Raw genomic sequence first — 144,179 nt, forward strand, 5'->3', positions numbered from 1 at the left:
GCATTAAAAAAATTGCATTCTATCAAACTTTTGTTATTGTTACTTACTTCCGTACCCTTTTTTTATAGTGCACCACTGTTTCCCTTCTTTCTTCTGCCTGCCTCTTTTGTATACACATTTGTCTAAATCTCATGCTGTCCATCTTAAGCTCTTTTGGAAAACATAACTATCTTATCAATTCCAGCAAGCACTTGCTTCTCACATAGTCCCTCTAATGATCACACCTCTGCCAATAATGTACCACAGAGAAACTGGTGTGAATTCATGGAACGAGCATGCAAACCTTACCCCAAAAACGAATGGGCTGACCACTAACTTTAGATTCCCAGGTAGCGTGTTACTCACTGTATAGCACTTCGTTGTCTTGTCAGAGGTAGTAAGTGCTATATCAGTGCAATAAATTTTTTTTACTTCAATATAAGGAATAGAAACAGTCAAAGGTGAGACTTCAATAGCCAAAGATCTGTTGTGAGGCAAGAGGACTGACAAGTTTCAACTACATTTCTTGGATAAAGAGTTTCCTTTAAGATCATAGCGCTTCGCTGGAACACTAATATACAGTAATTCAGTAAAAGCCACAGTGGCATAACTGATGAGCACCAACCAATTAGTGATTAGAATCATCTTTTTTTCTTTGCTGACCGAATGCAGCAGCTAAACTGACAAAGAATTTAGGTTCAAGTCAACTTTTTAAAGGTAAATCTCTTTCTTGGTCATAGCACATGATTTGTGTCTTATGTTTTGCATTGGGGTCCATAATGGTAATTGTGTGTACTGCACTTTTTATACGGATGTTTAAAAAAGAGGAACTAAGCCTCCATACCACAAAACAATATGGCTTAAGAAATTGATCGTTGGCAGAGGGCTCTATCTGTGACTTTGACAAGTAAGCGCATGACTAATTCAACAAAGTGTCCCAGCACTAAGACTCCACTCTTGTGAGGATAGTACAAGTAAAGTACATTTCTGATTAAAAACCTGAAGTGAAGGACCAGGTTTTAAGCAGCTTCCTGAAGGAGGCCTCGGCTGGGGCCTGTTGAATTGTTTAAGGCAGAGAGTTTCAGATCCTAGACACCAGATGGCTAAAAGAACTGCCTCTGATTCTCACTTTTTTAATTAAGGGACATAAGCTAGTTTGCCCTCAGATGAACTTAAATTACGGGCTGCTGCATGAGGTATGACGAGAGACTGAAGGTAACACAGAACAGCATTAGATAATGCCTTATAAATCACAAAAGCAGAGAGCTTTAATCGCAGTTCTGTGCCTGACTGGGAGCCAATATATTTTGCTCAAGCCCTTTCCTATGGAAGCACATTTAGGAAGTTTTAACAGCAGATGTGTCCACAGAGTTTTGAATGTGCTGAAGTCTACTGGGAGAGGCGAGGGAAACAACCTTTAGAAAGCAGGCATTACATCGTACTACCTTTACATAGCAGTCATTACATCGCAGCATCCTTTACATCGCATGTCATTACAATGCAGCCATTACATCGCATATCACTACAACGCATGTCATTACAACACATGTCACTACAACGCAGGCATTACATCGCAAATTATTACAATGCATACCGTTACAACGCATAGTACCCTTACACTCTCCAACACTAACCCTACTGTTGCATTCACTGGAGTTAGAATAGTAATTCTTACCCCTACACTATCCAACACTTACCCTACTGTTGCATTCACTGGAGTTAGAATAGTAATTATTACCCCTATACTATCCAACACTTACCTTAAATGCGTTGTAAAGGTATAATGTGATGTAATGGAATGCGTTGTAAAGGTAGTTTCTGAAAATGCAATGTAATTGCATGCAATGTAAAAAAATGCATTGTACAGGATGTTGCGATGTAAAAACTGCAATGTAAAGGCATGCATTGTAAATGTATGCATTGTAACGTCATACATTCGGGAGGCGACGATAAAGAGCATTGCAATAGTCCTACCTGGATTTGATCAGAGCTTGGACAATGGTTTTCTGAGCTAACACTAGCAGAAAACCCAAGATCATCTTAAGGATTTTCAATAACCCAAAACATTTTCCGGCTAGTGAGTTGACTTGGTTGTTGAAAGACAGCTTACGAATGAGCCAGATACCAAATGATTTTACTTTTGGTTTAGGACAAGGTAACGGCCTAGAGTATTGGGCCAGCATACAGTAGACCAAATATTCAGCTGATTGCCCGAGATCAGTAATTCAGTTTTCTCGCCATTTAACTTTGAGCAGTTATTATCCATCCAGCTGGGTACTTCCGAAAGGCACACGCACAGTAGAGAGGTGGCATTATTGCCTTTTTGAGAACAAGTGATGATTAGCTGAGTATCATCCGTCCACGAAAAGATGGTAAAGCCGAAGCTTTCGAGGACATCTGCCAGGGGACGGACTAGATATCAAAGAGAGTTTGATGCAGGGAAGATCCCAGAGGCACTTCTTGGCACAATGGAAGCACCCTATAATTAAACTTTTTTGAGAAACCTGAAAGGTGCAACCTTGGAAGAAAGAGGCAAGCCAGAGAAAGGCCTTATCGCCAGTGTCGCTTTCCCACAGTCTTTTTAAGAGGAGATTGTGAAATACTGTATCAAAATCAGCACTAAGATCCAGCATTCTGACCACCACAGAATCACCTGAGTCCAAGTTCCGGCGCACTGAGTCAGTAGCTAACAGCAAGGCGGATTGGTGTGTAGGAGTTGTGAAAGCCCGATTGAGTCCTGTGAAGCAATTCTTTGCATTCAAGAAAATTGTTTGTTCACATGTTTCTCAGTGATCTTTGAGAAAAAGGTAGGAGGGAAAGTGGATGGCAAATCTCTGTTTTCGAGGGATCAAGCAGCATTGTTTCAGTAGTGGAACATTGTATGTTTCCAACTCTGGGGAACACATCCAGAAGCTAGGGAACGATTTAGGAGGTTACACAGAACAGGGCAGACCACTATAGAACCTTGCTCTAAGATAGAGGGAGATACAGGATCTAAAGGAGAGGCAGATTTCTCAGAGGAACTTGAAACACAATATCAGCCGGTTCAACGACATTGATTTTCAGGAGCCTAGAGCTGTCCTCAGAGGTGTTAGACCAGGCACTGAGGCATGGAGGGTCTCTGGCCTCAGCGTGGAAAGAGGCGTAGATGTTTTCAACCGTCTGAGAAAAAAAGAAGGCTAGTTTGGTCAGCATTTGTTTGTCTACAACCTCTGATAAATTTCCAGAAAGTTTGGAGAGCTTCTGATGTCATCTTAATAGAAAAAAAGAATTAGACATTTTTTGGGGTCAATGTGCTGTCCAGTATCAGTCATAATGTTTTTGTTATGCATCATTAGCAACCCAAAATGAAGAGACTTTCATTGAGGTAGCAGGGCCTGCGAAAGTGAAGGCCTTTGAAGGTGTTCAAGGTCGCATGCATTCAAGAGGGAGTCTGCAGAGCCTGATAGGAATAGGAGTAATCTGGTTTGGTATTCCTGGAACAGGGAATTGGAGACTAGAGATTCGAAGGGCCCGTGCAGGTAAGAGTGATAGGGCGGTGGAGCTGGGTTGGGAAGGGATTCGACAGACGACCAGGAGGGAAAATTAAATAAATAATCATTTTTCTCTCATTGTCATGCCTGACCACCCACCTGGCCCCACTGCTCTTACCTCCAAGGGCTGCTGCTGAGAAGGGCACATACATTTAAGCAAGGGAATTATATTTAAAGAGACTAACAAGCAGGCAATTAAATCTGTTAATCTGCAATCTGCACTAGGAGGAGTGATTTTGCCAGAGTTCAAAATTTACAAGAGTGACTGAGAGGCCCATGAAACTGGTATTGTTTTATCAGATCGGAAGTGAAACCCAAGGTTTTGCTTTAGATACTCTTTAGGGGAATCTTCAAAAGGATTAACAAATGTAAGCCAGTCTGTTACTAGTTGTAAATTAGAACCAGTGTGAAATGTGGATAACTATCTTGATTAGCTACTTGGTTTGATCAATAAATGGGCTGTCTAATTTACTCAGGTATCCATAATTAATTAATTAGTGGGTTGAGATCTGGTTAAAGGCCTATTGCCAGGTCTTGCATCAGTCTGGATAGTAGTGGATTAACAAGCAAGCAGACAAGCTGAGGACGATAACAAGTGCACTCTGCTTGAAAACAATCTCTACGGGGTATATTATCAAGGACAGCAGTAATATTATCGCTGGTTTAGCGGCAGAAAACTGCAGCTAAAACGTTGATAATGGGCTTGATCATGTGCCCTGGAGAATTCCAATAGAAGCCCATGTTCACACCAGAACATGGGCTTCTATTGGAATTCTCCAGGGCATATTATCAAGCCCATTATCGCCGCTGTAGCAGCAGTTTTCTGCCGCTAAACCGGCGATAATTTTGAACGCCGTCCTTGATAATATGCCCCTACATTTCTCCAAGCCAACAGGTTTTTAAATTCGATTTGAAAACAGATTCAGGAGCTATGCCGCAAAGATGCTAGGGTAGGGTGTTCCAAAGAGCATCAGCCGGAAAGGCAAAAGATGTCCCATCTGCTCTCGCCTTGTGTATCCTGGGTACACACAGGAGATATTGACTTGCTGAGCGAAGTGTTCTAAGTGGTATGTATTTGTTTATTCTCGTCTCAATATACAATGGGACATTTTTGTATAAGGCTTTGTGGGTAATCATTAGAGCCTTAAATTGTATTCTTTGCATGGCCGGTAACCAATGCAAGCGCTTCAGGACTTTTCGCACAGATTGTCTTTTGGTGATGGTTAAACCGATCTAGCTGCAGCGTTCTGCTCTCTTTGCAGCCTATTTATCAGTTTATTTGTTGCTTACAGATATAGCACACTGACATAATCTAGCCTAGATGTAATTAGAGCATGTACAATATCTTTCAACATAGAGACTGGGAGAAATGTTGATATCCTTCTTAATAATTTTAAGAGGGCACAACAGACTGCTGCAGTAACTGTACCTGTTGTTGAAACAATATATTTGTATCTAGTTTCACCCCTAGAGTCCTTGCCACAGGAGTTGGAGTTGGTGAAAAAGGTATAAACATTCATCAGAGATGTCTTCAGGTCCCTTGTTTTGTTTGCACACTCTGCCACTCTAGACAGATACAAATCCGGCATGGTCATTGTCCAAAGGGAACTTAGGGCTCCTCAGTGTTATGTGGCTTGAGTCCTGTGACACAGAGGGCAAGAGACCCACCTGTGGAAATACCTATTGCACTTAGGGTGCCAACTGAAAAAACAAACAGGGCGATGAATGGACTGCTTGAAATAATGTCAGTCATCGGCAATTACTCACTGTGGCATTCCACCCTGTCCATTGCCATAGGGCTTGTGCTGTGCCCTAATGACGAGAACCCAAATAAGCTGAAACTGGTCTGTGGTTGCTCGTGTTCTCGATCAGATTGGGCACAGCCTGGTAGGTCAGGCTGGAAGGTTTCTATTAGAGCAGGTCCTAGGATGATTTGCATATGGCTGGTTCCTGTCTGAGGTTGAAAGGTGGGCAAAAAAAGATTGACTGGAATGAGGACCTGAGTAATTACCAGTGGGTGAGATTAATTCTAGCATTCCCTTTATCACTTTTTAGTTTTCTTTAGTGTAATGCCCTAAGTGCAACTAGTATGCCCTTGCATGGGTACTTGCTCATTGTGCATAGAACTCAAACTGCACTCTACTGTTGAGACGCAATAAGCCGTAACTGGTCTGAGGTTACTTTTTTTCAGTTTGCCGTGGTCCTGGCAGTTCATGGAGGACTGCTCCTAATGAACCAGGAAAAGACTGTTTTGCATATTGCTGTTTCCGGTCTGAGGTGGCATGGTGGGCAAATGATCATGCATCATGAGCACATTGAAAACCTCGAAATGTCACAATAAGCACACTGAAAGCTTGGTGTAGGAACCTCCTTAGGATGAAATAAGTAGCCTTGACGCGGGAGAGCCTTAGGATAAGTGCAGGTTTATTCCAAAACCATAGGACCCATCCAATCATTCACCCAGCTCCCAAGCATTACAGTTTCACCAACCGTCCCTGGTCCCAGAACCCACCTTCAAACCAATACATTCTCTATCCTAGGCAACGGCTAGAACATTCCTACATCATAATGACAAGCTAGAGATACCAGGTGACACATGCAGGACATCGCTGTGACATCCAGAATCCCACACACCTCCCTCTGATAAAACAAAACAAACTAGATAAATATAAAAATATTTACAACAGTTACAAAACATTTTCCACCAAGACTCCCAACACATTAAGAAATAAAATCTTTTAAGTATTCCGGTTTCCTTTGAATCCTAGAAGATTTGCGTGAGAACTCAGACAATCCAGTATCCTTTCCCAAAATCTTCTCTGAATTCACATTCAAATCTGAGCACACAAAGATTCTTCCTAAGTTCCAAATCTTATGGTCATTAGTTCTAACGGCATTATTAAACACTTTAACAACATGCAAAGGTTTGGAGAATCTTACTTTTGAACCTGGAAGCCTTACAACAACCTCATTCCCAACCTTGACTTCCGTTTGCTTGGTAGATTTTCTCACATCAAAGTTTTCCTTCCTGTAACGACACTTGCTCTCCTCTCTTTTCCTCCATTCTTCATTTTTCTTTACAACAGAAGAACCACACACTAAGTCTCCCAACCGTCGAACCCAAGAAGGTTCAACCTGAGTGCAAGGAGCCCTTCCCTTAAAAAGAACAAAAGGAGACTGACCCTTAGAACTGTGTGGGGTCATTCTATACTCCTCGATTCTTTTCAAAACTTGTTCCTTCCAGTTCTTCCCAGAGCTTTTTGCTAAAGAGATCGTCTCCTTAATTACTCTATTAAACCTCTCCACCATCCCATTAGTTTCTGGATGGTATAAAGAACATTTCTTGTGTGTAATCCCTCTATCCTTAAGAAACTTCTCCATTTCTTTAGAAACCAGTTGCACTCCATTATCCATTAGAATTGACTCTGGGAATCCTTCTCTACCCATGAGATTTTCAAGAAAACGAATCACATGAACAGTCTCTATCCCAGAAGTGAACTGTATTTCAGGCCACCTTGAGAATAAGTCTAATAACACAAAAATATAATTCTGTTGACCATTGAAATGAATGGGACCCACAATATCCAGAGCTACCTCCTTCCACGGACCACTTGGAAGCTCCCTTATGACCATGGGCTGAACTCTAACCACTTTTGATTTTTCACATGCAGCACACGCCGAACAATCTCTAATAACTCTTTCAATCTGCAAATCCATACCAGGCCACCAATAAGAAGAGCGAAGTCGCTCCTTTGTCCTAGACATGCCAGAGTGCAATTCATGTGCCATATCAACTAACATCTTGCTTAACTCTAATGGAGGTACCAACCGTGTTCCACGTACCAAAATACCATTAAACATACCCAACTCATCCTTCACACCCCAGAATTTCATAGCTTCAACCGACCCAGTTTTCTTTTTACACCACCCTCTCTGAATCAAACTCATAACTTCAGATAAAACAGAATCCTGAGTCAGTTTCTCCCGCCATTGTGCCTCATCAATAATACCAGTACTTACCAAACACACATGTGAATCTCCCTCAGCCCAATCATCAGTATCTTCCTCTTCACCATAACCGTCTACCAACCTTGAAAGAGCATCTGCCACCGTGTTCTCAATACCAGGAATATACTTAACCTGAAAATCATACTCCTGAAGAGCTATGACCCACTTACTGATCCTCCCAGAAACTTGGTCAATACCCTTCTTCTAAAAAATCTCACATAGTGGCTTGTGATCTGATTTAACAATAAACTTCGTACCCCATAAAAACTTCTTCAATTTCCTGACAGCCCAAAATACTGCAAGCGCTTCACGCTCAATTACAGAATAACGCGATTCTGTATCCTTAAGGCCTCTCGAAATAAAAGTAACAGTTTCCAAACCATTCTCACCCTCCTGTTGTAACACTGCACCCAACCCTTTTATACTTGCATCAGTAGTTACCACAGATGTTCTTGATGAACAAAACCCTTTAAGATTAGGCGCATTACAAAGTTTTTCCTTTATCCCAATAAACTCTTCATCACACTCCCGTGACCAATGAAATTCAACACCTCTCTTCAATAGTGCTCTCATGCTCGAGCAATGCTCAGCAAAACCCTCTACAAACTTATTATAGTACTCTGCCATCCCCAAAAACTTCATCAATTCTTCTCTTGAAGCAGGAGGCGGCATGCGTGAGATTGTATTAACCAAATCAGGCTTCGGAGAGATGCCCTCACCAGAAATCGTGTGCCCTAAATAATGGATGGATGAGGTTTCAAATTGACATTTCTCAAGTTTTATAGTTAAGTTGGCATTCTCCAGTCTTTTCAAAACATCAAAAAGTACCTTCCTATGCTCCTTATGATCCTTCGCAAATATCAAAATGTCATCCTGATAGACACACACCCCCTCACAACCTTCTAGAACCTTTTCCATAGCGCGCTCAAATACAGATGCCGCTGATACTAATCCAAAGAGCATCCTAACGAATCTGAACGTACCAAAAGGCGTGACAAAAGAAGTCAGATCCCTGGACGACATATCCAATTCAATCTGGTGATATGCAGATGCCAAATCGATAGTACTAAAAACCTTAGCACCCCCTAACAACATTAGTAATTCTGAGATATTGGGCAGTGGATATTTTTCAACAACCACACATTTATTTAGTTGTCTTAAGTCCACACATAGACGAATAGACCCATTGGCCTTGCGTGCAGCGACAACCGGAGCAAGCCACTCTGTGCTAGAAACCTCTTCAATTATACCCCCATCTTTCAGTTTTTCCAATTCCCTCTTCATTTCATCTCTCACCGCCAAAGGAACACCCCTAACTTTACAAGTTGAAGGTTGAGAGTTAGGGCGTAAGGGTATATTCAATTTAAAGTCTTTTAAGCAACCTAAACCTTCTCTAAAAACGTTTTGGAAACTTACTTTTAATCTCACATAGAACACCCCCTTCAGACTTTAGATGAACTGTTTGAACATTCTGTTTAAGAATGATAGGAGTGGAACTCCCAGGATCCAACATAACCCCTAGATCAGCTTGATGGAACCAGCTGATAATACGGTCGCCTTTCTTGGAGACATACACCTTCCCTGATAGATATCTACCACCATATTCAATCAAACCTTTGAAATACCCACACAGTGGTATAGGTTCACCCCCATAAGCCAAAGGACGTATGTCTGGTTTAAGCAGCTTTACCTTCCCAGCTAGCCTCTCCTGATAAAATGTTTGTGAGACAATGGCAATTTTCGCCCCAGAATCAAACAAAACTCTTGTCTTCTCCCCCTCAACTTGAATTACATCCAAAGGTGAAGATCTATGCTCCCCGGAGTTATTTTCTTGAACATCAGCATTAACTTGCACCACAATCTGACCACATACAAAGTCTTCCTCCTGAAGCCCAGACTCAACAGTCCTGACATTGCTGGTAAAATTCTTTGTTTTGCACACAACCGCAAGATGACCCTTGCGCTTGCATTTTGAACAAGTTGCATTCAGCGCCGGACATTTTTTATAATTTGCATAATGACCAAGTTTATCACACCTAAAGCATTTAGGAACAAATGGTTTTGTTATACTCTAAGCACCATCGGCGTTTTTAGAAGTGTTTTTAGTACCATTACCTTCTTTTACAACCTGAACAGAGACTTTCACATCATTTTTCAAGGTGTCCACGCACTTTAAAGAATGTTCAATTCTTTTCGCAACTTGCAATACCTCATCTAAAGAGGGTTCATATCTTAACCAGAGTTCGTCACGGACCTTCTCTAAGTTGCATCCCAACATAAACTGGTCCCTTATCCTTTCCTCCAAAAGCTGTTCAAACTTACAGGAAGACGCAAGCTTCCTTAGTTGAGTGACATATACCTCTACAGATTCCCCTTCATTTTGCAGTCTCTTGGTAAACTGATAACGCTCTAGTATTGTACTAACTTTTGGAAGGTAATGATTATCTAATTTTTTTATACACACTTCATATTCATTTAACCCCCTGCTTTCAACAGCCGAGAGTTCAGCCAAATGATCAAAAACATCCTGCCTCTCCGAACCAAGACAGTGTAAGAGAAGAGCAGTCTTTCTCTCCGCACTAAGATTATTACCACAGACTTTAGCATAACGCTCGAATACCTTCTTCCACTTCTTCCACCTGATCATGGGTTCACCAGGCTCAGATAAAAAGAAGGGAGGAGCAGTCACATTCTGCATGGTTTCTGCTTGTCAAATGAAACAGCTACGAGCAAAACCTAACACAGGATATCTAAATTACAGTAGGTCTCACTATTGCTGCAAGATAAGGTACCTTTCCATATTAACTTAATAAATAATTTCCGTTCAAATAATGAGCCTTAAAACATTTTGTAAAACAAATACCGCAAAAAAGACAGTAGATGGCAGTGTCACACAAGGAAATGATGTACTATTCCCTCCGTTTTCGTACCAAAACCTCAACACAACATTTCACCAGCAAAAATACAATCTCAAACATAATGAGACTAAAACCAGTGAAATTGAACTCCATGAACCAAGCATGAACACCACGTTGTGTCTCTTCGCATGAAAGCTAAGTTCACAGTTGACTCTTATGTTACACCACACGCAAGCTGGAAAAAAAACGATGTTCAGTTCATAACGACTTCATGCCAATTCAAGTAACAAATTGACAGCACTATGAAGATCTTGCTGCTTGGCCTCCTCCTCAAAGTCGCACAAGTCACTTACTTCAAAATTTCTTCCGTGAAAGCTTTAGAAAATAAGCTCCGTGATTTCACCTCCTCACGCCCGTGTGAGGAAACTGCTCATGGCGAATCTCACAGAGAAATAGCAAACTCCGTTCCCAACGTTCAGAGGCTGACGATGACGCTGGTAGTTCACCAAATCCCCTTGCAGGATTCCACTACGTCATCACTATCTCTGAACGATCGTCGAGTGAGGAGCTCCCCTGAAGGCAGTAATCAAGACGTGAAGCTTGTAAGTACACTCGTAGCTTTCACCACAATGCTTGAAACTTTACCCAAAGGCACCACGAAATCCTGCAGCTCCAATCCCAGGTCTTTAAGACAGGTCGCGCTGCGAAAATCGGTCTGAGAATACTTTTATAAAATTATTTCCTTTTCACTTCCGAGCTATTAATTTTAAAGTATTTAAGAGGCGAGTCCGTGACGAAAATTCAGCCAAACTTAGTACCTTCACAGCGAAAGCTCCCAGCCCCACAATATAAAATCAGAGTACCTTTATTTTTTTGAATGGCAAAATAGATCGTTGAAAGCAGTGATTACGACGTGAAGCTTGTAAGCACACTCACAGACTCCACTACCATGCGTGAGACTACACCAAAAGCACCACGAAACCCTGCAGCTCCAACTCCAGTTCTTTAAAGTAGATTGCGCTGCGAAAATCGGTTCGAGGATTCTTTTGTAAAACAGAGCGTTGTGGATGTTGGGTCCTTTCTTGGTACAGCTGCCGACTACGCAAATGTAGGAACCTTCTTAGGATGAAATAAGTAGCCTTGACGCGGGAGATCCTTAGGATAAGTGCAGGTTTATTCCAAAACAATAGGACCCATCCAATCCTTCACCCAGCTCCCAAGCATTACAGTTTCACCAACCGTCCCTGGTCCCAGAACCCACCTTCAAACCAATACATTCTCTATCCTAGGCAACGGCTAGAACATTCCTACATCATAATGACAAGCTATAGATACCAGGTGACACATGCAGGACATCGCTGTGACATCCAGAATCCCACACTTGGCAGCTTTGTATCTGACACTTTTACAGCCTAACTCTATATAAGGCTCCATGCCTTAACTGCAGGCCCTCGCAGCTGTTGATCTTTCCATATTCTAGCTTCAAATTCCTTTTCTGCTTCAATTAGAATTAATGTCTTACCTTTCAGATAGAACTTGTTGTAGCTGAATCTAATGCTAGCAGCTCTAAAAAAGGAACTGCTGCACATGGCTGCTTTGCGCCAACCCACATATCCTTACACCATAGTGCAAGGCTGGGCCCATGATATCAAGAATGGGTTTTGTACAGAAAAGGCACTCTTACTCTTAATCTCTGTAGTATTCCCCGTTTCTCTTTTCACTATCATCATATCTATGGTCCTTCATCGCCCTACAGTCGGCCACCCTATAGCTCTCCTACCAAACTCACCTAAAGTCTTAGAGCCATCACTTAACATATGAATCTCTGCTGCCTCTTACTCCATACTTTTTGCTGAGAGACTCCTGTAGAATTGTTTATTGAATTGCTTATTGGTTTTCATAATTCACAATTCACTTATTGTATGTTTATGCTACTTCTTTATAAGGGTTCGCCATGCACCACCATGTTGTTCTGAAGTGCAGCGCACAGACCCCTGTCTGGTTTAGTTAAACTATATAAAATGTGAAATAAATAAAATACATAACTAAATAGTAGTTCTATAACATGCAACTCTTACTTACAAAGCAAAGCCCATTCCTATCTAATAGCACCCCTACATACAGCATAATAAACTTCAAGATGACTTATTTATTCCTCTTCTTGAAACACTAAATCTTCCTGGTGAGTCCTTGAATGTTTTAATGCGTGAAAACAATATGATGCACCAAGTACCTTACTCCCAAGCAGCTCATCTTTACTCAGAACGTAGCTGTGCATGGCAGCATATCGCCACCTAGTGGTCATCTTCTAATGGACAGTTCCCTCTCTGTCCACTGTGACTGTCTGATGTCTTTTTTTGCATTTGGCTATTTGGTCGCTTCTTCATGCTGCAGCTCCTAAACATATTTTCAGTAGCTGAAAAGCTACATGATATTGTTATAAAACAAACAACCAAATACAAAAAGATAAACGGACTTCCCATATGCAACTGTTTGCAACTACAAATAAACACTTAGGCTTCAAGAAATAAATAATAAAATAAATTAATTTGAAAAGGCTTTGAAATTTGCCTTTTTTTATCAAAACAGAGCTTTGAGCAGCAGTACTGTTTTAATTATTCCTTGGAGCTAGGAGGGATCTAATGAATGTGTGAATGAAGGTACTTTAATGCCAATAAAAGCCAGGGGAAATAGGGGAGAGGTGGGGAATAGGAGTGTTTTGAAGGGTAATAGAGAGAGACAGTGAGAGATATGGAATGCCTTTGGGAACCACAGTAGGAGGTGTATGGCTAAAACAATTTTCTAGAAAGGGGGATCTACCTGGAAAGCAAGTGAGCATGTGATAGACCTGACATTCTTGGTGTGGTATTCCCCCAAATGTTTTGCATTCACCGCTCCTGTTTTCTAAATTCATTTTTGTTGGAAGCAGGACTTGGTGCACTTTACCACTGCTAACTACTGCAAAAGTACTTGAGCTCTCTCTCTTAAACATGCAAAAAGTGCTAGGTATACGCAGGGCCTGTCAATTGAATGCTGCTAGTGGGACTGCAGCATCAATTGTGCCACCTCCTAAAGTAACACTTTAGACCGTGTCTCAGACCTACCATTGCAGCCTGTTGGGCAGTTTTAAACCTTTTGCATGGCCTAAACTTTCCTTTTTCATACGTGTGTCACCCCTAAGGGAGGCCTAAAGGCTCATAGTAGAGGGTGCATTGTATTTAAAAAGTAGGACGTGTGTTTAGGTTTTACATGTAGTGGTAGTGGAAAATTCCTAAAGTCATTTTTAGGTCAAGCCAAGACAGTGCTTCTGCTGGAGCAGGGTTTTCTATTGAAAATTTATTGAGATTTAAACTCCAGTTTATGTTATATGTTATGATTAAAATTACTGATAATTAATTGATAATTATTAATTTTGTTAATGTCTCTGACTAATCAACATTACTAATGAGAGAAGTTACACGCGGGAATGCATATTTGTTGCTTTAATAATACGTGAACTTAATTGGTGAGCAAATTAATTAAATAAGTGTCGCAAAAGTGCTATTTGTTTCGTGTTTGCGCTTTTAAATAGCGTGCTCTAATGCTTCTTTGTGTCGCAGACGGCTAGATAATTACATACACATAAGGGTATTAGTGGGTATTAACACTGTATAATCATTACGATGTAGTAACGTTGTTTTGTATTTCTTTAAATTAAGATGGTCCGTTTTGGCCTAATCCAAGATGGACGATATTTACAGCCTGCACTCGAGTGATTGAAATGTGACGAGAGGCCTTGCTGAACATGGTTTGAAACCACCTGGCTTCGGCCTCTGTCTGAATTAAAAGTTTCCGTGAGGACAGCAGCTCCAGGCTCGCTGCCAGTTGCCCTTGGAGAAGAATAAAGCTACAATGAACTCTGATAAACTTGCGGTGGCTTCACTATGGTTCCGAGGAAAAGCATTCATGAATGTATCATTTTTCTAGCTTGAGTTTCCTTCTTCCGTGTTTTTATTTTTGTGTTTTTTCTGAGCGGTTTTCTAAATGTTGCTAGTCAACATCCTTTCCTGCTCGCTCTGCTCAGCGGCTCAACGGACGTTTAGAGTTTGTTTGTTACTTTCATTTTGTTAGTTTCATTAGAAATAATGTTAGACTAGAGAGGGTCTAAGGCCACTTCTTCCGAACCTATGCTCGAGAGGATCGACGCTGATTGAGAGGACGGCGACTCGGGAGACTTTACTGAGAGACCTGTCCTGACCCAAATGACACTTAGCTAGAATAGGTAACTATGAGAATAATGATTTTGCTATTGATTGACTTTCATTTGAACTAATTTAGATAAATAACCTTTGTTTGAATTCCAGTGTCGGGTGGTTATTTCTTTGTCGTTTATTGAGTTTCAAATGTATTTCCTGTGTTTAAAATCATGACTCAAGACGTATCTTTAAGGTCGCATTGACCTCGCACTAGATGCAGATTGGTTTAGGTTTCTCTCATATATTCAGTGTGGATAGAGTAATAGAATGAATGTTAGTGTAATGGGCCCTAGCGTATGATGAGTGTATGTGCGTGTGACTGTGGATTTACTCTGTCCGTGGAAGTAGGGAGAATTTATATGCTCCGATCTGCAGCAGTTTCCTGGTAGCAGAGGATGGTTTTAGATTATTGTCTTGATCTGATAGATTGCTTGTACATAGGCTTTTGATTCATTGATTTATTGATTGATGTTGGTATATGTACTAATACTATATGTTGAAGTCGTCGTATTGAGTTCTATGTAGTGTGTACGGCTTCTGGAACGAGGGGAGCTGGTGACGGTTCTGTAGTAGGGCAGAGGGAAGTGAGTGCTGCTCTCGGGAAAGACGGGATTGTTGGCCATGTACGTATACGGGGAAAAGCGTGTGACAATTGAAGTTGCGCGTCACATTGTCTGGGTTCGGAATCAGTGACATCGTCGTGTGTTACTATTAGAGACATATTTTCAGTATAAAAGGAGTGTGTATGGCAGCGAAGGTTGTCTGTGAAACTCTGGTCTTAAGTCCCAGGGATCCGTAAGGTTCGCCGTTAAAGCTTATCGCTGGAGGAGTAATAGGTATTCTCTGAGCTTGTCTGAAGGACTGGGCAGAGGCAAGCGCTGCTTGGTTAACGTGTGTTATAATTCTGTAGTGGAACAGACTGTTTGCTGTTCCCGGGAAAGGCAGGATTCTGTGTGGTTGTGCTACATTTTCTGGTGTGAAAGTGCGTGAATGTATGAGCATTTAATTGATTGTGAGACTCTTTTGGAGCATTCCTGGAGGAAACAGTTATTGGATGCATGTTAGAAGGTCAGAGTAGAGGGATGTGCTACTGTGTCAACGAAAGTAATAATTCCGTGGTGGAGCAGAGGCAAGCGCCGTTCTAGAGAGAAGCGGGATTCTTGTGAGAAAGACTTTTCTTTACTATTCTGTGGTTAGCGAAGCAGACAATGGAGATGTTTATATGTTGTAACTAATAGATTTTGTAGAATCTGAAACGAAGTCTACTGAGAAGGCTTTGTAAAGGAGGGGTAGACGAGTGACAGGAGACAGAGTAGAAGCGACTGCAGCGACTACTGACGTCATACAGACCGCGCTGTGATTGGGCAGTGAATTAGAACAGTGCTCGCGCTGTGGTTGGTGCGTTGGTGTGAGCCGTGCAGGGATTGGAAGGAGTACAGGGTGACGTAGACGCTCCAGGATTGGTGCGTTAGTGTGAGTCGCGCTGTTATTGGACAAAAGATCGTACAGTTGCGGAAAGGACTAGAGGGTTGTAGTAAACGCAAAAATGTATTATCAACCGGAGGAAAATAAAAATAAATCCTTGTTCTGTAAAATTAAAAGATGGTTCGACAAGGATAAGAACATAATAACTAGAGAAGGTGAATTGCTACCTCCGACAAGAACTCCTGCATCCTTCATGGTTGCGAAATATGGGTATCATACCTGTATTTGGTTAGACAACTGGGCTAAGTACACTAAGGATGATGGTGTTTTAGCGTTCCCGGAACATGGTTCATTTAATTTGGCTGTGTTAAGAAATTTACGGGAAAAAATGATGTGTCTAGAGCCTAGACCAAGGTCGACACAGTTCGAGGCGTTGGTGGAATGGGAAGATGAGGTGCATGAGCGAGAAAAGCAGAGGAGTGGAGGCAATTATAGGTATATTTTCGGGAGAAAATATGATCGTGAAACTCATCATGATCGAATGAGGAGATGGCGAGATGCTAGTATGTCAGAGGGATTATATCCTATGAGAACTGTTGAAGAAGCAGAAGGGAGGAAAGGTGCAGAAAAGGTGCCTGATACAGAAGTGAGAAGGTATGGGGCTAATGATTATGAGGATGAGGTCTTGGATGACATGATTTATAAAAGACCACCTCCATATAGACCAGAACCAGAAGAAAGAACGCCAGTTGCTACTCCCATAAGAGATACTTTACGAATTGTTAAAACTGAGATTGTAACACCTGATTTGAAAAGTGGTGGCTCTTTCACGGAAAGAGAGAGAGAGAGAGAGCGAGAGAGAGAGAATCAAATCAGTGATGAGAAAACAAGAGAATTAGCCAGAACGACATCTGAGCTGACTGAGAAAATTAGAGAGCTGACGAAAAATCTAGAAGCTGTTACAGTACCTGTAACGATCGGTCCGGTTGTGCCTATTTTTGATAAGCAAAGAATGGGTGAAAATGGTTTGACAGTTCCCTATGTAGGAAATGGTTTGGTTGGTTCTTGCACTTTGGAGGAATCAAGAATGAGGACGGCAGAAAATAATTTGAGACAGTCGAGACAGGACACATGTAGTGGAGGATCAGATGTGCAGCCTAGTTCAGGATTGAATACTGGTTGTTTGGGAAGAACGATTTTGGAACCACAGAGGATGGCAGAACAAGTGGGTGCAGTGAAAAAGTCTACAGAAATAACAGCTGAAGATTTGAATGATTGGTTGAAAGTTCTTTAAAAAAAAAAGGATAAAGATTCACAGGCAATTGATGTAGCCAGGTTGCACATAGAATTGGAGGAGCTTATTGCAGGAACAATTCCTACAGAAATATTGAAAAACCATCATGATGGAGAGTTGTTATTCATGTGCAAGAGTATCACCTGGAGGGCTAAGAGTACACATGACAGGTTGAAAGCAATAGCGAGTGACCAAGGAGTTGACATGGATAAGGTGAAAGCTTTGCAGAAGCCTTACAGGGTGGATTTCACCGACAAAGACATTGAGAATCTAAATGGTGCTGGTAGAACAGGGCAAATTAAGGAAATGATTGCCTTATTGCGAAAATGGGGTGATGTGGAAAAATGGAAGGATAGATGGTACAAGAAAAGGGAAGATTCAGTAGACAGGACTTACTCAGCTTTTCCTATGAGAGAAAAAGAGAAAACAGTGGATGCTTATCCTATGAGAGAGATTCCTGGAGGAGGATATGTACATGTCCCATGGACTAGACAGGATATTTTGTCATTTACGAATGATTTTCCTCGACTGAGAGAAAAGTCCGTCGAGTGGTATAGGCAGGTAGACAGGTTTGTGAAATTGTCAAAAGTGCTGTGGATTGACCTGAATAGTCTGTTTGATATAATTGTTCCAGCAGACTTGTGGGCAGAGTGTAAGATAGTTGTAGATTGGCCTGCTAAGGAGTACCCAAGAGATCCGAAAACGGGAGCACCCGACCCAGAGGTTATGAAGAAGTATGACCAGGTAATTGTGTTCCTGAAAAATAAGGTACCCCCGAAAGAGACAGACTGGGTTAAGATAGATTGAACACATCAGGAAGCAAAGGAATCAGTTCATGCTTTTTATGAAAGGCTGATACTGGCTTTTAAACAGTTCAGTGGAGATGAACACCTGGGTGATAAGGATTTGAGTCATTTTGTATACAGATTTGTATATGGTTTGAGACCTGAAATCAGTGAAAGGATACGTGAGCACACAGTTGATTGGCAGAGTAAAAAGATTGATGAAATCTTGAGACATGCAAAGTACTTCAGTGATGAGATTGAGGCAAAACAGAGAAAGCTGAAAGAGAAAGCAATGTGGGCACAGGTGAAGGTTGCTGAAAGACAAGAAGCACAGATGGTGGAACAAGCAAATAATCCAGGAAATAGACCCAGATATGCAGGAAAAGGGAAGGGGAATCTAGAAGAAGCAAAGAAAAAGTTCCCTTGTCACAACTGTGGACAATTGGGGAATTGGAGATCCGAGTGTACCAATCCACCATTAGTGAGTAATGAGAATAAATCCTTGAATCAACAGGTGCAGAACGAGGGGTGTAATCATCAGCAACAACAGCAGAAGGTTGTCAGACAGCAGAGCCAAGAGACAAAACCGCCCTTGCCGCAGAATAGAGGGTCCCAAAAGTATAACCAGGACTCAGGATTCTACAATGATGAGCAGGTAAACAAACCGAGACGTTCAAACCTGGTACAGCAGTACTGGTTAAAGAATGAGGGGAGTGAGTCTGAAGGGGACTATTGACGGTGCCGAAGAGAGGAGGAAGAGTGCATACTTGGTGCAACTCTAGAAATAGACCAGGCAGGACCATTTGTAGATGGGAAAATAAATGGGGAGAGTGTTACTTTTTTGGTAGACACAGGAGCGACGAGATCAACTGTCAGGTCAGCAGATATAAGAAATCTTCCTCTCTCGGACGAAGCAATCCAAGTGGTTGGTGTAGCCAATACACAGATTAAGACTCGTCTTACCGAACCAGTAAGGGTAAGGATAGGGAAATTTTCAGACATGCACAGGTTTGTAGTCTGTGACACTAGTCCAGTGAACTTGTTAGGTAGGGACTTATTGTGTAAGATGAATTGCACAATTTTCTGTACTCCGGATGGAATAGCTTTTGAAACACCAGATGAGGATGTTTTGTACAGGATGACTCTAGATAATAGAGAGAGTGAGATTGTTGGTACATATGCTGTGTTTAATCCAGATGATTTGCCTCAGGAGTTGAGACACACAGTAAAAACAGCGGTTTGGGATTTTACTGGAGAAGATGTGGGATTGATGAATAATGTAGATCCAGTGAAGATTTCAGTGAAAGAGGGGATTGTTTATCCTAATATCCCACAGTACAGATTGACACCAGAGATAATTGAGGGAATAACCCCTATAATTGATAAGATGATTCAACAGGGAGTTTTGAGAGAGTTACTGAGTAGCCCGTGTAATTCACCGATAATGGGGCTAAAGAAACCTAATGGAAAGTTCAGGATTGTACAAGATTTGAGAAAAGTTAACAAAATTGTGGTGGCATGTTGTCCTATTGTGCCAAATCCTTCAGATTCCTCATGATGCTGAATGGTACACGGTGATTGATTTGTGTCATGCTTTCTTTTCAATTCCATTGCATCATGACAGCCAGCCGATTTTTGCATTTCGGTTTGGACAGCGTATTTTGGCATGGTGTCGTATCCCACAGGGGTATACAGAGAGTCCTTCGATATTCAATCAGTTATTGAAGAAATCATTGGAGAGTTTGATCATGCTGAAAGCTCAGTACTAGTGCAGTACATCGATGACCTACTTGTGGCATCAAAGACACGTGAAGCTTGTGACGTAGATACCATAGCTTTACTGAATCATCTGGCAGATGGAGGGTTAAAGGTATCTCCAGCCAAATTGCAATTTTGCAAGAAAGAGGTCCATTATCTTGGACACAATATTGAAAAAGGTCTGAGAAAGGTGACCGATGACAGGATCAAAATTATCAGAGGAATGAGAGCCCCAATGACCCAGAGAGAAGTAAGGATGTTTCTGGGGATGGTGGGTTATTGTCGTCAGTGGATAAGTAATTTCTCCCTGATAGCAAAGCCATTGATTAAATTCACTAAAAGTGAGGTGAGAGACCCATTGGAATTGGATGCAGAACAAATGGCAGCATTTGAAGAGTCAAAGAGCAGAATGTGTGAAGCTCCTGCTTTGGGAATGCCAGACTATGAGAAGGAGTTTGAGTTGTACTGTAGTGAGAGAAATGGATGTGCACTTTCAGTGTTAATTCAGAAACATGGACAACTGAGAAGGCCAATTGCGTACTTCTCATCGACACTTGACCCCGTAGCTGTGGGTTTGCCAGGTTGCCTGAAAGCAGTAGCTGCTACATGCAGAAGCTTGGAACAGAGTGAGGGTATAATAATGGGATATCCTGTACGGGTATTCGTACCTCATGATGTGGCAATTCTTTTGACAAGAAGCAGGACTCAATATATGTCACATAGTCGGTTGACTAAATATGAGAAAATCATTCTGGGAGCATCAAATGTGACTCTTGAGAGATGTGTAAATGTGAATCCAGCAACTTTGTTACCAGATGCTGAAAATGTGAATGTGGGAGATGATGTTGATCATGATTGTTTGGATGTGCTTGATTACTGTACAAAACCACGACCAGACATAAGAGATTTGCCATTACCTGAGAGTGATCATGTGCTGTTTGTGGATGGATCATGTCTGAGAACTGATGATGGTGTGCTGAGTGCAGCATATGCAGTGTGTAAAGTTTCAGAGGTTATGGAAGCTTCGTCTTTGAAAGGAGTAAGGTCTGCTCAAGTGGCTGAATTGGTGGCATTGACGAAAGCTTGCAAGATTGGGAAGAATTTGAGAGTGACTGTGATGACTGATAGTCAGTATGGATTTGGAGTGGTTCATGATTTTGGCCAACTTTGGCTTCAGAGAGGTTTCTTGACGTCGAGTGGGACTCCAATAAAGAATGCTGAAGTGATTGGAAAGTTGCTTGAGGCGATACAGCTGCCTAAAGAATTAGCGGTTGTAAAATGTGCTGCTCATGGACAAGGAGATGATTTTGTTACTCTTGGTAATCGTTTTGCCAATGACATAGCACAGTATTGTGCAAAGAACAATCATTCGATTAATCGGGGACGAGAAAGGGAGATGTCTTTTTGTTCTGTGATGTTTACTAATGTCCTAGAAACGTGGAATGAAGTGAAACAGTTGCAGGATGAAGCAAGAGATGAGGAAATGAGAGATTGGATCAAGGCAGGTTGTGTCCCAAGAGAGACAAATCATGTTTGGATCTATAGAGATGGAAGACCAGTTATGCCAAATTCAATGCTATCTACGATGGCAAGAATGTATCATGGCCAGGGACATCTGGGGAGGGACGCAATGATTAGGTCCTTTAAACAAACCTGGTACAATGCAAAGTTCAGGCTGATTGCAGAGAGCATCTGTCAGAGATGTTTGATTTGTCAGCAGTTCAATACTGGAAAGAAGACAGTGGTGAGCCTAGGAACAATAAGCAGAGAAGGAGGTCCTTTTACCAGAATGCAAATAGATTTCATTGAAATGCCCCAAGTGAATAAATTGAGGTATGTTCTAGTGGTAGTCTGTTTGTTCTCAAGATGGGTGGAGGCCTATCCGACTAGGAGGAATGATGGAATAACAGTGGCAAAGTTACTGTTAAGAGAGTTGATTCCTAGGTACGGGTTCCCAGTGACAATTGAGTCAGACAGAGGTGGACACTTCTACAATGAGCTCATGGGTTTAATTTGTGAAGCATTGAGCATACAGCAGAAGCTACATTGTGCATACAGACCAGAGGCTTCTGGTGTGGTTGAGCAGATGAACGGCACAATCAAAAACCGAATTGATAAGATGTGTTTAGCCACTGGAATGAAATGGCCTGATGTCTTGCCTCTAGTGCTAATGACTATTAGGTCTACTCCAGATAGAACCACAGGGTTGAGTCCACATGAAATATTGATGGGACGTGCGATGAGACATGCTTTCGTGCCTGTCAACAAGTTGATGACAATAACTGATGACATGATTTTGGATTACTGTAAAGGCCTGGCTGACGCAGTTCATTCTGTGTTTCACCAGGTTGGAGAAGACGCCACCACACTTGAGAAGAAGCAAGCCCATGATCTGAGTCCAGGGGACTGGGTGAGGATTAAGGTGCACAGAAGAAGAAATTGCTTGGTTCCAAGGTGGGGAAGGCCAAGACAAGTTATTCTGACTACGACAACTGCAGTGAAGTGCGCTGGTGTGAAAAACTGGGTTCATGCAAGTCATACTCTAAGAGTTCCAAATCCAAAGGATGGGACTGGGAAAGAGTATTTTGAAGAGTCAGATTCCAGTGATGATGCGGAGACCGAACCAGTGAGAAGAAAAAAGAATCCTGAAAGGGGGAAGGAGAAAGAGAGTCAGAGTCAGGTGATTCTTTTTTCTTTCCAAGAGAGACTTCAAGAGAGACATTGAGAGCCTCAGAGGAGAGATCGGATTCTGTCAAGCAGTGGAGAAGAAAGAAGAGAAAAGAGCAATTCCACAGAGACTACACCTGAATCAGATGAGGAGGTTGAAAATCCACCTGAGATTACACCTGAAGAAGCAGGGTCAGTAGAAGATAGAGAGGGACAGATTGCGGAAGAACCCCGAGGAGGTGTAGGGAACATTCCTGATAAGCTAGGTGAAGGGACAAGTAGACAGCAAGAAGATTGCGACAGCAAGAAGATTTCCCTGCTACTGTCCCGAGGAGGGACAGTAGCAGGGAAATCTCAATCGGTGGGGAAGAAGTCTGTGGAGCAAAAAAAAAGAGTTGTTGAAGAACCAGAGGCAAATGAAACAGAATCGGATGAAAGTGAGAATGAGAAATCAGAGGGTCGAGTTCTGAGAAAGAGAACTTGGATCGGAGAGAGAAATAATAAAGAAGTGAGACCAAAGAGGAGTGTAAGAGGAGATCTTTGGCCAAACAGGATAAAGAGGCTGAGGTACAGACTGACACGAGCAAATACAAGTTCAAGTTCATCGAAAGCTGAACAGGGGAACGAGGTGTCGAGTCAGAATCAAGCAAAGGGTGATAAACAGAAGGTCTCAAAAGAACCAGAGGAGATCAAGAGAATCAGAAAACCTAACCAGAAGTATAGGTCACCGGAATGGATGTATGTGGCACTGTCTGAAGGTGAAGAGGCAGAGAGTCAAGGAAATCCAGAGGGGACCGTACGAGAAGTGGTTGAGGAGGAGAAAACTGTTGGAATCCTGAAAGTTATCCTGACTGATATTGGAGAAGAGTCCGATGCTCAGGATGTTGTTGAAGATCTGATACAATTCGATGTTGCTGAAGAAGAAGTGAAAAGTGATGAAAATCCAAATTGAGTGAACAAAAAAGGAGTCACTTGGAGAAAAGTGAAAAGAAGAAGATTTGAAATTAGCTGTTTGAAATAATCTAGAGTTTTAAAATTCGGTAGTGGAGTAGTAGAGGCTAAGCCAAAAGACACTGCCAAAGTAGTAAAATGGCTAACACAGAAAATAATCAAAGTGGATGTGCCTTCTTGAAAAGATGGTGTAGAATGTGCTGCTGCTGTACTGGATTATTAATGCTGTTATGGGGTGTACTTGCTTTACTAGTGTACTGCTCGATTTTCCTGGCCTTCTTGTGTTAACAAGTGATTGGATGTGACTTCAGTCTCTTATCATTCAAGCCTAAGGGTTAGAGTAGTGAATGGAGCCTATTTACTAGGCACTTTGATATGATTCTGTGCTCTTCCCCATAGATCAGGGCTTGCATATATAGCCTAGGGGATAGATTTGTTAATATTAGGGATAACCTGTCCTATAGTGAGAGTATTTCATGGAGCTGTGCTGAATTCAGGCCTGTTAGGCCTCAAACGGGAGAGACTCCATCTTTCTTTCTGCTTCGGCAGCTTGGGATGCTTCTAGGCCAAAAGCTATGTTTTAGTTATGAGGTGTTATTCGCTTGGAGAGAACCGGTTCAGGCCGGCCCTTATCGAAGGATTGTATTTTTCTTCATGCCGAAGACACTACATCAGGCCGGCCGGCTGGGAACGTGTCCTTGGTACGGGGAGGTACAAGAATTTGGTGGGCGGCAGGTTACTGGCCGGAATTTTCCATGAGGAAATGCACCTCTATATTAGTGAAAGTCTTAGGCAGTTACACGCTCAGTCCGTAGGCGGCATCTGGCCGTTAGCAGTAAAGCTACTACTTATTCCAGGGAAGACAGACGCCATCTTGAAGGCGGAGAAGAACCGAGAGACAGATGCTTTCCTAGCAGAATAGCCAGAGAGGAGAGAGTAGCCGATAAGGGAGAGGTCCCAGTGACTCGAAGAAGGGTGACTCCCGGCGAGCCGAGATACAGACGAGAAGGGAACCTAGATGACCACTGAGTGCAGGCTACATATTACTAAGGTGATGTCGACCCTTTCTTATTAGAGTGTACAACTTAATCTTTCACTTTTCTTTGCAGGTTATGTGTTATATCGTAATGTTATGTGATTATGTATGTAATGAGTAATAAAATATTCAGTTTGTAGTGAACCAACATGTACTGCGTGTTCTTGTATAAGAGGGTAGCCTATTCTTCTAGTCAGCTGCGGCTACATGAACAGATGTTAACCCTGATCAGGTAAGTGGTAACTGAATAAGGGAAAGAGGAGCCCCTCGAACCTGAGAACAGGCTGTACTCAAACTGACAATCCTTGTGTGATCTGATGAATAGTGAGCCCTTTTTGTATGTTATGGTAACCATAGGATGAACTGTCGTATGAGACTGCCATCTGGGTAGAGAGGTCTGGGTTCGTATGGGACCGCGAGGCCGCCACTTGTGATACTGTCGTCTGGGCAGAGAGGTCTGGGTTCGTATGGGACCGCGAGGCCGCCACTTGTGCTGATACTGTCGTCTGGGCAGAGAGGTCTGGGTTCGTATGGGACCGCGAGGCCGCCACTTGTGATACTGTCGTCTGGGCAGAGAGGTCTGGGTTCGTATGGGACCGCGAGGCCGCTACTTGTGCTGATACTGTCGTCTGGGCAGAGAGGTCTGGGTTCGTATGGGACCGCGAGGCCGCCACTTGTGATACTGTCGTATGGGCAGAGAGGTCTGGGTTCGTATGGGACCGCGAGGCCGCCACTTGTGATACTGTCGTATGGGCAGAGAGGTCTGGGTTCGTATGGGACCGCGAGGCCGCCACTTGTGCTGATACTGTCGTCTGGGCAGAGAGGTCTGGGTTCGTATGGGACCGCGAGGCCGCCACTTGTAATACTGTCGTCTGGGCAGAGAGGTCTGGGTTCGTATGGGACCGCGAGGCCGCCACTTGTGATACTGTCGTATGGGCAGAGAGGTCTGGGTTCGTATGGGACCGCGAGGCCGCCACTTGTGATACTGTCGTTTGGGCAGAGAGGTCTGGATTCGTAGGGGATCGCGAGGCCGCCGATTGTGAGATCTTGGTATACATAGTAGGAATCCCCTGTCCTTAGGTGATAGATATATATGTGGTTGTAGGATTGTAAATAGGTTCTAGGGAGGGGGTAACGTTCTGGCTGGGTTAGTGAGGCCCTGATGAGTGGGTTCTATCTGATCCGAAAACCCAAGCAGAACATTTGGCGTCACGAACCGTTTACGAAACCTGTGTGCATTGTGGTTGTATTGTGTTTGCTTCTGGTGCGTGTGTGGTTTCGTTTGTTTATTATTTTTACATAACTGTGAGTGTAGTTTTCTTTTCTCTTTCTTCTTTTTCTTTCTCTCTTTTTCTTTATTTTCAAACATGTTTTCTAGAAAGTCGCAATCTACTTTTAAGTTGCCCGTTGATATTCCCGGCTGGGATTCAACGCCTTATGAGGCCTTAGCCCGTGAGTGGGCTGATTCTACTGGTTTGAGTGAGAATTGGAATTCTTTTTTGGAACTGGCGGAGCCGGCTGCTGTGATCGCTTGTTTACAGAAGGCGCCCATATCTAAGGGTGATGACCTTCCCGTTTTGGGGCGCAGAGGTTGGATTGTTCTGTCTGCGTACAGGATCCTGCATGAGAGGCTGTTGAAATTACAGAATGTGCATAAGGATGTGGAAGCGAATTTTGTTGAGATTCAGAATGCTCATACTTTGTTGCGGTGTCAAAATAAGTTGCTTGCCGACAAACTTGATACGTACCAAACTATTGCCGAGAGGGCGGCTGTGCGAATTGCTCGTTATAAATACAAAAATCGGCATGGTCGAGTTTCGAAGCGAAAAGTGCGTCTGGTCGTGGCGAAAGCCGGACTGGATTGTAATCCTGATGAATGGGATGGTAATATCTGGAACTCTAGTGATTCTCCTTCCTCGGGTGAGGAGTTTGCCAAGCGCGAGTTCTCTCGCTCCGGCCGTGATTGTAAATCTGCTTCTTGCGCCTCTGATGGTGCACTCCATGATTGCGTTCGTCCTTCGAGTGGGGTCGATGCTTCTTACACTGATTGTTCCTCTACGTGTACTGGTCGAGCTCCTTGTGATGCTCGTCCCGCGGTCTCGGTGCATCCGGTTTTTCGGCGGAAGTTGCAGCAGGCTCCCGGTGCTCCGAATGGTATTGCTTTAGACTCTTTGGAGGATTTTACTCAACAAGAAATTAGTGATATTTTACAAAGATTTCGGCAGCGAGCTGGTGAGTCCTTACTCACATGGATGGTGCGCCTTTATGAATTGGGCGCTGCTGGCATTATGTTGGATGCTGGCGATTGTTTGAAGTTTTGTTCCTTGAGTTCGGATTCTACTATACAGGATCATTTTCGCAACTTTAATGTTGGTGGTCAAATTTCTTTGCTTCAATTGGCGACTGAGGGTTGTAATCAAAAATATCCTACTGAATCTGATTGGCCTGTGAATGACAAACCGTGGTATACTTTGCGCGATGCTACGCAACGTCTCAAAGAGGAGGTGATGAAAACGGCAATTTTTCTGAATACTGCTGACAGGTTGCTTGATGGTTTCTTGACATCTTCTGTGCGGAATCGTATTATTCATTCTTCTCCTGTTGCTTATAAGCAGGTTATGATGACTTTATTGATTAATCAGACTGGTAACATGTTATCTGTGGTGCTGGAATCGGTACGCCAACTCGGTGAGTTGGGTGAGGGGTTTAGACCTGAACGGCAATCTCGGCCTGACACTCGTACTCCTGGTGACAATAAACTTACTAGACGTGATATGTTTCTTGGTCTTCTGGCCGATGGTGTGCGGAAAGAGGACATTGATGGTGAGACTACTTCTCGTTTGTGGGAAATGTTTCGCAAACGTGGCTTGGATCGGAAGGAGGGTGCCCGGCGTGTTCGGACGACTGAGTGTGATCATGGTTTTTCTGACGGTAGCGGTGATGACGACCGCCGTGGGCGCTCTGATCGTCGTGATGATCGACGTTATGCTCGTGATTTGTCCCCCCGTCGTGAGAGAGACAGGGAGAGAGAGGGGGAAAGAGAGAGGGGGAGAGATGATTATGTTAATAGCAGACGCAGAGATGATAGGGATCAATCCCCTGAGTTGAGAAGGAGAGAGGATCGACACACATTGGCCGATCGAAACCCGCAGTACAATGCAGGGAACAGTAATCCATTTCGTAATGGAGATGGATATGAACAGGAGGTATCGATACCTAGGAAACGTGAGAGTCTTTATCCTGATTTATCCTGGTACACAGAACGCAGTAAAGATGACTAGGAAATAGGTCAAGCTCCAGTACACAGATGGGCTCACAGAGATAATAGACCCTATGTAGATATTGATATTTATTGGAGACATCGTAATGTCCAAAGGGCCCGAGCATTGGTAGATACAGGAGCGGAGGCCACTCTTATTCATGGAAAATCAAAGAAGTTCAAAGGTCAGCCTTTTACAATTACCGGATTAGGCGGAAAGGAAACTCCCGCAGTTCAAACCTTACTTGAAATGAGAATAGGTAGAATTCCTAGAAAAGAATACTCTGTATTAGTGGTGCCACTCTTAGAATTTATAATTGGAATTGATATTTTGAAAGGAATGACTTTGCACTTAGATGATGGATGTTACCAATTTGGAACTAGGCATTATATATCGTCCAGGCCTGTGCGGGTTGGTCGTTTAAGAATGCCCCCCATAAAAGTTCCCCAGGCGACAAAAGTGGTTCGTCAGAAGCAGTATCGTATTCCGGGTGGTCATGAAGAGATTAGTACCACTATTCAGGAGTTGGTGGATGCAGGTGTTATCACCCCAGTTACTTCTGCTTGGAATAATCCTGTTTGGCCTGTACGTAAGAGTGATAATTCTTGGCGCATGACTGTTGATTATCGAGAATTGAATAGACACACACCCCCTTTGACTGTTGCAGTACCGGATGTTATTGCCCTAATTGAAAGAATCCAAAAACATCCAGGTACATGGTATGCGTCCATTGATATTGCTAATGCTTTCTTTTCGATTCCGATTGCCCCTGAGTGTCAGGAACAGTTCAGTTTTACGTGGAATGGGTGTCAGATGACGTTTAGAAGTCTTCCTCAGGGCTATGTACATAGTCCTACGATATGTCACCGGCTGGTGGCAGAGCATTTGGCTGAGGTACCGGTTCATACACAAATTCAGATGTGTCATTATATTGATGATGTTTTGATCCAAGGCGAAACACAAGAGGAAGTTCAGACCCAATTGGACAGAGTCATTGAGTGCCTGCGTGAGAAAGGTTGGGAAATCAATCCGGATAAATTACAAGGCCCGTCCCAGGCTGTAAAATTTTTGGGTATTAATTGGCATGAAGGGCACCGAGAAGTGATCCCTCAGGTTAAACAGAAAATTCTTGATTTCGCAGTTCCGAGAAATAGGAAAGAAGCCCAAACCTTCATTGGTTTGTTTGGATTTTGGCGCCAGCATATTCCTCATTTGAGTCAAATATTTGCCCCTTTGTACCGTGTCACTCGTAAAAAGAATGCATTTGAATGGGATAAACCACAGCAAGATGCGTTCAGTCTGGTAAAAGAAGCAATTCAGCATGCTCTGGATTTATGGCCTGTATGTGATGGTGATGTGGATTTGAATGTGTCTGTACAAGGTCTTTATGCGAATTGGAGTTTGTGGCAGAAACAAGGCAAGAGTAGAGTACCGTTAGGTTTCTGGACCAAAAAGTTACCTGATGCTGGTGAGCGTTATACACCTTTTGAGAAACAGCTACTTGCATGTTATTGGGCTCTGGTGGATACCGAGCAGTTGACTTTGGGACATGATATAGTTTTGCGACCTGAAATTCCTATCATGCAGTGGGTTATGAGTTCGCCGAAAATTCACCGAATTGGACACGCTCAAGAGGCGAGTGTGATTAAATGGAAATGGTATATACAAGATAGGGCACGTGTGGGACAAAAAGGAGTTGCATCTTTGCATGAGCAGGTGGCACGGGCGCCATCAACTGAGACTGAGAGTGAATGTTTCGTACCTTTAGTACAGGAATCTCCTGTTAAGTGGGGTAAACCTTTCGATGATTTGTCCGCAGAGGACAGAAACCATGTCTGGTTTACGGATGGTTCAGCAAGGTTCATAGGGACGAAACGGCATTGGAAGGCAGTGTCCTATAATCCGATCACACAAAAATTGCTGAGTACAACTGGTGAGGGTAAGAGCAGTCAATTTGCTGAACTCTATGCTGTTTATCAAGTTCTGAAACAAGAGTTACCTGGCATATGTCATATTTTTACCGATTCTTGGTCTACTGCCAATGGACTGGCAGTTTGGTTACCGACTTGGCATTCCCATAGTTGGAAAATCCATTCCAAGGAATTGTGGGGAAAAGAATTATGGCAGGAGATTTGGGAAATGCTCCCACGGAGTACTGTTACAATCTTCCATGTGGATGCTCATACCCCGATAGACTCTCTTGACAAATTCTTTCATAATATTGCAGATGAGAAATCTAAAATTGCTGAGGCAGTGGTGGACACGCAAGATTCTGATATTGCGGGATTGGCGAAATGGGCACACCAGAAAGCAGGACACTTTGGAGAGAAAGCCACTAGCAGGTGGGCTGCTGATAGAGGAATTTATATTCCCCTAGATTTAATTAAAAATGTTATTCTACATTGTCCCATTTGTCAGCATATCAGGCAGCGCAAAGTGCCCCAAATTGTTAAAGGTCATTTACATCGCGGGAAAGTGCCCGCTCAAATTTGGCAGATTGATTACATTGGTCCACTCCCTATGAGTAGGAATTGTCAATATGTTTGCACCATTGTTGATACATACAGTGGCCTGTTGGTGGCCCTTCCCTGTAAGCAAGCTACCCAATTGAATACCATTAAAACATTAGAATTGATTACGATGTATTATGGTGTGCCATTCCAAATTCAATCTGATAATGCATCCCATTTTCGTGGAAGATTGGTACAGGAATTCTGTGTGGAAAACAATATTGACTGGGTATTTCATATCCTGTACTATCCGCAGGCCTCGGGTCTTGTGGAGAGATTGAATGGTCTGCTGAAGGAGCAGCTGCGTAGATTGACAGATGACAAATACAAGAATTGGCGAGACTTTTTGCCCCAAGCGCTATTAATTTTGAATAATCGTCCTTTTCTAAATGCTGAATCTCCACTTATGCGTTTGTTCCCTCCGAATGTTAATGCTCAGCCAAATGAAATAGGAGAGACTGTGATGTACTGGGAAATTACTCCCGGAGCTATGGCTCCATGTAGAGCGACCCCAGGGTCGGCAGGTTTAGACTTGCATGCCATGGATGACACCGTTATAAAAGGTAAAGATCGGGTCATCATTGCGACCGGTGTTGGTGTTCATATACCACCCGGGAATTTTGGATTAATCGCCCCTAGATCGGGGCTGGCTGTAAAAGGCATTCAGGTACTTGGAGGGGTCATTGACAGTGATTATCAGGGAGAGATTAAGGTGCTCCTGCTGAATAGCAGTGAGGCTGACTTGTTGATCCATCGCACTGACCGAGTGGCTCAATTACTCATAATGCCTGTCTTCAGTGGTGGGATGGTAAAAGGCACTGCCCCAACTTTGCTAACTGTACGAGGCCAGAAAGGTTTTGGCTCCACAAATAACCCTGGGGCCAGGGTTTGGGTGCAGTCGCCTAAGAATCCCCCTGAACAAGCAGAGGTCATTGCCACCGGTCATGATAACACCATTTTAGTTATGAGACCAGGGAAAGATAGCTGGGAAGCGGTCCCGGCTGACAAATGTTACTTACGAGAATGATTAATGCCTGTATTTGATTCTCTTTCAGATCATTCTTTGGACTGCTGCTGCAGGATGTGTCGTCGTCGGACTATTTTCGGGTTGGTTCGACGAGAGAGGAGGAATCCCGTCAACCCGGGATGAGCTACGAACCCGAGTGTCGCGTTCCCTCGCTGCGTGGGATTCGTCATCGAACTTTTGGACCTTACTGGCGAAAAGGGTGACCGATGCCCCTCACTTTTGTTTGACACCGATGAGATCTGTACACGACATCTTAGCGACCTGTCTGGTTGCTGTCCCTGCCTCGCTGGAAACTTTGACTAATATTTTTAACATTTCAAAGGCCCGCCCCAATGTTCTTCTGGGCGATTTTGCCACCCATGCGTATTGCCCCCTATGTACTGAACTACCAGACCAGATACCCCCCGTCCAGTCCCAAATAGTTACCTATAATATCACACAAGGAGATATGTGTTTTTTCCTTACGTGTAATCCTAGTGCAATTTCTGAATGTCTGCGTCTAAAATTGAAAGGTGCTACTTCCTTCACCCTTCATGAGCGAACTTTGTGCTTTCAAAGGACACCGAAAACATGTGCTTCGGTCCAGAACAATATGACTTGCACGAGTTTGGTAGTTACCCCTTGTCATTATCGCACGATGTTACTACCTGCCGGATGGCTTTTCTCATGTGGTAATACTTCCTGGCCATATGTCCCCGCAAATATTTCTGGAGGCCCTTGTGCCATTACTAGGCTGAGCCTACTCATGTTTTCCTCACATCCGAATGCCAATTCTCGTGTGATTCGAGATACAGTGAGATTACAGGAGGATTGTGACTCATCTTTGCATTTATATTCTAAGTCCGAATATCTTAGCCTGGCTGTTTCAATTATTGGTGTTCCTGCTTTGGCTGTTTATAATGCCAAATCTATTGAGAAAATGGCCTGCTGGATGGTGAAATCCATTAATAATACTTCCACAGTCCTGTCGGACATGCTATTAGACGCCCAGGGTGAACGAAGGGCTATCTTGCAAAATCGAGCGGCCATTGATTATCTTTTGCTTAAACATGGACACGATTGTTCCGATTTTGAGGGTCTTTGTTGTTTTAACTTGTCTGATCATACACAATCCATTCGAGCTCACATTAACAAGTTACATGACTTGACAGAAGAAGTAAGAAAACACATTGATCAGGGCTGGTTTGACTGGCTCTTTAATTGGTTACCTGATTTGCATTTCTTACGCCAAATATTAGGAGGTATTCTGATTACTATCGCCATTTTGATTTCCATCTGTTGCTTTATTCAGTGTGTTCCTTCACTACTTCAATTCTGCACACCTGGTACTCGACATAGATCAGTTAGTTTTGTTTCATATTATTCTTCCACAGATGTTAGTTCCGTTTAATGAATGTATAATAGACTGAAGTCAAGGGTGAAATGTACTGCTCGATTTTCCTGGCCTTCTTGTGTTAACAAGTGATTGGATGTGACTTCAGTCTCTTATCATTCAAGCCTAAGGGTTAGAGTAGTGAATGGAGCCTATTTACTAGGCACTTTGATATGATTCTGTGCTCTTCCCCATAGATCAGGGCTTGCATATATAGCCTAGGGGATAGATTTGTTAATATTAGGGATAACCTGTCCTATAGTGAGAGTATTTCATGGAGCTGTGCTGAATTCAGGCCTGTTAGGCCTCAAACGGGAGAGACTCCATCTTTCTTTCTGCTTCGGCAGCTTGGGATGCTTCTAGGCCAAAAGCTATGTTTTAGTTATGAGGTGTTATTCGCTTGGAGAGAACCGGTTCAGGCCGGCCCTTATCGAAGGATTGTATTTTTCTTCATGCCGAAGACACTACATCAGGCCGGCCGGCTGGGAACGTGTCCTTGGTACGGGGAGGTACAAGAATTTGGTGGGCGGCAGGTTACGGGCCGGAATTTTCCATGAGGAAATGCACCTCTATATTAGTGAAAGTCTTAGGCAGTTACACGCTCAGTCCGTAGGCGGCATCTGGCCGTTAGCAGTAAAGCTACTACTTATTCCAGGGAAGACAGACGCCATCTTGAAGGCGGAGAAGAACCGAGAGACAGATGCTTTCCTAGCAGATTAGCCAGAGAGGAGAGAGTAGCCGATAAGGGAGAGGTCCCAGTGACTCGAAGAAGGGTGACTCCCGGCGAGCCGAGATACAGACGAGAAGGGAACCTAGATGACCACTGAGTGCAGGCTACATATTACTAAGGTGATGTCGACCCTTTCTTATTAGAGTGTACAACTTAATCTTTCACTTTTCTTTGCAGGTTATGTGTTATATCGTAATGTTATGTGATTATGTATGTAATGAGTAATAAAATATTCAGTTTGTAGTGAACCAACATGTACTGCGTGTTCTTGTATAAGAGGGTAGCCTATTCTTCTAGTCAGCTGCGGCTACATGAACAGATGTTAACCCTGATCAGGTAAGTGGTAACTGAATAAGGGAAAGAGGAGCCCCTCGAACCTGAGAACAGGCTGTACTCAAACTGACAATCCTTGTGTGATCTGATGAATAGTGAGCCCTTTTTGTATGTTATGGTAACCATAGGATGAACTGTCGTATGAGACTGCCATCTGGGTAGAGAGGTCTGGGTTCGTATGGGACCGCGAGGCCGCCACTTGTGATACTGTCGTCTGGGCAGAGAGGTCTGGGTTCGTATGGGACCGCGAGGCCGCCACTTGTGCTGATACTGTCGTCTGGGCAGAGAGGTCTGGGTTCGTATGGGACCGCGAGGCCGCCACTTGTGATACTGTCGTCTGGGCAGAGAGGTCTGGGTTCGTATGGGACCGCGAGGCCGCCACTTGTGCTGATACTGTCGTCTGGGCAGAGAGGTCTGGGTTCGTATGGGACCGCGAGGCCGCCACTTGTGATACTGTCGTATGGGCAGAGAGGTCTGGGTTCGTATGGGACCGCGAGGCCGCCACTTGTGATACTGTCGTATGGGCAGAGAGGTCTGGGTTCGTATGGGACCGCGAGGCCGCCACTTGTGCTGATACTGTGGTCTGGGCAGAGAGGTCTGGGTTCGTATGGGACCGCGAGGCCGCCACTTGTAATACTGTCGTCTGGGCAGAGAGGTCTGGGTTCGTATGGGACCGCGAGGCCGCCACTTGTGATACTGTCGTATAGGCAGAGAGGTCTGGGTTCGTATGGGACCGCGAGGCCGCCACTTGTGATACTGTCGTTTGGGCAGAGAGGTCTGGATTCGTAGGGGATCGCGAGGCCGCCGATTGTGAGATCTTGGTATACATAGTAGGAATCCCCTGTCCTTAGGTGATAGATATATATGTGGTTGTAGGATTGTAAATAGGTTCTAGGGAGGGGGTAACGTTCTGGCTGGGTTAGTGAGGCCCTGATGAGTGGGTTCTATCTGATCCGAAAACCCAAGCAGAACAACTAGTTACCTTTAGGGTTACAATAGACACTTTTGGAATACATGCTGAGAATATGACTAATATAGAGAAGAATTCACAGAAAGTAGTTCCAACTAGAAGTAGTAACATTTACATACATAAGGATAGGTCAATTAATGATTTTTCTAGCAATGTTTTTTCAAAGTTGTTGTATGAATACGTGAAGACGATGGAAGTTAGGGATTGCTACGTTTGTATGCAATTACCAGCATCCGTTTCAGAGGGTGTTACTTATCACCATTTACCAGCTACGTATGGGATTTCTTGTAGTGTGCTAAGTAGTGTTTTTTATTTGTTAGGGAAAATAGATTATGAGATGTCTAACAAAGATAACATTTTTGGGCAATTACCTATGAATGCGAAGCTGAATCCAGCTAAAGAAGCGAATATTTTTGGTGAGATTTTTATTGAGACAGAAGAATTAACATTAGATTACATTTTTAGAAACAATTTAACTTGCAGTTTGAAAGAAGAAGAAAAAGCTTTCCTAGACATGGTAGAGAAAAGGAGAGTGAGCATGCATGAAAAGACAGGGAAATATGAAGTGAGTAAGACAATATGGGATATTGAGATGGGAAAGGAGTTGAGGAATGGGGCCAGTCCAACTTTGGCTTTAGATGCACCACAGAAGGGTAAACTATGCATTACCAGAAAGAAATCTCAATATGATAATTACTTTGTTGGGACTAGTGAGTGTCATGATACATACTTTATTGCGACAGGATGGGGTTTTAAAGGTGGAGAAGATCCAGTTTTCCTGGGAGTGTATTATATTTGTGGGAATAAGGCTTATTACAGGTTGCCTGACCATTGGTATGACACGTGTTATGTTGGCCTGGTCTTTCCAAAGATTTTTCATATAGATAAGATAGAAGATGTAGAACACATTAATCTATTAACACGTTTTAAGAGAGAAACTTGGTCAGAAATTGTAGGTGATATTTTTGGAGCTTTAATTCCAGCAGTGGGAATTTCTTTAAATGCATATGGAATTCGGAAACTGTCAACAGTGGTGGATCGCTAATCGACAAGTACCGCTGGAGGGTTTCTTTTGGTAAATACGGAGATGATTGCCGTACGCGCCATGTCTGTGCAAAATCGACTTGCCCTTGATATTCTATTGGCCAAGGAGGGTGGAGTCTGTGGAATGCTGAAAGTTCAACATTGTTGCACTTACATTCCTGACGAAAGCAGAGATCTAAAGGTCTATATCAAAAATATTACTGATTTGCATGAAAATTTAGTACCACTGGAAGCTGAAAGTATCTGGACTAAAATGGCTAATAAGCTACTTGCTGTTAAGAGTTTTATTGCTAAGATAGGTAGTACCATTATTGGTAAGATATTGTTTCCTTTGACTTGTGTAATTGTTGCTTTATTGAGGCTTAGATTAGGGTGTTTGTGTTGTAAAAACAGGGGAGGGAAAAAGAAAATAATAAGAGAAAATACTGAAAAGAAACAAAAGAGGTCAAAGAGAGACCCACAAGAAATAGAATTAGAAGAATTGAGGGAGAGTGTTTACTTGGAGTGAAGGAGGGATGATGAGAGAGAATCTGGTGTGTAGTGTCGTAAAAAAGACATTTCAATTTCTCCTAAAATGGGGACTAAATTTTTTATTTTGGGTTGGTTTTTGTGGTGATATATATCACCAAAGTGGGGATTGCTGGAGCAGGGTTTTCTATTGAAAATTTATTGAGATTTAAACTCCAGTTTGTGTTATATGTTATGATTAAAATTACTGATAATTAATTGATAATTATTAATTTTGTTAATGTCTCCGACTAATCAACATTACTAATGAGAGAAGTTACACGCGGGAATGCATATTTGTTGCTTTAATAATACGTGAACTTAATTGGTGAGCAAATTAATTAAATAAGTGTCGCAAAAGTGCTATTTGTTTCGTGTTTGCGCTTTTAAATAACGTGCTCTAATGCTTCTTTGTGTCGCAGACGGCTAGATAATTACATACACATAAGGGTATTAGTGGGTATTAACACTGTATAATCATTAAGATGTAGTAACGTTGTTTTGTATTTCTTTAAATTAAGATGGTCCGTTTTGGCCTAATCCAAGATGGCCGATATTTACAGCCTGCACTCGAGTGATTGAAATGGGACGAGAGGCCTTGCTGAACATGGTTTGAAACCACCTGACTTCGGCCACTGTCTGAATTAAAAGTTTCCATGAGGACAGCAGCTCCAGGCTCGCTGCCAGTTGCCCTTGGAGAAGAATAAAGCCACAATGAACTCTGATAAACTTGCGGTGGCTTCACTATGGTTCCGAGGAAAAGCATTCATGAATGTATCCTTTTTCTAGCTTGAGTTTCCTTCTTCCGTGTTTTTATTTTTGTGTTTTTTCTGAGTGGAGGTTTTCTAAATGTTGCTTGTCAGCATCCTTTCCTGCTCGCTCTGCTCAGCGGCTCAACGGACGTTTAGAGTTTGTTTGTTACTTTTATTTTGTTAGTTTCATTATAAATAATGTTAGACTAGAGAGGGTCTAAGGCCACTTCTTCCGAACCTATGCTCGAGAGGATCGACGCTGATTGAGAGGACGGCGACTCGGTAGACTTTACTGAGCGACCTGTCCTGACCCAAATGACACTTAGCTAGAATAGGTAACTATGAGAATAATGATTTTGCTATTGATTGACTTTCATTTGAACTAATTTAGATAAATAACCTTTGTTTGAATTCCAGTGTCGGGTGGTTATTTCTTTGTCGTTTATTGAGTTTCAAATGTATTTCCTGTGTTTAAAATCATGACTCAAGACGTATCTTTAAGGTCGCATTGACCTCGCACTAAATGCAGATTGGTTTAGGTTTCTCTCATATATTCAGTGTGGATAGAGTAATAGAATGAATGTTAGTGTAATGGGCCCTAGCGTATGATGAGTGTATGTGCGTGCGACTGTGGATTTACTCTGTCCGTGGAAGTAGGGAGAATTTATATGCTCCGATCTGCGGCAGTTTCCACTGTCGCTTAGCATGTTGTATATGGTTTGTGGAGTTAAACTCCGCTTATTGCTTGCCATTCCTTTTCATTTGTCAATGTTAGTGTCTTTTCAAAATCCCTGCTTGCTAGTGGCCAGTCCTGCCTCATTGTCCCTCCCTTTTCTCTTCCGTTCCTCCCACAGACCAGGGGCTAAGTACTGTATCATTAAGCTATGGTTCTGTATCTGTCTTTGGGGGACCATTCTTTCGAGGTTTCCTGCTCTGTTAGTGTTTGCCTGTGTCCAGCTTTGGCGCCATAGCTGCTTACATTTTAATATGGCATTCCTCGCTCCTTCCTCCTCTTAATGCCATAGTTGTGTTAGTGCAGCCTCCTGCACCATTTACTCCTATTTGTTTAGCCTTTTGTTATTCTTTTTTTCAATTTACGATGTTGATCGGCAGTTGGGCCTTTTTGGCAGGATGTTGGTTTGGTTTTGGGCTTCCTTTTAAAGGAGATTGTGCTTGTTGAAGTCTTGTTTTTAGGTATGACTGAGACAATTCTAAAAGGAAGGCCATGTTGCAGCGGGAATATTCACTAGCACCTATGATAACATTCTGTATTACCTCAACACGTTACCATTTAAACTTTAACCCACCTAAGGCGTTTCTTTATATAAATTGTCGTGTACACCGGCACGATGCTTCATGTTTTAGTATGGCACCCGCTTTTTTATTTTTCATCTTATAAACATTGTTTCCTATAGCATATGCATTTGCCGTGCGCACATTGTCTTCCCCCAGTGCACACTAACTCTCACAAAGCGTACACATCACTGATACCGTTTATCAGTTACTGTTTGACTTTCAGCTTGGCTTTTTTTAACTAGGATTTCGTTTGGTTTTGGGCTTTCTTTTAAAGGCGATTGGAATTGTTGTTTTTCATTTTTACAATATCTTGAAGTCTTGCAGCACTGGTCCCATTGGAAGACCAATGTGGTAAGGTACGGTTTTGGGGGGAGGGGCTGTTGAAGGTGTGTGCAGCCTGCCATTAGACGTGAATCCTTTCTGTAGCCAGCTGCATCCAAGAAGTGGGCAATTGCAGCTTATTTCAACATCTTAAAATAGCCCTGCGGAGGAAGGGTGGGTTGGTGTAGATGTTATTGGGGCTGAAGCTTTGACCCCCACCTTTACCCCACACACATTTTAAAAAACGCTGGGAAAACATGTATGTTCTCCATCTGAATTAACCCCTCCATGTTGGCTTTCCAATGACTTATATATGACAGGGGTAGCCCTGTTTGCCAGGGGCCCTGATTAGCTGTTGCTGGAGGCATACCCAAGCATACAGGCACAGTTTATTTTATCAAGTCCAGAGGGCATGCAAGCATATACGAGGCAAACCTTTAATCAAAGACAAGAACCCCGGAGCTTGTCAGAGTACAAGGGCCATGCTCACCTCAGAGGTGGCTAGCTTACAAAAGCTCCTGTTGATTTATTGAGCCTCCTTGGGCGTCCACTTGTTTAGGAGGGTTGGCAATCAATGCGGCACTTCTGTACAGTGATGCTGATCAGTTAGGATTGCTGCACAAGGGTTATGTTAGCAAGGTACTTGGGCACATGACTCACCTGTGACGTTTACCTATGTTATTTTTCCTATTTTTTTATTTTCACATACGCACTTCCTTCTATGTATTCTAGTAGCCTTGTCATTTTATCCCAACGTTTCCTCTTGTCCCTTTATTTTGTCCCCCCATTCTTTCAACTAATTTAGGCATTTTTCCTCCCGTGCTATCCCCTCTTCCCTCACAACTCTTTTTTTCTTATTCTGTTCCTCCCATTTCCTACTCTAAGGGGAAATGAGGTCATGAGTCAGGACTCAATGATAGGACAGCAGATGCCGGTTACAACAACTGGAAGGGGAGGTTTCTTTGGGAACTGTGTTCTGGTTGGCTGAGGTCTGCATTGATGGGCACAGAGCTGTGAACAGATGCTGACAATTAGATATTCAGGTGTAGAAAGCTGGTGAAAGACTTAGAATAGTGATCTGGAAGACTGTGCTAGCCTTTAACTAGCGGGGGCTTGTGGGATTATCATTTGGTTGAGTAACGGGGAACTGGGGCTGTAGACGCGTCTCTTTTTATCTGCCAGTTGCATTCTTCTTTTATATTGTTTTGTGACTGAAAGTGCTTATGTACTAATCTGTAAAGCCTGCTTTCCTATGGTTTCATCAAGGGCAGTAAGCAGTAGTGCCATGGAAACTTTGATTGCCGTGAGGAGTTTTTGTGGCAAGGTTGTAACGTTTGACATCCCTTGCTTGAGATAGCCAAGTTTTTATGAAGACCAGCCTTCGCTTACCAATAATACAGTACGTGTTGGATACTAAATCAGATTATGAATTCTAAGTAATACCATGAAATTATATTTTATTTACAATAGGTTTTTGTTTAGGGCATTGCTGTTTTTTAGCCTATCTCTTATGGTGAAAGGGACACAAGTTAGATGTTTTCCATCTTGAAAAGGCACACTTAGATATTCCTAACTCGGGCAGCGCGGTATCATTAAAGGCCAGTCTATTTCTTTAGGTAAAACACTGAGACATACTATGTGCCAATGCTACTAGCTGCTTCTCTGGTTCCATTGGTAATTCTTCATTCTACATCCTAGTGTATCCGTGTCTTGGTCACAGTTGTAATTCCTCATTCTTAGTCCTCTAGGCAGTACTGCTAGCTGCTTCTCTGGTCCCATCGGTAATTCCTCATTCTAAGTCCTCTAGACAGTGCTGCAGCTGCTCTGTTCATGCATCCACTACACTCCAAACCAAAACACATAGGTAAAAGACATTGTAATTTACAACACCAGTAGATCTAACTCTCACAAATGCCAGACCTATTGCGTTGCAAATGCTTGTTACTACTTTAAGGCCCATCTCTCCCATTGACTAACACTGGGTGACCTTATTATATTTAATATGTTATGTTATGTTATAGAGACTTGTAAAGCGCGCGATTACCAAGTAGGTGTCCTGGCGCTGTCCACTACTCCCTAATCCTAAGTGGCAGAACTAGTTACCGAACAGCCAGGTCTTCAGCGCTTTTCTAAAATGCAGTAGGCTATCCATGCATCTCAAATGGGGTGGCAGCCCATTCCATAGCTTGGCTGCACCATAAGAAAAACTACGTCCCCCCCGGCGAGCTTTTTTTATAACGGGGACCATAATCAGATTGGCGTCAGATGATCGAAGACGTCGGGGAGGGACATACCTTTTAAATTGTTTTATTAGGTAGTCGGAACCATCCCCATTTAAGGCCTTGAAGACCAGGCATAGAGACTTGAACTGGACTCTGCTTTTGACTGGAAGCCAGTGTAGGTCTCGGAGGCCTTAGATATGGGGGCAGATTTCGGGATGCCGGTTAGAAGTCTAGCTGCAGCATTCTGTAATAACTGCAATCTGTGCAGCAGATTTTCCTGAATGTTAAGGTACAGGCTACTGCAGTAGTCTTATCTGGATGTTACAAGGGCCATTACCACAGGTTTTCGACATTCGTAGGGAAGCAGGATCAGAACCTTTTTCAGCGTTCTTAAAGTATAGCCTGTTTTAGAGGCTACCGCCTTAACCTGTAACGCCATGGAAATTTTGTCATCTACCATCATCCCAAGATTTTTTACCTTGTTGACCGTAGTGGGAAGAGTCCCTAGTTCCTGCGGTGCTAACTTTGGATGGGAAGCAGGTTTGGGTTTGCGTATTCCTCCCAGACAGTGACACAAAGGGGTTTAGGTGTGGGCAGGATGGTTCATCCTACCAGAACGGCTGGGGGCGGAGCTGTGCTCTGCCACAACAGCACTTCAAAGGGCTTGCCTCCAGCACACACGAAGGAACCTGACACTAGCCTGTTGGCACCTGAGACTTCTTTGAGCCTTGACAGGGGAAGGGAGAAACTATCCAGAACCAGATGTGGGCGTAGGACAGGATGTTCCCTGCGTACACAAAGGATGGCACCTGGTGTAAATATTGAACCCCCCAGAATAACTCCTCAGTACACTCCTAGACCTGTTGAAGACTTCCCAAGGACTACTCTGGCACTGAATGACTGCCCTGTTGCTACCAGAGGACTTCACTGCTGCTTGAAGGGCATTGCTGCTTGAAGGGCAAATGGACAATCTTCTTGAACCCATGGCCACCAGAAGTGTCCTCAAGGGCTGGTTGGCTGGTCTCCTGAGTGAGCTACAGAGACAAACTCCTGACGCCTTGAACTCTGCCGTTGGCCTCTGCTGGAGTGAATCATGACTTCCCAAGTGGTGCCACTCAAGCCTTGGACCATTTGGTAGTGGTGTTGATAGTATTTCTCCAAAAGCTGGGACTTTAAGATTTTTCAAACAAACACTTCCTGGAGAACCAACAGTAGACAGACACCAACCAGCCAGCTGATTTGCCCATGGTGCATTGTTGGTCGGCCGACCTTCGCATTAGATTCTTCTACGTTCTTCCCCTCAGCAAAAAATTATGTTCAGCGGGACCTCTAGGCGATGGTATCTGGCCTCATTAAGCCCTCTTTGGCTACAGCCTGGTCATGCTGCAGATTTTCGACTTCCATAAAGGTGTCCGAGTCTGAAGATAAAATTCTTTACCAGGGTTGATGAAGACTGACTCCCCTTCAAAGACGACAACCTCCTTGGTTTGGAAATCCAACTTGTCACGCTCAGGCTTTTTTCAAGCACCATGAAACCATGTATTGACATACCCGTTGTGCTTAAGCCGTTGCACTGAAAATAACAAAACAGTGATAATTGGAATGCTTGAATTCCTCGAGGCCCCATTCCAAAAGATCCAGCAGAGGGTTCCAGAGATAAAGAATTTACAAGGCATAGTAAATCGGATAATTTCACTCAACCGAAAACAAGCATTGGCAAATTTAATGAACTTGATACTTAGAAACAATGCCACCAAAAACTTTAGCTAGTGGGAATTTGTTTACTTGGAGTCACTTTAGATGACCAACTCCACCAGAGAGCCAGTCAGTGGAACCAGCAAGGTCCTCAGAAACAGATACCTCAGCAGATGAAACAGTCTTCAGTCAGTTCCAGGCAATTTTATCCTCTGCAGGGATTTCCTCTGGAAACGGTCCTGTTGCAAGAGATGAAAAGAGATGAAGGATGCTGAAGATGCTCAAAGAATGCGATGCAGTCAACAGGGGTCTTGCTGCAGCTACTCCTCCGTCCACAAAGGGGGTGAGGCAGTCCTGGTCACAGGGTCGACGTCCCTCGAAGTCCTCTTGGTGCTGGAAAAAGTCTTGTCACTACTGGACTGCTGGTCGCCAAGTTTTGTGGTCACAGACCAATCCTTCCTCGGTCGACAACTTGTTCTCTGGAGGCCCCAGCTGCACCTCGATTACACTCTCGGACTCAGTGAACTCTTTGTGCGCTGGGTCCTGGTCCCTGGTGCTGGTTGACTGCGATTTGAAGAGTTTGAGCTACAAACTTGCTCAAGCAGGCTTCTCAGCTGTTGTGTTCCTATGCTGTTAACATAAGGCCAGCTCACTGATCCTTGGAGTCCCCTGGCTTTGACTGGGCTCTGGAGATGGCTTTTCCTTGAGCAGTGCACAGCAGGCACAGTCCTTTCCCTTTTCTAGCCACCTGTTTGAGCAGGTGCAGTCACTCTTTGCTGGTTCCATGGTACAGCAAGCAGTCCCTCTTAGGTCCTCCTTCAGTCCACTCGAGATCCGAGTTGAGGGTGGTAGGAGGGGCCTAGTTAAGCTCAGAAAATGCCCTCAGGGTAGGTTGTGGTTGATAGCCAATGGGCTACCAGGTTCCCTCCCACCGGATGACCACTTCCTGCAAAGTGTGGCATCTGGACATCCCAGCATGCACTGTTCTGCCCACTTCCAACATGGCAGGACCTATCTCCTGGCATGTGGAGCTCCCTAGCCCAACCCAGAGGTGTGGCTACCAAGTGGGCTAAACACCTCCGGAAAACCAGTTTGGCAGCTGGTTTCTGCTCTTCTGTCCCAAGTGCCAGCCTGTCTGCCTGAGCAATAAAGCAGTCACTCTCCCAGGTGTTACTCATTGCTCTTCAAAAGGCAGCTTCTTGTTTAAAGTTTGCCTTTGGGGCCAACACCTGTGCAGCTCCCTGTAGGAGGGCGGTGACACGTCCTTTCACAGCTGGCCACTATAGTATCCTTTCTTTTGAGTTGTTAGCATGTCTCCCTAGGAGCGCCGAAAGATGTCTCTGCTACAGTTTACAAATTTTACTGCTAGAATATGTAAAATACATGTGCAGCCCATGAGATATGTTGCACCTTGCCTTAGGACTCGCAGGGCCAGCCATGGAGATGACAATCATATAACGGGGGGAGTCAGGCTTTTTCATTACTTTAAACGGCAAAGTCAGGTGGACAAATAAACCGCTCTTCCAGCCTGCAAATGGCAGGCTGGGAGTCTTGTTTTTCTTGTGTCCCACCCAGGGTGGCACAACCAATGCTGCAATTCCTGAAGAAGGGGGCGGGGGCTCTAGTTTACATGCTTTGGGTACCATTTGCTAGGGACTTACAGGTAAGCTAGCCCAATTGGGTCACAGCCTATTCTACATATCAGTTTAAGGGTAAGGGCACAGGCGCTGAGGCCCGGTTAGCAGGCCTCAGTCGACTCTCAGAATCGAAAAGCCCCAACAGCTTCAGTCTAAAAACCTTGGGGTGACCACACAAAAAGAGGCATTCCCTTACAATATCCTTTATCTCTCTCTGTGTCAGCCTTCTGTGTATGCATCCGTCATTATTTTGAGTCCTGGCTATTAAAAAGCTCTTGATTGCAAAAGGGGAAATGTGCAGACCGGCCCCCTGACTGTCCCGTTTCTCCTGAGAAAAAGACAAGGACCACCATTTCACCATAGAAGGATTTGGTAAAGCTTTTTATTTTGACAAGAAAGAAGCCCCCTGTGGGGGGCTGCATCCTTTTTGCGCCTGGGTTTACAGTGGGAAGGAAGCCACAGTAATTCTCAGCATTGCTAATATTATGTCAAGGCCTTACTGCTTCCCCATCACCCCCTTTCACATACGAACATAGAATGGGGGCCACTGTTGCCTTGTGAGCAAGGATTGAATAAAGTTTCCCATTTTAAGACGAAAAACCTGTCTGCGGAGAAAGATGTGGACTCTAGGTTATAAGGCTGAAACTCTCTACGTGCTACTAGCAAATTTAGACCTCAGTGAGCAGAAGTATATGAAATATCATTTCAGAGTACATAATTAAAGATAGCATCAGAAATGCTCTAAGATGGAATTTGCCCTTGAAAAGGCAGGGAATGTGGGGATAGCAAAAATGGCCCTGTAACAAAAACGACCCCCTGGGGCCCAAAACCAGCCCCCACCCGTGCGGCGCACCGGGGGATTGCCCGGTGCCCGCTGCGGCCAGTACGGCCCTGGGCTGCAGTATCACTGGTGATCCTTTTCACTTACTTCCTGGAGAGGTTTACTTTTAGCAAACTAATGCACCTGCAACTTTCAAGTACACAGCAATCTTATATTTGATAATGTGTCAGCAAGATTTAACAGTTGCAAGTGGCTATGTCATGTGTGGCACTTTCAGCCAGTAGTGCCTTTTTAGTGACTAACACAGAAAACTGCATTGTGGGAATTGTTTCACTTTTCAACACTGCAAGAATATGTGGTTGCCAAAAAGCACAGGTCTGACTGCAAGTGTCACAAATGCTATGCTAAATACTTGGGGCCGGATTTAAAAAGATGAACATACACTTTTGTGTAAGTTTGCTTTTTTTTTTGCTTATACCAAGTACAAGTTTATGACTACAGAGACTCTGCAGTCGTGGCGAAGAACTCCACACAAAAAAAGATGGGACAGGCCTATCTTTATGTGTGTAGAGTTATCAGACTGACTGCGAAGTCTCCGCAGTCATAAACATACTATTAACTCGCAGTTTGTGAATTTAGAAAAAATAGTAAACTTACTAAAAAGTGACATTTTTCCTTTGGGAATCAGGCCCATAGCTCATGAATTTAAGGCCAAGCAGTAGCAGTGGAGTCCTGCGGTAGTGTACACTATACTATGGGGCAGATTTACAAGCCCCTGTCGACATCTTTACGACACCATTGCGTCGCTTCTGTGACGCAGTGGCATCATAAACTATGCACCAATATGCGACATATTTACAACGTGACGCATCTAGTGAGATGCATCACGTTGTAAAGCCCTGCGCTACATTATACCTGCGTCAGGTATAATGTATGCTGGATGGGCGTTCCGACATAGGAAAGCCTCGTAAAAGTGATGCAGTAAAATCTACAAGATTTCACAGAGTCACTTTTACGACGCCACTGCGTTAAAACCTTACACCTGGGGGGGCGTGGCTTGAACGCCGAGGGAAGATGGCGGACCCTGCTTGAGCTCCGCTTCGTCGCGGGACTCGGAGCCTGCTAATACCGTTGTTTCGGCAGTGGTGCTGCTGTGAGGGACTGCAAGGCAATGGGGACATCGCGATGAGTCTTTTGAACGCCTCCGCTCCAAATTTCCACAGATTTGGCGGCTTTTACTCGCATCGGCGGTTTCTCTCCCTCAGAGATGCGAGCGGCCGCCATTTTGTTCCGTTTTTTGCAGCGCTCGCTTCTCCCTCTTCAGTCTTTGAGGCTGTGTTGCCTCCAACCAGTTCCTTTGTGATGCCTGAGGCCCACCTCTGGATTTATTATTGCTATTTTTAGCCGTTTTTCACCTCTTTCCGATACTGCAGTGCACTGGCCCGCCTCCTACTTCAATATGCAGTGCTTCTCCTCACATGTGCTGTACTTCATGAGGTGCCTTTGCGGTTAGTGTTTTTTCCAATTTCTGCTGCTTTTACCAGGTGCTCTTTGTCTATTATTGATGGACTATTTTCATTCAGGCTTGGGTCCACTGTTTTTTATTACTTACATCAGTGCATTGTCCTTGGGGTACCTCGGTCCTGTTCAAGCCCAAGCTCAAGTCCATTTCCAGTCGCCAATCCCTGAGTTGATTCAGTGCACCTGCGTGAGTGGCGTACTTACCTCCTTTCATTGCAGTTCCGTCAAAATTTTGCTGCTTTGGATTTCCTCTCTCGTTTGTCTTTCTGGTTTGACTTGCTGTTGTTTTTGATGATGGCTAGCGACCCCCACTTGTCCAGACCATCGGTTTCTGGCACAAAACCGAAAAGGCACAAAAATGATCCACCTTCACCAATTTTATCATCGCAAAATCCTATCCTGGATACCATTCTGGATGAGGTTCGAGGCCTTCAGCCCTTCATGACTGCCACCAATGACAAGCTTAAGCAAATTGAGGAAAGATGGATTGTTATGGAAAGTAAAGTTCTTGATCTTGAGCAACGAGTTAGTGACATTCAAGATCTCTACAAAGATTCCTCTTCTTGAACAAGAAATTTCGAAACTAAAACTCCACACTGAGGATCTTGAAAATCGCAATCGTAGAAACAACTTACGCCTTTTTGGCCTGCCGGAAAATGTTGAAGGGTCTGACCTGGTCTCATTTCTACAGAAATTTCTTCCAGAGCTTTTGGACCTTCAGTCATTGTCTAATCCTCTCAACATACAAAGAGCGCACCGCTTGGGTCGGCTTCAGCCATCTGCTAATAAACCTCGTGGTATTATAATGTTGTTCCTGGAATTCACCGAACTCATGCATGTTTTGAAGGCTGTCAGATTTAAACGTCGCCTTATTTGGTCTGGCCATAACATTTTCATTTCTCAAGATATATCTAATGCTACTAACGCCAGACGCAAAGAATTCCTTGCTCTTCGGCCTCAATTGCGACAACTCAACATTCAATATGGAATCCTTCATCCCTGCCTCTGCAAAATCACTCATGAGGGTCGCTCTCGCTCCTTTGAGGATCCGGATAAACTCAAACTTTTTCTTCATAACTTTTCTTCGCATAGCATGGATACTGGCTCTTGATTTCATTTACATTATTGGATTGTTCCTGCTTTAATTGTCTTCATTGACTTGCCTGTTTTCTTATGTTGATTTTCTGTCCTTTATTCTTGTGAGGCTTATAGCCCATTTCTTATTTTTTTTTTCTCTGCCCCTGCTTTCATTGTGGTCCGCGTTCTTCGGTGTCACCACGTTTCCCTGCTCTTAGATCTTCTTTCTTTTTTCAGATCTGGATGTTCGTCCTTGGTCTGTTTACTTTTCTCTTCTTCCCTCTTTCACACCTCCTTCCTCTTCCTCCTTTCTATTTTTCTTCTCTTCGTTCTTCCTCATTTTTACTCTTGTTATCTAGGTCTGGCTTATTTCATAAGACTTGTCTTTCGGTTTTACTGATTGTAACATGTCTTTCCTTTTTTCCTCTTGTCAATCCTGCAGTTTTATGGTCCTATGTTCGTACGTTCCCCTGTTCCCGGAAATATGGTTAATGTCGTGTCGTGGAATGTTCGTGGTCTGGGCCACCCCGTCAAGCGTCAAAAGGTATGGTCTCATTTAGCTAAACTTAACACCCAGGTTGCTTTTTTACAGGAAACTCATTGTAATGATAAAGAATCACTTAAACGTCAATGGGTCAATCAGATTGTTTTGTCTCCTGCCAATGACCGACACGGTGGTGTCGCTATTTTATTTCATAAATCCATTAATGCTCAAATCCTATCATCTGAGTGTGATCCGAATGGTCGATGGATATTGGCTGAGGTTATCATTAATAAACAACAACTGACTTTTTTCAATATTTACGGGCCTGTTAAACCAGACATTGATTTTTGGAATTCTATAAAATTGAAATTATCATCAATTCCCAATTCTAATATTGTGATTGGTGGTGATTTTAATAATTGGTTGGACCCGTTCACTGATAGGCAATCCAAATGCAAGTTCAAACCTGACAAATCCTTTCAAACAGCCATTTCCTCTCGCCCGCTATTCGATACTTGGAAAACATGTAACCCTGATACCTCAGAATTTACTTTCTTTTCACCTGTACATCATACTAAATCTCGTATTGATTATATTCTGATTTCTAAATCACCGCTACCTTGTCTCCAGTCATCTGAGATTGGATCTATTTTTATTTCTGACCATGCTCCTGTCTCCACCCATATTGACATCTCTCACCACTTGCAAACAAGGTAGATGGCGTTTTAATAACTTTCTTCTATCAGATCGCACTTTTATTTCAGAAGCGACCTCTTTCATTAAGGAATTTTTTTCTTTTAATAAATCTTTAGATACCTCCCTACACAACAATTGGGATGCTTTTAAAACATCTTTCAGAGCTTTTACTATTGCCTATTCCTCAAAGAAGAAAAAATTGCTGCATGCTAAATATAAAGAAACTTTAACCCACATAAAAGCGTTAGAGCATAAGTATTATTCTTCCAAATCCTCCTCATCTCTACAAGAGTTAATCAAAGCTAAATCCACCCTGAATAAGATTGCTACAACGGAGGCCTGTAATATTCTCCTCAAGGTTAAGTCGAAATATCACGGAGGCCAAAACAAAGCCGGCAAAATGTTGGCAAACTATCTAAGAATTAAATCAGAACGAAAAGCTATTGGCCCAATCCATTCAGCATTTGACGACTCTCTCCTCTCATCGGATTCAGATATTATTGACACATTTCAATCGTATTACAAGCTCCTATACACAGAAACCACCAATCCCTCTGAAGATGATTTTGCTAATTTTTTCAGGGATATCCCTAAGCCTCAAATTTCCCAAGATAATTTTCAACCCCTTGAAGATGAAGTGTCCTTACAAGAATTATCTGATGCACTTAAATCTATGAAGAAAGCAAAAGCTCCTGGCCCGGATGGTTTTTCAATTGAATGACTTTCTGCTTTCTCCTCAATTTTTGCACCCAAATTATTAGAATTTTAATTCTTTTATCTCCAATTCCCAAGCCTGTGGTTCTTTTTTGGAAGCTCTTATCATTGTAATCCCCAAACCAAAGATCCCTCCTATTGTAAAAATTTTCATCCTATTTCGTTAATTAATTATGATTGTAAAATCTTTGCAAAAATATTGGCTTCTCGTTTAGAGAAAATGTATTCCCCTTCTCATTAATCCTGACCAAGTTGGTTTTGTTAAAGGTCGCTTGGCCTCTGATAATGCCAGAATGTTTTCCAATATCCTTGCTCTTAGTACAAAATATCCCTCCCCATTAGCGGCTTTATCCCTGGACGCTGAAAAAGCCTTTGACCGTGTTAATTGGGAATTTCTGCTTCACACCTTACGATGGTTTGGCTTTGGTCCAAAGTTTATTTCTTATGTTAAGTTGTTATACACCAACCCCAAAGCTTGTATTTTTGTTAATGGTCTCTTTTCCCCTTATTTTTCCCTTCAAAGAGGTACACGCCAGGGCTGCCCTCTTTCTCCATTACTTTTCCTGTTATGTCTAGAACCATTTCTGTTGAAAATTGAAACAGCGATCTGATTAAGCATTCACTGAAGACATGAACTCCCCTCTACTCGGAACGGGTTTCTCTTCTTATGTTGTCTAATGTCCGGACTCCATTTTGTATTGTCATGTCTCCACGTGCTGTACACGAGAAGAGTCCTACCTTCTCGTCAGTTGCTCTTGTAATCTGCCTAGTAACAGTCTATAAATAGCTCCTTTGTCCGTCTGGCGCATGCCCAGATTTGACCACATCTGTTATCAGTTAATCCTCGCTTGACCATGTTTTCGCGGGCTCAGGAAATTGGTTACTCCGCCCACATATTGGTTCTGTATCGAAAATGTCCATAAAAGGTAAAGATGTTTGCCTCATGATGTATCCACCCACTTATGAGCCCCTCTGTTGTGTATAAAAGGGGACCGTGTACGCAAGTTCTTTGTGCTACTCTATGCAATACTGAAGGGTGTTGTATGGATTGTAGGACCACCCTTAAGGGTTAATAAACTTTGTCTTTGTACTTTGCAGTTTCCGTGCCAACTTCCTTGTAGATTCCATTGCAGGAGAGCGAACCCTTGTGTCCTGCGGGCCTAGCTGGGGCCTGTATTCATCAATTGGCGCCCGTCACGTGGGGCTCATCGGTGACTCGGATGCTCGAAGGACTGGTCGTGACGAAGGTGAGGAATTTGGCCGGGGATGTGATCACTGCCAGAGGCACTTTAGTCCTGGCATCCCGAGGTTTTCTTCCTTCCCTTCCGAACTGACCATCTGGGTGGCGCCGGTCCTCGACTGAGACCTCTTCTGTCGGTTCTGCCGTGACAGCCATTTGGGCGAATTTTGGAGCTTGGCAGTTGGAATCTGGACACTCTTGATTGGTAAGAACCGTTGTACGGTACTTGCTCCGAGTTTTTGAAGCCTGGGTTGGCTATTTGAGTTTGATTTGTGATGACCGGTCATATCTTGTATTGATTGATGTGAGAATATATGCGTTGCAACACATATAGGCAGGTAATGTGGAGATATTTCTCCAGAGTTGTGTAAATTTGAACGGCGCAAAGTTTTAAGTGCCATTTTTTTGATAATACTGCATATTTTGCATTATTTCTGAGCATGCCTGCTTTTAGCGCACTCCGTAAGTGGTGCTGCTGCTTTGGAAACCGGTTAAACCTCGAGGAATCTGCTCCAGCCCCCCCAGAGGGGACTCCTAATAGGGATATGTATGTGAAGCATGGTCTTTCCTCTATAATGTACAGCACAGTCTGGAGGAAATACACCAAAAAGGATCCTGAGTTACGATGGCCTTTGTATGGATCGTTTGATATGCGTAAGATTGAGTATGTGGAACAGTGTATGTGTAAACGGCGTGCTCGTCAAGATATGTTCGAGTGTGTGCGATTATGGGTGAAGGAAGTGCGTGAGCGAGAAAAACGTGAGAAAGCGCTGTTTGATAAAGAGCAACGGAAGAATGATCATGTGCGAGCGCAGGAAGCGAAGCGTCGGGAGGAAAGAGAACAGACGGAGAGACAAGAGAAAGAGCGTAGGCTGCAAGTGTCGGGTCAATATGCTGTTCGGCAGCCTCTTTATCCTGTCCTTACTAATCTTGATGATGATTTTTTCCTATTAGATCGTTCCCCGCCACCTTATGTAGGTGCGTCTGCTCCGACAGTCCAGGATTCCGGATCGGGTAAAGATAGGATAGACACGCGATCCATGTTATCTCTTGAGCGCTCGAGTGAGCTTCGGAAAATTTCTTATCGTGCAGTTTCAAATAAGCTGTCTTCTGCAGAGTTATTACCGATTCTGGAAGGATGGCAGGATAGGGAGAAATTGTATTTTGCTGCCGTTTTCTCTGATGAAGTGGTTGCTGCCTTTCGCAAATATTCTGATGCTTTTGAGCCGCAGGAGATAGTGTCGGATTCTAGAGCACTACGTAATGGTACTTTCTCTCCCTCTCAGGTGCCTGATGCGGTCCGACGTCTGTTTGCGCTACGGGATGAGATGCTTCGACTGCGGGACAAAGCGCGCCGGAACAAGGAGGAGGAGAGCTTGACCTTGCAGGCGGACGACCAGCAGCTGTCTTCCTCCCAGTCAGATAAGGGCGAACTAGTGCATGCTAAACCCATGCGAGAGGCGGCACCTTTGTATGTTCCTCCTAAAGGAGCGGGAACTAGTGCGGATATTATTTCTGCCGATGCTAAGGGATATTTTGTGTACAATTGGGTTTATACTCCCTGGCATAGGGCTGATGTTATGGCATTAAAGAATGCATTGCCTGATCCCCGCAAGAATCCAGCGGCCTTTTACGAAGAAGTCGAAGGGGCCTTGAATTCTTGTACTATGACCTTAGCAGATATAGATCTGTTCTTTGGGCTTATTTTACCACCGGATATGTGGTGATCTGTACGGAAGGTGGATGATCAAGCCGCTTTTAAGGCTCGGTGGTCTGAGATTGAGGATGAGGATAAGGAGAGGAAGCCCGCGCAGAAACCGCCTCAGATTATCTTAGATCTCCCCGCTGCTATTTTGACCAAGTTGAAAACAATTATTCCCCCTAAAAAGGTTGACTGGAACATGTTAGCCTCGTGTAAACAGAAAGCTGATGAATCAGTTGCAGATTTCTTTACGCGCTTTGAGGAGACATTTCATGATTTTAGTGGTCAGTCACTTAAGGATGATACGGGTCGACACCTTTTTGCCGACAAATATGTGACGAATTTATTACCGGAAATAGCAGCTCGTTTAAAAGCGAGTGAAAGTTCTTGGTCCACCGCGTCTCCGACATCCCTCCTGACTATAGCTCAGTATTATGAGCATCAGGAACAAGAAGCGAAGGGGCAGGAGGAGAAGAAATCGAAAGATTTGAAAACGAAGGTGATGTTAGCGCAAGTGTATGGTCCGCCCCGTCGGGGAGTCAATAGAGGTAGGGGAGGATTCTATGGTCCCCCTTCGGGTCGCTCAGATTTAAATAGGAATCAATGTGCGTATTGTAAACAATCGGGTCATTGGGCCAGAGATTGTCCGGCGCTGTATGCATCTCGTCAGGGGCATAATCAAGGTGCACCGAGAGGTAGAGGGGGTTTCCCGAATCTCAGAGGGAATTCTAATGATCGTGCTCGTTTTGAACCTACCGTGCAGCAGCGAGATAGACCTAATGTCTTTGATCGACAGCACCAGTATCAAGTGTCAGGGACGGACCGCTCTGGGTACCATGATTCGCAGCATGCATAGGAATGCGTTGGATGGGGGTTAGAATCAGTTGAAGTGCCGGTTGATCAGAAGGGTCCTTATGTCTCAGCGAAGGTTTTGGGTTCTACTGATCGGTTCCTAGTAGATACAGGAGCGACTCGTAGTGCGCTGTCTAAACAATTGGTTCCGAGGGCTCCCCCATCTGGCTTAATGGTTACATCGGTAGGGTTTGATGGTACACTCTCTCGAAGCCCTCTTTCTCGACCCCTTGCATTCCAGGTTGATCCCTTTTCTGCACCCTGTCCGTTTTTGCTTGCCCCGAACACGCCTGACAACATTATGGGTCTGGATATGCTCAAGCATTTCAGAGCTACGATCCGCTGCTCCCCCGCTGGAGTACGTGTGATATTAAACGATAATCACCCTTTGACAGAACGGATGTGTGTGGTAACAGAGGATACTGTGTTAGCTTCTCTCCCTCGTACTTTGTGGGCCATTTCGGATACCGATGTGGGACAGATGGTGATTCCGCCTGTCCATATTAGTGTCCAGGAGGGGGCGGTGTTACCACGCCTCCCTCAGTATCGTATTTCCCAGGAGGGGGAGGAGGCCCTCATACAGATTGTACAGGATTTGATTAAGGTGGGAGTAGTGGAGGAAGTTCCCTACAATGTCTGTAACAGTCCGATTTTACCCATCTTGAAGAAAGATACGGATGCCAAAGTTTATCGGTTTATCATTGATTTGAGGGAGGTGAACAAGATCGTGATACCTCAGTATCCAGTGGTTTCTGATATCACGACGTTGCTCACTTTGGTCCCGCCAACGGCGACCACGTTTTCGGTTATTGATTTGAAAAATGCCTTCTTTTCGATCCCTATTCATCCTGATAGCCGATACCTTTTTGGTTTCACTCTGAATAATAGGTCTTATCGATTTTGTAGAGTCCCTCAGGGCTACACAGAAAGCCCTAGCATTTACAGTCAAGCATTAAAAAGGCAATTGGACTCCTTTGTTTTGCCCGAGGGTGTCGCCCTTATACAATATGTCGATGACATCTTGTTGGCGGCTGACACTCCTGAGCTGTGTGAGAAGAGTACGTTATCCTTGCTTTCCTTTTTGGCATCTCACAATCACAAAGTGTCGAGGAAGAAATTGCAGTTCTGTAGACCAAAGGTGACTTATTTGGGTCACCTTTTGTCTAAGGAGGGGCGTGCACTCACACCAGATCGTATTCAAGCAATTTTGGACACGCCAGTGCCTTCCACACAGAAGGACGTGCGTGCATTTTTGGGTCTTGTTTCTTTTTGTAGGCAATGGATATTAGGGTTTTCACACATAGCCAAGCCATTATTAGCCCTTTTGACAAAAGACACACCCATTCCGCTTCCCTGGTCAAATGAGTGTGACATTGCCTTCCAGCAATTGCGACAGGCCCTTTGTTCAGCACCAGTGTTAGGGACCCCTGATTATACAAAACCCTTTTCGCTGTATGTGCATGAGAAAGATGGATGTGCATTTTCAAGTTTTAGTGCAGATGCACGGCGACAAGCAGCGCCCTTGTGCATATTTTTCGGCTGTACTTGATCCTGTTGCCCGAGCATTACCTGGTTGTTTTCGCTCGGTTGCGGCGACAGCTGTGTCAATACGCCAAAGCGAGGGAATTGTGTTATCTCACAAACTGTTGGTATTAGTCCCCCATGCTGTTGATGCCCTGCTTAATCAGACAAAAACGCAGCATTTGACCAGTGCCCGTTTAACGGGATACGAGTTGACGCTTTTGGCTCCTCATATTACGTTAAAGAGGTGTGTAACGTTAAATCCGGCTACATTGTTGCCGTTCCCGGAAACTCAGTCTGAAGCACGAAAAGCACATGATTGTATTCTTGTGACTGAGGAACAGACAAAGGGTCGTATTGATCTCCAAGATACGCCCTTCCCAGATGTAGATGGAGAATTGTGGGTGGACGGATCATGCCTGAAGCTACCAGATGGTACGACTTCAGCAGCGTTTGCAATTACCACACTGCAAACAATAGTGGAGACAGCACGCATACCACAGAAATCAGCTCAAGCAGCGGAACTTATAGCATTAACACGAGCATGTGAGCTCAGTACAGGATTGTGTGTGAATGTTTATACAGATAGTCGCTATGCCTTCGGAGTAGTGCACGATTTCGGCCTGCTCTGGAAGGAGAGAGGGTTTCTAACGTCACATGGAGGACAGATAATGCATGGAGAGTTAGTTCACAACCTTTTGACTGCATTGACATATCCGAGGAAGATTGCTATAATCAAATGTAGTGCCCATAAGAAAGTGGTTGATAAAGTTGGAGAAGGGAATGCTTTGGCAGACCGGGTGGCACGGGAGACTGCAATGCAGCCTGGTGCTACTGCCATGTACGTAGTGAAGTCGCAGGTAGAAAGATGGCACGATGCAAAGAGAGAAGTGCTGGAAATACAGAGGACCACTTCTGACAAAGAACGGGAGCAGTGGTCCAATGATGGAGAATTGGATGATGAGGGTTGTTGGAGAAATAAGCAGATGGATAGATGGAAGTTACCCACAGCTTTTGTACAACCTATGGTTCAGATGGCACATGGGCTAGCACATGTTGGAGCTTCCGCAATTGTAAAATTGCTTACTCAAGTCTGGGAGCATCCAGAGATTGCTAACACGGCAAAGAGGGTAGTGCAGACCTGTATGATTTGTCTGAGGTATAACCCAGGAAAGGGTACTCGAACTCCAGCAGGAGGATTTGTGACACCTACTGCACCCTTTGAGGTTTTGCAGATGGATTACATTCAGCTTGAGCGCTGTAACAATTTGAAGTATGTTCTAGTAGTGGTTTGTGCCTTCAGTAAATGGGTTGAGGCATACCCTACGAAAGATAATACTGCAATGACTACAGCCAAGATGCTATTGAAGGAGTTCTTCCCTCGATATGGCGTTTGTAGACTGCTGTGGAGTGATAACGGACCTCACTTTATAGCGGATGTTATAAAGTATGTTCTGAAGGGTCTAGGCATTACCCAGAAGTTTCATGCAGTGTTTCACCCTAAGTCTGCAGGACTGGTTGAGAAGTATAATGGTACGCTGAAGCTCAAGATCGCTAAGATCCAAGCTTCGACTTCTTTGACTTGGCCAGATGCTTTACCGCTGGCATTATTGTCAATTAGATCGATACCACATTCTCAAACCGGTCTCACGCCTTATGAGATCGTTTTTGGACGCCCAATGAATATTTGGGGTCCACCAAGGCCTAAGGCTGTGTATGATGTACCTTGTGTAATGATGAATGATTATCTGGCACAGTTAACGGATAACTTGGTTTCTATTCATCAACAGGTCCGAGAGGCGCTCCCTGATCGGCCCACAGGCGAAGGACATAGTCTCCGACCTGGAGACTATGTTATGCTGAAGATTTTTGAAAGGACGAACAGCTTGGAGCCGAGATGGGTTGGTCCTGAGCAAGTCCTACTTGCAACGAGGACGGCTGTGCGGGTTTCCAACCGAAAGAATTGGATCCATTCCCTGCACTGTCGCAAAGTGCCGCCCGGATTGGTGGAGCCTGCTGTATTGACCGACCATCGAGAAATTCTGACTGCAGAGAAAGGCCGTGCTGTGGAACCGAACGACACTGAGGAGCTCTTTCCGGACCACGTGATTCCTGGAGGAAGACGATATCATCTCAGACCAAGGAAGTGAATTCTTCAGTATCAGGACAGGTTGTCAGAACGGCCCTTAGGTTAGTGAAACGGAGAGCCGATGTGGCAAGGGGGGGGGGGATCAGCCCTGCATTAGTGTAGCGACACCCGTCTTGGCCCGCTGGTGAAGAAATCAACCGCTGCCTAAGGGGAAGAGCTCTGACAACCTTTTAGTTTCAGGAAGATATTGATTTTTCATTCTAAAATGGAGAAAAAGAAAATCCTTTGTGCAACAGGTTTTATTCTTACAGTAGCTATTGTTGGGATAACCACATGGTTTGTGGAGGATGTGACTCCTGCTCGAGAGTTGCTTGTTTTGACTACTCCAGTGCCTGAGGAGCACTATTTTTATACCCTTCCGTATCAAGAGTTGAAGCACCGCCAGTCTTACTTGAATAACACTTTAATCCAGATGTTGCATCATACCCATGTTGCCACGAATGCTACAAACTGTTGGATATGTGGCATGATGCCAGCTCACCAGAAGAAAGGAGGAACTCCGTTCATACCTCTTCCTTTTTCTCATAATGGCTCTTGTAGAGCATGGTACACTTTGCTTTTTGCCACACGGAAACCTACAGTGGGACGGTTACTCTTCAGACTTAATAGGGAATGTCATCAAGATAAGGATGGTTATCCCCAAGCGAATGGGACAATTTGGGAATGGGAAGAGTATCGACCAGACAATGAATCGATTCCCTATATTTTCACGAACACTAGAGACACTGTGGGGAAGGACCGATTTGTGATTCAAGTGGCGCAGGCTCAAGCGGACATGTGCGTCCAGAGTGTGGGCTATATTCCTGTTGGTGTTAGCGATTGTGTCACCATCCTGAATATTGATGGGTTGAATAACAGTACCTTCTTAGCATCCCATAATACATACTTCGTATGTGGGAATAAGGGTTATTATCGTTTGCCAGCCGGTTGCTCTGGGGTATGTTATGTAGCATTCTTATTACCTCCTGTATTCTTGGCACCTGCATCTTATCATAAAGATTTGAAGTTGTTGAATAATGTGACTGTAAATAGGTATAAACGTACTCTATCCATTGATGACGTCGACCAGACCGATACTAGTCTGCAGCAGTATATTGATTTTAATTTAGGATTGTTCTTCTTTGTTGGAGCTGCCCTAAATAGTAGGAAAGTTCGAAGGTTAACAAGAGTTGTAGAGGCTGTGACAAATCAAACCGCTGCTGCTCTTGGGAATCTTACGGAAGAATTACAAATTACTAGAATTGTTGCATCGCAGAATCGTATGGTGTTAGATGTTATGTTAGCTGACCGAGGTGGAGCATGTAAAATTATCGGAAGTAGTTGTTGTGTGTTTATTCCTGACCACACGCCATCGGTCTATAATGCTATTAACAAATTACATAAAATTGCATCTGAAATCCATACAGAAAATGGCACTTGGACCTTTTCTGGATGGTTTTGGGCATTGATCACCACATGGGGATGGAAGGTTTTAACTGGTCTCTGTATTATCGTAGCAATTTTGTTTTCCGGTTGCATTTGTATCCAATGTGGTCCTTTACTCTGTTCCCTATGTGTGTCACTCTGTATTCCTGATAAGAAAGCTATTGCCAATGTCACTTACCAGAAACATTTGACTAAAGAAATAGAAGAAATGATGAAAATTGACATATACGATGATTATTTTCATAAACCGGATGTCTTCAGTAAATGCTGAAAGGGTCGTCTGTTGAAAATTGAAACAGCGATCTGATTAAGCATTCACTGAAGACATGAACTCCCCTCTACTCGGAACGGGTTTCTCTTCTTATGTTGTCTAATGTCCGGACTCCATTTTGTATAGTCATGTCTCCACGTGCTGTACACGAGAAGAGTCCTACCTTCTCGTCAGTTGCTCTTGTAATCTGCCTAGTAACAGTCTATAAATAGCTCCTTTGTCCGTCTGGCGCATGCCCAGATTTGACCACATCTGTTATCAGTTAATCCTCGCTTGACCATGTTTTCGCGGGCTCAGGAAATTGGTTACTCCGCCCACATATTGGTTCTGTATCGAAAATGTCCATAAAAGGTAAAGATGTTTGCCTCATGATGTATCCACCCACTTATGAGCCCCTCTGTTGTGTATAAAAGGGGACCGTGTACGCAAGTTCTTTGTGCTACTCTATGCAATACTGAAGGGTGTTGTATGGATTGTAGGACCACCCTTAAGGGTTAATAAACTTTGTCTTTGTACTTTGCAGTTTCCGTGCCAACTTCCTTGTAGATTCCATTGCAGGAGAGCGAACCCTTGTGTCCTGCGGGCCTAGCTGGGGCCTGTATTCATCATTTCTGGAACGTATCAGAAGTAATCCTCTCATTACTGGTTTCAATCTTAAATCTCAACAAATTAAACTGTCCGCATATGCTGATGATGTTCTTATTTACATGTCTAATCCTGTAACCTCCCTACCCCCCTTTTTGAAGGAAATTGCATCATTCGCTAAGGTTTCAGGTTACAAATTGAACTTCTCTAAAACAGATTTTACCCTTAAATCCTTCATGCTACAGATATATGTTTGAATTGTCTAATTTCACATGGTGTCCCCAGAAAATAAAATACCTTGGTACATGGTTTACCCCCACCATTCGTGATACACTTGCTCAGAATTTCTCTGCCTTAAAACTTAAAATTACTAATTTGTTAAATCTCTGGTCTCCGTTGTTCCTCTCTTGGTGGGGCAGACTTGATACAATTAAAATGATGATCGTTCCTCAGATTTTGCTTATATTGTCTATGTTACCCTTCAAAATTCCTAAATATTATTTTTCCCAGATTAATTCACTATGCACAAAGTTTCTATGGAACAACAAGCATGCACGCATTGCTCTGGCTAAATTGATTCGTCCTAAAAATGAAGGAGGTGTAAGATTCCCTGATTTTAATTTGTATCATAATGCATTCTTGATTCGTCAATTTTTTGTTTTGTCTAGGGATTATCAAGACTTGCCTAAACCCTCTTGGGTTAATGTTGAATGTTCCTTGCTTAATGAATTTTCAATACGAGATGTTGTACACATGACTAACTGTACTTTTATTTCCAAATATCCTATTTTGAAACATTCCCAAATGTTGTTACACACACTTTTCTTTAAGAACCTGAATAATTATGAATCTTTTCTAGCGTCATCACTTTGGTTTAACAAGTACATTAAATTTCGCCACAAGTCATTCTATTACAAACAATGGAAAGAAAAGGGCCTTCTTTTTGTACATCAACTAATTGTAACAATGTAATTCTCTCTTTCCATCAGTTACAAGTTACCTTCAATCTTCCTGATTCCTGTATTATGCAATATGATACGCTAGCCCCAATTCTACAGGAGTGTCTACAGAAATTCTCTTCTCCTCCAACTCCTTCTTCCTCTCTTTCTGACTCTTCATTATTTCACACTTCTTCCGATACTACTCCTAGTGCCTCCTATATCTATAAATCTCTATCTACTCCTATCTGTACACGGGTCAAATCTAAGGTGGAACTAGAGTGGGAACATTACCTTTCCTTGACTCTATCAGGATCACAATGGGATAAGATTTGGCAGAAACTATTCAAAACCTCCAAAGCTGCAAATCTCACACAATCCCTCTTTTTTATTTTTAATAGAGTCCTCATTACTCCTCTTTTGCTACATAAATTCAATCACTCTGTCACATCATCTTGTTGGTCTTGCCCTAATGCTGAAGGCTCCTTAATACATTTATTATTTTATTGTCCTAAAGTTTATGCCTTTTGGAAGGAGATATGGTCAAAATGTACACGGATCTTTCCTAATAATGTACAACTTAATATTCAAAATGTATTTTTGGGCACTGTTTCACCAGCTTTTGATCTAGCTACTCCTGCCTCTCCGCTGTTAGACTAATTTCTTGCTGTGGCCTTTAAAGTCATACTCACTTGCTGGAAAGACCATTCTAAATTATCCTTTCTTCATTGGTGGAACTATATCTGTGACGAACATAGAATTGCCTCTATCCCTCAATCCTCCATTCACGTACAAATTAAATCCGACCCACTATGGCTACCCTTTACATCCTTCTTATCATCAACATCATAGTCTCTATCTACTCTTAACATCTTGTTCTTCTCCCTTTTCTTTCTGTCCTTTCTCTTTCCTTTACTTCTCTTTTCTCTTTCCGCCTATCCTTTTCCTCTTTCTCTTCCCTTCTCTCCTTTTTGATAAAAATTTTCACTCTTCTATTTAAATAGTATATTCGCATTACTACCTTTTTAGGAGTTTTATATTTCTTTGTGGTATACTATGCTTTGCTTCTTATTGCCTGTTCTTAGCAAACTTTTAAGTTTTACTGTTTATACCGTTTAAATTCTGTTTCCTCCTTTCGTAGTATTAGCCTATTGTATAGTCATATTCTATATTTGCTGGCATGTTTTACAATTTACTTACTCCTACTGGCTAAATTATCCTGTGTGTTTTTTATCTTCAATAAAAACTACTAAACTAAAACCTTACACCTGCGTGAAGCAGGCGTAAGGAGTGACGCAGCATGATAGGAATAGGCATTCCTAACAATTGCTGGAGTTGCGTTGTGCTTGCGACACAACTCCAGTAATACACTGCCTTTAAGCCAGAAGATGCGTCAAGCATCTTCACATCCTTGCGCCACGGTGCGCCGCATTGTATATGTGGCGCATCCATGGTGGTGCAAGGCTATTTTTCCGTGACGCAAAATAAGTGGCGCATCTCTGCTAATATGCAGAGATGCACCAGTTATTGTAAATCTGCCCCTATAAGCTTAAATTCAAACATATGGGAAGTGCTGTTAAATCTGAAGTCGTAATGATTTGTAGACTACACTGACTGTCTTGTGCCAAGGATAGGAGAGGCGCATGTGTAATTAAAAGCTTTTTACAAATTCTGCTGTGTTTTAGCATTGCCACCATTCCACATAATGATGACAACGGTACCAGAGTAGGCGATAGGGCAGAACTAAGCAAATTCATAATTTAAAGCTGTACTGCTCGATTTTCCCGGCCCTATTGTGTTGACGGGTGATTAGTGTGACTTCAGTCTCTTACCATCCAAGTCTAAGGGTTAGAGTAGTGAATGGAGCCTATTTACTAGGCACTTCGACATGATCCTGTGTTCTTCCCCATAGATCAGGGCTTGCACACATATCCTAGGGGATAGATTCGTTAGTATTAGGGATAACCTGTCCTGTAGTGAGGGTATTTCATGGAGCCGTGCTGAATTCAGGCCTGGTATGCCTCAAACGGGAGAGACTCCATCTTTCTTTCTGCTCCGGCAGCTTGAGATGCTTCTAGGTTAAGGGTGATGTTTTAGTTATGAGGTGTTATTCGCTTGGAGAGAACCGGTTCAGGCCAGCCCTTATCGAAGGATTGTATTTTTCTTCATGCCGAAGACACATCATCAGGCCGGCCGGCTGGGAACGTGTCCTTGGTACGGGGAGGTACAAGAATTTGGTGGGCGGCAGGTTACGGGCCGGAATTTTCCATGAGGAAATGCACCTCTATATTAGTGAAAGTCTGAGGCAGATACGGTGCACTTACTTCAGTCCGTAGGCGGCATCTAGCCGTTAGCAGTAAAGCTACTACTTATTCCAGGGAAGACAGATGACAAACTTGAAGGCGGAGAAAAACCGAGAGACAGATACTCTTCTAGCAGAATAGCCAGAGAGGAGAGAGTAGCCGATGAGGAAGAGGTCCCAGTGACTCGGAGAAGGGAGAAGGGAACAGATCCGTGACTGCGGAGGTGTGACTTCCAGGCGAGCCGAGGCACAGACGAGAAGGGAACCTAGATGACCATTGAGTGCAGGCTACACACGACTAAGGTGATGTCGACCCCTTTCTTATTAGAGTGTACAACCTAATCTTTCACTTTTCTTTGCAGGTTATGTGTTACATAGTAATGTTATGTGATTGCGTATGTAATGAGTAATAAAGTACCCAGTTTGTAGTGAATCAACATGTGCTGCGTGTTCTTGTATAAGAGGGTAGCCTATTCTTCTAGTCAGCTGTGACTTGACATGAACAGATGTTAACCCTGATCAGGTAAGTGGTAACTGAATAAGGGAGAGAGGAGCCCCTCGAACCAGAGAACAGGTTGTGCTCAAACTGGCAGTTCATGTGTGATCTGATAAATAGTAAAACTGATTCCCTTGTTGTATGTTATGGTAATCATAGGATGGACTTGTACTGAGGCTGCCGTCTGGGTAGGAAGTCCTGGGTCCGTCTGGGACCGCGAGGCTGAGGCTGCCGTCTTGGTAGGAAGTCCTGGGTCCGTCTGGGACCGCGAGGCTGAGGCTGCCGTCTGGGTAGGAAGTCCTGGGTCCGTCTGGGACCGCGAGGCTGAGGCTGCCGTCTGGGTGGGAAGTCCTGGGTCCGTCTGGGACCGCGAGGCTGAGGCTGCCGTCTGGGTAGGAAGTCCTGGGTCCGTCTGGGACCGCGAGGCTGAGGCTGCCGTCTGGGTAGGAAGTCCTGGGTCCGTCTGGGACCGCGAGGCTGAGGCTGCCGTCTGGGTAGGAAGTCCTGGGTCCGTCTGGGACCGCGAGGCTGAGGCTGCCGTCTGGGTAGGAAGCCCTGGGTCCGTCTGGGACCGCGAGGCTGAGGCTGCCGTTTGGGTAGGAAGTCCTGGGTCCGTCTGGGACCGCGAGGCTGAGGCTGCCGTCTTGGTAGGAAGTCCTGGGTCCGTCTGGGACCGCGAGGCTGAGGCTGCCGTCTGGGTAGGAAGTCCTGGGTCCGTCTGGGACCGCGAGGCTGAGGCTGCCGTCTGGGTGGGAAGTCCTGGGTCCGTCTGGGACCGCGAGGCTGAGGCTGCCGTCTGGGTAGGAAGTCCTGGGTCCGTCTGGGACCGCGAGGCTGAGGCTGCCGTCTGGGTAGGAAGTCCTGGGTCCGTCTGGGACCGCGAGGCTGAGGCTGCCGTCTGGGTAGGAAGCCCTGGGTCCGTCTGGGACCGCGAGGCTGAGGCTGCCGTTTGGGTAGGAAGTCCTGGGTCCGTCTGGGACCGCGAGGCTGAGGCTGCCATCTGGGTAGGAAGTCCTGGGTCCGTCTGGGATCGCGAGGCCGCCACTTGTATTATAAGAGGTCTAGATATATATATCATCCTGCATCCCAGGTGACATCATTCAGGTCGACATCTCAGAGCTCCTCATGCTAGGTGCACAGCCACAGCACAATCATCTTAATAGGATATAATTTATGTGGTAAAATATTATCACTGTCATTGGCTCTTAGATTTTACTGTTTTACTATTGTCAGGCTCAATGGCCGTCTTACAAAAAGATACAGGCACTACGTTTTTGATCATGGCAGAGCAAACTGTGCGTGCCACACCATAGTTTGTCTAAGCAGCTTATGTACTCTCAACAGGCGCGCAACGCCCATAGGGCTTTGTCGTGTGTGACACCCGGGTTGAGACAGCTTCTTGGGCGCACACACAGACAGTTTTTGTGCTGCTGTGGGCTGGCTGGTCTGGCACCCGTCTTATTGCAGCTGCACCCGAGTACTTCACAGGTCTTTAAAAGGACATCTACTTGTTAACGAGGCTTTGTTGTTTTTCACCTCTTCTTAGAGCCCCTGCATCTCCACTCTGCCTATTGCTGGAAGAATTAGTATCCCTCCCCCCCGAAATATTTATTAGCCCCCCACCCCCTGAAATTTGTCTCTAATTGCTCCTCTGACTCTCAACATGTATCAGGCTCAGTGGGGTTTTTACGACAGTGTTACAGGACTTCTTTACTAACCATGACATACTAAATTGCATTGCTAAACCTTGGTCTGTATCTACAGAATAGCTGGCCATGGCAGCATCATTACCAGACACTATGGTACGAATTGGATCTTTTTCGTTTGTGGTACGTTGAAGCTTTGACATTAATACATTACCTCATCGCACTGCACGGGGAAGTACTTATTAAAAGTAACCGTTCTTTAACATAAACAAATAAATATTTCTGACTCTGTCCCCACACTGGCGACAGCGTCCTTAGTGGAAAAAGAATCGAGATAGCAGTGATACCAAACCTGTTTGTGGCCCCGTTATTATAGGAGCAAATTTATAGTCTCTTAAATCAAACTCAATAGGTTTCCATAAAGCTGGTATTATGAACTCACTAATTTGAAAGTGCTTACATATGTGATAATGGAGAAGATGAAGGATCGTGAAATAAAAAATGTGCCCATAATCACACAACTTTTAAATTTCCACACAAGTGAGGAAGCCATTATTTTTCCAGGTTTTCTGGTTTCACTTTGTACAGCTCAGCCACTTAATGGGTATTTGTCTCTCTTTTTACCTATAATGTTAATTCTTTGACCTCTATCTGCATGGGGTTAGAGCGAGGGTGGCATCCAGAAGCCACATGAAAGCTCGGCTCGTTATGGGATCGAGGTTCCAGCAGGTCCTCGAGCTGCACCAGAGCTTCAGGCTCAAGCTTTCAGTAGCTTGCCTACCTCTAAGGTCCAATATGTTCATTTCTGTAAGCTTTTCCAAATGTATATTACTGAAATGTATGGACACTATTTAGTAGCACTGCAAGTACTTCCCCAAATATTGCCTACATGTTGAATCAGGTGTTAGTCTTCACAGGAGCATAGGAGGTGGGCTTCAGGACTGTAGTACAGCAGCAAATTTGGCTGTGTAGGTGTTTTCATTTTAAAACAGAAGTAGTGTAGGTATGCTGGATGGTAAAATGATGTGGATCCCTGCAGATTCCAGAACTTTCCCCCGCAGAAACAGAAGGAAAAGTGTGATTTTAGCAAATTTGTGGTTTGCAGGCATTTTGGGTAAGAAAACATAATGAGATCCACGCATATCACACCACCCTTGGACTCCCCTGGGTTTTAAGATTTCAGAAATTTCTGGGTTTAGTAGGTTTCTCACATTGCAAAAATGTGAGAATTTGCAAGACAGAAATTTAGATTTTCCACATATTTTGAAGCAGCTATAGGCTCAGGCATACAAGTGGGGTGCTATTTTCATAGAGAGTTGTGGTAACATTTGTTACCAATTGAATTTGTCTCCAGTTCTGACTTCAAAATGTAAGCCAGCGAGCAAGGAAGAGCACATTATTCAAATATTCCCTCTGAATCACATGATTGCATGGGTAATCCCAAACTAGTATTCCAGTTCAGGGAGGACCTGGCTTACCCAGTTCGGGCTGGATTATTCCCATTGGAGTAGGGTCAAGACTGATTTGCCTATAGCTGGGTCCAAATGGAGGTGGGAGGGTGTACAAAATAACAATGTGCTGGGTTCTGGCTTGAGTAATTACCAATGGCTGAGATTAATTCAAGCATTCCATCCATCACTTTTCTGTATGGTTGAGTATGGGAGATTAGGCCACGTGCGGTCAGGCTTGCATTTCTTCAGTGGTGGTAGGTGCTATGGCCTTTACCTTGTAGAGAAATATGGCTACGTGTATGGACGTGTATGGAAAAAAAAGGGCTGAGGGAGGAAAGTACTTGAAATACTTCCCAACCTGGGAGAGTGAAATGCGGTCACAGACAGTTTAAAGAACCAATTGTGTTATAGGTAATACCTGAAAAAAGAATTGCATCTGCAATTGCAAGGACACATTTCATTCCAATTGTATGAAAAGGCTTTAACCCCTCCCTATGACAAATTGTTTCCTATAAGATGGGTGTTTTTGTTTACCTGCATTTAAAACATTTTTTAAAAATTACATGAACTGCACGGATCAAATGAGAGTTAGGTAACGATAATTTTAAAGTGTATGAAAGACACAATAAATGTACACAATATATATCTTTATTGCTCTCGTCATATGCTACGATCCAGCTTGAATACAAGCTCGCATCATAATGACTTAACAATGGTTAAAAAAATCATAAATCTTGAGTGATCACTTGTGCTGGTTTAACTTTGTTTCGACTTTCTTAATGTCAGCTCCTGTGCACACATCAACCTGCAAAGCAAAAAGAAATATCCATATAAAAATGAGAAATTGAGATGCCATGCTTCTTTACAACATGTAGAATCAAAAAAAGTAAAAAACGTCACGTTAAGTAGTAGGGCTCAGATTTACTAACGGCTCGCATGGCAACGCGAGCCCTTTAGTCAGATTTACTAAGCCACTTGCATGGCTCTGAATGGCTTAGTAAATCCAGAGTAATGCACAGCAGTGCAAGTCGCTACCTTTTGTTATTCTGGGTTGGGAAGATGTTCCCTGGGTGGAGAGTGGGTGTTCTCATGCATCCACCCATGGATTTTAGCACATTCCCAGATTTACTAAGAATAGTAAACCTGGAAATGCATCAAAATGATAATCCATCCCAAATATGTTTATTTCTCCCCATTATTGCCTCTTTCTATGTGTGCTGCATTCTGCTGGGCACAGAAAGGGGAAAATGCCTCTGAGGATTGTTTTTGTTCAGAAGGTGTCCCTTGCTGCACAAATCCAATCCTGCTGTTAATGCCGACATCTTGCACCACGGTGCAAGGGTGCCTGCATATGCTCTAGTGAGCCAGAGAGAGCAGAAATATGTGGTTTTGTAGTACAAATGGCACATTCCTGCTCCCTGCATTTGATGCAAGGCAACGAAGAAAGTGGTCTTGCCGCTTTGCGTTGCACCAAATGTTAGTATACCTGTGCCTGATGTATTTTTCTCTACAAGCCTTTGGGGAACAAATACCTCCACCATGATACAGAGCAAGAAATGCAGCAGATAAATAAAAATGGCTTACTCTTTACCGAGATACATTACAATAAAAGCGATTAGGTGCAGGAGTGCAAAGGGTTCAGGCAGCATCAGCTTTGGGCAGTGTTTACTGTTCTGCCTTCGCTGTAAGAAGGAGGGGATATGGAATGATATCTGTTTCTTGTTGAGGCAGATGGTCATTTTGAACCAGAAAAAAAAACCCATAGGGTGAAATGGGTTTGCACAAAAGCTTATTCGGCAAACCACAGATTCCAAGGGCCTTATTAATAATGATACCATGGGGTACGTTATTTATCTAATGTAATAAATAACACCTATTAAGAGTTCATGAGGAGTAACATGCAGATTTTGATGTTTAACGCACCAGAATCTGCCTGATATGGCAAATACTGTATGTTTTCCCCTGTTAAATTTAAGCAGGTTTGATCTGTGCAAATGTGAAGAATTAGTTATTTAGAATATCAGATAATTATCGGATGAGTTAAATACCTTTAAACTCGTAATTCAGACCAATGCTAAAGCAAGAGTATATGCATTGGTCCGAATATTACGAGGAACTTGTAATCAGACCCCAATATGGGTATTTGCATGCAACTCGGAGCAGGAAAGCCGAATGGGAAACATGGCAGTAAATATGTTTTAAAGCTGAATAAGCGATGAAGGGTAGGGCATGACACTGGGTAAGGGAAGAATGCAGGAAAACAGCTTGAAGCTGCTGTTCAGTGAATGGAGTCATAATCAGACCGTTAATCCAAGCAGAAATCAAATAAGCATTCTGGGCTTCTGGAGGTAGGCCAATTAGAACTTTACTCTTTGTTCTCACTCAAAGCACCCCATAAGCCCTCTTCGGACTTTTTAGGATCAAAATGATCCTATGAAACTTTTTGTAGAGCAGAGCTGATGGTAAGAATGTACTGGTCCCATTATCTGTACATTCCTTTGGGCATTGATGAATTATTTACAATGTGGGAAGATTAGGGATTTGTTTCAGTCAAAGGTGAGGAATACATGGCAGCAGATGCTGCAGTGAATACATTAGTTCTGAATTTACACTTGTCTTGTTACCAATTACCAACTCCCCCACAACTTTGAACAAGAACATTCTGCTTGTACATAAGCTACATACTGAACAGCTTGGTTCTTTTTAAAAAGTCAGTGTTCTGCTATGTAACAATCTTAAGCAATATTAATGATGGGTTTGCGACAGCCTAACTTTCTGCCCAAAACTCGTATCTTTAAAGAAATAACTTATCCTCATTTAAGAAACCTAAATTACATACTTGAACTATATATTTTTCTAATACATCTTTACAACTTAAAAATATAAAAAATAAATACAAAAAAAAGTGTTGGAAGGTGATTGTGCTGGTGGTGGAGGGATGGTGTAAGCTGCTAACAATCTTGTGTACTTGTCAGTGGCTCAGCTTCAAGTTGTCATACTTGTGGAATGGCTAGATATTTTCTTTCGACAATGTTAGTGGTGTTGTCTAGCTCTGTTTGAATCTTTCCTGAGGTTATCAACTCTATGATACTATCCTATTTCTGCTGCAAATCTATTTGAAATATTGTGTAGAGTTTACATTTAAAAATAAAATGTGTTAAATGCAACATTTGTAGTAGGCAACCATACTTAAAAAACTAATGGCCTGTAACATAGAAGTGAACCATTGGTTCTTAACTGGACATAAAGGAGGATGCCATGAATAAATAAGAAAATATATTAATATTGAAAGGCTTGTTTTTCAAATCAAACAACCATTGTGCAAGATGTTTTTCTTCTCTCTGCTGTAAACATTGCAACTTCGGAAGCTACTGTTTTTTAGCTAGTGAATGGGCACTTGTTTGTATTAGATGACTGATAGTGAGGTTCTCACCTCAAAAAGATGCAGATGACAGGGAGAATGGTTGATGGGAAGAAATTTGTGGAAAACAAGAACGGATGTGCTGCAACATTCAAGGACACATGGTTAAAAGACGATTGTACTCTGGAGAGAAGATGGGGAGTAAAGCTGTTCCCAGGAGTGCGGTGGAATCTTATTAGTCACCATGAAGAAGAAAAAAAATTAAAGTTGCTACATATAAAATGTGTATTTATATCAGTGTGTGTTTTTAGACTAATTCAGGGCAGATTGACTGAGATTTTCATTCATTCTTTACCTTAGACTGAGAGCAACATCTCATTCTGTGCCTCCCCAACACTCTGAGAGGAAACCCTTTGAGTTCCTTGGAATTCTTTATAAGAGAAGTCTTAGCTTATTTCATGGTCTGCAGATATTTGAGCTGAGAATACTTTCACCTTAGAATGGTAATGCTTCATGTTTATGCTTGATTTCTTCATCAGAACCCTTCATACGTATCTGAATATACACCTTTTTTCCTTCTCGGATTTTGATTTATTTAGAATGGAACTTGCTTGTTTCATTATTATTATATTGATTGCATTATTGGCTAATATATTGATTTACTTTATTATCGAATATTAATTGATGGATTATAAAAACCTTTGTTGATGAGACTTGGAAAATACTTTAATAAAGATGACACACTAAAAGATTTAAAATAAAACCCTTTCAACTCACACTAAATCTCTTTGACTGAACTAGAAGAAATGATAATTGATTAAGTTTTATATTGACTGCAGCTCCTTACATTTCTGCCGACATCTAAGATCCACCGACCTGGACAGCGGGGTTTAGGATTGATGAGTAGATGAAAGAGAAAACCCGTGCTCCAACATGACCATGGCCCACAGTTCCAGTTTAGAGTATCTCAATATCTGCACCCCCCCGCCCCCCCGATTCACAAAGGCGCAGTTTACAATCACCAACCCTGCTACAGAGTGCTGGATGTGCTAATTTAGAAAGGCCATATGACAGCATACAAGTCACATGTTTATATTTAATACACAGGGTATGAGGGTGCTACTTTTTGACTCCCTAAAATCAGATTCATACAAGATCAAAAAATTATGCAATAACATTAAAAAAATGAAATTATCACACAACATACCTTCTGGCAGTTCTTGATGAAAATAAATGTGGGCATTGCTGTAATTCCATAAATTTGTGCTATATCCTATGTTGGAAAAAGAAAAAGTACAATTAGACACGCTCATCTTCATGTTCCCGCAATAGGTTAGTATATGGGACGCTGTAAACATCACTCTTACACCCCAAGTAACATTGAGGTGCCAGAAATGACCTGGTCCAGCAGCATGTAAAAGCAACCAGGAGCTTCAATATATTACATACTACAAAATGCAAAACAATTCAACAACCATAGTAGCTTTCAGAACAGACGCATTCTTAGTCAAAACATAAAATCATCAGCCCTGGGGGATCAGTTTTTAATTGAACTCACACACAGGTACGATTAACTTCAGTGATAAAAAAAAAACGAAAATAGCAGAACAACTTCTTAAATGGAGAATGTCCCTTTTAAACACCCCTGACAGCCAGAAGCATACCTCAGGGATGGTTATCAATGGCAGGCAGCTCTGTATGTGCCTCTCTCTCGAAGAGCTTGCAGAGAATATAATGAAACTAATATCATACCAGGCAATACATGTATATAAACAGTAAACTGGCGGATTTACAAAAAACGCTTGTGGATTAAGGGGCTATAGCCAAATGACTGAAGTACGCGATCCTACAGTTAACAAAGCAAGTGGAAAATGGTGCATTTACTGTGCTGTTGAAAAGGTGGAAATTAACACAAAGAGACACTGAAAACAACTTGTGTTTTTATTTGTAGACTTGTATAGGGCCTACAAGGCAGAGGGCTTTGCACAAATTAAATAAGGTTATCAGAATGAAGAAATTAAAAACAAAAAAAATGGAGACAAAATTGGAATTAAAAATCAAAACGTCATGAAACGGTCTAAGCCTACAAACATGGTAAACATAAATTACATGAGAATGATACACTTGGATCCACATTACAAAATTTCGATCTCTATACAAATATATGTTTGCCCTGGAATGGGAATTCAGAGTCTTGAGACAATTATCTCACATTGTTTCCCCTTGAAAGATTACACGAGGTCAAGCCTGTCAAAATTCGAGGGGGTAAACATACATGGCAACATTTCCGAAAAGGAAGGTGGGAGCTTTAAAAAAATATATACATTGGGACAATGTATTTCTCCCATTCACTTCTATTGAAGCCAAAACAATTTCAGAGGGGAGACACCCAAAATAAATTATTTTTTGGCAAAAAAAAAAAAAATCGGGAGTCTTCCGTCTGAATCAGGTCTCTTGGCATGGATGGGGAAATGATCGGGAGCTGAGGGCTGGGAAAAAACTTGCGGAATTTTGTTTGTTAAATTGTTGAATAGGGATTGCTACGGCGCCCAGCCTGGTGCTCACTTCCGGGGCACTGCATTTACATGCATCGGAGGCCACAAATGGCATCTAACACTTATAGATGGAATGGGAGGGATTTCCTAGCCCATTACTGGTCCAAGCAAGGAAGCAGCTGGTGTGTAGGGCTATGAGCTATCCTAAAGGCAGTTATTCCTGCCCTCAGCTCCTCTCTAACCATGCTGACCACCTCAAACCACTTTTTCTCCTGGTGGGAGGGAGGTGGGAGCGGGGAGAGGGGGCCGGAAGAGCATCGCTGCGGTCCCCACCCTCCTTTCCACCACCAACCAAAGAAATGCCTAAACGCCTCTTCCCCATTCAGTTTGAGACCGCTCCTTCATCTGTCAGAGCTTCTCTGAGCAAGAGAAGCATTCGAGAGGAAGAAGCAGTGTGTCCATGTCCTAGCAAAGAGTCAAGTGCTCTTTGTAATTTTTATTAGCCTAATCAAAAATCCACACAGCGCTTGGTTCCTTGCTGGGGTACAAAGACACACATCTGTGCCCAGTAAAGAGCCAAGACACTGTTTGTATTTTTTCCCTCAGCCTCGGGAAAACAAGAAGAAAAAAAAAAACAAAGAAAGTGCCCAGATCGTCACATGCTCACGTGTGCACCCAGTGAGGAGCCTGGATGCTTTTTGGACTTATTTCTTTAGAACCCAACTTTTTTCCTCCGCACCTGGCTACGTGCTGGGGCACAGGTGAAAGCCTCGCATCATCCAGCACCTCAGAAAACCTACCAATTCCCAAAACAATTCTGAAAACTAGGCACCTAAAGGACTGCTGACTGGTTTGGCTTTTGAGGAAGTCACCACGTTTTCTTATGCAGAAATCCCTCACAGGGCAAACAATAGTTAAAAAAAGGATTTCCTTATATTTGTGATGGAAAGCTCAGACGTGTGTGGGGAACAGCAAAACTCCCAACATCCAGTGTTCCCACATACCTATCAATTAAAACAGTGCATAAAATATGTGTGTGGGCCTTTTGTGCCTGACAGGAACAAGCAAAATATGTGAGAGTGTGAAGTCAATATAGTATCAATGTGGTCTTCACATGGTCACAATTGTCGCCTGTTTGTGCAGTAGGCCCACCTATACATGTGGGAGACCATTTGTATTGTGCAAAGTGTGGGAGCACCGGATAGTAGGACTTCTACCATTTGCTTCAAATTTTTGAATTCTGATCACAGAGAAGGGAGGAATATGGTTTTTTTTGTATCCGTACTTCGAGATTTGGATACTTTGAGAATACCACATATTGCATCCACGCAAGCCACAACACAGTGGACTCCCCTGTGCCTCTAGTTTTCTGAAGTGCCTTGGACTGGTACATTAACCAGAGTGCAAGCCGACCCCGTTTTAATTACTGCAAACATCCCTAATGTAATTCCCTCCCCATCAAAACATCCTCTGTTGTCTAGAGTTTAGATCCATGCTCAAATCTATGGAAATCCCTAAACTAAAGGAAACTACCATGCTTTGGGAAAAAGATATTGAAAGTCTGACAACTGTTTTGTTTAGCGTGTTGTCCGTCCAGCCAATTAGGGTGAGGGCAGTCTGTCACCCAGCAATAGAAATTTTATGATGTGATGATATTAGAAATATATGGTTCCCATGCAGCTCAGGGGTGATACCTGTAACCAAAAGACCTACACATTATACTGGCATTTTGCTTGCAGCAGCTTTCCAAATTTCCAAAATGCACTACACCCAGTTTATTACCTATGGGCACTCTGAATCCATTCATCTACTATCCCCCATACTGAGAAGGCACAGAGAAAAAAAAGTTTGTGGTCTTGATATGTTCCTGCACAGTTTAATTGTATTAATAAAATATAGATCCAGAATGAGTTCCACTTTTTTTTTCACAATGCCAAGTGCATAATCAATGTAAATGCAATAAATCCCTAAAAAATGTAAACATTTTAAAACACATTTTTTCATTCGCTGGATTAAACAATTGCAATGCATCTTTTGCTGCGTGAACCCCATATTTCCAAAACAAAGGTTTCAGCAAACATCTGACAAACACGTTCAATACAACGCTGAGGCAAGCAAATCAGAGGAAGTAAGGACTAGCCTCCAGAGATAGAAACCTTAGGATGCGTATATGTATATATATATATATATATATATATATATATATATAGCTAGATATTACGATCTGTCATTAAGGGCTTACCTGTGGGTGGATCCTCAGATTCGTCGTGGGACAAAAATCAACCCTGAAACCACGTCACTTTTTGACCATCGGGATAATTGGACTTTGCCTGGAACCGAGACTGGATCAAGGAAGACTTCTCCTGATCCTGGTCTTGCAGTTCTTCCAGTCTTCTTTGTTGTCTGTGCATCTTCCAGGATCTTCAACAGACCTGTGGGCATCAAGGACATCCAATGTACTCTCCCTTGGAGTAAAGGAGTTACTCCCCTGCATCTGCAGACACTACAACGATGTTGACCGGTCTGTTGTGCCTGAAGTCCCATGGACTTTGAAACGCTCAGCAACACGTGGTATTCCTGCAACTCCCACAGGGCCTGACCTGCCCTCTCTGCAATTTTAAGGCCAGTATTCCTCGTCGGAACCGCAAGGACCGAACCCCTATGCACAGCGTGGACAAGGTTTGTTGGCCCTGCACTCCAGAGCTGTTTGGGCTACAAGAAGCTCCAGCATCTCTTCCTTCCACGATCTTTGTCCTAACCACATTCTCTACACCGTGGGCCTTCATCTTTGGTGAGATGCTTGAGGTCCTCTTGTGACTCCTGTGCATTCGGCCTGTAGGTGCTCTTGAGGGTGTTCTCTTGCTTTAGTGGGTCACCTGCTTGCTCGGGCCTGCTCTGACTCTCCTGCACTTGGTGAGACCCTTGGACCTTCCTTGTCCCAACATTTCTCCTTCGTTTTCCATGCCTGTTGCAGCTGCCAAGGCTTGTTGGTGCTCCCGCTAGACACAGAACCCATGGTTCTCGACTTCCAACGTGGGACAGCTTGTGCATGGCTCATGGTCTTCCTCAGCATCGCCTGGTCCTCACGGCTGCAGCGACAAGGTCACTGTCATCACTCCTGCATCTTCTGATCTTAGTGGGCATTGCTTTTCCATGCCTCCTGGTCACCTCCGAGTGGCATACACTCGGTCCCCTCTGCCTGCAGGTCCTTCTCTTCAAGAATCCATCCTCAGATTCCACAGGACTCTTCCACAGTCTTCGCCAGCGGCATCTTTACTGAAGTCCTTCATTGTTGTCTACGTCAGTTTGAGGTCCTATCGCACCTATGCACCAGTCTTCCCTGGTGTAGGTATACTGGTTCCTGGGGTATTCACGGGTGGGGTGACTCTCCAACCCTCTGTCTTTTACTGGGTTTCTTTAGAGTCCAGTGGGAAGGGCCCTTTTTATTCAAAACTGCAACCACAACTTTCCAGTTGACTTCTATTGCGTATGCAGCTGTGTTTCCGCTCTGCACACAGCCTCCATGGGTTCCTGGGTACTTACCTTGGGTGGTTCCTTGTGTCCCCAGCTCTGAGTCTCCTAGTCCATGTCCGGACATTGGTCGCAGTTCGCATTCTACTTTTTTGTATATGGTTTGGTCTCCCCCTAGATACCATTGTGCATTGTGTTTACTTACACATTGCAATTAAAGTATTGTGTATTTGTGTTGATATCCCCGGGTAGGAGATGTGCTTTTGAGTGTTGTGTATTATTTTTATAACTACACTGTGTGGTTATTGTTCGTTTAACCTACACTACATGAGTAGATCTGGAAAAATAAGTTGTTTAACAATCCTTCTGGACTAAGCCAGAAGGCTGCTCTTCACAGCTACCACTTAGAGAGCTTTCTAAGGTTGTCTGAGACCACTAAAACCACCAAAAGGGTTGTCTGGATTAGTGCAAGGTACTTCACTTAAATAAGTGTGCACCATATACTAAGCCAGCCTCCTACAGTGCACTACTTGGGAACTTGTAGAGGAGTGGATAAGCAAATTGTTTAGGAAGAGATGAATGAAGATCTCCTCCTGATGAAGTGAAGCTTCTTGAGACACCAGGACTTTGGTTAAGATTCGCAGGGCTGACTTGAACACAAATGGGAGGACCTTGAAATGGAAATAATTGTCCACTGTGAACTGCAATTATCTTTGGTGATCTACCTGGATGGGGACGTGGAAGTAGGAATCTTGCAGATCCGTGCTGGATGGCCCTGATATGAAATCAAAGGGATGATCTTCTGCAATGTAATGATGTTGAAGTGAGTTGTTTTCACCCAGGAATTCACCCCCGCATATGACATCATATTAAAGTCCCAAGTCTTTTAGCGCTGGGACGCTCAAGTGCAGCCATGCGCTCTAGAAATCTCATTACAATTACAATAGTGTGGGGCTTAGCGCCGAGCCCTGCGGCACTCCACCACTCATTTCCCCATCTTTGGACATGAATGGGGATAAGTAGACCACTTGTACTCTATTTGACAAAAAGGGTTTCAGCCACCATCAAGCTAGGTCCACAAGTCCTACCTCTTCCAATCTCTTGGGAAGAATATCATGGTCACCATATTAAAATGCAGCTGGCAGATCAAGCAAGATGATCACTCCTTTTTTCTCGCTGGTCGATACAGTTTCTAATAAATTCTGTGACTTCTAACAGTATTGCTGTGCTGAAACCAGAGCGAGCAAAATTTAGATTGAGAGGGGTGGAGAATTCCTTTATCTTAAATAAACCTGGTAATCTGAAAACCAGTTTTCCCAAACGTTTTCCAAGAGCTGTATGTAAGGAGATAGGTCTGTAATTGCTCATGCAGCATGGATCCGCATTAGCTTTTTGAGTAAATGCATCAATAACACCTTTTTCCACACCACCCTAAAGTTAATGTTGAATCCTGACCTAGGCATGGTAGGCATCTTGAGAGGGGAGAATATGGTCAGCCTCAAATGGCACCCTCAGACAGGATGCTTATCCTTTTTTTACAGCTGGAGAGAGGGGTGGATTACAGTGGAGCTACTAACTCTGCTGTCTTAACAATATGGATTTCACAAATGAGCATATATACTTGTGGATGGGTGACAGTGGTTTATGGGGATACTTTACACAAACTGGTTCTAAGTGACATCAAATAGACGAGAGTAATTTTAGAGCAGTCTATAAACTCATTCAGGGCCCAGGGGTGAAAAACATCCTCATAATTCACTTATTACCCATCTTTAATTTTATTTTATTTATAGACCCTGAAATAATCTGTCCCTGCTTTCACCTGCTATGTAGGGGCAAAGGAATAAGTCAGAGCCATGCATAACATGTCATCTGATCCCAGACACAAACAAAATAAATGGCATCCTACCACCCAACCTCCACCACCCTCTATGCCTTCCGTTCCCTTCCCCTCTCCAACAGAAGCTATGATCCCCAAGTTCTAGTGCACGCTTCTCTGACAGGCTCTAGAGAGACCCGCTTCAGCCCCTCAGAATTCATTTATGATGTAGCAACAGTGGTTGACAAATTTTGTCACCCACTGTTGCTATATCACAGTTGGTAATTCACACTAATGTCTCTCAATGAGAGTCATAAATAACATATATACAGGCATCAATGGGTAACAGTGAGCTACTGGGATGTTTTTCAACAAGAGTTGGAGTGACATCAAACAGAAAACAAGAGTGATGCTAGAGTTGTCTACAATGTCACTAAGAACCCCAAGGTGAAAAACATCTGTGTAATTTAATTAACCGTCTACAATTTTGTGTTATGTATTACATCCAAAATCATCAGCCAGGCTCATAACTGCTCGGTGGAGGCAAAGGAGTAATGGGGAACCATACATAACATGGTCTCTCCTCTCTGTTCTAAATGTGAAAACAATGCCTTACTTGCCAGCCATAACCAGCTCCTACCTGCTTTCTGACCCTGCAACTCAATACTCAGACAGGCTCTCAGAGAGCAGAGTCAGCCTGGTCTGGAATGCCTTTAAGACACTGCGACCCAGAATTTTATTATCAACTGTTGCTACATCATAGCAGTTACTTAGTGAGTTAGAATCTGGTAAAAATAATAGAGGCTTACTGTGGAAGCCATGTATAACAATGGGGTTGCTACTAGGAAATCTATTGCTGGAAACCCAACATACCGGCCATGGCATCCATCAGCTACAGAAGTCAAAATGTCAGATGCTAATAAATCCCTCAACCCAGTGTTGAATGGCATATCTGTTTTTATTTACATTTAGAGTTGATCAAAATGCAACAAGTTGGCTCCTTTAGTTTCCTCGACCAACTAATTAGGATGCGACTGAACACTGTTCGATCGCACTTCTATACTTTACAATGCGAGCATGCATTCTGTACGGAATGCATGCTCCCATTGTAAAATGTGAGGTGCAGTTCATCCCTGCACCCCGTGGCAGGCACCACACGGTACCTGCCACAAGGTTCAGGGATCAACAGGAGGCCGTGCACCCAAGGGGCCCCTGATGGGGGCACCCAAAGTCGAGTTCTGAAAGCCTCTCAGTAGTAAAGGCTGGCACAGAAAGGCTGTGTAAACCCAACATCTTAATCCCTCGGGCGGAAAGAGCAGCCCTTAGGATTACTGGCCGCATTTTGACTGGCAGACGGGCTTTCCGAGCCTGTCGGAAGCCAGTCGGAATGACCGGTCACATTCCTTTCTAACCAACTCCATTGTAATGGGTCAGTCGGAAATTAATCTGACCGACATATTACAATGCGGTCAGAGCCATTTCCAACCGCATCGTAATTAGGCCCTAAGTTTAACAACACGTTGCCAATGTTTCTTGGTGATATGTAAACAAAGGAAGAGCCGTGAAAAATTGGAAGTGTATGCATTGAACACCCCATAATAACCATTTTCTCAAAGCAAAAATACTTATTTGGTCTCTGCAATACATCTGTCTTTTCTGTGTGATCATTAGAGATTTTTTCCCCTTTTGCAGGATCCTATATTTTTTCTGGTGTTAGTCTTTTGTGCTATTTAATCTTGGTTGCCAACAGTAATGTGCCTGTGCTCCTACATTAAACATCGTTGAATTGGCATATTCCTATTTGATATATTTAACTTACCTATAGGTCACCTAGAAAATGGTCCCAGGCCTGCATGTTAGTCACCAGTGGGCTGCAGCACCTATTGTGCCATCTGTTACAGTGCAATGCAAAATATGGCATTATGACTACCATTGTAGCCTGACTTTGGCAGTTTAAACAATGCAAATATTTCCATCAAAATAAACCCTTTTGGCAAGCAGAAACTCACCTTATATATGCCTCTTCACCAACAAGGTAGGTCATGGAATTTAAAAGTATTACCTATAGACATTAAATGTTAACATGTCCTTTAACTAACTAGCACCCAAAAGCTATTTTTCACTGTGGCAGGCCTAGCTATCCTATGTAGAAACCCAGAGCACAAATCAAAAATCCTAATACAGTATCTCAGGAATGGGACTAGCTAGAAACAAACTATGTTTAAGTAGTTATTAAAAGTTCAATTAAATGGTGAAGGTAGAATTTTAGTAAATATTAAGGAAAAGTAACTTTTAGAAAGTTACCTTTTTCCACACGTAAAGTTCTTGGGAGCTAAATTTGCAATTGCTCTCCCACTTCTGCCAGCAAGTAATTAGCATTTCAATTGGCATGAAAAAGGTTTGAAGTGCCTCCCAGGAGCTACCAAGAGGATGACCTGAATGGTTAGAAATAACTCCTTTGAACATGATAAAATATGAAGGCTGGAGCTGTGAGCAAGCTTGTAGGCATTACAGTGTTAAATCCTGCGTAAATCTCAAATTGTGCTTGGGAGGTCTGCTGGGTTTACATATAACACTAGGGGAGCACTTGAAAGGAAGGAGGAATGAGATTCCAAAACAATTCTTGTATATTCCCTACCTGGTTTCTTGAAAACCCTGCAATGTTCTACCAGACTTCTGTCTCTGACTTTATTGTGGGTACTGTGACTGCCCCACACTGGATTTTTGTGTTAGACATGGGAAGATACTATGATTATAACAGTGTACTCCCCACACATCGCCAGCCCTCAGAGTCCAAGTTTAGTGTGGCTGAAGGCTTTCGCCATCTTGAAAATGTGCAATGTGGATAGGGTTGGCCCCAAGAACTTTTACCCCATTGGTTAGGGTGTGCTCCAGAGTCACCACCACCAACTAGTTCAGGTCAGGCATAAATGTGGCACTTCCAGGCACACATTTCAGAACACTACTGGACCTGTGTGAGCTCAGAAGAGGACTGAACCTGCTCTTTGTTGCCCTGGAAGACCCCTAAAGGACTGGCCCTGCTCTCCCTCTTGTACCAAGGACAAAAAAGGGTCATAATACTGAACTCCTGTTAAAGCTTCAGGGATGCAACAACCCCGCTGACCAATGGCAACTGGACCTGGACTGGGTCCTGTAGTTCAGCCTATGCCTGACTGACAACCTGTGAGTCTCTAAAGACCTCCTCTGAGCTCCTAGGGGGGTTTACATGTACTCCTGTGGTGGATTGGAACTTAAAAAACCTAAAGTCAGAAGGAAACTTCTTTGACCAGAATCAAGCTGATTGGTGTATCCAACCTGCACTCCATCATAGCCCCCTTCAAATTGTACCTTGGTTCCGGCATACTGTGACTACTGACTGTCATTGGCACGTTATGTTTCTTGGTGCTATTGCTACTTGAAATTTAAAAAATTGCTATGTCCATTTCCTCTAATTAGATATTTGTCATTTTGGTATCAAATTTTACTCTATTTTCCTACTTCAGATTAGGATTTATTGTTGTTTTGCATTTCAAAGTTATAACTGTTTTAGTACTGTACAAGCCCTTTACATATTGCCCCAAGTTAAGGAGGCCTACTCTGTGCCTTTGCCATCAGATAGTTCTGCTCCGTTTAATATGGCAACTTTGACGGTTCATCCTAAAAATGGTTGTGATTATTCCTTGAGGTGGGTAGTCACCCACCCCAAATAATAATCCAATTTCTTAAAGTCTCAAAAAGCACTCATTGCCACCATAGACGTCTATAGAAAGAAAGGAACTATTTTGTGGTTGTACTCCTTGTGAAAGAGCAGAAAACCATTACCAACAGTAAATTTGGTCAATAGATGAATTGGGCTCATCCACTGCCCCATGCTGTATGCCATAGTGGGCGATAAAAAAATATAAATGACAACAGACCAACAGAAGAAGAGGTCTGGTTGAAAACTTGTATACATATGCAGCAGGGGCTCCTGTATAAGGGCATAGGGGCTGTGCCCCCTTTCCTTTCATAGCATCTTGTAAACAAGGTTAAGTAAAAAAATACAATTCAAAGTAGCGATTCGCAAAGGTTATTTAAATAGGTAGTTTTGCGAGGCATGCCCCTCCGTGAGAATGTGCACGATTCAGCACTAGGAGGGCTTACCCTCGCACAGCCTGGGTATTTCCTCAAAGCGCCGTGACGTCACCTTAGTTTCTCCACCTTCTACTGGAGCGTCCGTTTAAAACAGCCTGGGGCATTTAGCCTTCAAGCCCGGGCTGTACGAGTTTGAATGCCACTCAATACCAGTTACCCCACCCTTCAATATCTTGCCACTGGGTGAGGTGGAGCCAGCAAGTTTCACAGACCACACCTCGCCCTGTGACGAGATGTGAAAGGGTGGGTTTAGGAAGCATGCGAAAGGCACCACAGACAAAGCTATTTCGTCAGTCTGTGATGTCAGTCAGGCTTGAGTTATTGAGTTTACTGCCAGTCCAGGACGTGCCCTTTCATAGTTAGCGCTGCATATTTGAGAATCCATCCAATCCTGCACTGCAAGCTGCCTGAACACCATAAATAACGTGGGCAAATAAATGTGGGAGCTGCATCACATAAGGAACGGAACGTTAAGCCAGACAGACAGTGTAAGAATCACAGCAAGCGGAGGAGAGTTTCACTTGTGAAGCAGGAAAGGCCCTGGAAACAATTTCATACAGGTAGGAGTGCGACTCACTGAGTAGAACACGTTTATCTGAGGTGAGAAATGTCCAAACCTGCATTCTGGAGGTCATTGTTTAGTACAGTTAATCAGGCTTGAAACAGGTTCCTTTTTCATCTTCATACCATGCCACACAAAAAGCGGTCAAGTTTGGAAATATTAATAAAGGTGTGGTATAAAGACTGGAACTGGGGAGCCTAGTTAGGGTCTTTGGATCAGCTTAATTAACATTCTGTGATTCTGGGCTAATCACTTAGTCACCCCTGCCTAAAAAAACACTAATGCAAATGTGCTTGTGTAACATAACTGGTGCTCATGTAAAGGGCCATAAAACCCCTTTGGGTCAAGCTCCTACTAAATAAAAGTTAAAAACTGTAAAAAAGAAATCCTGATGAGTGTGAGGTAATGGTAAGTTTTCATGTAAAATGACCGGATCAGCAGCTCCCTAAAAAAAAACTGCACAAATATGCTGGAGAAAAAAGTCAAAATCTATTCCTTTCTAACTGCTGTGCGATCTTCTCTGCAGCACAAATGGGGTCAGTACCAAGCTACTTAGTGTTACAACTACATATGGTTCTTTTATCTCCCTTGCAGATCAAATATTCTTAATGTTGTGGCAGTAGACATTACTAGATGTAATCTGCAGGGAGAATAAAACAAAGCAAAACCAAACGGGATGAAGGACGGAGTGTTGAACATTGCAAGCACTCACCCCCAGTCAACTGATCTGGGTGTACTCCATCATCATTCTTTAGCTCACTCCGTCACCCCAGTTCAGACATGGCCGTATGCAAATCAGTCTGACCCTGTGCCTCATGGGAACAGTCCAGCCCGAACTGCCAAGCCATGTCTTCCCTGGACCGGAAACAAGCATCCTGGTACCAGTTTCTGGCTAATCAGCCGTCATCAGCCAGGCTAGCTTGAATCCAATGGCAAAGTGAGCAAGGAACCCACGTCTGGACATACCCTGCCAACTTAAGGCGAACAAAGCAAAACCAAAGGGGATGATGGACGGAGTGTTGAACATTGCAAGCACTCACCCCCAGTAAACTGATCTGGGATTAATCCATCATCATTCTTTAGCTCACTCCACCACCCCAGGGAGAATAAAACAAGCACTAACAACACCACTTAGTGTAGCTTTTTATTAATGAAATTGCTGGTTAGTCAATGAGTGATGTTTGGTGTATGAGTGTGAATGGGTGAGTAATTGTGGGGGTTGACTGTGTGGATAGGTAAATGTGACGACTGGTTATATGAATTGGTTGAATGACCATTGGAAGCTTGATGCAGATGGGTGAATATGTGTGAGTAAGTGAATGATGTAAGGTGGGAGAAAGTGAAATAATTGTTGGATGTGGGTAGGTAGATAGGGGAATGATCTTAAGTGAGTAGTTGAGTGAGTAACTGGGTGGATGACTGTGAGAATGATAAGGTGGATAGACAAAAGCTTGTTAAAACACCATGACTTGACTGAAATTCAACCTACTGCCTTCAATAACCTATTTAAATAACTGAAAATATAACTGAGTGGGAATGGCAATGTGAATTAGGTGAATGAGTGGAAGGGTAGTTAGATGAGAATGTATGATTGAGTGAGTGAACGAGTGTGAGTGGGTGAACAGCAGAATGGGTGTGTGTAGTATATGGCTCAGAGGGGGAATGAGAGTGTATGGGTAGATGGATGAAAGGGAGTTGATGAGAAATTGTGATGAACATACGTTGGTAATACTGGTGAAGGTTTGAATGGAATCTGTCAGTCTCTGGCCTCTTGACTCTTAGCTGGGTCTGAAGGCTCATTGGACTCATTCATCCATTAAGCCTTCTGACATGGCTGATGATCTCCACTCAACCTTTCACCCTCTCCAAGTGGATAAAAGAAAACTATCGAGTTGTGTAAAAGTGTGTTCACCCTCTCTTCCCAAACACACTCTCCCTGAGCAAATCAGGCATCAGGTTGCTCACTATGCTAAATTACGTAGTGCAATCCTGTATATGGACTTCTGCCCTACCACTTTTTGCAGGCACCAGCCACCACTGTACATATCCAATACTTATTCCGAAATGGCGCTTTTCAAGTTCATATTGCCAGTTGCCTTAGGATTGACAAAACTAATTATATGTGGTTCAATGCCATAGAAATGAGACTATCTGCGCTGCAGTTTACAACTGACTCCGAACTGAGGAAGTACTCTATTGAAAGGAGTAAATATTAGAGGCAAAAATAGTTTAATGATTAAGCAACATGAGGTATATATCTTTGTATCACCGACTAATGGTCTGCAACAGCAATATAGTTAAAGATAACAGTAAAAATTACTTACTTCTCTTTCATCAACATCCACTTTCAGGAATATTACTCCTTTGTACTGTGCGCTGAGCTCCTGCAGAAATGTACAACATCTTGTAATGTAAACCACTTACTGCATTTGTACACATGACAAAAGACATGCACCAGTTGGATAGTTTTACACCAAAGATTATGGCATTTCGCTCTTTATTTCCTCTTTACTAAATACATTCCTGGATGGAGTCTGTGTTCAGCAGCAAATGGGTGTTTATAAGGATGTTAAACTTAAAATATAAAAAGGTGTAAGATCAGATGCTTCAAAACATATAAAGAATTTGTTTTAAAAATCAAGCATTGGCAAAGGCATCATTCAAGGCATTGGCTTGCAGCCTTTTGGCTTTGTCCATGCTTGTCTTGTCATGGTTTTTGGAAATTCTTATTGTTGGGAAGCTGCTAGATACTCGCAAATATATAATAATGATAAACACTAAGACATTGGCTATAAGCAAAATGTTTTTGGTCTCAAAAAGCACACATTTAGTTTAAGTCCATGGCAATGAAGGGAAGATTTGTGGACAGACGTTCGGTTCTTCTCTGAAAGCGTAGAGTACTATTAAGATAGACAATGAACTAAAGTGGGCTGACCCCCTGCCATGCTGTAGTGACTGGGATAAAGTACCCCCTGCCATATATTATAAAGATATTTCAAGTCACCGAGGACCATATAGAGTAACGAGGATGAAGGAGGAGTTACCTTAAAACATAATGGAAGAAGTTATTTGCAATAACCTTATGTACCACAGAGGGCACTTTATTCCTTATAATACTTGATCACACTATCACCAAGCTATGTATATACTTGATGACTAGCTCTCTCATATGAAAGAGAGGAGGTTTGCAAACATAAACAAACAATAAAAATAGAATCTCTGGTGCCAAATTAAATGCATCAAAAAAAGCTGTTAGATATCGGTTACAAAAATATATTAGAACCAGTTTAATACAAGTCACACAGTAGCTTGGAGCATACAGAAACATTCTACATTTTCTATAATTACCTGAGCAGTGCAAAAAATAAACATGTTGCCATAAATATCTCAGTTTTACTTGTCACTATACTGCTAGAAAAATAGAGCAAATGAAAGAAAAGGAACATTTTGTTTTGTTCTTTAAACAGCTCCTTTAATTATGCCCAGTGATCTGACCAGCCTTTACCCTCAAATGCTGGCTCTTGCAGCAGGCATTGTGACATCATGACTCAATTGTAATAAGTTATTACAGTTTAGTTCTGGTGTCATTTCTTTGTAATAAGTGGAATTAGAGACAGGTTTGTATACTGGGATTGCAGAATCCCATGTATCATGTATAGGTTTGTATAAATAAAAGGTCACGGCTAACACCAGACCTAAAAAGGAGTCAATTACATATACAAAAGACACTGTTAAGCGCATATAGTGCACTGGAAATGTACTTTGCTTTGCTGTCTGTAGTACAAATTCCATCTCGGTACATTTTTACCTCATTGATTTGTACCCATGTTTGCATGACCATGGTTTACTATCTACTTTATTCCGGGTTTTTTTAGCAGCAGCAGATCTTCAAGCTGTGAAAGATAATCCACTTAGTCAGTGCACTCAGATAGCTCTGAGTTATTAGCAGTTGAAATTAGAGACTGTTCCTTCAAAGATAGCTGCAAACACATTAAACAAATTCTTACCTCAAACTGAGGCGCAATTCTTCTACAGGGCCCACACCATGTTGCAGTGAAATCAACAATCACCAGATTAGAACCTGCATTTTTAAGCTCATCGTCAAACTCTTGCTGCAAAAGAAAAACAACAATTCTGAAAAAGGGAAAACAAACCTGGAAAAAACCCAAAATCCAAATATATATAGTTTATTACCAGAGACTAATTTTGCTGCATATGTTTATGGAATTATAGAGCGCGTAGCAGCCCGTAGGCTTCCCAGCGCTAGGAGAATATGACAACAGTGGGCTTAGTCAGACCGCCAGGTGGGGGTTTTAGGGAAAAAGCAGTGTTTGAAGTCTCTTCCTGAAAGCTAGTTCATCAGTCAACAGTCGTACATCTTTGGGCAGTGAGTTCCAGATTTTGGGAACCAGGTGCGTGAAAGATCTTCCTCCCCATCTTGTTCTTTTTATTCTGCCTTGATGCATGAGAAGATCTGCTGAGGATCTTAAGTTCCTGCTTGGGATATAGTGGGCAACCAGTTTTTTTTATTAAGGCAGGTCCTCTATTATTCATGGCGCTGTGGGCGATAAACACTACTTTAAAGGTGATCCTTGCCTGAACTGGGAGCCAGTGTAGAGTCTTCAGGGCTGCCCTGGCTGATTGCTTTCTAGGAATTTGGAGCAGGGTCCTTGCTGCGGCATTTTGGACTACCTGCAGACAAATCATGACATATTTTGGTGCGCCAAGATACAAAGAATTCCCGTACTCCAGCTGCGACATAATCAAAGCTTGGACCACCGTTCTGGGGGATTGTACAGGTAGGATAGGTAGTATTTTTCGGAGCATGTGGAGTAATCCAAAGCATTTGCCTGACAGTTTCTTTGCTTGGGTCTCCATACTTTTTCGTCTAGCCAAATTCCCAGGTTTTTAATGGCCATCTTGGGAGTTGGGGGTTCTCCCAACTGGGTTGGCCAGCTGATGATGTTCCTGGGTACGGTTTGGTTTCCCAGGAACATAACCTCCGTTTTATCCCCATTTAGTTTCAAGGAGCACTTACACATCCAGTAAGCATACTTACTGTCTTTCAACAAATTTACACAGAGGAGGTGCGGTGGGGGGCCCGACTTAGTCAGCCATTCTGGGACTGGTTTAGCTGTTCTGTGACAGAGTAGCTTCTGCTGTCATTACACCAAAGGTCTGGAAGCATTTAAAATCGGGCGGCGGACTAGTATGTTGGTGGATTGGGTACTCCGTTGCTGTTACCAAAATATATAACTGCCCCAAAGTCTGGAGCGTAGATGCTCCTATTCAATGCGAAGGTTCTGCTGCATTCACGTGCACTGTGCAAAGATCCCAGCCATAAGAACCTTAATTTTTAGGTCCAGCATTCAAGACCTCTTGTATATACTTTAGTATATACGGATTAGGTCGAGTTTGAGATCTCTTGTATTTACTTTAGTATATACTTATATGTGTATGTACTTTGTGGGCTCTGGAGATCAGCCCTAGAACTTGTCTGCTTCCGCTTGGAGGCTTATTTTCTGTTCAACTGCCTCTATTTAACTGTCTTGATAGAAAACATCCAGTAGAGGTCAGTAAACTACCAGAATTGCTTTCTGCTGAGGAACTTTATTTTTTAAATTTTTTTCTGGCAATTGCCTCTATTTAACTTTCTTGATAGAAAACAATCAGCAGAGGTCAGTAAAATACCAGAATCACTTTAGCATTCTCTAGATTCCAGTCCATTGAAATGGTCTACCATGAGCACCCGTAGACAATAATATATTTTTCAAATCTTGTATTTTCAGTGATATGACCACCAAACGCCCTGATTTTATATTAAAAACAGAGCCTTGGACTATACCATTTCCCGCTGAAAGGCAATATTTCTCCCCATGTGTTCCCATACCTGGTTTATATTACAGCCATCTCCGTTTAATTAAGTAAACCTTTATCGTGCATTTGAAACTTCTGTTAAATGTAACTTTTTGTGGTACAGACGACGTAGTTTAGTTTGTGATATTAAGGCTGTACATCTTTTACATTACTACTATTTGAAAATATTATACAATGTGCTTAAGTTCAGGGTATTTTTTAATATGTAGGGGTAGGTCTTTGTGTCAAAAGTCGTACACATTCTTTTATGAATTACTCGAGTTGTAGCTTGGCGAGATACTTGAGAATTGCTGAAACTAGTATCTTATTAAGTTTAGATAGAACCGAAGTATTATATGTCTCTGACCTGTATTTTGCTTACAGCCCTGGCACTTTATATTTGACAAATTAAGCATTTTAGGCTTTTATTTGGGACTTATATAACTGCAGGGTATTGAAGCATGGAACTTGCAGCTTGTTTGATTTTGCATAAGCAGGTCTGGTTTGGGGGTTCTCTCTTCAGCTGAATTTACACTTATTGTGTTTGTCTCCATTAAGGTGAGACATTTTTTAATTGGAGATAATTCATTCAAGAGAAGGAGTATTTAGAGTATCGTTTTGTATCGCGTTTTTGATGTGTTTCCGGGCATTTTTAAAAGTTTGCTTTTAGCCCTGGCACTTCATGTTTTACAAATTAAACACTGGGTGTAGGCCTTTATTTGAGACTTACGGGCCTGCAGAGTGCTGCAAAGTTAAACGTTGTAGTTGCTGCTTGTTTCATTTTTGATAGGCAAGTTTGTTCATTTAATAGCAAATAGTTTGCAGAAAATGTATTTAAGGGAAAGAGTGTTTAGAGTGTAGTTTCTCATCACGTTTTTGACGTGCTTTTGGGCATTTTTTACGTTTTGCTCTTAGCCCCAGCACTTCATGTTTTACAAATTAAGCACTGGATGAAGGCCTTTATTTGGGACTTATGTGGCTGCAGAGTAAAACGTGGCAGTTGCTGCTTGTTTGATTTTTAATATGCAAGTCTGGTTATTTAATTGCAAATAGTTTGAAGACAATTCATTCAAGGGAATAAGTAATTAGAGTCTACTTTGTCATTGCGTTGTTGACGTGTTTTTGGCCATTTTTAAAGGTTTGCTTTTAGCCCCAGCACATTATGTTTCACAATTTAAGCAGTGGGTGTAGGCTTTTATTTAGGACCTATATAGCTGCAGAGCGCTAGAGCTTGGAACCTGCTGCTTGTTTGTTCTTTAATAGGCAAGCCCGGTTTGGTGCTTTTCTCTTAATCTGCATTTACACTTATTGTGTTTGTATCAAAGGTTGCATGCTTTTCCGGAAGCATCTAGGCAGATAGAGCTAGAGAAAGTCTAATGTGACCAAATAGGCACGTTTTGTGGTTGTTGCTATAGAAGTAATTTTTTTATTTAATTGCAAATAGTTTGAAGACAATTCATTCAAGGGAATAAGTAATTAGAGTCTACTTTGACATAGAGTTTTTAAAGTGCTTTTTTAAAACTTTTGCATTTAGCCCCGGCACTTCATGTTTTACAAATTAAGCACCGGCTGTGTAGGCCTTTATTTGGGAACTGTGGAACTGCAGATCGCTGGAGAGTAAAACGTGGTAGTTGCTGTTTATTTGATTTTTCATAAGAAAGTCTGCTTATTTAATTGCAAATAGCTTGAAGACAATGTATTTAAAGGAAGGAATACATTGAGTGTAGTTTCTCTTCACGTTTATTGACGTGTTTTTGGGCACTTTTAGAGTTTTGATTTTAGCCTCGGCACTTCAGGTTTTACAAATTAAGCACTGGATGTAGGCCTTTATTTGGGACTTATGTGGCTGCAGAGTGCTGGAGAGCAGTGCTTAATTTGTAAAACATGAAGTGCCGGGGCTAAAAGCAAAGCAGAAACTGCCACGTTCTACTCTGCAGCCACATAAGTCCCAAATAAAGGCCTACATCCATTGGGGGGTCACAAATATTATTTGCAGAAATATTACTGAACTGCTACTGTGGTGCATTATTGAAAACACTCGTCACTATCCCTGAACTTTACATGTAAACACAGTCGTGGCCAAAGAGGGCATGAAAGAGCTGATGTTGAATCATAAATTCAAAGTAGTTTAGAACAAGGGTCCCTAAAATACATTAGGATCTGGGCCCTCAAAATACTTAAGATGCCCCTGAGGGTGCCCCTCAGACATGCAGAGGGCCTGAGAGGAGCGTGGCTGCTCCTGAAAAGTACATTCCCTTGCACCACTTTGGGCACCTACTGTCATTCCAGTTTTGTCTCGAGACAAAAGGGGCGTTTAGCCTATCCCAGAACAGCATTTGTTCACTGAGGTACGGCTAGCCCTCGAACATGGACACGGTAAGAGAACACTGGTGGTATTAACTGCACCCTTGGGATCTCGTAATTTCCCCCCATTGCCATCCACACAGCATAGTTATTGCTATACACATCTTCTGGCCCACCTTCATGACTTAATGAATACATTTGTATTTCTAAGGGCCAGTCCTACGACCAGTGTCTAGTCCATATAAAATTCATGCACTAAACCATTTCACAAGGCAGCAGAAGTTAGGCTTGTCCTCATCCCCAGTTACTCATAAATAACCTCCCTCCTCGCGGTCAGAAAGCCCCATCCTTATGAACTTGCTGAGTGGTTCTTAGGTTCCTCCCATGTTTAGCACTGTCCAATCTCAGCCCTCTGGCATAGAGGACTATCTGGTTGACATCTTGTAGAGTTCATATTGCGTTTCATACCCAGCTATGTGGGTCAAAGTGTATTTCCAGATGGGCAGCATGCTACAATTTGGAGGGGAAGTGGTTGGCGACAATGTTGTAGTATTTTTTTCTTTTTTTTGGTGTCGTGAGTATCCAGAGAGGTGCTCTTATCTTGTCTTGAGTGTGCAGCACATAAATAATAGTGCGGTGCAGTAGGAATGAGAGATACGCACCACAAAATGTAACAGTAAGAGTTGGCAGTCATAATTTACTCTGCAGGTCCAGTGTTCTGTTTCATGGCTTCTATTATGCTACCGCCAACACTTCTGCAACGCGCTCAGCTTCCCTCATCACTCTGGTGTCCCATCAGGCAACGGAGATATGTCTTTCAGGCAGCCCTGACTTTCCCAGATGACCGTGATGTTGCCTCCATCTCTTCTCAGACATGAGTCAACCTAGCTCTCACTATCTGATAAAATGCTAGTAGCGGTCAGTACATGGGCAGGCAACGGGGGGGGGGGGGTCCTCTTTTATGCCCCTACATAGGTTAGGGTTGTAGTCTCCACAGGAGACTGCAAAAGGTCTACAACACCCACGGTCCACTACCTCATCCCTTGGTAACATTGCCAAGACCCAGTTGACAGCTGATAGCCATGAGAGATCCTCTTGTGCTTGGTAAAAGGATTCCTTGGTTAAGGATCAGGCAGTGGCAGGAATACCTCCGGCTGCAATGCAGTCCTTTCAATACAGCGATTTTACTGGCAGGGTATTCTGGCCGGTAAAATTGGGTCCAAGGTTCGGACACTCTGGAAATCTGGGTGCAGGATACCAACCCACTTAACTGTGTAGTGTGAAATTCCACATTGGACTTCCGCTCAGTGCCATTTTTCATATTGGCCTATGCATGCAGTTTACCACAATTGTGAGGCTTTTTGTGCTAAAATGTATCTATCCCACGTGCACGCTATAGGACATTCCTGTTTGGATATGTGTTTTAGATCCTATGCATGAACAAGTAAAATAAAATAACCTTAAACATTACTTTGGCCATCTTGAAATAATTCGCAGCAATGATTAATTTTACATGAGAGAAAAAATAAATCAAGTTGAGGTTACGCCCTTGTTGGTCTTTGAGTTATTTTTTCAAATTTGTAGAAGATTTTCCAGAAAGGGTCAATGATTAGGCCGTGCCTTAGAGTGTAGCAGAAGGGAGTGGGTCAGTGTTGGAGGCAAGAAAATAACTTATTTACAGCAAAGTAAATAAATGAGATCTGGGGGTCAGGGCGACCTGACATTTAGCTCTCATCTTCAGTTCGTGGCTGGTTAAGCAACTCCCAAGCCTGAAAGGCGTGGCCTTTTGAAAACTGGTTGAGCCAGAAAACTCAGTTTGAGGATGAGCCAGTGGTATTTGGGGAGGAGGAAGGCAGGGTGTGTTTTGCAGACCTTACAAGCAGAGTTAATATTTCAAGTAACTGCACGTTTTCGAAAAATACTAGGGTGTTAGCGTTGCTCTTTTAATTTTGAAACGCTGTTCGTAGAAATGCAAAGTGCGCCAGGTAAGCCTCAAATGAAGCTGCAGCCGCCAGCAAATAAACCTTTTATGAATGATAACTCGTTTAGAATTAAAGGCCAATTAGAGGAATTATTACCACATACATTTGAGGATGAGCAAGTGGAGGTAGTACCTGCTGGAAATGGACTTGCTCATCCTATTCATACTGGTGCTTGGTGTGTATATGATTGGCCGATTCAAGTTAGCTGCTTGTCCCTTGTAGAGGGGTAAGACATATACTAAGGCATGTATCTCAAAAGCTCCTCTGTGGACCTGCAGCACTAGTTGTTCATTCCACGGAGGTAGCTCATCTATTGTGCCACAGGTTTGCCCTGGTGGGACCTGTGTGCACAGGTTACTGTTACTCGGCTTACATTAAAAAAGTTAAGTGTCAGGGTTCTGCATGCCTCTTGCTATATTGGAATTCTCCCTGGGAACAGGGTGCAGTGTTGGGAAGAGGCAGGGCGTGTGCGTTACATACATGGGCCATGAATGACACCGGATAGTGCGTTCGGTATAGCAAACACAAGGAGATGATGGACGGAGCGCTGAAACTTTTCAGACACTCACCCCTAGTCACAGATCTGGGTTTAATCCATCACCATTCTTTAGCCCACTCTGCCACCCCAGTTCAGACACAGCTATATGCAAATCAGTCTTGACCCTGTGCCTCATGGGAATAGTCCAGACTGAACTGCCTAGCCAGGTCTTCCCTGAACCGGAAACAAGCATCCTGGGACGGGTTTCGGGCTAACAGCCTTCATCAGCCAGGCTAGCTTGAATCCAGTGGCAAAGTGAGCAAGGGACCCACGTCTGGGCAAAGTTTCAGCGCTCCGTTTCAGTGCTCCGTCCATCATCTCCTTTGGTTTGCTTTGTTCGCCCTAAGTTGGCAGGGTATGCCCAGACGTGCTGATTTGTTTGCCAAACACAAAAGTAAATTGTGTAAAACTAAATGCAAAGAATTCTGAAATACCACATATCCCTGTACTCAACCTTTAGTACATTTATTTTAATTGTAAGGCATTCATGGGTGTTTTAATGGTAGAGAATTATTAAAATACATTTACAGTTTAAGCCAAAAATATGATCAAAATTTACAAAGAAATCACATATAATCTCAAAGAACAAACACATTCTTTTGTCATTTCTTGCCTATCCCAACGACAACTTTTGAAAATAATGGTGTTTAGCAATATCCTTCGAAAAGTCAATCATCCACCTCGAGGTAGCAGGGGCAATAAACAAGTAGCTTCTTTTTGTGCCAAGTTACACCCTTCCCCAGCATGAAAGATTTTAAAATTTCATTTTCTGATGGCACCTCCGAAAGAATAGATGGTCGAGGTGTTTCGGCCTTTCTTGAATTGCAGACCTCATCAGAACCAGCGGTTGACAAGTGATCAAATACTTGGCAAACACCTAACAACTTCTTGCCTTTATTACAAATGTTCAGGACTTGTTTTTGAAAATGGAGATGCACTCACAATCCTTTCCTGTGTGGTGCTAGCCCAATCACAAGAGCAGATTCAACTTAATGCATCAGATCGATTAAGTTGAAGGTACGTGGCGAGACATGTTGGGCTGTGGAGAACAATCCATATTCTCTTATCACTCGTGGGAAACCGCAAAACATCCTTCCTGATATTGCGGCCGCGCTGTTAGTCTACTGCAATGTCGGGAAGGAGTGATAAGAGAATATGGATTGTTCTCCACGGCCCAACAGGTCACACAAATCGCCTTTACCCTAATCATTCTGATGCCTTAATTTGACTCTGCTCTTTAGAAAGTAAAAGAGGGTTGGAAACTATATTGTATGCATAAAAATATCAGTAGGGGCATTGGCCATGTGTAGGTAGAGGCCAGACATACTATAGAACCTATATATATCTACTATATTTATATTCAAGAGTACACAGGAAGCGCATATCTGGTCCCATAAGTCCAGCTAATATACTCCAATGTGAAACACAATAGTCTATTGTGCAATTTAGTTTAAAACTGAAATCTTTATATTCTTTATTCAAATTTTAAGGTTGCATAGATACAGGGGCCATGTTTTACTTAGATGTATAAGACCAGATTTAAAAACAAAATGGTGAAACTAATCTCACAGATTTCCTCCTACATTTTGGAGTAGATTTATAATATTTTTGAAATTCAAATATTTACACGAGTACTCCTGTTAGGCTACAACTTTTTGGACAAAGCAACCTCCTTGATACCCATCAGGCTGGAGTTCGGTTGTCGTATGGAACAGAAGAATCACTGGTTACAGTCTCAGACCAACTGAGGACCACTAACGATCAAGGAAGATAGTCCTTGTCGGCCTCCCAGTGACCCTCAATACTGTGTCTCACACTACCTTGAAGTCTCAACTAAATGCCGCTGGGGTCAGAGACAAGGCCATTACATGGCTCACCTCTTATCTCTGGCCGTTCTTAAGTAGTCTTCCTTCCACGGTGTTGGCTCTCTTTTTATTTCCCTACATTTGGAGCTCCTCAGGGGCCCTCCGTTAGCCCATCAGTGTTTAATATTTAAGCAACCACTTTACATCCCCATTACACTCTCTCTGTATTTCTCAGTGGCACGGATTCTATTTTGAGAATGGGTGTTTCCAGTGTCTTCACTAGGGCTAACTTTTAGCAGTGCCTCTCGAGAGTCGTTAGCTGGATGAAGGGGAATATTTTCAAATTCAGCTCCAAGAAGACAGAGATGCTGACTGTAGGATGAGCTTCTTCAATATGGTCTGACTGTTGGTGGCTGTTTGAATTAGGCATTCCCACACACTTGCAACCACCGTCCATAACCTAAGTGTCATCTTTGACAAGCCTTTTTCTATAGTCTCAGAGTGCAAAGTAAATGATAGCTATGTCTTCTACTTAATATTGATGTCATCTAGCCTCTCTTCCTGTTTTACATTTCAGAAAGCAATTGATGGATTAATTATTGGCTACTGTAACACACTCTATCTTGAGGTGCCAGCAGATTTTACTCATAACCTGTAGAAACTGAGCTTGAATACAGAACCTGAACCAAACATTAAAGGTACCTGAAATTTGTGCCACTCAGCAAGGAGGGCTCTCATTCTTCTACTTAGGAGAAATCTTGCAATGCCCCCTTGTAAATATTAGAAAGAAAACAAGTCTTCTCCAATTTTGCACACTATTTAAGTTTTGACTATTCTAAACCTAGTCTTTTCCTAGCTTGTGTTGTATGTATGTACCAGGATACTTAACTGGTATACAGGTGCTCCAGAAATGCTGAAAATAAAATATATTCCATTTTATCCACAAAGTTAGTGCATATTTTTGGAGACACTCAAAATAGTTGAACACTTCATCTTTATTCCACTCAAGACTTATTATTGTGAAGCTTCCAATTACCAATTTCTCTTTTTATTTTCTTAGATGTAGCCAATGATTTATATCCAATAATCCTGTGCATTTTTAATGGAAAACATCAGTACATTTATAGCCTTAGTCGATGTGTTTTGAGCTTTATACTTGCTTCCTCAGGATTAAAAGGATACAAAATGACATCATACAAGAAAGGACACCAGAAAAGAGGTCACAGCTGTCCAACATATTCAAACACAAGGATCATAGTCAGATTCTGTGCTTAATAAACTCTATACATGTTTTCTTATGTTGTGTAATATATTTACTGTAATCAAATACCCATAATTGATTAATTTCATATTTAATTTAGCTGTAATCATTAGCATCATTACATATTTTTATTTTAGGTCATTGGCCGGTGCTGATTTCTTTTGATAGTAGACTCCTATTTGAAAATCGAAATCCCTGTTAACTCCAATTAACATAAGGATCAGAACCACCAAGGTAAGAATTGAATAAGTGAGATTTGAGACATTATCTGAACTTGATGCGGAACTAGAGAATGTTTGTCCAGAACATGAGAGGACCATGTTTTAGGTGGTTCAAGGATAAGAGAGATCATATTGCTAAGATTGGCTCAATCCCCCTGACAAGGACAATGGATCTTCTAAGTACCTGGGGCTGCCATAATGCAAAGTTGTGTAGGTGCAGCAGAAAACAAATATTATCTGTGCCTCTACTGGTAGCCAGTGTAGCTCTCTCAAGATTAGAGCAATGTGATCAAATACATTTCTCTCTCCAATGAGGCTTGGAGTAGATGATAGCTTTGAGTGGGCGACAACTTAGAAACTGGGAAAACAGCTGAAATGGCAATGCCCAAGTCAGTTCTGGATAGAATGAGTGCGTCGGCTGCAGGGTTTTATTGAATGCTAGAAAGAAGGAGTTTTATTTTCTTTAGTCGGTAGAAATGGAGGTTGGCACAGTGTAGCAATTTGTTTACATGAGGAAGCATAGAGCTAGAGCAGTCCATTGTGAATGCTAGGGACTTGATTGTTGCATTACCAGCTGAGACCTAACCGAACTCCGCTAGTTCCTGAAACAGTGGCTGGTTCATTTTTTTTATTGTGTCTGTGGGAGATTAGCACACATTTTGGTTTGCAAGGGTTTACTTTCAGGCAGTTTGAATATATCAACTCCTGTATTTTCCTCAAACCTCGCAGCAGGGTATGTAGATCATTGACTGAAGTTTTTTTACACAGTTGTGTCATCAGCCTACTGGTGGAGCTTTATGGCAGTGTCTGCAAGCAAGAGCCCAAGAGGTTCTGTATATTTGTTGAACAGGAGAGCATGGAACCCTCCTTACTATTGGTCCTGTACAAGATCAGTAATTTTTCAGTACTTCTAACTGAAAGTGTCCTTTCAGGTAGGATCAGATCTAACACAACACTAAATCTCTCAAACCCATTTCTCATTCGAGGGTATTTGGGAAGAAGGCATGGTCAGCTGCACAGAAAGGCAGCCTATAAGTCCCATAGGACCAAAAGGCAGGCCTCATTATCCTCTAGTATGGGATGACTATTGAGGACTTTCAGTGTTGCGGTTTCTATGTTATGACCTTCTCCGAACCCAGATTGGGCTGACGATAGCACCCCGTTCTCATATAAGTACTTAATCATTTGGATATAGTCTCATTTTTCAATGGCTGTTCCCAGCCATTGGAGGTTGATAACGAGTGTGAAACTGCCCAGAACTTATTGATCTGCATTAGATATCTTTAAAATGGGTGTACAAATTGGAATACTTTATTTGCAACAGCAAAGCATTGATTAAGGCAAGCCACAACAGTGTGAACAGAAAACAGTTAGAATTTGGCTGGTCTAGTGTCTCAGAAGCAACAAGTGGGATGCGTTTGACTGATTATCTTTGTGAGATCTTTGGAGTGGTGGTATCTGAAAGGAACTCCAAGTGCCAACTGTTTCAGGCGCATAAACAGAGATTCGAGTAATTTTGGTGTTGAAGACTTCTTTTATTTTGGCAATTGATAGAAGAAAATGCCAGGCATTTGTTGCATTTTTCATTAGGAGAGGAAATCACTTCATTAGAAGCTTTGGCATTAATTCTTATATAGTTAAATAAGAAGCAAAAAGGTTTGGGAGAGTGGGACATTTGCTTCTGGATGAAGGCGGTTTTCGAAATGTCCATATTTATACACTGTGTGAGTTTTAGTTTGGACTTCGCTCTCTATTTGGTATTTCTTTTTGTCAGACTCAAATTATCTGATTTAGAGCAATTCCTTGTTGAACTAAGATTTGCAGGGTGTGGATTTGTACTTTATTAGCTTTGAGGGAGCAATCGCCTTTGAAAAATCATCAATGGTCTTAGAATACTGAACACATATCCATTCAATACTAATATGAACATTTTCTTGTTCGGACTCGGCTCAAGAATGTCCCTTTTATAAATTGTAACTCCCAAACCAAATTTAGTTTTTTGTGCATTTCTTGGTAGTGTTTTTTTGAGAAAGGAATATAGAACAACAGGAAATGTCAAATCAGTCTACTTCTGCAAAAGGGAAATGTGTGCTCCCTTAATTAAAATAAAATTCAGAAGTAAAATGTTATATTCGTTATATTCGTATAATTTTATATAGATCATGGGTACTTGCAAACATATTCATGGGGGCTGCAAAGTACTGTCTGTGGCATGCCTGAGGACCGCACGGATGCCAGCAAGGCAAGGATCGGTGTGGTGAAAGGTGGGTGTAGGGGCACTTGAAACAGATGCATGGTGTCCCTTCACGCGACGTCTGTCTGCCATCAACGCTCTATTAGCATGCACCAAGAAATAATGTCAAAGCAATACTCATTCATGTTAATATAATAAACTCTCTGCAAACTTCAAAAAAGTGTATCATATTTTTACATGTTTAGTGCAAGATGTATTTAAAGCTAAAGGTGTTCCTAAATATAAGTTGCCCAGGACACCTTCTTTTCAGTTACTTTAGTTAACATGTAAATAAAGGAAACCCATTACTTTCACAGTTTTCTGAATGTTCCTGCTCTGTCAAGGGAATGCAGTCCAGTGCTGCTGTTCACCAGAGGGCTGCAATTAAAGGTCAGTAGGGCCGCATGCGGCCCCAGGGCCGTAGTTTGAGTATCCCTGGTCTAGATGGATGAAAGTTGGGTAAGACTGTGTAGTTTTAAACACGTTACCCAACTCCCTGTACAGTCTGCATTAGCCTAGTCAATTTAAAAATGTCCCACATATATACTGTGGTGGTAAGAGTATCTGATTAAGTGAGATATGCACTGATAAAAGATCAGAAACGTTGAAGATTAGGGGGACTATAGCTTATATGAACATAAAGGGTAAGGGAGGGATTAGAAGGCAAGGCAACTCTTATGTTTTAAAGGATGGCTAGGAGGTAGAGCCTGCCAACAAGCAGGTGAAGGAGCCTGACGATACAGGTCATCCCATCTCCAATGTTGCCTTGTCCACCAGTTTAGAAGATTTTAAAATCTGATGGAAATAAGGAGTCTATGATGTTTTGTAAAAAAATCATTCAGCCAGTTTTTAGTCATGCTTAATTGGTCCACTTCATGAAGCCCAATCATGAAGGCTATTTGAAGGTTGTGAGCATTTGCAGATTTCACATTGTGTAAAGTTCCTGTGATGCAGTAGCTGAGTGCTATTGTGTGTTGCAACTCCTTCTGATAGTTGATTTTCACAAGATTGTTATTAGCACTCCCTGAGTGTGTGGCTATTGGACAACTGCCTTATGGTAAAATAGTCTTGGTATTAGATTGAAAACTATTAGTGGCAAAATATCTCCACAGTTTATACACAGCAATGAAACATGAGAAAAGCCTTACAGCCTTAAAATATTATCTATACACTAGACTAGGTAATTATATCAGCAGCTCTAAAGTGAGTGCAGAGTGCAACTTAATGAAGTTGTATTGAAAAATGAATTACTTTTGTATTAGAATATGATATATCAAAATATATATGGAACAGATACAGGATCAAGGTTTACCCCTCTTATGGCAACCTGTTCATAGGTTAGTATGAGAAGCTGGATGCCTGGAGTGACTGGGCAGGTGACATACAGAACATGGTTATAATATAGGGTCACTACATAGGTGACTTTCATTATCCGGAATGGAACAGAAAAAATAAATAATGGAGTGTCATGCATGCTTGAATGATAATGAAAAAACAAAGGAAGTCCACTCTCAATTACAAAGAACCTTGCTATCCTTACAAACAGTGACTAAACCCAAGAGAACCATTCGGGTTCTAGCATAGGAGAAACAATATGTGTTGTAAAATAGCCCTCACTCACCAAAAGGTCCCTTGATGGCATGCTTCATCATCTGGTTCTTCCCGCCCCGCTGCGGGACAGTGCATACTACGACCTACGGATACGTGGGAGCACTTTCAAGTGAAGTGAAATAATGTGTTTGATGTGAGAGTGGGAGGGTCAAAAGATAAGGGAGTTCAAAAATACCTGGCTGTGTGGAAAACTACACTTTAATACTCCCTATAGCTGGTATTGATAAAAGTGGGGAAAAGGAGGAAAAAGTACTATAATGGGCAGTTTCCTCATAGGTCTACATGTTTCGAAGCCTACCCGTCAGCTTCTCTTCAGGACCTCAGATGTTGATTCCTTTTACCACTCTGACTGTTACCTAGTGTGGTCAGCCTAGTCAATGTCAAAGGCTAATCTGCTTCTTTGTCAAAAATACATTCACCCAATACCAACTTGGTATTCTCTTTAAAAACGATACTTAGGTTGCCTAATTAGGGCCCCCATGAGCTTCAGCACAGCAGGGGAGGAGCGCCTATAGTCAAACTCTCTCGCCCAAGACACTGCCTGCCCGTGGCTCTGATGCGCGAATGATAACCATTTTATTACCTAGCTAATATAGCAGCAAATGTATAATTCTTAATGTCCAATTGTATGTCTAGGGAGAGAGGTTGCACAGTAAATTACACCAGAAAGACATCAACTTGAACAGCACTCTGTATGTCACATCTTGCCGCTCGAAAAACCAAATTAATAATATTGCTTATGGGGAATTAATCAAAGCCAAACAGCTGCAGTAACAGCAATGCACATGGAGCAAAAGCAGAAAGTACTCTACAAACATTCCTTGAAATGAGATAGAGACAAAGCTCTTAATATTTGCCACTAAAAAGGCACAGTTAGTAGAATGTTTTTTGCTACAAATCGGGTCTAGAGTTGGCAGAGGTTTGCATCCCCTGCAAGTAGGGACCACAATCATAGTCAGGCTAAGTAAGATACACAACCTAAATTAACCTGTTCTCACACTCTGGTAGCTTGGCACAGAGCAGTCAGGTTTAACTTAAGAGGTGATGTGTTAAGTAAATTAAATATGCCAATTGTGGATAAGCAAAGGTTACCATGTTTTAAGTACAGAGCATATGCCCTTTAGCTCTGGTTAGCTGTGGTTAAGAGCCCAGATTCCTACAGCCAACAAAACAAGCATTGGAAATGCAATAGGTCTCACATTTGTTGGAGCTGGAGCTATTGGTATTGTAAATGGCAATGTTTTGTACTTTGAAAAAGGTATTGTGTTTGTTGGAGCTATTCACATTGTAAATGGCAATGTTTTTTATTTATCCTTAGGGTTCTATATAGCACGAACTTAACAGCCTGTGTTGTAAATTTCGATTCATCAAAGTTTTGTGAGCCCTGAAATTTGCACAAGTAAAGTGCTAACAGTATAAATATGGGCACTGTTTAATAAACGAAGCGACTGCAATACAAGAGCAAAGGTGACCGAGTGACTGCTTCTGGGTTTACGGAGTTGCTTACACTCACTGCCCGTTAAAGCTAGCTAGCTAGCCGCTACTATGAGTTTATCAAACTTAATGCTATGTTTTCGTATGTTGTGTTATGCTTTGCTATGCTATGCTATGCTTTGTGTATACTATGCTATGTTTTGTTATGCTATGTTTTGTTGTGTTTTGCTATGCTATGTGCTGTTTTGTTAGGCTATGCTATGTTTTGTTTTGTTAGGCTATGCTATGTTTTGTTATGCTATGCTATGTTTTGTTATGCTATGCTTTGTTATGCTATGCTATGCTATGCTATGTTTTGTTTTGCTATGCTATGCTTTGTTATGTTCTGTTATGCTATGCTATGCTTTGTTGTGTTTTGTTATGCTAAGCTTTCTTATGCCATGTTTTGATTTGCTATGCTATGCGTCGTTATGCTATGCGTCGTTATGCTATGCGTCGTTATGCTATGCTATGTTTTGTTTAGTTATGCTATGCTACGTTTTGTTGTGTTTTGTTATGCTATGCTATGCTTTGTTACGCTATGTTTTGTTTTGTTATGTTATTTTTTGTTATGCTATGCTATGTTGTGTTTTGTGATGCTATGCTATGTTTTGTGATGCTATGCTATGTTTTGTTGTGTTTTGTTATGCTATGCTTTGTTATGCTATGCTATGCTATGCTGTGATTTGTTGTGTTGAGCTATGCTATGTTGTGTTGTGTTTTGCTATGCTATGCTATGTTTTGTTATGCTATGCTATGCTTTTTTATGCTATGTTTTGATATGTTATGCTATTCCATGTTTTTTATGCTATGCTATGTTTTGTTTAGTTATGCTATGCTATGTTTTGTTATGCTATGCTATGTTTTGCTATGCTATGTTTTGCTATGCTATGGTATGTTTTGCGATGCTATGCTAGGTTTTGTTGTTATGCTATGCTTTGTTTTGTTATGCTATGTTTTGTTTTGCTATGCTATGTTATGCTATGCTTTGTTATGCTATGCTGTGATTTGTTGTGTTGTCTTATGCTATGCTGTGTTTTGCTATGCTATGTTTTGTTATGCTATGCTATGCTTTTTATGCTATGTTTTGATATGCTATTCTATGTTTTGTTACGCTATGCTATGCTATGTTTTGATATGCTATGCTATTTTTTGTTGCGTTTTTTATGCTATACTATTTTGTTATGCTATGCTATGTTTTGTTGTGTTTTGCTATGCTAGGCTTTGTTTTGTTATGCTATGCTAGGTTTTGTTACGTTTTGTTATGCTATGCTTTGTTTTGTTATGCTATACCATGTTATGTTATGCTATCAGTGGAAGCAAAGCGTGAAGGCGATACACTGAGGACAAATGAGTGTGTGGCAAAGGAGCAGAGAGTGATGTAAAGTTAACTAAGGACAACATAGGAGGAAGGGAGAGATGGAGAAACATGATGCAAGCGTCGATGTATAGTCATGAGCGAGGAAACATGAAAATCTGCTGCGCGCTGACAAACACACGTGCTAAAGACAAAGTTGAATGGAAGCACAAGCGATTATCCTTACCGTTTGTCTGATCGTGCCTTTACATTTATTTACATGCGTTAGAGGACACGCGCTGTAGATGATATGAAATGAAAGTACAAGCGATAATCCTTCACGCTTGGCTGCATGCTGTTAGTTGAAGATGGGTAAGACTTCCCTTGAAATCGGAACAAACGCGTATGAATCATGGCTCAGCAAAATAAAAGAAAATCAAAGGCGTTAAAAGGCTTGAAAAGTTTGTAGCGGCGAAAGTGAAAGTAATCGAGCAGAGCATCAAAGGGCTGGGTGAGAAGGGAGGGGGGAATGCAAGGGTCAAAGCGGCTAAAGTGAAAGAAAGCTATAGAGAAGGGAGGGGGGAGTGGAAAGTTTGTAGCGGCGAAAGTGAAAGTATGTTGTGTTGTGCTATGCTATGCTATGTTTTGTTATGCTATGCTTTGTTTTGATATGCTATGCTATTCCATGTTTTTTATGCTATGCTATGTTTTGTTTAGTTATGCTATGCTATGTTTTGTTGTGTTTTGTTATACTATGCTATGCTATGTTTTGCTATGCTGTGCTATGTTTTGTTATGCTATGCTATGCTTTGTTGTTTTTTGTTATGCTATGCTATGTTTTGTTGTGTTTTGCTATGCTATGCTTTGTTTTGTTATGCTATGCTATGTTTTGCGAAGCTATGCTATGTTTTGTTGTGTTTTGTTATACTATGCTTTGTCTTGCTATGTTTTGTTTTGCTATGCTATGTTTTGTTATGCTATGCTTTATTATGCTATGCTATGTTTTGTTGTGTTTTGCTATGCTAGGTTTTGTTATGCTATGCTTTTTTATGCTATGTTTTGATCTGCTATGCTATTCTATGTTTTTTATGCTAAGCTATGTTTTGTTTAGCTATGCTATGTTTTGTTGTGTTTTGTTATGCTATGCTTTGTTATGCTATGCTATGTTTTGTTGTGTTTTGCTATGCTATTCTTTGTTTTGTTATGCTATGTTTTGCGATGCTATGCTATGCTTTGTTGTGTTTCGTTATACTATGCTTTGTTTTGCTATGTTTTGTTTTGTTATGCTATGCTGTGATTTGTTGTGTTGTGTTATGCTATGCTTTGTTGTGTTTTGCTATGCTATGCTTTGTTAAGCCTAATCTATGTTTTGTTATGATTTGTTATGCTAGGTTTTGTTTTGATATGCTATTCTATGTTTTTTTATGCTATGCTGTGTTTTGTTTAGTTATGCTATGTTTTGTTGTGTTTTGTTGTTTTTTGTTATGCTATGCTATGTTTTGTTATGCTATGTTATGTTTTGTTATGCTATGCTATGCATTGTTTTGTTATGCCATTTTTTGTTATGCTATGCTGTTTTGTTGTGTTTTGTTATGCTATGCTATTTTGTGTTTAGTTAGGTTATGTTATGTTATGCTATGTTTTGTTCTGCTATGCTATGTTGTGTTTTGTTATGCTATGCTATGCTTTGTTATGCTATGCTATGTTTTGTTGTGTTTTGTTATGCTATGTTTTGTTTAGTTATGCTATGCTATGTTTTGTTGTATTTTGTTATGCTATGTTTTGTTTTGCTATGTTTTGTTATGCTATGTTTTGTTATGCTATGTTTTGTTATGCTATGCTATGTTGTGTTTTGTTATGCTATGCTATGCTTTGTTATGCTATGCTTTGTTTTGGTATGCTATGCTATGTTTTGTGATGCTATGGTATGTTTTGTTGTGTTTTGTTATGCTATGTTTTGTTTAGTTATGCTATGCTATGTTTTGTTGTATTTTGTTATGCTATGTTTTGTGATGCTATGTTTTGTGATGCTATGTTTTGTGATGCTATGTTTTGTGATGCTATGCTATGTTTTGCTATGCTACGCTACGTTTTGTTGTGTTTTGTGATGCAATGTGTTGTTGAGTTGTGTTATGCTATGCTATTTTTTCTTATGCTATGCTTTGTTATGCTATGCTTTGATACTTTTGTTATGTTATGCTATTTTTTGTTGTGTTTTTTTATGCTATACTGTTTTGTTATGCTATGGTATGTTTTGTTGTGTTTTGCTAGGCTTTGTTTTGCTATGCTAGGCTTTGTTATGCTATGCTATGTGATGCTATACTATGTTTTGTGATGCTATACTATGTTATGTTATGCTATACAATGTTATGTTATGCTATACAATGTTATGTTATGCTATACAATGTTATGTTATGCTATACAATGTTATGTTATGCTATACAATGTTATGTTATGCTATACAATGTTATGTTATGCTATACAATGTTATGTTATGCTATACAATGTTATGTTATGCTATACAATGTTATGTTATGCTATACAATGTTATGTTATGCTATACAATGTTATGTTATGCTATGCTATGTTATGTTATGCTATGCTATGTTATGATTTGTTATGTTAGGCGAGGCTATGTTTTTTATGTTAGGTTATGTTAAGTTATGGTATGCTATGCAATGGTTGTGTTTTGCTATGCTAGGCTTTGTTTTGTTATGTTATGCTATGTTTTGTGATGCTATGCTATGCTTTGTTATGCTATACTATGTTATGTTATGCTATACTAGGTTATGTTTTGTTATGCTATGTTATGATTTGTTATGTTATGTTATGTTAGGCGAGGCTATGTTTTGTTATGTTAGGTTATGTTAAGTTATGGTATGCTATGCAATGGTATGCAACGCTAGGCTATGTTTTATTCTGTTATGTAATGGTATGTTTTGTTATGTTAGACTATGTTCTGTTATGTTATGCTGTTATTTTATGTTAGGCTAGGCTATTTTTTGTTATGTTCTGCTATGTTATGGTGTATTAAACTACTGTGGATTTTATAACATCCAAAAGCTGATGAATGGATTGGGCTTACACGTCTTTGGGCTTGTGCGTGCTCCCCTCCCTCCCCCACCACAGTTCTTTGCATTTTGCCCTGTGTCTGTGTCTAGTTATGCTACGTTTTGTTGTGTTTTGTTATGTTATGTTATGCTTTGTTATGCTATGTTATGCTATGCTATGTTTTGTTATGCTATGCTACGTTTTGTTGTGTTTTGGTATGCAATGCTTTGCTATGCTATGTGTTGTTGAGTTTTGTAATGCTGTGCTATTTTTTCTTATGCTATGCTATGTTTTGTTATGCTATGCTATGCTTTGTTTTGATATGCTATGCTATTTTTTGTTGTGTTTTTTATGCTATACTATTTTTTGTTATGCTATGCTATGTTTTGTTGTGTTTTGCTATGCTAGGCTTTGTTTTGTTATGCTTTACTATGTTTTGTGATGCTATGCTATGTTTTGTTAGGTTTTGTTATGCTATGCTTTGTTTTGTTGTGCTATACTATGTTATGCTATCAGTGGAAGCAAAGCGTGAAGGCGATACACTGAGGACAAATGAGTGTGTGGCAAAGGAGCAGAGAGTGATGTAAAGTTAACTAAGGACAACATAGGAGGAAGGGAGAGATGGAGAAACATGATGCAAGCGTGGATGTATAGTCATGAGTGAGGAAACATGAAAATCTGCTGCGCGCTGACAAACACACGTGCTGAAGACAAAGTTGAATGGAAGCACAAGCGATTATCCTTACCGTTTGTCTGATCGTGCCTTTACATTTATTTACATGCGTTAGAGGACACGCGCTGTAGATGATATGAAATGAAAGTACAAGCGATAATCCTTCACGCTTGGCTGCATGCTGTTAGTTGAAGATGGGTAAGACTTCCCTTGAAATCACAAGCGCGTATGAATCAAGGCTCATCAAAATAAAAGAAAATCAAAGGCGGTAAAAGGCTTGAAAAGTTTGTAGCGGCGAAAGTGAAAGTAATCGAGCAGAGCATCAAAGGGCTGGGTGAGAAGGGAGGGGGGGAATGCAAGGGTCAAAGCGGCTAAAGTGAAAGAAAGCTATAGAGAAGGGAGGGGGGGGGGGGGGGGGAGTGGAAAGTTTGTAGCGGCGAAAGTGAAAGTAATCAAGCAGAGCATCAAAGGGCTGGGTGAGAAGGGAGGGGGGAATGCAAGGGTCAAAGCGGCTAAAGTGAAAGAAAGCTATAGAGAAGGGAGGGGGGAGTGGGAGCAGCTGTGCACGTGATCGTGCACTCAAGGTTTAGGCCAGCCAAAACTGTGGGTAGCACTTTGAAAATCCCACATACAAAATGTCTCTTCGAGCTTTTGGCTCGCGAGACCTAAAAATGAAAACAGGAATACAGGAGGTCAGAAGGCAAAAAGTCAGGGGAAACCTCGAAATGGATGCCAGGTCTAACAGTTTTGATTAAAAAAAAAAAAATTGAAACAGAATGAGGTTTTTTACTTTATTTCAATATACAATAAAAAATATTGTACAACATACTTCAAAGCATCAGAAAAATGAATATTGGAAAATAGCTTAAACAGGCTTCATCTACAGACTTCAAGTGGTAAAATCCTTAAAAATCACCTATGTCCCATTGATGAGTAAATAACAAGCATCAATGATAAACAAAATGCAAGCCATGGAATATCTAATTGTAGCTATAGATGTGGAAAATATAGTAAATAAGTTTCCAACAACACAAAGAAATACAGGAACTACATACCCTATGAAACAAATATTCATCAGCCGCAATACAATTTACTATGGTTATATGATTGAATGTACATGCAGCAAACAATTGATCGGTTAGAATAATACACATCCATTCTTTTGGAGAGTTATGGCATGGGACATGTTGTTCTTTACAACTTTATATGCACAAATAAACTTCATCCATTAATAAAAAGGTAATCGACTTTAAAAAGAATATTTGCAAACTTGAAGATACGTGACAAACTCTATTAGGCATTAAGGGAAAAACAGGGAATTTGGATGTACAGGAATGCAGGAAATAGTAAGAATAAAACAAGGTATAGGGCATTCGAGACACGTCAGGAATAAATGTTACAATTATGTTTAAATGGATTAATATATCCAATTTGAATTAATGTATGATTTCTACAGAAAATAGAAGTCTATGGTCAAATGAGTCCAAGTGCAGGCCATTGCCCTAACAAACATACAATTCAGCTACATTTGAAACTGATCAATTATGTATTATTGATTGCCATGGTCTCAAATCCACCTTATCTGCTTCGTTACCCCATATTTCTTTCCTTTTTCTGGACCCTGTTTTTGCTGTTATTTGTAACTTACTGCACTTTACCCCTGCTAAACAGAAGTAATGTGCCTGTGCCCCCTCTAAATGTGGTTAAGTTGCCTTATCCCTGCTCGACATTCTTAACTTGCCTACAATCCCCTAGTATGTTGTGTTATGGAGTAGTAAATACACCCAGGAATTGGAAGTTAAATGCCGCCTGTAGAGTGCAAAAGACACACAAAAGATGGACGGAATGAGGAACATATCACACATTCACCGCCCTAGTCAAGAGATCTGGGTTAAATCCATCGTTCTTTTGCTCACCATGCCACCCCAGTTTATGCCCAGATGTGCCACTGGATTCAAGCTAGCCTGGCTGATGAGGGGGTAGTACCCCAAAACCAGTCCCAGGATTTTTGTTTCTGGTCCAGTGAGGACCTCGCTTGACAGTTCAATCTGAACTGTTCCCATGAGGAGCAGGATCAAGACTGATTTGCATATGGCTGGGTATATACTGGGGTGGCATGGTGAGCAAAACAACAATGGATTGAATCCTGATCTTTTTACTGTGGGTGAATGTTTAATTTGTTCTGCATTCTGCCCATCATTTGTGTGTTTTTTGCCTGTAGACTACAGCACCTATAGTGCCATCCACAGGGTTGCTCTGTAAAACATGGCTTCAGGCCTACCATGTGTAGCCTGACTGCAGTACCCTAAAAACAACCTGTGACAATAACTCTTTTTGATAGGTAGGAATCCCTGCTTTTCAATAGTAAGAGGTTAACCCTAAGCAGATCCCGCCACCAACAAGGTAGGGTGGATGATATTTAAAAGTGTATGAAGTTAATGTTGGTATGTTCCTTGTCAGGACTCTAGCGCATGGCGTCTGCAGTAAGTGAGTGGGACTGTTCAATAGTGAAATATGATCACGCACGAATCAGGCCGTTTCAGAGATTGACATGGAAAACTACATCTCCCATGAGGCAATGGGTGTTTTTATAGTTTTAAGGAGACCAATCCAAGGCTGTTAAATAAGGACGAGGCATATCGGTCAAAATGCGTAATTTTGAAGAGATACTTTGTTTCCACAAAAGACTTTGGTTGTAGCTTCTACTCATGGATGTCTATTGTTTTGTTGACACTTTGCGGAGGGCTGAGGAAGCTGATTCCATTCCTTTCTTGTCCGCGCCTGCCTATCGGAGTTCGGAGGAGGTAAGGAGAGTTTCTGAGCTTCATGAACTAAGGGAGGTGAGCTCATTGTTCTTAGCGGTGGCGGCATGAGAAGGCAGCCATCTTTATACTAAGTCTCTGGCTGAGGTGACTTACGAATGCTGTGAAGTAACTGCATTCGAGTTGCCTTTTGGTTGAGTCCAGTGTTCAGGAGGCAAAGAACAGTGTGCATGGTTTGAGTTTGGGCAAAAGGATGCTATACTTGGATTTAGAGACATTTTTCTTTACTTACATCTCCTTGCTATTTGAACACATGGAAATTGGATGTTCTTTCATACCTTCGGCGAAACCAGTTTGTAGAGACCACAAGGGAGGGGGCGGCTCATTTCCGGAGCCACACTGCTGGGTGGGAACGCAGGCTGTGCAAAAGGGGGGAAGATTTTCTCCATCTTAGATTTCAGGAGTGAGGGATACTGGAATTGTTTGTAGTAGAGCAAACAGGAACTTTTGAAAAAATGGGTAGTGTTGTCCCTGGGACTTTTTTACCCCATTGGTTAGGGAGTATCAAAGGAGTCTCCTCACCTACTGGCTAGTACCAGCCATCAATGTTGCACTCCAAAGAGCCCTCCTCAGAACAAATTCTGGATCTTCAAAAGATCGGATCAGGACTGGACCGTGCTTGACGCAACCTGAGAGGAGCACTGAAGGACTGGACCTGCCTCCCTCTTGCGCCCAGTACAAAAAAGTTGGCTCCAATGGTCAGTTGTGTGTCCTCCTGTGTTGCTACAGGGACACAACTAGCTGCAAGAAGCCTTTTTTTAAAGTATTCAGTTGCCCAGTACCTTCTATATGTAGACTCAACTTTGCTGGTGGCAGTTGCATGAGTGACATCTGGTCCTTAACTGCTGTCCCTGAGGTTCTGGAAGCCTTAGAAGAAACCCTGAGGAGCTGCTCCACAAACCCCAGAAGTTGAGATTTAGAAAACGTTTGGACTTGTGAGACCTCAGAAACCATCAGAAGAATCTTGTGACAAATGTGTCAGATTTAGATGCACCATCCTGGGATGCAGGCTTGGCCTGCTGGAGGAATTTGAGCTCCATAAAAAATAAAAAGATAAAGTCAGAAAGTATCTCTTTCAGGGGTGAACCAGCTTGGTGTATCTGACCTGTGCTTTATTACGTTCAGCCTGAAATTGTGTCTAGATCCTATTTTTCCTTAGACGATAATAAGCACTTAGAGCTTTTTGGCGCTATCTTTACTTAAAGCTTTAGAAATTCATATCTTGGGTTTCCCCTTTTTGGATTCCTATAGTTCTGGTGTAATTTTGTTTAATACATTTAATTCTATTGTTCTAATTTGATTTTTTTTTGTATTTTGACTATTACTTTTTTGGTACTGCACGGATACTTTACACATTGCTCTAAGTAAATCCTATCTGCTCTGTACCATAGCTACAAGGAGGTTAAACTCAGTTTATGCTGATGACTTTGGGGTTCACCCTGAGAAGTTAGTGTCATTAGCCAGGAGCATCTGTGCGCTTTTATAAATCTGTCTTCATCATCATCATTACTCCTTCATGTGGGTGACGACCCACCCCAAATAAAAGCACACGTTCTTATAACGGTCAATACCAGTAAACATATAACAACAACTAAAATATGGATAGAGTGTCCTTTAGCATAGAATATGAATTATTTTTGTTTTTAAAATATGACAGACAATTGTGACCTTTTTGTTTCTTTTTTCCAAATGTTTGTTCCTGGTTTGTTTAGTTGTTTTCTATCACTTTGCCCTTGAGCAAGTAATATAAACTATGGGCACAAGATAAAATGTACTCTCGATTTCCCAATTTCCTTTTATCTCGTCCTTCTCCTTTTCCACCCCAAACCAAGAAGTTATCTGAAGATATTTGAATCTAGACAAACCTGGACCTATCTTGGTTCTTAGGTATTCCCAGGGTAAAACACCTTCACCATCCAGCAGATCTGACCAGACAGAGATACCAGCACATTTTATTGGGATGGCTAGGGCATCCTTAAGCCAGAGAGGTGTGGCAGGAGAATCCCAAATAGGAGCCAGGTCTGAGAAATAACCAATCCCCCAACTCGATCTCACCTTATACCATAACTCTAGAGCAGCCCTCAATATCTTTAGTCTAACCCGCTTGAAAAATCTAGGGAAACCAAATTTGTAGAGAAAAGCTTCTCCTACATCCCCTCCCTCAGTTCTCACCATGTCAGCTAAAAGTTTGCCCCAGCTTGACTCATCCAACTTCCCCAACAACATTCGTATGCTCCTAAAATGAAAGGCTGCTGCATAAAGGCTTAAGTCTGGGAGAGCCAATCCGCCTTTAAGGAGTCTACGCCTGAGCTTTTTCCAAGAAAGCCTTACTCCCTTATCGCCCCATATAAAACTCCCAATCCTACCCTGTATTTTATTAATACCCTTCAATGAAAATGACAACGGAATGGTGGAGAATAGAAAAGAGAGTTTAGGAAGAATGACCATCTTTACAAGGTTAACCTTGCCAAAAATCGTCAAAGGAAGATTGCCCCATTTGTTTAACAGACGGACTATTTCCTTGGAAACTCTATCTAGATTGATTTGCGGGATTCTATCCATATCTGCGACCACTGTAATTCCCAAGTATCTAAACTCAGTAGAGACCTTCCCACTCCAGTTGTCTATATTCCAGCACATGACCTCCGTTTTGGAGCTATTTACTTCATACCCCGACACAGCACCAAATGAGGTCACTAGAGTCTCTATAACCGGGATCGTGATTTCCGGATTGCCAGTATATACTACTAGGTCGTCCGCATAGAGGGCTAATTTCGAGCTGTAAGGGCCAGATTGAAAGGGAACTATTAGATTATTTAGCCTAATCGCTTGGGCCAACGGTTCAATATAAATATTAAACAACAATGGGGAAAGCGGACAACCCTGCCTGGTCCCTCGTTGGATGTAAAAAACAGAGGTAAGCACACCCTTCAGGAGTATCCGGGCCGAGGCCCCCTGATAACATCTCTGAAGGGTCTCAATAAAGATCGGGCCAAATCCCATCGCCTCAAGGACAACCCACAAGTAGATCCAACAAACTTTATCGAAGGCCTTGGCCGCGTCCAGCGCGACCAAGGCCATGGGAACTTGTCTTTGTACCGCAAGATCTATATTTCCTAGCAGTATATGAGTCAGATCATCTAAGTGTCTTCCGGCCATAAAACCCTTCTGGTCCTGATGGATCAACTTCGGAGCCAGTTTTGCCAATCTCCCCGCTAGAATGCCGACAAAGATCTTATAATCGGCATTCAGCAGGGAGATCGGTCGATATGAATCTGCCTTAGTGGGGTCTTTACCTGGCTTCAAAATCAGAACCAGAATGGCTTCCTTCCATGATGCAGGGACCCTGCCTCCTATCGAAAAAATAGAGTTAAAGATTATCTTTAAGGCCGGAACTAGTTCGTCCGCTAAGAGTTTATAAATTTCACTTGGTATTGCATCGGAACCAGCCGCTTTTTTATTCTTTGATCTCCTAATTTGTTCCTGAATTTCTTCTTCGGAAATGGGAGCATCTAACCATAATTTATCCTCCGAAGATAACGCTGGGAGCTGTTTATCCCCTAGCCAAGCTCTTATTGCTTCAGGGTTGGAACAGACCCCTCCTTACATAAAATCAGAAAACAGAGATAGCAGACAAGTTTGCATGTCCTCAACTCTATTTGAGATCTCTCCTTCATTATTTACTACCAGTTCTTTAATTTTATTTTTAGATCTATCAAGTCTAGCCTTCCAGGCCAACAAAGCCCCAGCTTTCTCCCCATATTCAAAATTCTCCATACGAGATGCTTCCCACTGTGCCTTGCATTTATTGTCCAGCTTCACCCTATAATCCTGTCTCGCATTATCAAGATCTGATTAAATCAGTCGGGCTTGCTCAGGATCATAGGAGAGGGATAACCAGGCAGACTCAAGCTGGCCGATTCTCCCTTCTAGATCTTTTAAGGCTTTGGTCTCCTCTCTATTAATTCCTGAAATTAATCCGTGGAGGGTCCCTCTTAGAGTGGCCTTATACGCATCCCACACCCAATCAAGCGAGGCACTACCGATGTTTCTGGGGGAAAAGTCGACGGAAAGGGTCTTAATAGCTAGTATTACATCAGGGTTGTTGAGCATTGCCCTCTTTAGTGTCCACCTTGTCTGCCCTCGTTCTTTACCGCTAGAGAGTTTTAAAACTAGAGGGGCGTGATCTGATATGTGGCTAGGTAAGATAGTAATCTGCTCGATATCCCTTTGCGACAGACTATGATAGTCTATCCTCGAGGAATGACCCAGTTTCTTATTCTGAAACGTGTACCCCCTACGTTGACCCTCCCTAAGCCTCCACGAATCAACTAGTTGAAGGTCATGGATTAAATTCAGAAGTGCCCGACGAACCTTAGGGGCTCCTACATAGTGGCTTAAATTAGATCTATCTATTTTGGGGTTTAACAGCACATTAAAGTCCCCTCCTAGAATTAAAGGAGGTTCCTCCAGCATCAGGATTGATTGAAGTTTAAATAAATAAGAGGGATCGTCCAAATTTGGACCGTAGAAAGAGACACAAATTGTCTCTACATTATTGAGTAATACTTAAGCAACAATCCACCTGCCCGAGGAGTCGGATTGAGTTCTCCCCATTGAACATAATGTAACTTGTTTTATTAGAATTGCAACTCCTCTTATGTGAGACGACTTGATGGGAAGCGCTAAAGCACTTTATCCAACTAATCTTTGAAAATATAGAGTTACTTTCCTCGAGGGACAGATGAGTCTCCTGTAAAAGGAAGACCTGGGCTCGGGATAATTCCAAATACTTAAAAATCAATCTCTGTCTCCTGGGGCAGCGCATACCGTTTACGTTCCAAGATAAAAACACGGTCCCTCCTCTCTCTAACCCTGTGCCCCCCACCATCTCAACCGTCCACTTATACCACTAACAGACACTAAGAGATTCTCGACTAAGACAGCACTTTTATCAGATATCGGTGAGATGAGGATTTTTTAAAATTTTTGCCCATATGCTCCCCACCCCAGTGCCCCAATGATCCTCCACCCTTAAAACCCAGTGCCCAAAAAACAACAATAAAAAAGAAAATACCTAACGCCCTAACCCATGAGAAACCCTCCTTACCAATAGGCACAACTTTTTGGCTCCCCCTCCTCTTGGGAAAAAAAAAAAAAAAAAAAAAAAAAAAATAAAAAAAAGAGTTATTTTTTTTCCATCCTTCGTCTCCTTGTTTTTTAACTCTAAAAACAAAAAAAAGAAAAAGAAACTTACTCCTACCTCTTCTAGAATAGAAGTTACTACTACCGTTTATCTCTCTGGTCTCCCTTTATCTTAACTACCAAGGAATCTGCCTCTTCTACTGACTTGATCTGATACATGTGGTTATTCCACATAACCCGGAGCTGTGCAGGAAACTTAAATTTTGCAGTTGCCCCTAGAGCATTAATCACCTCCAACCTCTTTCCCAGTTCCCATTGCCTGACTGCCGTAATATGGGAAACGTCTGATCTAATTTGGAAAGAAAACGAGTTGAGGGTTTTAGATGTTATCGATTTCTCTTTCAGGGCTTGTGTCAAGATCGTTTCCTTAACAGTAAATGATAAAAAATTGATCAGGATTTTCCTCGGCTTTTGATGCGCAGGGTTCCTCCGGAAAGGGTCCCGATGAACCCTTTGTATCTCTATGTTCAAGTCAATTTCATCCGCGCCTTGCAACACCGTATCCCTCAGGAGCCTGATCACAAACCCTTTTAGGTCTGCGCCCTCTTGTGCTTCCGGTACATTCAACAGTCTTAAATTATTTCGTCTTGAGTGGTTCTCAAGCCGTTCAATGTCCTCCCTCATCTCTATATTCTCTTTGGACAATCTCACTATATCACTTTCCACCATGGAAATTGAGCTCTTCATCTTTGGTAACTCATTTTCCATAGCGTCAGTTCTCAATGTGACTGCATCTATCCTTACTGAGAGTGCCTCGCATGAGGCCTGTATCGCTGCCTGATTGGCTTCTGAAATGGAAAATCTATTAGCCAACACCGCTTGATTACTCTCAGATATGGTAAATCTGGAATGGATGTCATCCTTCATTGTTAGGAGAATATCCGCTAAAGAGGAAAAAGAAAAAGGAGGAGGGAGTCGACTGATGGCCTGAAGATGTATTAGCATAGGCAATATGAACGTTCGACGTATCCGACGTATCCAAGGCTGCAATCGTAACCGGTACAGTGGCGCTGGTAGCTACACCGACGGAGGTCGCGGTGATAGAGACAGAGTCAGTAATCCCCCCCGACACTAGGTCTGTCCCTCTCTGGAGCTGATTCTCTAAATCCCTCTTCAGCGAGGACAGCGAAGGAGTTTGATAATCTTATCTCAGGATGTATCCTCACAATCTGCTCCTGAGAGGAATCTATAGCTGCTGTAGATACTACTTCATTAAGAGCCTGACATTGCTGCATTGTCAGACCCTTACGCTCCTCAAGATTCTTCACTGCAATTCCATCTTTTATGGAATCTGTAAGTGTAAGTGTGGTAGTAGCTGCAGCTGTGCTGGAGGCCATGACCTTGTAATAGGTTTTAAGAGATGGCGTCACTCTGATTTTGGAGGGAGGAGAGTTCTTAGATTTTCCTCTTCTTCGCACGCTAGTTGCGCTGGCCGGATTCTTCTTCTTTAGGGAGGCACAGGCGCTATCTAATGGCTCTTCTAATGTTTGGCCTTTTTTGCTCCCAGGCCTGATCTCTAAAAATCGGGGGAGAGGTCCTCAGCGGGTATTGAGAGGGTTTCAGTTGAGGATCCAGGACCAACCTAGCATGCAAAGCGTATCTGTTCCGGCAGGAGGCTTTTACCTGTGGTAGTAGTTTTTTTTCGCAGAAAACTCTCCGTACCGTTCACCTCCTCACCGCTCTCCAAACCCCCCGCATTCTCCTGGACGGAGTTATCAGGGCACCCGGGAGCAACTTCCATCCATCCACTAACTCGGCGGTACACACTCCACCGCCTCCCAATAGGAACTACTACCCTCCCTAAGAAAGCGTTTCTCGCCCCACTCCAACCGAGGAAGGTCGTCAAAGCTGGATTTTACCCTAAGCCAGAAAATAGAGGTTCCACCATGGAGACAGACAGCTTCCCCACCACCTCCGACTCGCACCGTCCTTACTTGATCAACCGGAAGCGCGATACATCGATAGAGCCTTCTCACCGCTACGGCGCCGTTGCCAATCACTCGTTGAAATCCTCCAATCCGAGCCGGAACCCTCCTCCACCAGCTCCGGGCAGCCAGCACTGCTAAACGCGCGCAGCTAAAAATGCCGCCGCATCGATCGGTTTTAAAGCTGACTCCATCGTGTAGAGAGTAGAGATAAATCCTTTACCCCCAGAGACAGGTAATAAGAAAACTAGCAAAAGGGGAGCGGGACCTTTAGCAACGGGAAAGAAACATTGTTAAATTACACGCCCGACATCTCCGAGAGAAGAGCCACGACCGTTTAGCCTACGGCCGCCATGTTTCTCAGCGCATCTCCGATGAGAGATTGTGTCAGCAAGGGCCCCTAAAGAAGGAGATTTCGGTCTGGTACAATCTTCTACTAGTGGCAGATGACATCAAAATACCCAAGGCGATTGAAGTATGGTATACCTCCAACATGGGCCCCCAAGTCGACGCCCTCTTTGAGCCTTCTTTAAAAACTCTTTATGAATTTATAAAGCCAGCCTGCTGAAAGAAAAATCATTTTTTTGTTATAAAATCGACTCTACTACACTCCCTATAAGATCACTAAGTTTGCCCCCCTCCCCCATGTCCAAGGTGTCATACCCAGTTAGCCAATGATGAGCATATTTTTTTCCAATGTCATAATCTGGAGGCATTTTGGAATGAAGTGGGGTTAACCCTCCGGGACATTTTTAAATCCAAGGTGGAAGTAAATCTCTTTGGTGTTTTTTGGAGCCGATGGGCATTTCACTAGCTCTGCCACCGAGCAGGATAAAGGGTTACTAATGTACTTGATATTATTGGCACGGAGAGAGATCTGCAAGAGATGGAAGGATCCACTCCCCCCGAAAAGAGAGGATTAGCTGAATGCGGCATTTATTATGGCTAGGCTGGAGTATGGGCGCTCTGTGGACAAGGTCTTAAATATCTGGCACCCGTTAATGTGTTGGGGTCGCTCGTTGAGCTTGTTACCATCAGTCCTATGATTACACCATATCCCTGAGAAACATCAGAAGGGATGGGTCTGGTGATCCCAAGCAAGCGCGGTAAGCCACTGGGCCTTCCCCCGTTCCATCTTTATTTGTTGGCTATTAAATCCGCTGCCGCTTGATCAGGTGAGATGAGGACAAAAAATTAAAAATAATAAAATTTACTGAAGTTTTTATCCAAAACACATTGATGAACATCACTGGGATTTTTTCTTTTTTTTTTAAATCACAATTGGAATTTGGAAACCTCACAAGATTAAGATTGGTGGTGGATAGTGATTAAGTGTTTCTCTGTGTCGCAGAAGAAGTTAACAATTGTGGTTAAAGTTGAATGTATTTTATTTTTGGATTTTGTGGTGTGCATGCTTATCCAATTCATATACTGGTTTTTAAATGCAACATGACCTGGGCGAAGTCCTATGTTGTGAACACCCAGATATGCAAGAGTTTACAAATTAAAGAAAATCTGTTTGACGTCTAATATCTGATGGGAAGGTGTTCCAATAGTTTATTCCTAAACTTTTGAGACGGAGACCCTAACTAGCCGAGTTATGCAAAAGTCAGGTTCAGTGGGAAGTTTTTTTGAATAACACAAGATTCCAATACACTAGAGCTAAGAAAATGGTAGAAAAAAAAGAAGGTGAAAGACTAGGGGAATAAAGGAGAAAAGTGGGAAAATGGAAAGGAGGAGGAGGAAAAATGAAAAGGAGGAGAAAAAAGAAAAAAGGAGAGAAAATGAGGAGAAAAGGGAAAAGAAAAAAAAGAAGAGGAGGCCGAGGATGGACTGTGGCCTTTTGGACAATCTGCAGGTGATGCAGCATAAGACAGAGTTCTTTACAGTGGTCAAGAAGTGACCCAATAATGGCATGGGAAACAGCCCAAAGAATTATTAACCATTTATAAACCAAAGTGTCTATCAATAGCTGTATAGGGGGTGAGGGTATGGGGGCACACTGATTGTAAACCCCTGCAATTGGTAGAGAATGCCTTTTTGAAATATCTCCTAGCGGTACCACATAGCTGCTCCTCCTATATATGCCATGCTGAGCTGGGGATACCCTTTTTATTAACCGATTTAGTTAAGATCCAGCCAATTGTTTTGTGGCATAAGATCTGGTCTATGGAGCAAATTACTTTCAATCGTGAGATGATTAGAGATTGTCTCAAATCTCACTTTGCTTTTCAAATACCATGGCTGAATTATATATAAAAAAAAAAAGGTTAAGTGACATGAGCCACCCTGAGATTTTTGATCAGCCTGAATTCCTAGAACAAACTGATTGTTTATCATTAAATGGAGGAATTCAGACTGCCCATTGAATTGATGTAGCTGAGTGTTTGTAACAATCAAATGACGCTGGTCATTAATGACGTGCATCCATACTTAAAAAACGTTGACAAGACAGATTTGTTTTAATGCTTTTCAAGCTGGATATATTCCACCATCTGGTCCTTTTCCCAGTGATTAACAATTGCTCACAATGCTTATCTAAATGCCCCTGTGATGATGTGTCATTACAGACAACAATGCATACAATTGTATTCTCTAAGCTTTATAGTGAACAGCAAAAGTGCTAGATTTTACCAATATTGAGGTCCTATGGTTTTAGAGGATGTCAACCTGCTCTTCTATATTTACAGACCTTACCCATTGATTATATGGTACATTAGGATGAGGCTTTTAAAGAATGTGATTAGATGTAGAAACATGTATACTGATTTTTTTCACTTTTTAATAATATGTTTTGGACATGTTTTTATGATTTTCTATGAAGTAAATATCTGAGTATGTACTTTTACTCTAAAGCCAGGCCAACAATGTGACAAAAAGCACGTCAAACAGTAAAAGAACATTACAATAGACATTCCCCTAGCAAGACTCCCCTCACTGAAAGGGTACAGGCCTCACTGCCCTAGTGCTATCACATCTATTTCATGTCAATGGGCTATACATGAGACTTATGAAGCGACTGATCAACAAGCTCCAGAGAATCCAGAATGCTACAGCCATACGAGTGCTAAACTTGAATAGACTGGATCACATCACCAGTACCCTACACAGTGTACCTGTTCCTAGAAGAACCTCTTTCAGAGCTCCTAACATCACCCACATGTCTAGCCATAGGATTTAATTGATTTTTTAACAATCCAGATCCAAACTCTACTCTCAACAGATGAACCTTAGATGAAGATGGCAGCTCTTCCTACCTTTCCCCTGTCTCAATACAATCCTACAAACTATGGAGCACCTTTCCGAAGTAAATAGGGGCAATCTGCAATCACCTAGATTTCAGAAAAACAATACAATCTTACCCATTTGTCCAGATATGACTTAACCCATTGAAGACTACATAGGATCTTAAGCTTGGTAAGCGCTTGGTTACTGCTCCATATGAGACAACCAAAGTATCAGCCATACAGAAAATGGAGCCAACACTCCATACATAACAAGCATTGGCAAAACCAATAGGTCTTGCCTATACAAGAGCTACTGGCTTTGGCAATGTGTTCTGCCATGCTGTACACCAGTATGGCTGCTGTTCAGCATGGCTGAATGTTAGTGGCATTGAGTGTCCTAGACCGTATCATAGAGTGGAGCAGGAGGAGTAAAATGGTGTAGAGTTGAGTGGAGGGTAGAATGGTTCAGTGGTTCAATGGCAGTGAGTGTTGTATAGTACAGTGGTGTAGAGTAGAGTGGGCTGGAATAGGGTAGAGTGAAATGAGATAGTGGGGTGGATTGGACTGGAGTAGAGTGGGTTGGATTGAGTGGAATGGGGTTGATTGAAATAATGGAGGTGGATTGGAGAGGGGTGGTTTGGAGTGGGGTGAATTAGAGTGGAGTGGAGGGGGTGACTTGGGCTGGACTGGAAGGTGTGGATTGGAATGGGGCAGATTATTTTGGATTAGAGCACGGCAACTTGGGCATGTCAGTCACACACCATCTGCTTGTAGGGTACAGGAAAGTAAAAGGAACAAAGTAGTACTTCAATCACGACAGGAGTCACAGACAGCATTGATTAAGTTGAATCAATCAGTGCTTGGTCCCTGCTCCATTGAGTTCAATGGAAATGTTGTTAGGCCTGCAGTGACAATTACGAGGCTGTAAAGAAGAGTACCACGCAAGCCAACACATGAGTAAACAACGGGCGGGCTCCAAGCCCTTTTTGGATACAAGAGTGTCTCACAAGCAAAACGCATTTGCTAGCGCATGCTCTTGCACACTCAACACTAAATTTTGCATACCTGCTGGGCTTCCATCTATGCGTATTCACAAACTCCACTATAACCCATTCCCACTCTAGAGATTGCTGGTAAGATACTTTGGTAAGGTTAGGAATAAATACTTTGAGATGCTGGGAACGGACACCCCAAAAACGGGTGAGGGTTTGGGGAACGGAGTTCACAACAGGGAAATGTATTTTCATTGCGGAGATAAAAAATAGAGGATGTTCACATAAGCTGATGCACGTGTTTATACTTGCTCTTGTGAAAATACAAATCGCAAACTTCTGTCGGAGTACACCTGGAAGCCAACGACTTCCGCATTCTTTCAAAACGTAACCCAATTTTTTTTTTTTTATGAATTGCTAAACGTTGTAATTCTACATCCATGATAGGTTGTAAACCTCCACGTGTTCATCTGCCCGTTTTCCATACATCATGGAGCTAGATCAAAGGGAAAAAAAACTCAAGTTCTCCGATGAGTTATTAAGTTACTTGCAACACCTTCAAGCCGCAAATTGCACTGTCAGCATGATCAAGTATCCAAGGCTGACTTGATACATTTGTTCCACATTGCTACAAAACAATTATGAAGCAACCAAAATTAATTTAATTAAATTAAGGAGACTGAGTAATCAGCTTAATGAATGTCCAGGCACGACCTCCTGGGGAAATGGAGGCGCAGAACAGTGAGTCAGAGGAGGGAGACTGAATATTCGGTTAAGGACCAGTATCCTCCCACGCCTTCCACTTCACACACAAGCCCTTCTGTTCTATCCTGTTACGTCGCTTTCCCAACACAATAAACACAAGATACGGAGCGGAAAACATACCTTACTCTGAATCATTTTCACCATGGCGGCGGTAGGGAGCGGCGTTAGCGGAGAGAGGAAATTAGCTAAGAGGTCCCGAAGCGCGGCGATGAAGCGGGCAGGAGGCGCAGCAGCAACAAGTACACTGCCCAGCCCAGAGAGGGTTTTTATCGCCAGAGAGCGTGGTGTGGTGAGACTGGGCGGGAACTGGAGAGACGCCGCCTTCAGACTCACAGACACACCCCCTGCTCTCGCAGAAGATCAGAGCACAGTCTCCGCGGTGAAGTGTTTGTTTACGAATGAGTTGACGGGGCTAGTTTTAGAATAGTCTTTTTACACAACCCCCAGTACAACCGCCTAGCAGTAGCATATGACCATTTTAGCTAGATGCAACAGCGCACAACATGTGCTGTGCAAAGAAACACAAACCAATTGAGCTGCGAAGCCCTGCCAGCAGTATGGACAGATGTCAAGCGAGCCTGGGGTCAGATTGTCTCCTAACTACCCTTGATTTAAATGCAACTGTCTATTTCATCGCTGATGAGTGCAACGTCCCTTAGTTTGTGGCACCCTCTCGCCTTCTGCAAACAAACTGTAAAAACTGACATCGTCCCAGCCCTATTGCCGCTTTCCCCTGACACCGGTCCCCCCCCCCCCCCCCCCCCGCAGTGTTGACTGTGCAGGAGATCCGCACAGGGCGCATGCATCCTTGAGACCAGGCGGCGCGTTCGGAGCCTGGCTAGGCTGCCTGAGGCCGCCAGTAGCAAGTCGACTTTGAGTGAGTGAGTGAGAAAAGTGCTGTGTAATGGTGAGCAGGATGTTTTTACACCCGCCCTGTCCTCGTTCTGGGTCTGTTTCTCTTCAGCCCAGTTACAAGGGCACACTTCCCAAATAAGAGCAAATACATTGAAGACATGTTCGGGTATGAGTTTGAAAGCTACATAAACCCTGTGACTGAGGAGGTAGTGCGGGATTTTAATACTGCAAAAGTTGATCTTCTGTTTGGGGATAACAAGTAGAGGCGTAATAGGCTCTAGTCCCTTCGCTGCTAGCCCCCCCCCCCCCCGCTAAGCTTGGGGTAGTTCGCGTTTAGGCCCCTGTAACTTTTTGACCACATAAGGTACCCACGCCATATTTGCGTCCTTTTTTTTCAACATCATGGGGATTCTAAAGCTACCCAGGGTTTGTGGATTCCCCTGGAGGGGACCCAGAAATTAGCCAAAATACAGCTTTTAAATGGGAAAAAAGGGCTACAGATTAAAGTGTCTGTTTTTAGGTCTCGCCTGATCCAGCGCTTGCACTGATCTGGCCGAGACATTTTGTATACAGGCTTTTCAAAGTGCTGCCGTGGCCTAAAGCTACAGTGCAAGTGAACGTGCACGCGCGCAGCGCCGTGTGTCTTTCCACTGTAGCACGCGATCGTAATCGCTTTTCAAAGTGCTGCCGTGGCCTAAAGCTACAGTGTACGTGAACGTGCACGCGCGCAGCGCCGTGTGTCTTTCCACTGTAGCACGCGATCGTAATCGCGAACACTTTCACTTTCGCGGCCGCGTTGCCAAAGCTTGTTTCATCTTGGACATCTATTAGAATCTCCGTTTTCAGTATTTTCATTTCAATTTGTTTACTGTATTATTTGCTTCATCTATTTCGAATTCTTTGTACGGACTGTGTGCCTTGTTTAAACCGATATCATCTATCTATCGGCTTCATTAGTGCTTTATTTGGGTCCCTGTTCATTTAATTTTTGGCTGCCATCACGTGCTCCCAGATTCCTTTTCCGGATACCTTTGAAGTAGCCTGTCCCTCTGGTTCTATTTAAACCACCGGTTTACCCGCGTATGTTTTGCATCGGTTACCAGCAGGCGTTGTTGGACGGCTTTATCGAGGGGTCATCTCACGGATTTTCAAGTGTTTGGTTATCTGGTAAGAATTCTGAGCTAGAGCACCTTTACGTGTTCTTAATCTAGCACTTGTCAATTTTCAATCTTTTTATAGCTCCCGTTTACTTTTCAGGAGCTTTAAAATGGAACCTTAAGATTATCCTCACCCGGCAGGCTCCAGTTCACGGAACTCGTTAACCTACATAATCAACACGAGACTGCCTTGTATATGAAATGTAGTAGTTACGGGGGGTTGCGATTAAGTTTAACTTTGTATCATGTATATGTATTTACTTCAAATATCTTCATATCGATCAACGTGCACTGTTATTTTCTTTTAAAACTGTGAGATTAATCCTGAAGTGGGTTACACGTAAACCACCATCTTAAACTTTCACCCTTTAAAGAACGACCAGTTTATATCAGCCATAGGCTGTCGCTGTTCCAACGCAATTATTTTATAAACTTCTATCTTTCCCATGTACAAATCACTTTACTCGCAGACACTTTCACGGACCAGTTTGCAGTCAATTAACAATTTATTCGGCGGGAATACCCTTGGAGATGTGCTGCGCCATTCCTTTCTCTCGGTATGAGCCTATTTCGCAGACTGTATGAAATAAAACGTGGTACGTTCATGTTAACTTGGGACGCAATTTAATACTCTCTCACCTCCTAAATGAAAAAAGAAAAGGTCGAAATAAGGCAGGGCAGCAGAAGCTCAGCAAACAAAGGAAAATATTACGAATAAAGCACCCTGCCAGCCTCCAAGAGAACGCAGTGGTGAATGGAACTGGGTGGCTCGCAACTTCCATGGCAACACAGAGTAGGGTCTTGTTGGCAGAACTACACAGGCAAATGCACTTAGGCAGAAGCTATCAAGCAATTTGCGAGAAAGCGCTTGATGAGATTATGTGGCCACAAAATCACATCGCGCCCTATTTTTGTTTTCAAAGCTTTTTTCTGTCTCCTCTCTGCCGTTCTTGGCAAGAGGCAGGGGTTCATTAGAGAAAGGGCCATCGTTGGAGTAATTGTTGTTTATCAGGGACAATGATATGTGAGCAAAAAGCACGCACAAAAAAACACATCAAATAGGGCCAGGCAAGGGCCAGCACAGCCTGACACTCAGCTGACCTCAATGTGTTTCTCAACTCGTTTTATGGCTTCAGTGGGAACAGACACCAGGAAGCACTTCTAATTGATGATTTAGCTTATCTGCAAGAGAATGTAGACAGCAGTGTGAGATGTGGGGCCTGATGTTATCTAAATTATGATAAGAATAGTAAACAAGCATTTGCAATGCAATAGGTCTCGCATTTATAAGAGTTTGAGCTATTGGCATTGTAAATGACAATGCTTTTTATTTAAGTTTGTTTTTTTAAAAACAGAAATAAAAGGCACTGTCATTTACAATGCTAATAGCTCAAACTCTCGCAAATGCGAGACCTATTGCATTGCAAATGCTTGTTTTCCCTGCGAACGGTATCAACAAAGGGGCTGTGGGGCTGAAATCACCATTTTCCCAGCTTTCAGGGACAAGCAGACTTTTGTCAGAAAACCAACATTTTTTACTCAGTTTTGGCATTTGTCTGGGACCTAGCCTATTTTTTGTGCTTTCAACCTCGTTCCAGTTAATGGTAGAAATGGGTATGAAAGCAATAAAGGATCCTGGAAAGCTAAACATTTTAAAAAGTAGACACAATTCTGCATTCAGCAAGGGGTCATTTGTGTAGATCCTTCAAGGTTTCTTCATAGAAACTAACAGTTAAATATAGGAAAGATTGAAAATTAGTTGAAAAAACAGCCATTTATGCCAACCCTTTCACCTGTAACTTCTTCTAATTCTGACAGTTAAAAGCAATATACCGTTACATCCGCTAGACCTTTCTAGTTGTGAGGATATATAGGACTTGTAGGTTCACCAAGAACCCGACGAACCCAGAGCCAATAACTGAGCAGCGTCTTGCATTGGTTTTTCATTATGTTCCGGGTATATTACCTACTGGCGGTCGCCAGTAGGTAGTTATAGTTAGGACCACGTTTCCATAGGAAATCCGCAAAATTCTATTTTGAATAACTTTGGCGCCGGTCGATGAATCCTCGCGAATTTTTCAAAATAGGTGGGGCGCTACGCTCCGCTCCTACCCTGAAAGTCTCAGGGGGATTCGTCAAGCGGGGGCTGAGATAAAAGGAGGGTCCCAAAACGCGTTTTTCCCATGCATTTTTCCATAGGACCTTTAGACAGGGCTACAGCCCGAACGGCTGAACAGAATTTAATGAAATTTGGCAGAGAGGTAGTCCCCAGGTCAAGGAAGTGCCTTTTGTAGGTTTGGTGTAAATCTGTTCAGTAGATTCTGAGAAAATAGCCTTTAAATCAATATATATATCTGAGCCAGCTTACGGTGCGCTTACGGTACGCTTACCGTACGCGTACGGTGGCGTGCGCGAGCGCGATTCTGATTGGCTCTTAGATCTTAGTAAACATTCGAATCGGTCGAAACCAGGAAGCGGCGGCCGCCATTTTCTTTCTCGCTTCCTGAGTTGGGCACCAAAAACGAACCCCAAAAATGTGTAAAGAGGCAGTTTCATGAGATCCTAACCACCCAGCATTGATACAGGGGTCCCCAAACAACCCCCAAGCCCAAAATTTTTTTTTCGGAAAAGCGCCAATTACGCTTACCGTACGCTAAAAATTTTTTTTAAAAAAAATTATCCACATTTTCCCCACCCCGTGTGCAAATGGTGCCCGTAGGGCACCATTTGTGCATGACATATCACAGCTAAGAAGTTAACAAAGAATACATTTCACAAAGATGCGCAAAATATGTCCCCCATGTGCGCACGGTGCGCGAAGCGCATCGTGCGTACATGGCCCATCCCGCTTAACGTGGGCACGCGGTGCGCGCAGCGCACCGCGTGACCACTGTGCGTGCACGGCACTAACTGCGTAAAGTGGGCGCACGGTGCGCGAAGCGCACCGTGCACGCACGGAACGAACTGCGTTAACTGGGCGCGCACGCCACGAATGGCGTAAAGTAACTTAGCATTTAAAAAACCTTGCAAATTCACTGAAAAAACCATAGGTTTCACACATGTTATAGTTAGCTGGACATTTTACTGATAAAAAACCAATGAAATTCCCCCGTTATAGTTACTGCAGGCAACTATAACTCACGCGACCGCAATCTTCTGCTGATGACATATGTGTCTATGAAAAAAAAATATTTGTAATATATGTAAAGCTAAAATTTAATGGAAGAAGACATGGGCAAATAAGTGTCTAAATACAGTATTAGCATCAGCAGAGGATTGCGGTCGCGTGAGTTATAGTTGCCTGCAGTAACTATAACGGGGGAATTTCATTGTTTTTTTATCAGTAAAATGTCCAGCTAACTATAACATGTGTGAAACCTATGGTTTTTTCAGTGAATAGCAATTAATTTGGGAAAATATATACATGGAAAAATCAGTATGAAAGACACCTATGCATTTCTGAAATTGGAACAAAATATAGAGTTTAGAAACAGTAGATATTTGCACATTTCCGAAATTGTGAGTACCCATACTAGCATGAGACTTATAGGTCATTTTTCAAAATGACTTATGTTTTACAAATTGTCTTTCATTTGGAAGGCAGAAATGCATCGAAAGTCAATAGGTAATAACAGTTACTCTACAATTCTGTGTTACCCTAAGTCTCCCGATAAAAATGGTACCTCACTTGTGTGGGTAGGCCTAGTTCCTGCGACAGGAAACAGTCCAAAACGCAACGTGGACACACTTTATTAATTTACAGTGAAAACTGACCCTTTTTTTTGCAAAGTGCCTAGCTGTAGATTTAGAACCCTAGCTCTGCAGGCACCTAGGGAAATCTAGCACACCTATACATTTTTGAAAGGTAGACACAGGGGAATCCAGGATCAGGTGACTTGACTGACTCTCACCAGGTTCTGTTACCCAGAATCCCTTGCAAACCTCAAAATTTGTCAAAAAACCCACATTTTCCTTATATTTCTGTGGTGGAAAGTTCTGGAATCTGCGTGGATCCACACAATTCCTCCAACCCTGCGTTCCCCAAAGTCTTCCGAGAAAAACGGTGCCTCACTTGTGTGGGTAGACCTAGTGTCCGCGACAGGAAACGGCCCAAAACACAACATGGACACACCACATTTTCACAGTAAAAACGGACCCTTTTTGTGCAAAGTGCCTTGCTGTAGATTTTTAACCATAGCTCTGCTGGCACCTAGGGAAACCTAGCAAACCTATACATTTTTGAAAACTGGACACCTGGGGAATCCAGGATGGGGTGACATTGACTGGCTCTCACCAGGTTCTGTTACCCAGAGTCCCTTGCAAACCTCAACATATATCCCCAAAAAAACATTTCCTCACATTTCTGTGGTGGAAAGTTCTGTAATCTGCCTGGATCCACAAATTTCCACCCACCCCGCGTTCCCCAAAGTCTTCTGAGAAAAATAGTACCTCACTTGTGTGGGTAGGTCTAGGGCCCGCAACAGGGAACAGCCCAAAGCGCAACGTGGACACACCACATTTTGACAGTGAAAACTGACCATTTTTTTTGTAAAGTGCCTAACTGTAGATTTGGAACCCTAGCTCTGCCGGCATCTAGGAACACCTAGCAAACCTATACATTTTTGAAAACTAGACACCCAGGAGAATCAAGGATGGGGTACCTTGACTGGCTCTCACCAGGTTCTTTTACCTTGAATCCCTTGCAAACCTCACAATTCGCACAAAAAAACATTTCCTCACATTTCTGTGGTGGAAAGTTCTAGAATCTGTGTGGATCCACAAAATTCCACCAACCTCACGTTCCCCAGTCTGTGGGTAGGCCTAGTGCCCGTGACAGGAAACAGCCCAAAACACAACCTGGACACACCACATTTTCACAGTGAAAACTAACCCCTTTTTGCAAAGTGCCTAGCTGTATATTTTGAACCCTAGCTCTGCCGGCACCTAGTGAAACCTAGCAAACCTATACATTTTTGAAAATTAGACACCCAGGGGAATCCAGGATGGGGTGACTTGACTGGCGCTCACCATGTTCTGTTGCCCAGATTCCCTTGCAAACCTGACAATTTGTCCAAAAACTCCACATTTGGTTTTGCAAGGTGGATCACCTGGGTTTTTGGCCCCATGCTTGGTGGCCAGATAGAGAAACCTACCAAACCCATGCATTTCTGAAAACTAGACACCCGGGGGATTCCAGGGAGGTATGGCTTGCGTGGATCCCCCAACGTTTTCCTACCCAGAATCCCCTGCAAACCTCAAATTTAGCTGAAAAAAATAACTTTTAACACACACATTTTTGTGTGGGAAAGTTGTGGCATCACCGGGCTGACACAAATTTCCTACCACCCAGCGTTTCCCCAGGTCTCCAGATAAAAATGGTGCCTCACTTGTGTGGGAGGCCCAAGTACCCGCGACAGGCAATGGCCCAAAACGTATTGAGGTGACATCAAAATTGCCTATCACAAAACGACCTGGTTTTGCAACGGGGGTCTCCTGGGTTTTTGGCCCCGTGCTTGGCGGCCAGCTAGGGAAACCTACCAAACCCGCACATTTCTGAAAACTAGACAGCCAGGAGATTATAGGGAGGTATGGCTTGCGAGGATCTCCCAACTTTTTCTTACCCAGAATCCCCTGCAAACCTCAAATTTAGCTGAAAAAATCCCCTTTTCTACACATTTTTGTGTGGGAACGTTGTGGCATCACCGGGCAGACACAAATTTCCTACCACCCAGCATTCCTCCGGGTCTCCCGATATAAATGGTGCCTCACTTGCGTGGGAGGTCCAAGTACCCACGACAGGCAAGGGCCCAAATCTTATTGAGGCAACATCAAAATTGCCTGGTTTTGCAAGGGGCTCATGTGGGTTTTTGGCCCTGATTTTATGGTTCCACGCAGATTTCCTTAGGAGCCGGCAGAGCTAGGGTTCAAAATCTGCAGATGGGCACTTTGCAAAAAAAGTGTCCGTTTTCTTTGTGAAAATGTGGTGTGTCCACGTTGCGTTTCGGGCTGTTTCCTGTCACGGGCACTTGGCCTACCCACACAAGTGAGGTACCATTTTTCTCGGAAGACTTTGTGGAACGCGGGGTGGGTGGAATTTTGTGGATCCACGCAGATTCCAGAACTTTCCACGACATAAATGTGGGGAAAATGTGTTTTTTTTGGACAAAGTTTGAGGTTTGCAAGGGATTCTGGGTAATAGAACCTGGTGAGAGCGAGACAAGTCACCCCATCCTGGATTCTCCTTGGTGTCTAGTTTTCGAAAAGTTACAGGTTTGATAGGTTTCTCTATGTGCCAGCTGCGCTAGGGCCCAAAACCCACAGGTAGGTACATTGGTAAAAAATAGTCTGTGCCTAGAGAGCGTTTTGCCGCAGTGGGGGGAATCGGGGGCGGGGGGTTTGCCCCGATATGTCCCCACGGGGGGCAGAAAGACTGTGGCTATTTTCTGGGGGTGGGGGCATTGGTATGCCCATTCTGGGCAGCCCCCATCCCCACACATAAAAAAGCCAGCGTAATCGCTGGCGCCTGGTGGGCTTTATACCCCCCCGGGGGCAGATCATGGGCCACTAGCCCCATCTGCCCCCCGGGGGGGCAGAAAGACTGGAATTTCTCTGGGGAGGTGGGGGTATTATCATGCCCATTTTGGGCAGCCCCCACCCCTACATGAATACAAAATCCCTGCCGTCGTGCGCATGGAAAGGGCTAGTGCTTTCCATACCCTGCACTTTATGCAACCTCTGATTTAGACTGAAGCCTTTGCATGTCTCTGAGATGGGAGTCTCGGACAGGGACCTTCGCTACATTTTGCAGGGGACCGCATCATTTTGTGTTACTCCACTATTAGAACATTGGAACATTGGGAGCTCCATTGAAGACAATAATGGTCGGTAGAAGCCGGAGCTCCAACATTCCAATGTTGTCCTTCACAGCTGTTAGGGTAACCAACGGTCTGTAAATTTCACGGACCGTTCGTAATTTGGACCTCAAGTCCATTGGGCGTGAGGATCCCTTTTACGGATGCCTTTTGTCAGTAATTTTGGACATTGGGGAACTTCACTGTTGCCCTGCATGAAGCCTCAACTCCCTGATGGTGCTGCCTGGCACACCTCCTCGGAGCACAATAGCAGCCCTCCCTGCCCTTTGTCATTCTATATGTGGCTGATGATTGCCACATACTGAATGACAATGGGCCAGTCTGGGCTGTTGAAGCATGTGAAGGGCTCCCCCAGCCTCTGTCTAGGGCAGGGCATTCTGTCTGATGGAAGAAATGTGCAAAACTGCCAATGCTGCTAGGTGAGAATCCAGTTCAAGAAAATAAGCTGGTGAAATAAGTTAAAAATAAGGAGCTGGAGTTCTACCACAGTCTCATTTTAGAACTGATGCACTTTCAATATTATATTCAGCGAAGCCATGGTTGCTGCTTCTTTATTTTATGCAACTAACAACCATTGACAAAGCCAATAGTTCTGGCTTGTTGCAGGTGTAACGTTACTTGTTGTATTATATATCTGGTACAATGACAAAAGAGGCAAAATACAAGTCAGGCAGTACACTATGCTAAGCACAGATTTTTAGCTTAGGTGTTTTAAGCCGCACCCTTAATTACATCGAACACCTCCTTTGGAGAGACCCCCCAGTTTTTTCATCCCACTTAAAGCTCTGGAAACAACACCATGTCACAGTCACCTCATGGCCTGGCACTGTGCATCATGCATGACTCATGAGTTCCACTTTTTCAGATTGCTTATGTGCAGGAGAATATTGAGCCCTACCCCCTTGCTTTAGGAACTACAGCAAGGGTGAAGTTCTAGGTGGGCCTCTTCTGTCTGCAACTCTGCAGACAAAGACTCAGCTCATAATTAATATGAAAAGGTGGGTGGGTGAGTGAGTAAGGGATGGCTGGATGGAGTTGTGAAAGGGCGAATGGATGAATGAAATGTTGAATGGGTGGATAATGAGAGAGGATGGATGAGTGAGTGGAAGGATGAATGGATGAGAGAAAAGGTAAATAGATGGGTGTATGGGTGGAAGGGTAGATGGATGGGTAAAAGGGTGTATGGATGAGTGAAAGGATGGATGGGTGAGTGAAAGGGTGCATGATGAGCGAGTGAATGGGTTGATAGATGAGTGAAATGATGGATGGATTGATGAATTTATAAGTGAAAGAGTGAATGGATGGACGGATGAGTGAAAGGGTGGATGTAAGGATGGATGAGTGAGTAACTAGGAGGGTAGGTGTACAAAAGGAAGGATAGGTAAGTGAAAGGGTAGATGGACAAGAGAAAGGGTGGCTGAGTGATAGGGTCATAGGATGGATTCATGAGTGGATGAGTAGATGGATGGATGGATGGGTTGGTGGATGGACGGAAGGATGGATGGCTAAGTAAAAAGGTTGATGGAGAGAGAAAGGGAGGATGGATGGAAGACTGAAAGGGTGAATGGGTGGTAGGATGAGTGAATGGGTGGATGGATAAGTAAGTGAAAGGATGGCTGGATGGGTGAAGGGGTAAATGGCTGGATGGATGAGTGAATGGGTCGATGGGTGGAAGAGTGGATGCATGAGTGTACAGATGGATAGGGTGGAAGGGTGGATGGATGGGTAATGGATGGATTAGTGAAAGGGTGGATGGAGGGATGGATGAGTGAAATGATGGATGGAAGGATACATGATGGATAGGTTTGAAATTGGTTGAATATGTTTGGATATGGATGGGCTTACTTATATACTATTGTGCAACCATCTCTGATGTGTCTGTAAAACTTACCTTTTGCCCTGAAGTTTTGTCCTGAATTTTGACCTCCTGTCCTGAATTTGTGTCCTGAAGTTTGACCCTTTGTCCTGAATTTTTACACTCACCGTCCTGAATTTGCACAAATGCCAGTTGGTCACCCTCATAGCTGTTGCTGTGAGAAAAGGCCTCACAGAGCCCTAGGGGCTTTCAACACCCCTGGGACTACTGAGGCCTCTGTTTTATTTATTATAACATTCTGCCCTCTAGTGGCAAAATGTTCTAATAGCCTTATAGCCCTGCCAAATTTAAAGTCCCGCTCCACTGATCCAGCCCCAGGGTTACATTGGTGTCCCGCACCATTGATCCGGCCCCAAGGTTGCGTTGGTGACTATAAGGGCCAGCCAGTATCCGTCTCAACTTTGGACCAATGTACACTCTCACTTATAAAGTGCCTTCATCCTGACTTCACTTTTCAGGCTTCTACATGAGCATTTTGAATCACACCTGGGGCTAATCCTGCTTGTCTGATGCAGGGGCATAATGCAGGACCCTGCACCCTCTGAAGTGCAGGTTTGTCCACCCTTCAGGCTGCCCCCATCCAGTCTAAAACCAATGGATGTCTGTGAGATATGAAAGCATATGGCACCCCATCACATTTTGCAGAGGCGTTCCATCATTTTGAGTTACGCCGACAGTCTTACGGTTCCTCTGTGTGATGGAAAGAACTCTCCCACCCTGCTTGTTCGTTTAACTTTCTGACTCACTCTGTGTTTTTGCCCGTAGACTCTACATGTAAAAGCCCTTGGTAAGTGTTCCATATATGTATGTGTTGCTTCATCAACATTTACTTTTTACTCAGACTCTGATGAAGAGAGGTGTGTTTTCAAAGTATGCTTCCGAGGTACATCCCATCATTTTGAGTTACGCCGACAGTCTTACGGTTCCTCTGTGTGATGGAAAGAACTCTCCCACCCTGCTTGTTCGTTTAACTTTCTGACTCACTCTGTGTTTTTGCCCGTAGACTCTACATGTAAAAGCCCTTGGTAAGTGTTCCATATATGTATGTGTTGCTTCATCAACATTTACTTTTTACTCAGACTCTGATGAAGAGAGGTGTGTTTTCAAAGTATGCTTCCGAGGTACATCCCACCCATGGTAGATAGAAGCTACTGCCCCATAACTGGTGAAAGGGAGCATGACTGCTGTGACGGGTGAAATTTTTATAGTGAGTGGCATGTCGTTTTAACGTTTTGTGGTATTCACCATGTAGATTCTGCTCTAAGCTTAGGATTCTGTCTGTTAGAATTAGAGAATCCACACTTATGTCATGCCATATATGTGCTAGGATGGAGAGCAAATGAATAATTGTAACTGGTTCTGGTGCTTTGACAGGTTTGTTAAGGCCTGCCCAGAAAATAGCTACCAGTGTGATGCAAGCATGAACTCTCAGTGCTGTAATACACTTCTGTGAGGCCGTTCGGGATCTCCTCCTTTTGTCCTGCTGTTAAAAATTATTTTTCAGGTTGACTAGGGTATGCACCTAAGCCAGGCAGAATCCACCACTCTAGACAGGATAATGGGGTTACACATCTAAAATAATAATCCCTGCTGGTAGCTTGGCACAAGCAGTTAGGCTCATCTCAGAGGCAGTGTGTAAAGCATTTGCACATAAACAGTAATACAGTGAAAATACTACAAAAGGACACCACATGAGTTTTAGAAAAAACAACCAATGTTTATCTGTGCAAAACAAGACAAAAATGATCAAAATTCAACATACAGTGATCCACAATACCAATAAAGCAGAAATAGACATTATATATCGTTCCCTGAAGTTAATAGCTCCATCCGGGGCTATCACGGCATCGTGAACTGGCAGTTCCGTCCAGTAGCGGCATCGCGGGCCAGCTACTGTGTCATGGAGACCTGCAAAACAGTACCTTTAGAGATGCAGGGCGTCAGACCTTGAGATGAACTCTGGATGAGCGGCATTGGTTCCGGAAGTTGGTCATCAGGCCCTTGAAGTCACACACGTTGCAAGTCGAACTCCGTGAGTTTGAAGTAAGGAGTGCCGGTAGGTGTTGGGGCTGTGGGGTGAAGCAGAGCGGTGCAATATGCAGTGCCCTCAGGTCCCGGTGCAGGCATTGGCTCTGTGACGGGCATCCAGTGGTGGCAGTGAGACCACTGCTGCGATGCGAAGCAGGATGGTGCCGGTTGTGGTGCATGCAGGTCATGGTGCAAGCAGAGGCGTTGTCTTTGCTGAAGCAGTGTCATCAGTAGACCCAAGGCTGCGGTGCAAGACTGGGCAATGCCTCATGTTGTGCAAAGTGCGGCTGTGCCTTCAGGTCATGGAGCCAGCAGTGGGGTCATTGATGATGTCTGTTAGATCTGGCATCTTTTGGCATGTTTCTCCTGTCTTTTTGCTGTCTGACCTCCTGTTTTTGACTGGTTTAGTGTCTCTGCGCACTTTCTTACTGCTGTTCAGTGTAAAAGTGCACGTGCTCCTAATGTCAATTGTGATTATGGATTGGGGTTTTCATGATAGGCTTATATGATTTACTTCTAAGTTCCTAGGACAGTGTATGGTGTGTGCTTAGGGCCTGTAAATCAAATGCTGCTGTTGGGCCCGCAACACTGTTTGTGCCACCCACACTAGCAGCCCTTCAAAGAGTTCTCAGACCTGCCACTGCAGTGTCTGGTCACAGTTGTGACTGCCATGTCGACCTGGCAAGTGCACCTACTAGCCAGGCCTAAACCTTTCGTTTTCATACATGTAAGGAACCCCTCTGGTATGCCCTAGGTACCCCCATGGGCAGGGTGCAATGTATGTGGAAGGTAGGACATGCACTGGTGTGTGTGATGTGTCCTGATAGTGAAATACGGCCACTTTTGTTTTTCTCTGTTGAAAGCCTATCTGTCCCCAAAGACTAACATGGGAGTTACTTTGTAACATCCTACAAATATAACTTTCCATTGGGCAAGATAAATGAGTGGAGTTTAGGTTCTCTGAACTCAGAATTTAATGACATGTCTTTTAGTAAAGATGGTTTTTAAATTTTGTGTTAGAAAATGCCAGTTTTAGACAGTGTGTCCAAGTCTATGTGTTGCACTCCTAATATAATCTGAATCTAGAAAAACTACACATGAGTATACTAATTAGTCAAGCTTAGTGTGCACTCTGTGAGGGTGATCCAACCTTGCCCCCTGGTAAAAAATTTAAAAAAGTATCCTGAGCAAATGCTCTGAACTCAGAATTTAATAACACGTCTTTTAATAAAGATGGTTTTTAAATTGTGTGTTTGAAAATGCCAAAGAAACTGGTCATTTTATTGCTTAGCCATCTTGTGTGCCTGTGCTGGTTTGTGTATTGACTGTCTGGTTTTGGAGTGACAGGAGGTGGGGATGTGAATTCAATGTTGAAAGCCACTGGCGGGGGGCTGAGGTGTATCCCGCCTTACTTGTGTGACTCAGAGCTGAGATGAATGGACCTGCGCTGGATTTAGAGTGGTGGGAGGAGTTTCACTTGTCCCTGACAAGGCTATGTCTCCTGTGTACAATGCTGTCTCCACCTCCTGCCAGGAAGTTGGACCAGTGAGGACAGAACTGTTTTGGAGTAAGATAAGAGACATTTGCCACAAGAGAACAAAGGAAAATGTGGTATAAATCTTAGGACCCTGACCCAAGAACTTTAGAACTCTTTTGGATCAAGGAACCTGCCAAAAAGAAGAGCTGGAGAAGCTTTGAGGAGGAACTATCACTTTGCTCTGTGCTTTGCTGTGTTGGTCTACAGAGGCTGCTTCTGTCTTGGGCAGTGAAAGGACCGGGCTTTCTGCAACTTCTTTGTTTGAGTTTCCCCAAGGGCTTGAGGTAGAGGTTGCCCTCTGTTCAAGAAGTCTCAGGAACAGCAACAACTTCCATTTCATCTGCTACCTGCACTGGGAACTGTGTGTTTTGTGCTGCAACAGAAGAAAAAGCAACCCAATGGCAGCCACAATGCCGCTGGCGACTTTATGTCCTGAAGGCACCACCGCACTTCGTACCGCAATGCTGGTGTCACTGGTGATTACACCCACCGCCACCACTGAGCCGCTGCTTGCACCTCTACCTGAGGGCACTGCAATTCACACCGCCTCACTTCACAATGCCACCCAGGTATCCTCGACGACACTGTGGTTTGGGAACACCGTTCGTAAGATAGATGACGCACTGCCCGATCTCACATCACAGACTTGGCCTACCCGACCTTGCACCATCAACTCTTGGTTTGTCAGTCAACGACAGCATTTCAGCAAGATGATGCAACTGCCTGCACTGTGACCTGCCAGCACCGCAACAAGCACTGCATCAGTTTGCACCGCAGCCTTGGTCTCATCAACACTGCTGGATGCCATCACCTAGCCGCTGTCTGCACCGTGACCTAAGGGCACCACACGCCGCACTGCTGCACTTCACACCACAACTCAGATGCCCGCCAATCCCAGCATTCCCGACGTCAACTGCATAGAGTTTGATCTGCAACTTGGGTGACTTCAAGGGCCTGACTGGCCTCCGGAACCGATGCCTGCCTACGCCAGCTCTTCGAAGCTCACCGCGAGGTCCCCAACGCCCTTCATTACTAAAGGTCTGTTTTTCAGCTCTTTCCGATAACGTAGCTGGCCCGCTACACTGCTGTAAGCCAGAACTGTTTGAATTTGTTGTTCACGATGCCGTGATAGCCCCGGATGCAGCCCCAATGCCTGCCGACACCAGCACTCCCAACTTCAACTGCATGAAGTTTGATCTGCAACGTGGGTGACTTCAAGGGCCTGACGACTGACCTCCGGAACCGATGCCTGCCTACGCCGGCTCTTCGGAGCTCACCGCGAGGTCCCCAACGCACTTAATTACTAAAGGTCTGTTTTTCAGCTCTTTCTGATACCGTAGCTGGCCTGTGACGCCACGGTCAGCCAGAACTGTTTGAATTTGTAGTTCACGATACCGTGATAGACCCAGATGCAGCCATTGATCTCAAGGAACTGTATTTCAAGTCAATTTTTGCTTATTGATATTTCTAAGCACTGTATAGTGAATTGTTATCATCTTTGGTCTTGTTTTGCACAGATAAAATATTGGATATTTTTCTTTAACTGGTGTGGTGTCCTTTTGTAGTGTTTTCACTGTATTACTGTATGTTATGTGCAAATGCTTTACACACTGCCTCTGAGATAAGCCAGACTGCTAGTGCCAAGCTACTAAGGGGGTGAGCAGGGGTTATATTAAAAGTGTATCTCCATTATCTCGACTAGGAAGAAGGGTCCATACTTGGACAGGGTAACAACCAGCCAACTAGAGACCCCTATTTCTAATATTGGTTGTTAGCGTTGAGTATTAGTCTTTGCAACCTGACCTACAGTGATTGTTGTACAGAAACACAAACAAAAAAAAAAACCCCAAAAAACCCCAGAAGTTATTGAATTTGGGAATGGACCACTAATATGGAGTAATCTGTGGTGGCCACCAGAGGCGGGGGAATGTCCTCTACCTGTGAGAAAGGTGAGGAATCTTGGAGTGATCTTTGATAACAAACTGAACATGTCAGCTCAGGTGAACAGCATAACCTCAGCCTGTTTTTTCCTGCTCAAGACCCTGCGCAAAATCTTCCCTTTTATTCCCCGGGCACTTCAGAAGACGGTAATGGCTGCCCTCTTCATGTCCAAACTAGATTACTGTAATGCGATGTTCCTGGGCATTGATAAGCATCAGATTAGCAAAATTCATTCACTGCAGAATGCTGCTGTCCATGTTGTTTTAAAGCTTCCTAGGGGTCATCCTACCTCCAATGGAAGAAGGTCACTACACAGGCTTCCTGTTCAGCAGAGAATTGAGTTTTAGGCACTTTGCCTGGTGCACAAGGCACGTTATGGTGGGCGCTCTGTGGACTGTCAAAACAGGTTCAGGCTCTATATCTCCCCGCGAGATCTACGATCGGCCAATCTTGGCCTTATTTGTACCTCTAAATATAGACAGGCCAGATGGGGTGGCCGCTCATTTTCTAGTTGTGCAACCCAGTTATGGAATAAACTACCTGTGGCCCTGCGACTTCAGCCAAATCTTTCCTCTTTCAGGAAAGCTCTGAAATTCCGGCTGTTCAACCTTCAGTAGCTATTAGCCTCACTTTGTTTGTGCTCACACACCCTAGCGCCAAGACACCATTGGCATTCGAGCGCATAATAAGCTTCTTTATACTTTATACTTATACTACTACCATATCGCAGACCATTACGCGCTACATACTGTTTTCGTTTTGGTCTATTTTTGTATTCCCATCTTTTTTAACTTAAACTTCCTACTGCATCATGCCTGATACAGCATCATCATCAATTGCATTCCTAAAAGTGGCCTTGGAGGAGGAAGGTTTGGAAACTTACAATGTCAAGGAGTTGAAGGCTATTTGAAAAACCTAAAGGTCCAAATCAGAGCCCTCACCTGGAAGGAGGAGCGACAAAAGGTGCTGAGGGCCTGGGTAGCATCAGACATGCCAGTGGGCAATCTGGAGACCTGAGTGTGGCGGCAGACGTGCCAATTTCTAGGGTAGATGTGTTTCTGGGAGGAGAGGGGCCCTCTAGGCCAGGCAGCAGTGATTTGTCACCAGAGGAGCTGGAGGACAGACGGGAATCGAGGAGGCATCAAATAGAGCTTGAGAGGCTCACAATGGAATCACAGATCATGAGCGTTGGCTCAAGGAGCAGGAGTTAAAAAGCAAATCCAGCACAGATGGTGGCAGCAATTCCTCAGTGCACTCAGACAGAATTGTGCACATTCCCAAAAATGTAGGTAAGGAATTTAAAAAGAATGATTACATACAAAGGTGGTTTCAGGGCTATTGGGCATCTAGCCACATGAATGGGGTCTCTGGAAGGAATTGGATGGGGGCAGGATTGTGGCCTAATTTCTCAGAAGATGAGTGGGACACTTTGTTGGGTTTGGGTAAGGGGTACAACCTCACCTACTCTGACATGAAGGAGGCGCTTCTCACTAGGTATGGTCTCACAACTGACAAGTACAGGGATCAGTTTAGGTCCAGTAAGAAAATTAATTCCCAGACATGGTTGAAATGTGTGGAGTCTTTCTGCAGGTCGCTGGATGGTTGGGTGAAAGGCAGCAACAATGTAACATATTTTCAGGGGCTGTACTATTTGATTCTGTGGCAGCACATGTCTAGTCTATGTTTTGCAGAGCTGTGCCAGCACTTGACTGATAGTAAGCTGACTGACCACAGGAAGCTTTCTATGGAGGCGGACTGCTGGGTGAGTACTAGAGTACACTAAAAAGTGTATGGGGGATACTCTGCCAAAGGTTGGTAGGGTCCCCAGCAGAAGAATTGGGGGGACAAGGGTAAAGGAAAGGAGTTCTCTAAAGGGCCCCAAACTAGCACCCAGGGTAAAGATTCCCATTCCCCAGGAAATTAGAAGCCATGGGTCTCTTCTGGGAAGCCTGCAGAGACGAGACCCTGCAAGTGCTTTTACCTGTGAGCAGATGGGTCACTTGAATGGGGATCATTCCCAAGTGCCCCAAGAGGGCACAGCCACCCACCGATGGGCAGTCCAAGGTGTTGGCTAGTGTAGCGCTTGGGGAAGAGGGGTACCCAGAGGAGGGTGACGATCCTGCAGAAATGACCCTTGTCTCACTAGGGGACAGTGAGATGGTCCCAGGCAACCAGATGCCTTCAAACACTAAGAAGTACAGCACCTGGGTAACCATCAATGGGAGAAAGGTAGAGGCTCTCAGAAATACTGGAGCCAGTGTGACCTAAGTCTGGTGTCACCTGGTCTCTGAGGAGCAAGTAGTCCCCATGGCATTCCACTAAGTAGTTGCAGGGACATCTTAAGGATTTTGGGGCCCTGGGCCAAATGCAGTTTGGGGGCCCCTGATCAGGCCAGATTTGAATTTGTGATCCAAGCCGAGCTCTTTCATGCCCTCCTTGGCCAGGTCACTGAGAGTGCACAGGAGCACCAGTCCAAATTTTAAATGTGTTTACATCTAATATTCAGTATTGTAACAAGACAGCAGTTCACTAACATTACTGCATATAATCTCTGTCACATACTTTCATTTCTCATATGTAAATTCCTCTTTTGATCTAAACTAAACTTTTTTTTATGGATTTTACTTCAAACATAAACACAACATTTCTCTGCAAAATGTCTGTAATAGACTCTCACACATCACCCACATTAAAAATAAATGAAAGGAAAGAGTATTTAAATCAATCTGTTTAAGAATTATTCAAGGTGATAAGGGAAAGACTCTGCAGAACAAAGCTGAGTCTATCAGGGGGCCCCCTGAAAGGCTGGGGCCCTGGGCCAGAGTCCCCTTTGCCCATGCCTTAAAACGTCTCTGAGTAGTTGCTCTGGACATCTGAGATAGCCAGTGTAAGGTGGCGCAGGTTTCCTTCGAATGAAGGGGGGGGTCTCAGGTCCCTTGAGGGGTAGTTGTGAGCCCTTCCATGCCTGCAGATGTTCTGCTAGGTAACGACCTGGGGCTGTCCATGTGGAAGAATGTGGTGCTCAAGTCTCATGTGGAGATGCTTGGGTTGCTAGAGTGGGTATACTTAACCACTCGGTCCATGGCAGCCAGTAAGGGTGAAAACCAAAGGAAATGATGGACGGAGTGTTGAACATTGCAAGCACTCACCCCCAGTCAACTGATCTGGGTTTAATCCATCACCGTTCTTTAGCCCACTCTGCCACCCCAGTTCAGACATGGCCATATGCAAATCAGTCTGACCCTGTGCCTCATGGGAACAGTCCAGCCCGAACTGCCAAGCCATGTCTTCCCTGGACCGGAAACAAGCTTCCTAGGACCGGTTTCTGGCATTTCAGCCGTCTTCAGCCAGGCTTGCTTGAATCCAGTGGTAAAGTGAGCAAGGGACTCACGTCTGAGCATACCCTGCCAACTAATGGCGAACAAAGCAAAAACCAAAGGAAATGATGGACGGAGTGTTGAACATTGCAAGCACTCACCCCCAGTCAACTGATCTGGGTTTAATCCATCACCGTTCTTTAGCCCACTCTGCCACCCCAGTTCAGACATGGCCATATGCAAATCAGTCTGACCCTGTGCCTCATGGGAACAGTCCAGCCCGAACTGCCAAGCCATGTCTTCCCTGGACCGGAAACAAGCTTCCTAGGACCAGTTTCTGGCATTTCAGCCGTCTTCAGCCAGGCTTGCTTGAATCCAGTGGCAAAGTGAGCAAGGGACTCACGTCTGAGCATACCCTGCCAACTTATGGCGAACAAAGCAAAAACCAAAGGAAATGATGGACGAAGTGTTGAACATTGCAAGCACTCACCCCCAGTAAACTGATCTGGGTTTAATCCATCACCGTTCTTTAGCCCACTCTGCCACCCCAGTTAGACATGGCCATATGCAAATCAGTCTGACCCTGTGCCTCATGGGAACAGTCAGGCCTGAACTGCCAAGCCATGTCTTCCCTGGACCGGAAACAAGCTTCCTGGGACCGGTTTCTGGCATTTCAGCCGTCTTCAGTCAGGCTTGCTTGAATCCAGTGGCAAAGTGGCAGGGTATGCTCAGACGTGAGTCCCTTGCTCACTTTGCCACTGGATTCAAGCAAGCCTGACTGAAGACGGCTGAAATGCCAGAAACCGGTCCTAGGAAGCTTGTTGACGGTCCAGGGAAGACATGGCTTGGCAGTTCAGGCTGGACTGTTCCCATGAGGCACAGGGTCAGACTGATTTGCATATGGCCATGTCTGAACTGGGGTGGCAGAGTGGGCTAAAGAACGGTGATGGATTAAACCCAGATCAGTTTACTGGGGGTGAGTGCTTGCAATGTTCAACACTCCGTCCATCATTTCCTTTGGTTTTTGCTTTGTTAGCCAGTAAGGGTGGTCAGAAGGACTTGGAGCCTGAAACAGGGGCCCATGTGCCTGTCAAGAGAAAGGGCAAGGGGTGCAGGAAAACGGCCCCTGAAGTTCCCACGGTCCAGGAGGAGGCTAACCTTGAAGGGTTGCCCTGGCACCTACAGGGGAGCAAGTGGCTGAACTGGGGGACCTATCTAAACGGACCCATTGACAGCAAGAAGGTGGTCTCACCAGGGAGGAATTCTGTAGGGAGCAGAAGGAATGCCCTTCTCTAGAAGGTTTGCAGCAGCAGGCTGAAAACCAGGCAGCTGGTGATCAGTCTGGACCACACTGTATCTACTGGGAGAATGGTCTCCTATACAGCAAGCCTAAGGTCACTGAGCCCCAGTCAGCCAGTGTGCTGGTGTCACCATAGCACTTCAGGACCTTTCTATTGGGTCTGGCTCACGACCTGCCTTTGGCAGGATATTTGGGGCAGACAAGACCTTTGACAGGATTTTCACCCACTTTTCTGGCCCTAAATGCGAAGGCAGTCTGATGCTCATTGTAGGTCTTGCCAAACTTGCCAGGCAAGTGGTAAGAGTGGGAGGAAGTGTAAAGATCCTCTCCAACCTTTTCCAGTTGTTGCCACCCCTTTTGAAATGGTAGGGATGGATATTGTGGGGTCACTAGACCCCAAGTTAGCCATGGGCAACAGGTACATCCTGGTCTTGGTGGACCCTGCCACCCGTTACCTGGAGGTTATCTCTCTCAGGACAACAACGGCGTCAGTGGTGAGCTGGCGTTAATGGAGATCTTTTCCAGCGTGGGATTCCCAAGAGAGGTGGTATCTGACTAGTGTATCAATTTCATATCGCAGGGTATCACATCACCGTGGGAGGTGTATGGTTTAATCTACAAGTACACCACTCCACGAGGTAATAGGTTGGTAGAGAGATTCAACCAATCCCTAAAAGGCATGATCAAGGGTCGAACTGAACCATGCAGAGGAACATGGCAGCTCCCAACCGATCTATGAGCTCATCAGTTCTGGGGATGGGATACGTGTCAGTCCTGGCAATGGCATTGAGTCCACGGTAGTCCACGCAGAACTCAAGTTCAGGAAGTGGCACCAGACACAGCAGCCTTTAGGACCAAGACCACTGTGCTGGCCCAAGGACTGTTGGAGGGCTCTATCACCCCTATCTCCAGCATCCTAGAACCTCCTCTTTGATACTGGCCCTGACCCTGTCAGTCAGCCTGTAAATGTTGTGCATCAGAGGAGGACCGCTCCTGGTGGGTCATTTCTTGGAACCTAACATCTTCCTATAACTTGTAGCTGAACATATAAAGTATAAACCCACAACAGTAATCTGCATGACCTGACTACTTGGCATCCTTTGTTTTAACACTGGCAATGAGCGGAACAGAAACTATACATGTGAACAAGAAACTAAGAAGAAATTTGTGGAATTGTTAAAGACACTAAGGAGAAGACAGGAGGATAAAGAAATTGAATACTTGAAAAGAATATAACCGTTTAAAGTGGACACACTGAGCCCCACCAGTGTCTCAAACCAGCATACAGCCTTCAGACTGTGTGGGTGGTCTACGTGATGGTTCACACCAGAACTAAGTATGCTGCAGTTGTGGTAAGGAGTGAACCAGGGTTTGATCTGCTTATTCAGCATTAAGATTCTTGTAGGGTCAAGCTAAATCTTATTGTGTGTTTACCGCCGAAGGGCAGAGTTAGAAATGTTCATGAGCAATTGTCAACCTGAATTAATTCAAGTTAAAGTCAACGGAGGAAGAGTTTGGCAATACGTTGCAGCAGTGGTGTTATTTTGAGAAGATTCAGTCCCAATACGATGAGAGCGCATGCTGAGGTTTGAGAGGTTATTATTCAATATATGTGCAACTGGCGTGTGTACTTAACCGGCATTAGCGTGTAGGTTTTGTGGCAGCATTGGACTATTTTGAGGTCTTACTGGTGACAGTTCGAGTGGAAGAGTGTTAAGGTTTCTTTTGAGGGAGTTGCGAGCATTGGCATGAGATGTGATGTCATCCTGTGTGGGGGAGCGAGAGACTGGTCATGACCACATGGAGAGAAGCAAGCACTTGGGCCAATGTGATGTCAGCTGTGACATTAACACTGACAACTGTGCTCCCCAAAATGACATCACAACCATAGAGAAAAGAGTCTAGAACGTAAGCAGCTTTGGGATGCGTAGCCACAATGCGTATCATTTGGCATCACAACAACAGTAAAAAAGACTAGAACGTACACGGCATAGCGGAAACCTAGCCTCTTCTATGTGTACACCGATACATGGCAGATGGCTGATTTACTTATTGCTCGCAGGATGGACGTGCAAGCTAAGGCTGGAATGGACATGGCTGCCTAAGAATCTAGCAGGTGTTGGCACCGGAGGGTGAGTGAGCAGAAAGACGAGTAGA

At 43.1% G+C, this 144,179-nt stretch overlaps 1 protein-coding gene across 1 annotated transcript; it reads right to left on the reverse strand.

Annotated features, from left to right (window-relative positions):
- Positions 1-66,686: 66,686 nt before the first annotated feature.
- Positions 66,687-121,417, reverse strand: LOC146862134 (thioredoxin-like). Its single transcript, XM_085641321.1, has 5 exons — positions 121,260-121,417; positions 85,906-86,010; positions 84,223-84,282; positions 70,625-70,690; positions 66,687-66,861 (listed from the first exon to the last, which is right to left on the reverse strand). The coding sequence occupies exons 1-5, from the start codon at positions 121,281-121,283 to the stop codon at positions 66,799-66,801; spliced, it is 318 nt and encodes a 105-aa protein (XP_085497447.1). The 5' UTR covers positions 121,284-121,417; the 3' UTR covers positions 66,687-66,798.
- Between the last annotated feature and the right edge of the window lie 22,762 nt (positions 121,418-144,179).

The sequence above is a fragment of the Triturus cristatus genome, chromosome 2_2 (genome assembly GCF_964204655.1).
Source record: "Triturus cristatus chromosome 2_2, aTriCri1.1, whole genome shotgun sequence".
NCBI classification, from domain to species: Eukaryota; Metazoa; Chordata; class Amphibia; order Caudata; family Salamandridae; genus Triturus; species Triturus cristatus.

Excerpts from the sequence above, each read along its gene's own strand:
- LOC146862134 (XM_085641321.1), bottom strand. The coding sequence starts at position 121,283 with ATGGTGAAAATGATTCAGAGTAAG. Across the intron at positions 86,011-121,259 it reads TGAAAATGATTCAGAGTAAG|CAAGAGTTTGACGATGAGCT; the intron begins GTATGTTTTCCG and ends TTTCTTTTGCAG. Across the intron at positions 84,283-85,905 it reads GAATTGCGCCTCAGTTTGAG|GAGCTCAGCGCACAGTACAA; the intron begins GTAAGAATTTGT and ends ACATTTCTGCAG.